General features: G+C 37.5%; 1 protein-coding gene across 4 annotated transcripts; it reads right to left on the bottom strand.

The window, feature by feature from the left end:
• Nucleotides 1-42,148: 42,148 nt before the first annotated feature.
• On the bottom strand, nt 42,149-135,088 carry EMSY (EMSY transcriptional repressor, BRCA2 interacting). Of its 4 annotated transcripts, XM_044668158.1 has the most exons (21): nt 135,019-135,088; nt 129,119-129,218; nt 122,272-122,346; nt 120,825-120,866; nt 116,508-116,683; nt 114,753-114,905; nt 112,921-113,180; nt 109,838-110,114; nt 96,986-97,240; nt 94,761-94,910; nt 93,942-94,115; nt 82,094-82,230; nt 74,779-74,952; nt 71,572-71,770; nt 58,764-58,928; nt 55,727-55,882; nt 54,464-54,505; nt 51,025-51,179; nt 47,626-48,198; nt 46,189-46,689; nt 42,149-42,808 (listed from the first exon to the last, which is right to left on the bottom strand). In XM_044668158.1, exons 1-21 carry the CDS (start codon nt 135,086-135,088, stop codon nt 42,614-42,616), a joined length of 4,029 nt encoding a protein of 1,342 aa, XP_044524093.1. In that variant the 3' UTR covers nt 42,149-42,613. The 4 variants fall into 4 exon arrangements, with proteins under 4 accessions (XP_044524093.1, XP_044524096.1, XP_044524094.1 ...); XM_044668161.1 differs by lacking the exon at nt 54,464-54,505; XM_044668159.1 differs by lacking the exon at nt 120,825-120,866.
• Nucleotides 135,089-144,179: the final 9,091 nt, after the last annotated feature.

Below are 144,179 nucleotides of genomic sequence, written 5' to 3'. Positions count from 1 at the left end.
CCCATCTGTCAAATCTGTGGCTTAAGATTCAGATAGCAATAAATGGAGTTCTCATGAGTAGGGGATAGAGTGAAAAAGAAATTTCTCTTCCCTCCTTCCTTCTTCCTGGAAGCTATGGTGGATACTCAACAGAAGGTACCAAGGGCATGTGCTTAGCTAACTGAGCCCCATCCTGAGTCTGGGGGCCCTTCTTGCTTCTTTAGACTTGTGTTCCTATTCCTGAGCACAGGTAATTGAATGGTAATTTTGAGATGGAGGTTTCTAGCCTCAGTGGAAACCTTGTGACCACAAGGGTTCAAGGTACTGGTTGCCCAGAAGAGGACCTCTGAAACAACTTCTCAGAAGAAATGACCCATGAAGAGAGAATGACTCAAAACCATGATGTGCTTGGCAGAAGATATGAACCTTAAGTAAATTACTAAAAACTGATCCAAGGGGCAATTTGGGTGGCTTAGTGGATTGAGAGTCAGGCATTAAACAGGAGGACCTGGGTTCAAATCTAACCTCAGACACTTTCTAGCTGTGTGACTCTGGGCAAGTCACTTAACCCTCAATGCCTAGCCCTTACCACTCTTCTGCCTTGGAACCAATACTTAGTATTGATTCTAAGAAAGAAGGTAAGGGTTAAAAAAATAGAACTGATGTTGGGAGATGGGAGAGGGAAAAGAATAAGCCTTTATTAGTACCTACTATGTGCCAGGCACTGTGCTGAGTGTTTTATAAATATTGTCTCATTTGAACCTCACTACAAGCTTGCAAAATAGGTGCTATTATTATTCTCATTTTGAAGCTGAGGAAACTGAGGCACATAGAGCTTAAGTGCCTTGCCCAGGACCAAACAGCTCTTAAATATCTGGGGTCATATTTGAACTCATGTCTTCCTGCCTCCAGACCTAACTCTTTATCCGCTATACTACCTAACTGCCTCAAGGAGAAGGGGAAACCTGTCAACAGTTCTACAACATGGTTTATGTTTAAATATTTGAAAGTATCAACCTCAAGGAGAATAGAATAGGAATTGTGGGTTATTGTTTCATGTTTTAAGCATTTGTAAATGTGCACTTATGAATCTTTTGTATTTTAAGCATTTATATTGTGGAAGAGAAAATAAATAGCTGTTCCATACCTAATTTACTTTGTGCATTAACTAACTTTTTAAAAAACATTTATCTTCTTTCTTAGAATGAATACTAAGGATTGTTTCCAAAGCAGAAAAGTGCTAACAGCTAGGCAACTGAAGTTCAGTGACTTGCCCACATGGCTAGAAAGTGTCGGAGGCCACATTTGAACCCAGGACCTCCCATCTCCAGGCCTGGATCTTTATCCTTTGAGTTACCTAGCTGCCTCTATTAATTTACTTTCTAAAAAGGACCATTGTAATCCTTTTGAGAAGATTCTAGATATGAGCCAACTCTAAGTTTTGTTTAAGAGATTTCCCAAAGAACTTCTAGGGTAGGGAAGATAATGAACCAGACAGTACAAGAAAATTTGGGTACCATTTCTTTAGAGGTCAGACTCTCTCAGGACTTGAAGTGGGTCTACATTAGCCTAGAGAGTTATAGAACTGTCTAAAGAGGCACTTGGTGGTAGAAAGGTACTAAACATCTTTGGTCTGGCCAGACACTAAAGCATGTGTTCTGATCATGAGACCATTGGAAGGGCTAGAGTTCCCTTAGTCCCATCAGAGAAGTAAACATAATATTTAAAAGGTAGATGTAAAATAAAGGGAGGAGGCATAATGGGGTATGGGCAGGAGTAGAATCAGTACAGACTTTATGTGGTACTTGAAATAAGTTTTGAAGGACACTAGTGGTTCAGGGGAAAGAATATCAACTTTGGAATTGTGGACTTGGACTCAAATCCTGCCCCTGACACTACCCATGTGATCTTGGGCACACCATTTAACCTCAGCTTCCTTATCTGTAAAATGAAGGAGTTGGACTAGATGGCCTCTGAGGTGCTTTCCTACTCTGGATCCAGGATCCTAAGTAAGGGTAAGGAGGAAGCACATTCCAAGGCATAGGGCAAGGGCAGAAGGATGGGCAATGGGATGCCTTGAACAAGGGGAACTTCCACCCTTAAACTCGTGTTCCCACCTAGGAAGTGAGGGGAGAAGATTGAACTAAATGATCTCCAACCCTAATAGTAGCTTTGGGATTCCTCAATTCTATAGGTACATGGGAAATGTTAATCCTTTTTAGGGGATTACCCATCCCCTCTCTGGGCCAGGTCTGACTCAAGATAGTTTAGTGGCTCAGGCTTGACACTGAAATGAGATGAGATGCCCAAAGACTATCTAACATTGAATCAGCATGGAAAGGATATTCAGCAAAGATACAGCACTGGTCTATTTGAGTTCAGCTTCCCTACTTTCCTTCTCCATTTACCACTATGGGGTACCCTGTCAACATCATGCATGAAACTTGAAAAATTTCCTTGACTCCTCATCTACTGTTTTTAACATTCTTGTTGGACACGGTTACTAGTTTTTATCCTCTGCACTACTTTGAAACTACCTTGAAAATTGTTTCTAACTGGAGATATTGGAATATGCTCTTACTTGGACCATGAAATAATTAAATTATTTGTTTGAGCCTCTTGAACCAATTAAATATTAAGGAAAGTTTCATTGATTTATGAAGGATAGAAATAAGCATTTATTAGATGTCTGGTAGGCAGCTAGGTGGAACAGCGGATAGAGGGTTTGGGCTGGGAGTCAGGAAGACCTGAATTCAAATATGGTCTCAGACACTTATTAGTTATGTAACCGGTTTTGGGCAAGTCACCTGATTCTGTTTGCCTCAGTTTCCTCATCTGTAAAATGATCTGAAGAATGAAATGGCAAACTGCTTTAGAATATTTGCCAAGAAAACTCCAGCTGGGGTCACAAGATATTGGACATGACTAAAAGGAATAAATAATAACAAGTTTGGTCACTTCCAGATGTAAATCCTATGGCCTTTCAGCTTCCAACTCTAAAACTTCCTAGTTATGTGGCCTTGGATAAGTCACATCTCTGTGCCTCACTTTTCCCAAGTGTACTGGTTCCCTAGCCAACAACATTTTAATGGTACCAGGATAATTTGCTGTCAACAAATGCCCTCCAGGACTTTCTTCCTGAAAATCCTCTATAGATAATAATAGCTTTTGTTTCTATAGAACTTTTAGATTGAGATAGAACCAGCAAATAGATAGACAAATAGATGATGACTAATAGATGGATGAAAAATAATGCATTTATTAAGTACTTGCTATATACCAAGCTCTGTGATAACACACAGCCCTTTCCTCACAACAGCCTTGTGAGGGACGTAGTACAAGCACTGTTATTCCCATTTTGCAGAAAAGGAACCTGAAGCTCAAAGAAATCAATAAATCAATACACTTTATTAAGGCCAGGCACTGTATTTAATTGACTTGTTCAGGGTCTCATACAACTAGCAAATGTCCCCACCAGAAGTCCTAAAAGTAATCAACTCCTCCCTAAGCCTTCCTTTATTAGAGGGCTTGGAACTTTCTAGATAACTCTCAATTTTTCCATTAATCACTCTGCAAGGTTTCAAATCCACAAAACATCATGCCCCATTACTGGGTATCCCTGGCTATCCCTACTCCTTTTTCTGCTTCTTTTTGTCTATTATCTTCCCCCATTAGAAAGTAAACTCCAGGAGGGCAGGAATTGTCTGTTTTTGTTCTTATTTGTAGCCCTGGAGCTCAGTAGAGAGTCTGGTTCATTGGAGGTGCTTAGTAAATGTTTATTGAATTGAGTCTGAGATTTATGGCTGGAAGAGAACTTGGAGAACACCCAGCCCAACCTCTCATTTAAGCACTCCTAAATGGGATGGGATTAAATGAGCTGAGTTTATTTTCTGATTCTTTTTCCTCAGCTCCAAATGGAGCCTCCACATTCTTTGGCCATGACTTGAGCTATCAGCTGTGTTCTTGAGCTGTCTTCATTGAGATCTAACTAGACAAACAAGCCTTTGCTGGGGAGTGGGGAGCAGGGGGAGTGGAAGGAAGGGCAGGTCTGTGGGATGTTCTGCTCTGATGGGAAGCCCTAGGTCTGAGTGAACTGAGAAGCCATCAATCAGTGAAGTTTTAAAGCATCATTTCTTTGTTGTACAGGGTAGGAGTAGATGCTGGGTGGAGTGTCTGAGGTCTAGCAGGCCCACCCTTTCTAGACAAAGAAAAGGAGATCCCTTTTGGGTAAGGGGGGCCCAGCCAGGGAGTCTTCTCTGAGATAAAATCAGAGACTTAGGGATGGAATGTCAGAGCTGTGAGGAATCTTAGAAAATAGCAGCTTGGTGCAATTAGGGAATTGGGGAATTGGGGAAACTGGGATCTAAACCTGGCTCTGACTTTTCCCTTCCTTTGGTCCTCAGCTTCTTCTATAAAATGAAGGGTTTGGATGACCTTCAAAGTTCCTTCAAGCTCCAGGATTTTCATTTTTCAGGTAAGGAAAATGAGATCCAGAAAGAGGGAAAAAACTTTTTGTAACTCACATGGTATAGTATAGTATAGTATAGTATAGTATAGTATAGTATAGTATAGTATAGTATAGTATAGTATAGTATGTAAAATGAGGACATGATTAGGTGTCAGAGAATCCAGGAGAATTTGGGCTCAGTTTGGAAAGGATGGAAAGAAGGAAGAAAGAAAGGCATGAAAGAGGAAGGGGGGTGATAGAAGATGGAAGACAAGGAAAGAAAAGAGGAAAGAAGGAAGGAAAGAAAGGAAAAAGGGAGGGGAAAGAGGGAGGGAAAAAGAATAGAAGAGAGGGAGGGAGGAAAGAAAAAGCAAAGGAAGGAAGGAAAGGAGGAAGGAAGGAAGGAAGGAAAGAAGGAAGGAAGGAAGGAAGGAAGGTAGGAAGGAAGGAAAGAAGGAAGGAAAGAAGGAAGGAAGGAAGGAAGGAAAGAAGGAAGGAAAGAAGGAAGGATGGACAAGATTGGGCAATGGATTAAATATGGGAGATGAGTAAAAATGAGGATGATGAGTCTCATCTTGTCTTTCCTATCTTCAAAATCTCTTGAATAAACTCTCTACTCTTAGCCAATATTCTAAGTTCAGGTCCTCATCACTTCTGTCCTGGACCATTCCAATGGCCTCCTAACCCATCTCCCTGCCTCAATTTTCTTCCCACTACAATCTGTCCTCTATTCTGCTGCTAAGGTTAAGGTCAACCCACATCACTCCTCCTCCCCCTCTAGCCCCAACCAACACCAATGAATGGCCAATCCCTCCAGGATCAAACATAAATTCTTCTGCATGGTATTTAAAGCCCTTCATAACCTAGCCATTTCCTACCTTTCCAATTTTTTTATTTTACTTTACTTTCTTCCACATCCTCTATAATCTGTGTGGGCCTATTTGCTATTCTCAAAAATGTCTATCTCCTATCTCTTTGCCATTACACTGGCTATCCCTCCTGCCTGTAATTCTCAGCTCTCATCTTTCCCTTTGATTTTTCTGGTTCCTTCCAAGACTTGGGCCAAATCTCCGCTTCTGCAAAAAGCCTTTCCCATTCCCCCTGATCCCTAGGCATCTCCCCTCAGATTGCCTTCCATTATTCAGTTTATATCTTGTATGTAACTAGTAACTAGTCTTTACATGTTGCCTCTCTCAAAAATCAATCTAGGATCCTCAAGGTCAGAAATGGCTTTTGCCTTTCTTTATACTCTCAGAATTAAATACAGTGCCTGGAATATATAATATGGGCAAACCAAGCAGGGAGTTCCTCCCATTGAGATGGCTTCCTTTCCACTTGCTGAAATCTTCATCCTCTGAAGTTCAAGTGGCACCTCCAAGGAGCCTTCCCTCAAACTTTTCCTAGTGATCTCTAGTTCTCCCTAGAACTTTCCTAAGTGATCTCTCCCTCCTCAAGCAAAGGAGGGATGGGGAGGAGGATTTTTGATGTTACTTGGGACTGGGACTAGTGATTGGACATTGCTAATTAACACGTGTGACCTCCACCTTCTATCTGGACTATTGCAATAGTCTCCTAAAAGACATTCTCTGCCCCGCTCCAATCTTTCTCTTATGCTCCCTTATAGTATAGAATTTCAAACTGGCTTGCAACATCCCCCGAGCTCTCAGGCTCCCAGGCCTTTGCTCATATTGGTTCCATGGCTTAGAACATGTCCCTTCCCTAGCATCCTCTGTGGAATTTCTCTGCAGCCTTTAAAAGCTCAGCTCAGAAATCCTCTCCCCCAGAGGTCCTCACCATGGCTTTTAGGGCAGGAAAAAGCCTCTGAGATTCATTTCCTGAACACGTTTCTGCCCTCTGATCACATAGATGGAAAGCCAGCACATCCTCATGTCTTGCTAACACACTGGTGGGATGAAGCCCAAGCTCAGATTCTAGGCAGAGCCAAAGTCAGGGCCCAAAGTCCCAGGACAGAGAAATCATCCAGTGAAGAAGAACGACCCAGAACAAACATCCAGAGGATTCTGGGGGCTTTGTTAGATAATGGAAAATGGCCAGATTCATTAGGAAATGACTGAAAAAAAAAACTACAGTTTATGGATATTATTATAAAATATTATTTCTGGGCCATAAGAAACAATATATACGAAGAAGAGAAAAATAAATGAACTGTGGCAGAATGAAGAAAATAGAGATAGAACAATAATATACATAATAACCATAATTATGTAAATGGAAAACTCCCCAAAATGTTATGGTCTGAAGTGAGATTAAGGGATAGAGAGCCGGCCATGGAGCCAGGAAACCCTGAGTTTATATCTGGCTTCAGACATTTTGCTACTTGGGAGACCCCAAGCAAGTCACTTTATCTCTGCAGGCCTCAGTTTCTGCGACTATAAAATGGGGATAATAACAGCACCTACCTTCCAAGGTTGTTGTGAGGAACAAATGAGATATTTGTAAAGTGCTTTGCAAACCTTAATGGACTGTGTAAACACTAGTTATTGTCATTATTATTATTATTAGCTATAAATGTAATGTCCCATCTTGGTTCCAGAGATTAAATTATGAAACACTTCCCTAAGCTGGGTAGACAGGTGAGGGGTGGGGAGGGGGCGTTGTAGAATGTTGAATACATTTTCAGATTCAATCGCAGTATTGGTTAATTTTGCGTAACCATTTTTCCTTCGGTACAGGGGAGGGTTCAAAAAGGCAAGAATGTAATGGAAAATGACTTGTAAACAACAAAGGACATGAATAACTTTTCTTGTTTAAAAGGTCTAGGATGGCTGTGTGGCTTAAGAAGATGGAGTTCAAATCTAGGATCTGCTACTTTCTACTTCAGCGACTTTGGACAAGACGCTTAACCTTTGGAGACTCAATTTCATCCTCCATAAAATGACGGGGCTGGACCCAATGGTCTGTGGTCCCGTTGAGCTAAAATGAGGTAATGGCTATAAAATGCATTGCAGATCTTAAAGCTTGATATAAATTCAATAATTATATTATCATTATTGCTGTTAGCCTTCAGTCACCAGGTCTATAGTCTGAGGACAGCTTCCTTCCCTCAGCCTTCCCTGATACAGCCTTTGAGCTCAAGCAATATTTCTAGAGCAACACCTGGATGTGCTGGTAAATGTTTAGTAACCAGGCACTCCAGGGAGAAAAAAATGAATGCACACACACTTTTAAGTTTAATTTGCATCATTAGCATTTTCTCCATCACTTTCTTAAGCCTAGATAATCCCCAACACAATAAATCAATCCTTGATTTGTACTGATTGGTGACTTGGGAGGTGTAAATGTCCACAATAAAATTTTTAAAAACATCCTTACCTTCCGTCTTAGAATCAATACTGTATATTGGTTCCACAGCAGAAGAGTGCTAAGAGCTAGGCAACGGGGGTTAAGTGACTTGCCCAGGGTCACACAGCTAGGAAGTATCTGAGGTCAGATTTGAACCTTGGGCTTCCTGCCTCTAGCCCTAGCTGACCCTCATACTGAAAAAAAATCTAATGGCTCTCCCACTCCCATTAGAGCTGCCTCCAATACTTAAAACCACCAGCTATCAGTTCTTTAAATTATCAGCTTCTAGTTCTTAAAACAATCGGCTTTCTAGCTCCTAAAATTATGTGCTCTGTGTTCTAACACATTCCAAGAGCCCTTCTAGCTGTGGCATTTTATGCTTCATATTCTCAGGACCCTTCCTATGTTTTAAGGTCATTTTGTCCAAGGCAGAATTTGCAGGTAGTGTGTAGAAAAAGGCCTGGATCAGCAGTCGAGGGAACCAGAGCGAAGCCCTGGCTCTCCGCCATTGATTGACTTCTTATAAGTCATTGTAATAGCAATGCGCATAATACAGTTCTCTTTTCTGCAGTACACTAAGGTCTTCAAAATAATTTACTCACAACAATCTGGCATAGTAGGAAGTATAAGTGTTATGATTTCCATTTTACAGAGGAAGTTTATTATTAATAAAAACTTTATAAAAGCCTAATATTTAGTTATTAGATATTAATTTTAAAATACACAGGTATTGGAGCAGTATAGTCAGATCAGACCACCCCCCTCCCCAATACACACACACACACACACACACACACACACACACACACACACACACACACTTCCCAGTCCACTACTAAGCAGCAAGCTTCATAAGTTGCTGTGATTGGGAAAAAAATTCCCCTTACTTCACTAGGTTAGACTTTGGCTACAGACACAGGGTGTTGGGGGATCTTTTTTAAAAGTCTTTCCATCTTGGTAGGAACTGCCAGAAAAGACTTGAGAATTGAGGGTCTCCTCCAAGCCATGATGAAACATCGGAGAACGAGGTCAGGGGAGGAGTGGAAAACGTCGTTATCCCCTTTATACAAACGGGAGCTAATAATGAGGGATGGAGACCATGAAGGGGGGACATCAATGAAGGTTTTTCATGGAGGAATATGAGAATAGCTCCTAGCTCTATAGCAGTTTGTGGTTTAAAACATTTTCTTCAGAGCAGCTCAGTCCCCATTTTTTAGATGAAGACACTGAGATTTAGAAAGGTTAGGTGACTTGTCCATAGTCACACAGGGCTGGGACTTGAACCCAGATTTTTAAATACCAAGGTTGGTGGCTCTTCCATTCCATGAAAGGTGCCTCTCACAATAATATAATTCTTCATCTTCCTGTAAATAAACACTGCTGAAGGAACCACTGGCTTGGGGGTAGCTAAAAAGAAATGAGGAGGTGCCATAAGCTTCTGAGAAACTATAGCAGGTTGGGACATGTTCAGAACTAGGGACTAGAACACAAGACAGAACTCTGACCTTTGAAATGCTCAGAGATTGAGTCAAAGGGAGAACAAAGCTCTGGGGCAGGTTTTCCCATCTGGGTGGGTCTAGGCACTACCATACCCAGGGCAAAGACAGGAGTCTTCAGGGCTATAGATGAAGTGCTGGGAGGAAATTTAGAGATCACATCCTAGGCAACCACATTCATTTTACAGATGAGGAACCTGAGACTCATGAAGATGACAACATAGGTCCCCTAGTCCTATATCCAGCTATACTTTCTTTTCAACATGATGGAGCTGAGGAGGCAGCTGGGTAGCTCAATGGATTGAGAGCCAGGCCTAGAGATGGGAGGTCCTGGGTTCAAATATGGCCTCAGACACTTCCCAGCTGTGTGACCCTGGGCAAGTCACTTAATCCCCATTGCCTACCCTTACCACTCTTCTGCCTTGGAGCCAATACACAGTATTGACTCCAAGATGGAAGGTAAGGGTTTTAGAAAACACACACACACACACACACACACACAATGGAGCTGAAATCAGCTAATCTACTCATACCTTCCTTTACATTATGATCCTTTCCCACACTTCAAACCTTACCCATGCAGTGATTATACACTTCCTTGTATATTTGTGCCCATGCTCTAATCTGAGTTCCTTGAGGACAGGGACTCCTCAAGGGGTTATTCAGTTTTGTTTTGTTTTGTTTTGAACCCTAACCTTCTGTCTTAGAATACTGGTTCCAAGGGAGAAGAACAATAAAGGCTAGGCAATGGGGGTCGGGTGACTTGCCCAGCATCACAACTAGGAAGTATCTGAAGCCAGATTTAAACCCAGGAACCTCCCATCTCTAGGCCTGGTTCTCAATCTACTGAGCCAACTAGCTGCCCTGAGTGCTTCATTCATTTTTGCAAGCTCCTTGTTATCTCACACTGAGTCCCATATATCCCATAGTGAAGGCTTGGAAGATGTTGCTGTTTAACTAGGACAGACATGGAAGGCTTCCTGGAGAAGGTAATAGTTGAGCTCGGCTTTCAAAGAGAGGTGGAATTTGTATCCAGGGAGGGCAGAACTTGCTGAGAGATATACCTTGGTCAGTGAAATCACTGTTGACTAGAGAGAGAATCATAAGATTATAGAGTGTCAGAACGAAAAGCAACTTTAGAATTCCTCTAGTCTACATATTATTGAGAGTTGCATTGCTGCTAATACACACGTCCATTACATTCAATTGTACCACAGTGTATCAGTCTCTGTGTACAATGTTCTTCTGGCTTTGCTCCTTTCACTCTGCATCAATTGCTGGAGGTCTTTCCAGTTCACATGAAATTCCTCCAGTTTATTATTCCTTTGAGCACAATAATATTCCATCACCAACATATACCACAATTTGTTCAGCCATTCCCCAACTGAAGGGCATACCCCCGATTTCCAGTTTTTTGCCACCATGAAGAGCGCAACTATAAATATTTTTGTATAAGACATATGTTAAAACCAGTGGAAATGTGAGTTACCTATGGGAGGGAGGAGTTTGAGGGGGTGAAGGGGAAAGTAAAAACATGAATCATGTAACCGTGAAAATTTTTTCTAAGGATAAAAAATTAATTAAAAAAAAAAGAATTCCTAGTCCAACCTTGTTTTACAACTGAAATTCCAAAAGGGGAAGTGATTGGGTCAAGGTCACACAAATAATAGGTGGCAGAGCTGAGATTAAAATCCAAATACAATCACTTTAAGACTAATGCTCTTTCCCTTAGTCCTGGGTCCAAATCCCAGCTCCACCATTTTCCTTTAAAATTTCCTCAATTTCCTCCTGAGTAAATTAAGAAAGTTAAATGAGCTCTAAATCTATAGCTCTGATCTGTTACTGCTGAGGGGCTGCCCTATTTTACCAGTCCCAGATGGAGGCCCTCTGAGGTTCTAAAACCCAATCCACAGCCTTCCTGAACAGAGAAGGATTTCAAAACTGGATTCTAAATGTCAACCACATTGGCTGTGACTGCTTCTAACCAGAGAGACTCAGGGGGAAATGGTCTGGATTAGTGTTTACAATAAGAGCCTGGCTTTTAAAGAGATTGAATCAATATAGAGACACTGCATAGCATCCAACACTTCAGGTACCCATTGATTACATCATTGAGCTTTTATCATCTAGAACCCAACTGAGAACAAAAATGACTTCTAAGCAGTCAAAATGGCTGTCACAAAGCCCATGCATCCAAACTGTACTGTTAAAGAAACCTTCTAGCCCTCACTCAAAACCTACTGATAGGCTTTTTTTAAAACCCTTATTTTCCATCTTAGAATCAATATTATGTATTAGTTCCAAGGCAAAAGAGTGGTAAGGGCTAGGCAATGGGGGTTAAGTGACTTGCCCAGGGTCACCCAGCTAGGAAGTGTCTGAGACCAGATTTGAACCCAGGATCTCCTGTCTCTAGATCTGGCTCTCAAACCACTGAGCCACCTAGCTGCCCTCTTGATATGCTTTATACACAGTCCTCTATAGGGGTTTAAGGGGTCTTCAGGGAGGACTAGCACCTCTGGCATGAGGGCTTGCCAAACCTTTTTCAAAGCTGTTTATCCACCTTTGGTGTCCACCTCTCACATAACTCTCACCTGTGGCTCCAAGAAGCTGTAAAATGCCCAGTGGCTACGCTTCAGTAAAAGGATTTTGGTAGATGAGCTAAACCAGGTTTAAGATAACCAACAGGCCTCAAACCTTTCAGTGAGTTAGAGGGGATGTCTGCCCCAAGTGTGTAAAGACTTCTCCCCACAAAATGGTCAGTTGAGGACAATTTGTTTCATGGCCACGAACACAGATGAAGCAAGAGCTGTGGAGCACTTAGAGTTTGGTCAGACATCAAAGACATCAAGGTCATCCCCTGCATCCTGGGCCATTGCCAGTTATCTTGACTTTTGTCTTGCCTCTGAACTTAGATGAATCTGGAAGAGGGAGTGAAGCTGATGACTTTGCTTATACTTGCCTGACTTAAATCCCACTCACAGGCAAGTCAATACATCACCCCAAGATGTCATTGGTCCTCTTAAAAAAAAAAAAAAAGGACTAACTTTATATGCAGTCCTAATAGACTTCATTATTTAGGTTTCCAGCTCACAGAAAATTGGAAAAGAGACAGAAGGGAAATGAGAAGTGATGGCTGATCCCAAGGATAGAGATAGGACAACCCCAAAAATCAGACTCTGGTCCTTGAATAGTCTGGCAACTGAAAGTCAATAGATTCAGGGGGAAATGGTACTGCATACTCAAGGAATAATAATGATAATAATAGTTTAGTTTATATAGTGTCTACTATGTGCTGGGCACTGTGCTAAGAGCTTTACAGTCATTATCTCATTTGATCCTCATAACAGCTTTGGGAGGTAGATGTCATTATTGTTCTATCTTTATTAGAAAACTGAGACAGATGACAATGAAGTGACTTGTCCAAGAATCAAATTCTAATACGTATCTGAGACTGGATTAGAACTCAGGTCTCCCTAACTCCCAGGTCACTATCCACTGTGCCAGCTAGCTTCCTTTAAAAGAAACAACATATAAAACCATAGATCTCATTGTGCATCTTCAGTCCACAATTTCTCTACCAAAAATAGGGAAAGTGGGTGGAGCCAAGATGGCAGCTTAGAAGCAGCAAAAGCTGAAACCTGTCTGACTATCCTTCCATACCAATCTTTAAAAAGTGCTTCAAAAAAGTCAGAAATCCAAACCCAACAACAAGATGGAGTCACGGAACTCTCCTGCTGAACACAACTTGAAAGGTAGGCAGAGAGAGTCAATTTCGATGGTATAAGAGAGAGAGACCCAACCCCTCTCCCCCACCTACTATACTGAGATCTGCAATTAGATTTGGGATGACTGTGGGATTCACAGGTAGGGGTTACAACTGTAATGGTACATCTCAGATCCACCACACAAGGTCCAAGGTTCTGACAGCAGCTGGGGGGAGGATCTTGGTGGGGGCCATCTGGTTGGGCACCCTAAGCCTCTGTGACAGTTGGTCATGGTAAAGATTTGGCATCATGGCAGATTAGCTCAACCAGTCTAATCCAGTATACCAGCAGAAGAGAGAGAGGATTGAAGATTTCACTCCAGGGCAGAGAGCTCAAACACCCTGGTCCAGTAAACCAATGGAGGGGCTAGTTTACAGTCCACAGGAAGGGGGAAATGAGTAAACAACAGGAATAAGGAGGAAACAATTGAAAGTTTCTATGTAGATAAAGACTAAAGAACAGAACCAACAGAGGATGATGGGATCCAAGGAACTTCAAGCAAAATCTCACAAAATCCATGGAACTGGACTCAGGCTCTGGTCAAAAAGGAATTAAGGGGGCAGCTGGGTAGCTCAGTGGATTGAGAGCCAGGCCTAGAGATGGGAGGTCCTAGGTTCAAATCCAGCTTCAGACACTTCCCAGCTGTGTGACCCTGGGCAAGTCACTTGACCCCCATTTTCCACCCTTACCACTCTTCCACCTAGGAGCCAATACACGGAAGTTAAGGGTTTTTTAAAAAAAGGAATTAAAAAATCAAATAAGACAGGTTGAATAAAAATGGGAAAAGGCCATCTGAAAACAGAAGCACATGAATTAAAATAAGAAAACAGTGTCTTAAAAACCAGAATTGACCAACTAGAAAATGAGGCAAAAAAAGTCAAAGGATGAAAAGATGACTTGAAAAGAAGAATGGACCAAATGGAAAAAGAGGATGAAAAGATTATGGAAGAAATTCAGTCTTTAAAAATTAGAACTGGGCAATTAAAAGCTAATGACTTCACTAGACATGATGAAACAATCAAACAAAATCAAAAGAAGAAAAAATAGAAGAAAATATTAAAAACCTCATTGAAAAAAACAACTGCCCTGGAAAATAGATCCAGAAGAGACAATTTAAGAATTATTGGACTACCTGAAAGTCATGACCAAAATATATCCTAGACATCAAACTCCAGGAAATTATCCAAGAAAAATGCCCTGATATTCTTGAACAAGAGGGTAAAATAGAGATTGAAAGAATCCACAGATCACCTCCTACATCAAATCCCCAAATGACAACTCCCAGGAATGTTATAGCCAAATTCAAGAGCTCCCAGGCCAAGGAGAAAACACTATATACAGCTAGAAAGAAACAATTCAGTTATCATGGAGCCCCAGTCAGTATTGCATAGGATCTAGCAGCCTCCACAATGAAGGACAAGAGGGCTTAGGATATGATATTCTTGAAGGCAAGGGAACTGGGTTTACAACCAGGAATCAATTACCCAGCAAAACTGACTATATTCTTTCAGGGGAAAGTATGGTTATTAAATAAAGTAGAAGATTTCCAACAATTCCTGAAGAAAAAAACAGACTTAATCAGAAAATTTGAAGCCCAAATATAAAATACAAAAGAAGCAAAAAAGGAAAATAAGAAAGAGAAAAAAAATTTTAAGGACTTCAATAAAGTCAAATGGCTTATATTCTCATGTAGAAAGATGATATCTGTAACTCTTAAAAATTGTTATCATCATCATTGTAGTTAGAAGAAGTATACATAGAGGGTGTAGTAATAAGCTATTTAGTATGAAATATCAAAAAAATAAAACTAAAGGTGAAAAAGAAGATAATACTAAGAGAAATGGGGAAAGAGAAGTACAATGGGGTAAAATATATCATGTAAATAAGTTCATGATGGATGGGTGTGGGGAGAAGACCAACATAATGGAAGGGGGAAGAGATTGGTGATATGTAATACCTAAATCTTACTCTCATTGGAATTGGGTCAGAGAGGGAAGAATAGCCAGATTAATTGGGGCATAGAATTGTATCTTATCCTATAGAGAAGTAGAAGGGGAATAACAAAAGGGATGGTGGAGAGAGGAGTAATACAAGGGAGGGAGAGGTGGGGGAGTGGCAATCAAAAGGCCCTACAGTAAGAGGGGAATAAGAAGGTACATGGTGGTAAGGGGAGTGATATAAGGGAGGAGGGAAAAGGGGAAACTGACAAAAAGCAAAATACTATAGGGAAGGCAAAGAATGAAAGAAAGAAGGTCAGAATTAAAGGAGAAGGTCAAAATGGAGGTGAACACACAGACAGTAATCACAACTATGAATATAAATGGGATGAACTCACTTATAAAATGGAAGTGGATAGCAGAATGGACTAAAAACCAGAATCCTACCATATGGTGTTTACAAGAAACACACATGAGGCAGGTAGACACACACAGGGTAAAGGTAAGAGGTTGGAATAGAATCTCTTCAGCTGCAACTGAGAAAAAGAAGATAGAAGTAGCAATCATGAACTCAGACAAAGCTAAAGTAAAAATATTTTTTATTAAAATAGATAAGGAAGGTAATTCATCTTGATAAAAGGCAGTATAAACAATGAAGAAATATCAGTACTCAACATATATGCACCAAATGATATAGCATCCAGATTTTTAAAGGAAAAACTAAAGGAGCTTAAGGAGGAAATAGATAATAAAACCATACTAGTAGGGGACCTCAACCTTTCCCTGTCAGAACTAGACAAATTGAACCAAAAATAAATAAGAAAGAAGTAAGGGAAGTGAATGAAATGTTAGAAAAATTAGAGTTGATAGATATCTGGAGAAAACCAAATAGTGATAAGAAGGAATATACCTTCTTTTTAGCAACACATGGTACACATACAAAGATCCATGTATTAGATCATAAATACATTGCAAACAAATGCAGAAAAGCAGAAATAATAAATGCAACTTTTCCAGATCATAATGTGATAAAAAATATAGTTAATAAGGGTTCATGGAGAGGCAAATTAAAAATCATTTAGAAACTAAATTATCTAATTCTTCAAAATTAGTGGGTCAAAGAACAAATCAAAGAAACAATTACTAATTTCACAGAAGAGAATGACAATGAGGAGGCAAAATATCAAAATCTATGGGAGACAGCCAAGCAGTAATCAGGGGGAAATGTATGTCCCTAAGTGCTTATATCAACAAAATAAAGAGAGAGGAAATCAATGAATTGGGAATGCAACTTAAAAAACTAGAAAGAAAATAAATTTTAAAACCCCAGATAAAAACTAACTCGGAAATCTTAAAATTCAAAAGAGAAATGAATAAAATTGAAAGCAAAAGAACTATTGAACTAATAAATAAGACTAGGAGTTGGTACTTTGAAAAAACAAATAAAATAAAATAGATAATCTAATTTTAAAAAGAAGACAACCAAATTAAAAGTATCAAAAAAGGGTCATCTCACTACTAATGAAGAGGAAATTAAGGCAATTATTAAGAGCTATTTTGCTCAATTATATGACAATCTAGGTGAAATGGACAAATAATTACATAAACATAAAATGCTTAGATTAACAAAAAGAAGATTAACAAAAGAAGAAATAAGATAACTTAAATAATCTTATATCAGAAAAAGATATTGAACAAACCATCAAGGAACTCCCTAAGAAAAAAATGCCCAGGGCCAGGTGACACAAGTGATTTCTATCAAACATTTAAAGAACAATTAATCCCAATACTCTACAAATTATTTGGCAAAATAAGCAAAGAAGGAGTCTTACCAAATTCTTTTTATGACACAAATATGGTATTGATTCCTAAGCCAGGAAGACCAAAAATAGAGAAAGAAAACTATAGATCGACCTCCTTAATGAACAAAGATGCAAAAATCTTAAAATATTAGCAAAGAGACTAAAGCAAGTTCACAAGCATTATTCACTATAACCAGGTGGGATCTATACCAGGAATGCAAGGATGGTTTAATATTAGGAAAGCCATCTACATAATTGACCATATCAATAACCAAACTAACAGAAATCACATAATTATCTCAATAGATGCAGAAAAAGCCTTTGACAAAATACAACGCCCATTCCTATTGAAAACACTAGAAAGTATAGGAATAAAAGGACCTTTCCTCAAAATAATAAGCAGTATTTATTTAAAATCATCAGCAAGTATTATCTGCAGTGGGATAAGTTAAAAGCCTTCTCAATAAGTGCAGCAAGGATGCCCATTATCACCAATATTATTTAATATTGTAGTAAAAATGTTAGCAGTAGCAATTAGAGAAGAAAAAGAAATTGAAGGGATTAAGGTGGCAATGAGGAAACTAAACAATCACTCTTTGCAGATGATATAACAAGTGTTAGAAAGAGAAACTCCATTCAATTAAATAATATGGAAATAGGTCTTGATTAACGATATTTGCAAAACTCAGTTGAATTGTGCATTGGCTATGGGAGGGGGGAAAGAAGAGGGGAGGGAAAGAACCTGATTCATGTAACCATGGAAAAAAATTCTAAATTCATTAATTAATTAAAAGATTTTTAAAAGAGAGAAACTCCATTAAAAGTCACTCTACACAATATAAAATATTTGAGAATCTATTTGCCAAGGCAAATTCAGGAATTGTATGAACACAACCACAAAACACTTTTCATACAAATAAAACAAGATCTAAACAGTTGGAAAAAAACATTAATTGTCCATGGGTATGATGAGCTAATATAACAAAAATTACAATCTTACCTAAATTAAATTACTTATTCAGTGCCATACCTAGCAAACTACCAAAAAACTTTTTTATAAAATTAGAAAAAATTATAACAAAGTTCATCAGAAAGGTCAAGAGATCAAGAGCATCAAGGGAACTAATGGAAAAAAAAAATGTGAAGGACAGTGGCCTAGCAGTACCAGATCTTAAACTGTATTATAAAGTAGTGAGTGATCATTGAAATAATATAGTACTGACTAAGAGATAGAAGGGTGAACCAATGGAATAGATTTGGGGAAAATGACTTCAGCAAGCTAGTGTTTGATAAACCCAGAGATCCCAGCTTTTGGGACAAGAACCTACTATTTGACAAAAGCTGCTGGGGAAATTGGAAAACAATATGGGGAAAATTAGATTTAGATCAACATCTCATACCCTATGCGAAGATAAATTCAAAATGGGTAAATTACTTAAATATAAAGGGGGAAATTTTAAGTAAATTAGGTGAACATAGAATAGTATACCTACCAGATCTATGGGAAAGGGAAGAAATTTAAGACCACTCAAGAGATAGAGAACATTACAAAATGTAAAATGAATAATTTTGATTATATTAAATTAAAAAGATTTTGTAAAAACGAAACCAATGCAACCAAAATTAGAAAGAAAGCAACAAACTGGGAAAAAATTTATAACAATTCTCTAACAAAAGTCTAATTTCTCAACTATATAAGGAATTAAGTCAAATGTACAAGAAATCAAGCCATGCCCCAATTGGCAAATGGTCAAGGGATATGAATAGGCAGTTTTCAGATGAAGAAATCAAAACTATTATAAATCACATAAAAAAAAAAAACTGTTCTAAGTCCTTCCTGATAGAGAAATGCAAATCAAAACAACTCTGAGTTACCACCTCATACCTAACAGATTGGCCAAAATGACAGTAAAGGAAAATAATAAATGTTGGAGGGGATGTGCCCAAAAAAATCAGACACTAATACACTGCTGGTGGAGTTGTGGATTGATCCAACCATTCTGGAAGACAATTTGGAATTATGCCCAAAAGGCTTTAAAAGAATGCATGCCCTTTGATCTAGCAATACCACTGCTGGGTTTGTACCACAAAGATATAGTAAGGAAAAATACTTGTACAAAAATATTTATAGCCTCGCTTTTTAAAGTGGCAAAAAATTGGAAAATGAGGAGGTGGCTATTGCCTGGGGAATGACTGAACAAATTGTGGTATCTGATGGTGATGGAAGACTATTATGTTGAAAGGAATAATAAACTGGAGGAATTCCATGTGAACTGGAATGACCTCTGGGAATTGATGCAGAACGAAAAGAGCAGAACCAGAACATCATACACAGAAAGTGAAACACTGTGTAACAATCAAATGTAATGGACTCTGCTAGTAATAGAAATGCAATGATCCAGGATAATGCTGAGAAAGAATACTATCCACATCAAGAGAAAGAACTGTGGGAGGAAAAATGCAGAAGAAAAACATATGATTGGTCATTTGTTTATATGGGCATAGGATTTGGGGTTTTGGTTTTAAAAGATTGCTTTATTACAAAAATGAATAATATGGAAAAAAGGTATTGAGTGATAATACATGTTTAACCTAGTAGAATTGCTTGTCAGCTCCAGGAGGGGGAAGGGAAGAGGGGAGGGAGAGAACATGAATCATGTAACCATGGAAAAACACTTTAAATACATTTTTTTTAAAAGACGGAGAGATGCTTGAACACCAGCACTCTCAAGTCAAAATTGGTCTCTGAATTGAACAGAATTCAGATAGATGCTTTTTGATAGGGTTTTCCTTGAAATCATTACCAACCCCTTCATTTTGACAGAGAACTAAAGGGAGCTTCAGAGCAGGGATAGAGATGTCTTAAAGTGTTTCAGTAAGGAGGCACCTGGGTGGTTCAGGGAATTGAGAGCCAGGCCTAGAGATGGAAGGTCCTGGGTTCAAATCTAGACTTAGAGACTTCCTAGCTGTGACCCTGAGCAAGTCACTTAACCCCCATTGCCCAGCCTTTACTACTCTTTTGCCTTGGAATCAATACATATTAATTCTAAGACAGAAGGTAAGGGTTTTAAAAAAATTTTTTTTCTAATAGTGTCTCATTTGGAAGGACCAATGCCAGGACTCAAATTCAAGCCTCCTGGCTTCTGGCTTCTATCTTTTGCACCTTGCTTACCCAAGACATATGATAACTTAGTAAATAAATATTTGTTGAGGGTCTACTCTGTGCTTGAGACTTTGAGAAAAATAGAGATGAAGATGCTAAGGTCCCTTTCCTTAAGGAACTCACAAACCAAAGAGATTTGAAATAGACATGAATATCACATACAGCATGATTACTCTCAAAGGTACAAAAACAGGATGGGGAGAGATCCAAGGAAAGAGGAATCACTTCCAGCTAAGGACATCCTGGAAGCCTTCCTGAAGAATGTGGTATTAGAGCTGGGCCCTGAAGGATGAATGGAATTTCAATAAGCAGAACTAGGAGGGAGGTCATTTTAGTCCTAGGAAATAGCAGAAGCAAAAGCGGTGGGGTGGGTGGCAAACAGCACTGGATAATTACTATAATACATCCTATTTCTATAGTGCTTTAAGGTTAATGAAACACCTTTGCCATTACAGTGCTTTTGAGGCAGGGAGTACTAGAATTATTGTGCCCATTTCATGGAGGAGGCAACTGGGACAGAGCAAGGTGAGGTGTTTTGTCCTAGGTGATAAACCAGTAAGCAACAGAGATAGGCGTCAAACTCCAGTTTCTAGTTTTTGTTTTTTTTTTTTTCCCCCTACCCCGGTTTCCCCGTGCCTGAAAAGACCAGAAGAAAGGAGAGAATGAGTGATGAGCAGACTTGGCTGAGTCAGGAATTACTGACATGTCCAAGCAACTTCCATGTCTCAAATGAAGAAGCTGCTTTTGCAGGCTGCTTGGGGGTAAGTCACAAAGGGGAGCACCTGGGTGCAGAGCTGCAGACCCTGTGCTACAGGAGACTTCAAGGCAGACAGACAGTCATGCTCCTTTCTCTGAATGGGGTGGGGTGTGAGAAGCAGGCAGGCAAACCTTGACTGTATTCTGCAGCTGGAGGCACTGAGGCAGAGCCAGGGGATATCAGGGGATTTGCTCCAAAGTACAGAGTGAGTTAGTACGAGTCAATGTTAGGGCATACACCTCCCAGTTCAGGATGCCAAATGCCCCCTTTCTGTATCAGACAGAAATAATGGATGTTCTTCATATTGTGGAGGGAGCCCTGGGCTGGAAATCTGGAAAAACCTGGGTTGAAATCTTGCTTGGCCACTTACTGTGACCTCCACATGGAATGTGCTATAGTCATATGTGGTGTCCTATCTCCCAATTAAACTGTGCACTTCATGAAGCCAGGCACCTTGCTAACCTTTGTGTTTCTCCAAGAATGGAGTTCTCTTCTCTCTGTTTGAGAAATATTTACAGCATTGAGTTGGATTGCCCTGTGGGTTAGATACTTTTCTGATCCTTAGTTTTTGCTTATGAAAAGGGAAATGATGCCCTCCCAGAGATGTCCAGGTTCATTGAGATAATGGCCATGAAAGTACTGGACAAGGCAGAAAGCAGTGTCCATCCTTAAAGGATTGTTCTCTCCAAAATATCTGACAAGCAATCATAGGGAAGTAGAGGCAGGCTCGTTCTAGTTTGATTCTTCCCCTTTCCACCTTCCTCACCCCAGGCCCCTGGAAACATTCAGTCAGCTGCCAAGTCTCATCAGTTCTACCACCACATCCCATTGCATCTGTCCCATTCTTTTGACATACAAGCCTGATCAACAGCAGATTTGAAGTCCTCATGCCCTCTCACCTGGACTATATCCATACCCCTAACTCTTCTCTTTGCCTCCAAACTCTTTCAATTTCAATCCACCCTTAAGACTCTTCAAGAACCAAGGGTCACCTCCACAGGCCTATTTTTCATGTTGTTTTTCAGTCATTTTTAGTTGTGTCTGACTCTTTGTGACCCCATTTAGGGTTTTCTTGGCAAAGATATTGGAGTGGTTGATCATCTCCTTCTTTAGCAAATTTTAGAAATGAGGAAACTGAGGAACAGTGAAATGAATTGCCTAGGGTCACACAGCTAGAAAGTGTTTGAGGCCAGATTTGCACTCAGGAAGATGAGTCTTCTCGACTCCAAACACAGCATTCTATCCATTGTGCTACCTAGCTGCCCCTTCATGCATTCTACTCATCCCACATCTGCTGAAATAATTTTTCTCTCACTCAGGTGACACAGCAAATGTCACCAGCCTGACCAGGATCTAGTTCAAGTCTTCTCTTTGTCCTCCTCATCTGCCATCTTGTATTGGGCTTGTCAGTACAAAATGTAAGCTCCCTGAGGGTAAGAGCCATTACTTTTATTTTTTATTCTCAATACTGAGTAAAGGGCAGCAACTCCTTAAACTTCCTACACCTCAGTTTATCCTATCCTCAAAAGGGAGGTAATAATACTTGTACCAGTCAACTCTGACAGATGTGAGCGATTGCTGTTATATAAACATGAGCAGTTATAAGTATTGTAATGAGGCAGAATTTATATTGGTGGAAGGTGAGTTACTGAGACTAACAAAAGCTTAAATTCTGCCTAAAAAAAAGGTCCTTAATAAATATTTATCTAATTAAATTGAACAGAGGACTAAGATCATATTGCTTAGGGAGTAAGTTGTAGAGGAAAAGAGTGGAAAGAAGAAAAGGGAGATTTCAGCTCAGTATGGAGACAAACTTTCTATGATAGCTGTCCATACTGGAATGAATTGCCTGGAGCCCTGTCCTCTATCCCTCCAGCTACCCAGTGCCTTTCCTCTGAGATTAGCTCCCATTTGCCATCTATACCTAACTTGTAGCTACATAATTGTTTGCATATTGCCTTCCCCTTTACAGTGGGAGCTCTTTGAGGGCAAGGACCAGGCATTTGTCTCTGTATCTCCAATTTTAGCATAGTGCCTATCACATTTAGTACATGCTTAATAAATGCTTGTTGACTGATTGCCTTGAGAGGTAGTTATTTTCCCCATCTCTAGGGATGGTGACCAGCTGTTGGTGCTGTCACAGAGGGGATATCTGCTCAGATATAGGCAGGACTATTATAGAGTGTTATAATGAATTCCTGGGACAAAATGGACATCACTTTGAGTGACAAGACTGTCAGTTGAAGACCTCGAAATGTATCCAGGTGCTGTGAGCCAAGGTCAAAAGTCAGTTGGAGCCAACCCTATAAATACCCATCATGCACAGCACAAGAGGGCTCAGTCTGGAGCAATATGGGGAGGTCAAGAGGGAAAGTAGGCCCTGTAACTGCAATCCATCTGCCTTGCTTGAGGGAGCTAGAGAGCTATTACGACCATCATCAATAGAGCTCTGAGAGAACACTGCTGTCATTCAAGAAGATCATCAATAGCCTTCCCTAATCTTTGGCTTGGCTCCAGCCAAGTCAAGCCAGAATTAGAGAGAAGGTGAAGAATCTCCAGTCTCTACCTGACCAGCAATCTCTGTAGCCTTGATTATTTATTTAGACTATTAGCAATAGGGTTCCCACATCCTCCATCCTTTTCCTTGTTCCTAACCCTGTTGAGATAGAATCAAATATAGTTGTTTGTTTCAAAATACCTTTCCTGAGATACCCACAGCCCTAGGGAAGAGGAGATAATTATGCAGTCAGATCCACTATGCTATTCAATCCCACCCATAGCCCTTATCAATATTCATTCCAACCCCAGGTTGAAAAGCTAGAGAAGTTGATTATACCTACAACTTCTCAGTGGTTCTCTGCCTGGGCAGCCGTTAAAAGGAGACAACTGACAGGCCTAGTCCAGCCAAGCCTGTCAGGTGGGGTCAACATAACCCTTGTGCCAGCAGCTCCCACACAAAGGACTCTCTCCCCAGCCAGTCAATCCTTCATCCCCATTTTCTTTTAATAAGAGTCATTGGTTTTCCTTTCAACTCTGGGATTAGGTGACCCTGGGTTTCGTAGCCCTCTGGCTACTCAAAAAACAATGTCTCCCTACATTTAAGTGGTTTCATGAATTACCATAGCTATAGCTATAAGACCTACCTGTGGCAGTCATCCCTCTGGTGATGAGCATTGTGAACTTACCTAGGCAAGTCCTCAAATCAGGTTTGCATTGGAAGGAAACCTTTCCAGCTGAGCAGGACCTACCTGAACTTGTGATCCCCTGGCATAGCATGTGATAACTAAGCATCATCACTACACCTTGACAAGATATCGGAGGAGGGCCTTGGGAGATGACAGCTTTTCATCTCAGGAATTCCTAGCTGGCAGAATTGTGAGCAAGTCAGTGGGAGACAATGTAGTTCAGGATAAGGCTTCTTTGGAAAAGCTTCTCTGACCTCGTCCAACAAATCCCAAGTACTTTGGCTCAGCTTGACTTCTAATTCTGAAATCTCAGTTTCTCATGAGACACAATTTTTCATGTTGTACAATGCAATGGGCTCCCTTTCCTCTATTTCCTCTTAAATTTCTTCATAGTAGAACTTTAATACCTGCTTCACCCCGAGACTGGTCACAATGAAAGAAGCTGCATTTTCATAAAGGCAATAGCTATAATAATAATCACACTGATAGAACATGTTACAGTTTCTTAGTATTTTACAGACACAAAGTCTATCTAATCCAAAATATAGTTGGTGATGGTTGAGGCTGGCAACTAGGAGAGTGACCAAGAGAGCAGGAAGGATTTGTGGGAACAGACAAGAACATGAGGAGGAAAAGAGAAGTGGTTTTTTTCAGGATTTGGGGCTCTCATCTTGCAGAGTGGAGATGGCTTAGACAGATGACCTTGTGTCTGTAAAATACTAAGAAACTGTAATATGTTCTATCAGTGTGGTTATTATTATGGCTATCACTTTTACGATGATGCAGCAACCCATAAGCAATTAACATTTCTCTAATTTTGTTTAGATCTGACTTTGTGTTAATAGTGTTTTATAATTGTGTTCATAGTTCTTGTGTTTGTCTTGGAGGCAAAGAGACCCTAGGAGTTTTATATTGAGTTATTTAAAATGGGATTTCTCTTTCTCCTCCATACAATTTTTACTGCATTTTGTATAGCTCTATAAAGTACCTGCTCTAAAGTTCAACTGGTATAGTTCTAAACTTGTAGATTAATTTATATAGTATTGTAGTTGTTGTTATACCAGGATATACATAGGGTGGTAGTCATTGCAAGATGAAGTCTGATTATATCTTCTTGACATGAAGGAAACTATGATGTTGGTCAAGTCAGTGGAACATACCTGTACACTTTAGAAAGATTTTCCACAACTTTTAGAAGAAGATCTTATGTCTACTAGGCACTCAATAAATGTTTTGGTATTTATTGGCTGAGTAGTAGACTGGGAGAGGCTGGGAGGCTGGCCTTTGAGTCAGGAAGACTGGAATTAAAGTCCTACCTCTAATACTATGGAAAAGTCTAATGCTTGAAGAAACTCTCTGAGACTAGTTCTTGGTAGACTGTAATGTTCCATAATGCAGCCATACAGCATCACAGGAAAAATATTATTTTAAAAGGATAGGCCTTATTTCAAAGAGAAGTTTAGGGTTATTTTTAAAAATTGGAAATTGCCAAATTATAATCTGACTGAATAGCATTTAGGAATTCTATTTAATTTGAGGCCTATTATTTTTGCCTGTTGTTAGTGTCCAAGAGATTTTTACTGATGGAGAAGCTGTAAAGATTATCCATTCAACTACATACAATTCTGGACAATAGGCATTCTTCAGACACTTGGTTTTTCCTGTGTGAATAAGTCAAACTTTTAGAATGATTATTGATCTCATTTAACATAGGCTGACCACAATTTAGCCTTAGAATGAAGAATTCAGAGTATTAATCATGCTTGAAGTCTTTCAGAAATACTGAAAGCTTAACATCTAATTGGCAAAAATGTTTAATTAAAATAGCAAGCCACCAACCAGGATGAGTACCTCCCCCCTTCTTCCATTTGAACCTCACCTCTCAGTGCAGTAGTCTTCCCAGCAGCACCACAAGTCCTTGTGTCTGTCTTTTCCAGAGCTCGACTAATGGTATACTTTGAGTCACTTACCCTGGAGACAAAATCTCTTAACTTTCTAGTTATAGCTCAGTCTTCCCCACCTTTGCTTACATAGATTTATGTGATTGTAATGGTTTTTATCCCATTTCCCTCTCTATACATACCTCTGTCAAGTGCCAAGCATCAATAACTCACATTTCCATAGTTCTTTAAGAGTTATAAAGCACTTTCTTCTTGATTTAATATTTTATTTTTCCCAAATTGCATGTAAAAGCAATTTTTAACATTCCTTTTTAAAATTTTGAGTTCCAAATTCTTTCCCTCCCTTCCATCCCACCTACCTGAGAATGAAAGCAATTTGATATAGGTTATACATGTGCAGTCATGCGAAACATATTTCCATATTAGTCATGTTGTGAAAGAAAACACAGACCAAAAAGAAAAACCAAGAAAAAATAAAGTAAAAAATAGTATGCTTCAATCTGCATTCAGACTCTATCAGTTCTTTCTCAGGAGGTGGATAGCATTTTCCAACATAAGTCTTTCTGAATTGTCTTGGATCTTTGTATCTGAGAATAGCTAAGTCTTTCACATTTGATCAATGAACAATTGTTTTTGCCATGTACAATGTTCTCCTGGTACTGCTCACTTCATTTTTCTTCAGTTTATGTAAGTTTTTCGGTATTTTTCTGAAAGCATCTTTTTCATCATTTCTTATAGTATTCCATTACAATCATATGCCATAACTTGTTCAGCCATTCTCCAGTTAAAGGAGATACCCTCAATTCCAATTCTTTACTGTCACAAAAATAGCTACTATAAATATTCTTGTAAAGATCTTTTTCTTTTTTTTTTTTTAATTTCTTTAGGATACAAACTTAGTAGACGTATTACTGGGTGAAAAGGTATGCACAGTTTTTAAAGTGCTTTGGGCATAGTTCCACATTGCTTTCCAGAATGGACAGATGAGTTCACAACTCCACCTACAGTGCATTAATGTTGCAATTTTCCCACATCCCCATAACATTTGTCATTTTCCTTTTCTGTCATATTAATCAATTTGGTAGGTATGGGGTGGTATCTTAGGGTTGTTGTAATTTGGATTTTTTTTTTATCAAGAGTGATTTAGAGGGGGCAGCTGGGTAGCTCAGTGGAGTGAGAGTCAGGCCTAGAGACAGGAGGTCCTGGCTTCAAACCCGGCCTCAGCCACTTCCCAGCTGTGTGACCCTGGGCAAGTCACTTGACCCCCATTGCCTACCCTTGCCAATCTTCCACCTATGAGACAATACACCGAAGTACAAGGGTTTAAAAAAAAAAAAAGAGTGATTTAGAGCATTTTTTATGATTATAGTTTTGATATTTTATCTGAAAATTGCCTGTTGATATATTTTGGCTATCAGCTGGAAAAAGACTCGTATTCTTATAAATTTGATTTAGTTCTCTATTACTTGCTACAAAATTTCCCCCTACTTTTCTGCATTCCTTCTAATCTTGGCTGCATTTGGGGTTTTTTTGTGCAAAATTTTTCAAATTAAATGTAATCAAAATTATCATTTTATTTTCTATAATGTTATTTCTTGGTCATAAATTCTTCCCTTGTGCATAGGTATGATAGGTAAATTATTCCCTGCTCCCTTAATTTGCTCACAGTATCACCCTTTATGTCTAATTCATGTATCTATTTTAACCTTATTTTGGCATATGGTATGGGATGATCTATCTATTCCTAGTTTCTGCCTGTTTTCCAGCAGTTTGTCAAATAGTAGATTCTTTTCCAAAAAGTTGGGAATGTTTGTTTGTCAATATTAGGTACTATGGTCATAATCTACTGTATATTGCATACTCGACTTATTCACTGATCTACTACGCTTATCTCAGCAAATACCAGATTATTTAGATGATTACCACTCTGTAATAGTTTGAGATCTGGAATGAGTAGGTCATTGTCCTTAGTTCTTTTTTTCATTAATTTCCTTGATATTCTTGACCTTTTGTTCTTCCAGATGAACTTGATTTCTTAGCTCTATAAAATATATTTGGTAGTTTGGTATGGCACTGAATAAATAATTTAGGTAGAATTGTCATTTTTATTATATTGGTTCAGCCTACCCATGAATAATTAATATTTTCCCAGTAGATCAGACCTGATTTTGTGTGAAAAGTGCTTTGTAATTATGTTCATATAGTTTATGCCTGGGTTTAGCTGGGCAGGCAGACTGCCTAGTATTTGTTGTCCACAGTTATTTAAAATGTAATTTCTCTATCTCTTGCTACTGAACATTTTTTATAATATATAAAAAAGTTGATTTCTGTGGGTTTATCCTGCAATTCTGCTAAAGTTCTTCATTATTTCAAAGTTCTTTAGTTGATTCTCTAAGTATACTATCATATCATATGAGGAGTGATTGTTTTGTCTCCTCACTGCCTGTTCTAATTCCTTCAATTTTTCCTTTCTCATTCTTATATCTAGTATTTCTAGTACAATATTGAAAAATAGCAGTGATAATGGGCAATTTTGCATCACCACTCATCTTATTGGTAATGTTTCTAGCTTATCCCCATTATATAGAAAATGCTTTCTGTTGTAGATGAATACACTTATTTTTAAAAAGCTCCATTTACTCAGGGAGGGGGAAGTGAAGAAGGAAAAGAACATGAATCATGTAACCATGGAAAAATATTCTTGATTATTCTCCATCCATTTTTATGCTGCCTGGTGTTTTTTATTAGTAATGAGTTTTATATTTTGTCCAGTTTTTTTTCTGCAGCTAGTGAGATAATCATTTCTTTTGGGTTAATTATTGGCATGGTTGATTATGTTGATAGTTTTCCTAATACTGAAATAGCCCTGCATGCCTGATATAAATCCCACTTGATAATAGTGAATGATCTTTGCAATATATTATCATTTCCTTACTATTTTAAAATCTTGCATTAATGTTTATTAGGAAAATTAGCCCATAGTTTTCTTTCTTTATTTTTGCTCTTCCTAGTTGGGGAACCTAGTACTACATTTACGTTACTAAAGAAATTTGGCAGGACTCCTACTTTGCTCATTTTCCCAAATAGTTCACATAGTATTGAAATTGTTCTTTAAATGTGTGGTAGAATTCACTTGTGAATCCATCTGATGTTGGGGATTTTTTCTTAGAGAACTTATTTATGGCTTATTTATTTTTCAAAAACAGAATTACATATTCTATTTCCTCTTTCACATTTTTTGCAAATATTCATCCATTTCACTGAAATGGTTATATTGGCAAAAATTGCAAGATTGCTCCTAATAATTGCATTAATTTCTGTGCATTTATTTTTTATCCTGCAACTTTGCTAAAGTTGATTATTTCTAGGATTTTTAAAGTAGACCATCATATCATCTGCAAAGACTGATAGCTTGGTCTTCTCACTGCCTGTTTTAATATCTTCAATTTCTTTTTCTTCTCCAATTGTTACTGCTAGTGTTTCTACAAAGAGTGATAGCTTGGTCTTCTCATTGCCTGTTTTAATATCTTCAATTTCTTTTTCTTCTCCAATTGCTACTGCTAGTGTTTTTAGTACAATGTTAAATAATAGAGGTGATAATGGGCATCCTTGTTTCACACCTGATCTTATTGGAAAGGCTTCTAATTTATCTCCATTGCATATGATGCTTATTGATGGTTTTGGATATATACTATTTATTATTTTTAGGAAAGTGCCTTCTGTTCCTATACTTTCTAGTATTTTCAATAGGAATCATCTTGTCAAAAGCTTTTTCAGCATCTATTGAGAAGTAATTGGTATTGGGTAAAGAAGTATTGGGAAGTTAACTCTAAACGACCACCCTAGTACAACTATCAATAATATGGAAACAGGTCTTGATCGATGACACATGAAGAAACCAGTGGAAATTAGCCTTACATTCACCCTCATTTCTGATAGTGGTAATTTGGTTTTCTTTAAAAAAATTAACCAGTGGTTTTATCTATTTTATTGTTGTATTCATAAAACTAGCTCCTACTTTTATTAGTTCACTGGTTTTCTCAATTTATTAATCTGTCCTTTGATTTTCAGGATTTCCAATTTGGTACTTAACTGGGGAATTTTAAAATTTGTTCTTTTTCGGATTTTTTTAGTTGCTTGTCTAATTCATTGATCTGATATATCTTTTATTTTTATTGGCGTAAGCATTTAAAGATATAAAATTTTCCCCTAAATACTGCTTTGGCTGCATCCTATAAATTTTGATGTGCCATTTCATTGTTGTAATTCTCTTTAATGAAATTAATGATTTCTTTCTATGATTTGTTCTTTGACCTACTCATTCCTTAGGATTCAATAATTTAGTTTCTAATTGTTAATCTATATTTCCATAGTCATTTATTGAATGTATCTTTATTGTATTATCTGAAAAGTATGCATTTAATATTTTTTCTGCATTTGGCTGCAAGGTTATGTTCCAATAAGGTCAGTTTTTGTGTGGGTGCCACATACCACTGAGAAAAAGATATGTTCCCTTCTATTCCCATTCAATTTTCCCCAGAGGTCTGTGGTATCTAATTTTTCTAAAATTCTATTCATTTCAACTTTTTTATTTTTTCAACTAGATTAACCTACTTCTGAGAGGGGAAAATTAAGGTCCCTCACTACATATATAGATTTACTATTTCCTCCTATAATTCATTTAACATTTCCTTTAAGAATTTGTTGCTATCCCACTTGGTGCATGTTTAGTACTGCTATTACTTCACTTTCTATGATACCTTTTAACATATAGTTTCTTTGCTTGTCTCTTTTACTCAGATCTAATTTTGCTTTTGGTTTGTCTGAGATCATGTTTCCTACCTTTGCTTTTTTCTAAACATAATAAATTCTACTCTAGCCTTTACTTTCTGGGTGTCTGTCTTTCTTTAAAAAAAAAAAAAAACATTATCAGATTGTTTTTAACCTGCTGTTTCAATTTTATTGGTGAGTTTATGATTCATATTTGATTACTTTGTATTCCTCCATCCTATTATTTCCCATTTATCTTACTTTCTCTCCTCAAAACTAATTTGCTTTTTTTTACATTTATTACTATTCATTTTTTAGAAAAGTTAACATGGTTACATGATTCATGCTCCTACTTTCCCCTTCACCCCTCACCCTCCCCCCACCCCTAGCTGATGCGCATTTCCACTGGTTTTAATATGTGTCATTGATCAAGACCTATTTCCAAATTGTTGATAGTTGCATTGGTGTGGTAGTTTTGAATCAAAATCCCCAATCATGTCTGCCTCAACCCATGTGTTCAAGCAACTGCTTTTTTTTCGGTGTTTCCTCTCCTGCAGTTCTTCCTCTGAATGTGGGTAGCGTTCTTTTCCATAAATTCCTCAGAATTGTCCTGGGTCATTGCATTGCTGCTAGTACAGAAGTCCATTACATTCGATTTTACCACAGTGTATTGGTCTCTGTGTACAATGTTCTTCTGGCTCTGCTCCTTCCGCTCTGCATCAATTCCTGGAGGTCTTTCCAGTTCACATGGAATTCCTCCAGTTTATTATTCCTTTGAGCACAATATATTCCATCACCAGCATATACCACAATTTGTTCAGCCATTCCCCAATTGAAGGACATACCCTCCTTTTCCAGTTTTTTGCCATCACAAAAAGCACGGCTATAAATATTTTTGTACAAGTCTCTTTATCTATGATCTCTTCGGGGTACAAACCCAGCAATGGTATGGCTGGATCAAAGGGCAGGCATTCTTTTATAGCCCTTTGAGCATAGCTCCAAATTGCCAGCCAGAATGATCCAACGATCAGTTCACAACTCCACCAGCAATGCATTAATGTCCCAATTTTGCCACATCCCCTCCAGCATTCATTACTCTCCCCTTCTTTCATTTTAGCCAATCTGCTAGGTGTGAGGTGATACCTCAGAGTTGTTTTGATTTGTATTTCTCTAATTATTAGAGATTTAGAACACTTTCTCATGAGCTTATTAATACTTTTGATTTCTTCATCTGAAAATTGCCTATTCATGTGTCTTGCCCATTTATCAATTGGGGAATGGCTTGATTTTTTTATACAATTGATTTAACTCCTTGTATATTTGAGTAATTAGACCCCCGTCAAGAGTTTTTTGTTATAAAGATTTTTTCCCAATTTGTTGTTTCCCTTCTTTCTGATTTTGGCTGCATTGTTTTGGTTTGTACAAAAGTTTTTTAGTTTTAATATAATCAAAACCATTTATTTTACATTTTGTAAAAAACTAATTTGCTTTTGATCACTGCCTTCCCCAGTTGGCCCTCCCTTTATCAGTACTCTGTTCTCTAATCCCTGCCCATGTTGCTTCACTATAAAGTAAGTCAGATTTCTATACTCAACCGATTGTATATGTTATTCTTGTTTCAGCCAAATCCAATGAGAGTAAGGTTCAAGTATTGCCACCCTGATCTTCCCCTCCACTGTAAAAGTTCTTTCATGGCTCTTTTGAATGTGAGATAATTTATCCCATTCTACCACTCCCTTCCCTCTTCTCCCAGTGCACCCTTCTTTTTTAATCCCTTGTTTTTTTAATGTAATTTCATCATAGTCAACTCACACATGTATCCTCGATGACCTACCCCTTCTAACTGCCCTAATAGTGATAAAGTTCTTAGAAGTTACAAGTATCATGTTCCCATGTAGGAATGCAAATAGTTTGATTTTATTGAATCCTTTACGATTTCACTTTCCTGTTTATCTTTTTATGTTTCTCTTGAATTTTGTATTTGAAAATAAAATTTTCTGTTTAGCTCTGGTCTTTTCATCAGAAATGTTGAAAATCCTTTATTTCATTAAATATTCATTCCTCCACCCCTTTAAAGATTATACTCAGTTTAGCTGAGAGGGTAACTCTTGGTTGTAATCATAGCTCCTTTGCCCACTGGAATAGGATATTCTAATCCCACCAATCCTTTAATGTAAAGGCTGATAAATCTTATGTTATCCCGACTAGGGCTCCATGACATTTGACTTGTTTCTTTTGGCTGCTTTAAGCATTTTTTCCTTGACCTAGGAGCTCTGAAATTTGGCTATAATATTCCTAGAAGTTTTCATTCAGGTGATGATCAGTAGACTCTTTCAATTTCTACTTTGTACTCTACTTCTAGGATATCAGGGCAGGTCAAGGCTCTTTTTTTGATCATGAATTTCAAATAGTTCAATAATCCTTAAATTATGTCTCCTCAATCTATTTTCCAGGTCAATTGTTTTTCCAATGAGGTATCTCACATTTTCTTCTATTTTTTAATTTTATTTTGTTTTTTCTTTAGATCTAATGGAATCGTTGACTTCCATTAGTTTGGTTATAATTTCTAAGAAAGTATTTTCTTTAGTGAATTTCTGTACCTCTTTTTCTATTTGGCCAGCTATTCTTTTTAAAGACTTGTTTTCTTCAGGAACTTTTAAAAAAATACCTTTATTTTTGTGTGTTTCCTTTATCAAGCTGTTGACCCTTTTTTTCATGATTCTCTTGTGTCCTTCTCATTCCCCCCACCACTACCACCAATTTTTCTTCTACAACTCGTATTTGATTTTAAAATTCCTTTTTGAGCTCTCCCAAGAAGTCCTTTTGGACCTGACACCAATTCACATTTTTCTTTGAGGTTTTACAGATAGCCATTTTGATATTGTCAACCTCTTCTGAGTCTGTGTTTCGATCTTCTCTCACCATAGTAACTTTATATGGTTAGGTTCTTTTTTTATTTGCTCATTTTTCCAGATTATTTCTTGACTTTTAACTTTATGTCAAAATTGTGCTCTGTTCCTGGGGTGGTGGAAGAAGCATTATACCATGCTTCAAGTTTTTCATGCTATTGTTTTTAGAGTTAATTCTGGAGACCTGTAGGTTTTCAGTTCTTCCAAGATGGTACGATCCAGAGGTGTCATTACTTCTCTCCTAGCCTGTATTCTGATCTTTGAGCAACCACAAGTATTCTTTTCCACCCTAGAACTCCTCTTTGCTCTAGGACTGCAACCCAGACCTGCAGTCCAGATTCCCTTATGAGCAATGGAACTGAGTCCTACATTCAGTGACAGCAAAGTATTACCAGTAATCATCTTCTGACCAGTTATCTGGCATCCTTCCTCTATCTGTAGGATAAATGCTCCAGAAGTCACTGCCACCAATTCCATTGCCCCCAAGGAGCCCAACCTGCTCTAGCCTGCCGGGGCACTGCCTATGCTTGACTCCACTCTCACCTCAGTGAGACAGACCTTTTCTGCCAAATTCTAAGTTGTATTGGGCAGGAAAATTGTTTCATTCTGTCCTTTTGTTGGTTCTGATGCTACAGAATTCATTTTAAGGCATTATTTTTAAGACATTTAAAGGAGAATTTGGAAGAGTTCAGGTGAGTCTTTGCCTTTACTCTGCCATCTTGTCTGTGACCCCTCACAAAGCATTTTCTTATCAATAATCCTATAAAATAGGAAGTAAAGGTATTATCTCCATCTTACAGATGAGGAAACAAGAATTTGAAAAGATTAATTATTTGCTTGTGATCACACATCTGAAGAAGTATTTAAATTCTGGTCTCATGTCTCCAGGTTGAATGTCACTTGATCCCTACCTTCTGAAACTTTTTACTCCTTTGGGCACTTACCATATTTTAATTTGAATCTGAGCCTCATAAGTGGGTAGTCAACACTGGGACATAGAATCAGAACTGAGTCTGAATTCACCATCAGAAACTAATTAGGTGTACAATGGTCAACAAGTCACTTAACAATCCAGGAAAATACTGTAAAACTTAGCATTAAAGACATGTGAATTATTCTATCTATCCATGTCTTCACTCTTTTTCTAAACCACAAACTCCTTGAGAACAAGAGTTTAGCTAAGTCCAGTCTGGTCTTGTAGTCTCTGCACTTTTTCATCAATGTGCTGTTGTTTTAAATCTTGAACTTAAGAGTCAGGAAGCTGGAGTCTGAGAATCACTTACCTCAAATACTTGCGAGATTTGTGATCCTGGATACATTTTTCACCTCTCTGAGTCTCACTTTTCTCATCTGCAAAATAAGTGTTGTTGCAATGAAAAGTATTTTGTGAGCCTTAAAACACTAGAGAAATGGGAGTTTGTAATATTATCCCAATCTTCTGCAATGCCTACTATGAGACTGTGTGAATAGTAGATACTTAATAAATGTTGAATGAAGAGTTAGTTTATTGAGATGTTCATTTCTTGAATAACCACTTAAGAAGTCAAACAATAATAAAGCGTTTTTTTTTTAAATCTCATCAGAATCAATGTTGTTGGTTAAACACTTGTTAGCTATGTGACTTTGAAAAAGTTGATTAACCTGTTTGCTTCAGTTTTCTCATCTGTAAAAGGGAGATGATAATAGAACCAAACCTCCAGGGTTGTAGTGAGGATTTAATGACATATTTGCAAAGTGCTTAGCAGAGTGCCTGCTACACAGTAGATGCTCCACAATACTTATTTCCTTCCCTTCCCATTCTGAAATCCTCTAAGTCTGTGGTCTCTCTCTGCCTAGACACATGGTATAAACTTAGTAGGAAGTCATCCCTGGGACAAAATAATATATTCATATTCCACATGTCACACAGCATACATCATCTGGCTGTCCAATTACTGACCTCTCTGGCTTCTTTCAAGTTCCATTTGAAATCCCACTTCCTAAAGGAAGTCTTTCCCAACCCTTCTATATTCTGATGTCTTCCCTCTGTTAATTATTTCCTATTTATCCTGTACATAACTTGCTTTGTATAAATTTGTTTGCATGATGTTTTCCCCATTAGATTATAAAATCCTTGAGGGCAGAGATCACCTTTTGCCTCTATGTATTCTCAGCACTTATCACAATACTTAGCATGTAGTAGGTGCTTAATAAATGTTAATTGTTTCATTATTTCTTCTCCTATACCTAATTTTCTTGGCTTCTGTTACTGTTGATGACACTACTATATTTCTAGTTCCACAGGCAAAAGGCTCCCAATTCTCATCTTCTTACTCTTCCTTCTCCCATGCCTTGTCCCTCATTCCTCTTTAATCAGGTTCCAAATCCTGTCTAACTCTATTTTCAACAGTTATTTCTCCCATCCATCCTCTCCTTTCCATTCACAAAAGACTTGTACTCATTATATGCCCTTTCATCAGTCCTCTCCTAGACTATTCTAGCCAATTCTCAGGATCCAGTCTCCCATCCCCTACCCCCATTCAATCCATCCTGGACATACTGCCAATACTACTACTTAATGCACAGATAGCACTAATAACATCACAATCCTACTAAAAAACCTTTAATAACTCCCATTTAGTCCGCATACCAAGTCTTAACTCAGCCTAGCATTCAAAGCCTTCTCCAAAATGGAAGTATGTTACAGTGGAGAGATCATTGGATTTAAGAGTAAGAACTTGCCTGGGTTTGAAATCTGACTGTTTCCCTCTGGTATGACCATGTGTTAGATTTAAATTAATATCTCCAAGTTCTTATTTTCCATAAAGTTTATTAATAATCGCTTGAAATAGAGAAAGCAGATAAGCATAGATTTAAGGTCTCTATCCTACTCCAAGTCTGACCACATGTAGCTCATCCTGCAGAATTCTCAGTCCGCCTCTCCTGACCCGTTTGGGGAAGTACCTATTAGCCCTAATATCAATGCATACCCAAAAGCTTAGGACAATGGAAACTTGCCATTGATTATTAAGAATTATGGGACTTTTACTAATAATTGTGTCTGATTTCAGAAGGGATCACAAAAGAGCCACTGCACAGTGCAAAGAAGCACAAGATCAAGACCAATAATCCCTTTGGGATTGATGAGAATCTACACTAAAACAGGGGACTTGTTTTGGAGGTTCAAAGAAGTGGCTGTTTGACAACTTCAGATGTAGGACTCCCTTGTGTAGAGGGAACTTCATCCCCTCCCCCTCCTGGATTGCCGACCCAGTTCATCCCATTTTTTGCATGCCAGTGCTGCTTCCATGAACATAAATAAAAAGGTGTGGGTGGATCCCACCTGTCTCTACTTCCCTGAACAGGTCAGGAGAGGACTAAGAATCCTACAGGATGAGCTACAGGTGGTCAGATTTAGAGTAGGATAGAGACCTTAAATCTATGCTTAACTGTTTTCTCTATTTCAAGTGATTATTAATAAATTTTTATGGAAAATAACAACTTGGAGATATTAATTTTAATCTAACACATGTAATCCACTTTCCATCCCTGAGCCTTAGTTTTTTTACTTGCCACAAGGAGGGTGGAAAGAGGTAGACTAGATCTAAGGTCCCCTCCAGGTTTAAGTTCTGGGATCTTGACTTTTACTGTCTTCTCTCCTATTGCTCCTTTTCATAATCCCATTCAAATGTGATTTCTGTTTTTCAATATATCCGGTGCTTTCTAGTCTCTCAAGCTCATGCTGTTTCCTAGGATTGGAAAACCCTCTATTGCTATCTGTTGAAGTCCTACCCATATTTCAAAGATCAGTTTATCTGTAAAATGAATGGTTTGGACTGGAAGATCTATAAGCTATCTCCCAGGTTTCAATGGAGCATATGATCAGTTAGAGAAAGAAAGAAAGAAGGAAACCAATATGCTCATTTTATAGCTGAGGAAACTGAAGTCCAGATTAGGTGGAGTGATTTATCTGACATCATAGAAGCAATAAACATGGCAGATTTGGGATTAGCACCCAGGTTCTCCAATTCTAAAATCAGCACTCTTTTCATTACATGATTACACAATGGTATGATCCTAGGGAAAAAAAAGAATAAGAATTTAGTAGTGAAAGCAGCAGTATTGTGCTAAGTACAAATACCTTTCATAGAAGTTTTCCAGTCAAGTATTGGGAGTTTTGTTCTTTCTATGGACAGACTCAAAACAGGCCCTTAATTTATAGTGGGGTGGATAGAGTAGGAGGAAAGATTTACATGCAATATGGAAGAAGAAAACATCAACCATCTTATAATTTGTAACAACTTCTTACACAAAGCAAGACTCGCCATTGGTTTGATACACTTCTCAGAAAATCCTTCAGTAAGATCCCATCTATAGTAGTATATAAAATTTTGATACTAAATTTTAGGAAAGAGCTATGACAAGATGGAAAATGTCCCAATTTTGACTAGGTTAGGAAGTAGATGGTTTGTAAAGTCATGTTATATAAGATTAGTTTGAAGGAAAAGAGAATGCTTAGTCTAAAAGAATGATGGGAATATGATTGCTGGCTTCAAATAGCTAGAGGGCTACCAAGGGACAAGAAGAATAGCTCTGTTCTATGCAACCCAGAGGACAGAATTAGCAACAATGTGGGGGCAGGGAAGTGAGGTGAGAGGGAAACATAGTTCTGTTCCATGTAAGGAAAGGCTTCGTAATAACCAGAGATGCCCAAATATGGAAAGGGATGCTTCAGGAAGTAATAAGTTCTCTGTAAGTAGAGGTGGTCAAAAGTAAGGCTGGATGAACACTTGTTGGGATGATGAGGGGAATGATCCACTGGAGAGGAAGCTGGACAAAATGCCCTCCAAGACCCCTCTGATCTAGGATTCTATGGGAAACATGAGACTACACAGTAAATAATGATAAATCAACACAAAAATGTACTCGATACAAAAAGGGCGGGGCAAGGGAGTGAGTTCTGAATTGAACGGGGAAAAAATAGAAAAGCCAGACTCAGGGCGAGGTTGAGCCAGAAACACTTTTATGACTTAAGCAACTGTCTTGTCCATTTATGGGTTAGTACTAAAAATAACCTAGTTATTTCCTTTTCCATAGCCTTGTAAAGGGGAAGAAACTACTTGGCTAAGTCACCTGGAGGATGACCTTAGAGAAGTGGGTAGAGGGAATAATAATATAAGACAATCACTATTTCTGGATTTGAATTTTAATTTATAAGATCAGTGACTTAGAAATGGAAGGGACCTCAGAGTTTATCTAGTCCAGCTTCTTACTTACAAAGGAGAAAACTAAGGTTATATGACCTAGGACAAGACATTTCAATTCTTGAAGTCTGTTTTTACACCTATAAAATGGAGCTAATATGTAAGAGGGTTTTTGTGAAAATAAAAGTGGACTGACATAGTGGATAGAAGGCTCATATTAGGTCAGAAAGACAAATTCAAGATCTACCTCTTGAAAGATGCTAGCCCTATGACCATGGGGCAAGTCCTATGACCTCTAGTCAACTCTAATTCTCTAGTTATTGATAAGTTGTTGGTCTGCATCTATGGAGGGAAATTCCATACCCTTTCCATTGAAGAAATCACAAGTCTAGACCACCACACCCTGCCACCATCTACATGACCCACAGTAAAGGAGAATAAGATTTGCACAACCAATCTCACATGCTTGTGAGGGTTGAATAAGACAATTTATGTAAAGAACTCTGTGAAGGAAAAAAAGTATAAATGTCATATATATGCATGCATGTAGGCATGTGTGCACATGTATGTATGTATAGGTTTGGACCTATGGTTTCCTTAGAAAAGGAATTCCCAATATGTAAACTCCTTCCCCCAGTTAAACTTTAACAAGTTTAACAGATATTCAACTTTTTTTTTTAGTTTATAATCTTAGTTACCTGTTTGTTGTTGTTTAGTCATTCTTCAGTAAAGTCCACCTCTTGATGACCTTGATTGGGGTTTTCTTTGGCACAGATACTGGAGTGGTTTGACATTTCCTTCTCCAGCTCATTTTACAGATTAGGAAACTGAGGCAAACAGGGTGAAATGACTTGCCCAGAGTCAGACAACTAATAAGTGTTTAAGGCTGGATTTGAACTCAGGAAAATGAATCTTCCTAACTCCAGGCCTGGTGCTGTATCCTAGTAGAGGTCCTGAAAATATATTTATCACTGGTCACATAGCTAGTTAAGTATATGAGGATTTGAATGCTTTCCTAACTCCAAGTTTAGCAATCTACCTACTATTCCACATTGCCACTTCAGTAGCACGTAGAAGTAAAAACCTCAGAAAATTTGAAATGTGGTCCTAACTTTTGTCGTTGACTCTAATGAATTGTAACCTTAGGCAAGGTCCTCCTTTCACTATTGTGGACCTTTGTATCCTTATCTGTGAGGTAAAGGAATGATTCTGAAGTTTCCAAAGTCACAGAATTGGAAGCTTCATAATTAGAATGGAATTTAGTAGCCATCTAGAATAACCTATACATGAAAACATGTACTCCAGACAAGTGATCATCTAAGGTCAAAGATTAAAGAGCTTCAGTAAGAGGGAATCTGCTACTTCTAGAGAAGGCCATTGCATGCTGGGGCAATTCTAATTTTTAACAAGTTTTCTCTTAAATTGAACCTAAAAATGCCATTCATTGCTGCTTCTTCTGGCTAGTCTTTGTTTTGCCTTCTGAGGCCAGAGAGCAAATCTAATGTCTCTTCCATGTGACTGTCTTTCAAGAAATTCTCATGTCTCTCTTATCCCCAACCTTCTCTCTTCTAGAAGAAAGATCCCCAGTTTCTTCAGCTAATACTTGTATGGCATAGATTTGAAGCCTTCACCTTCCTGGTTACCCTCTAGCTTACCTGTGCCCTTCTGGAACTTGAACACGATGTTCTGTATATGTTCTTAACAGGATAGAGAACAACAGGACTGTCCCCTTGAGACTAGTTACATTAGCTCTCTAGATACCAAATCCCACTAAAACTCATCTTATATTCAAGAAATTGCCTTCACAGCTGTAAAACTTTATATTGATCTTTACTAAATGTCATTTTCAATTTAGTCAAATGTTTGAGCCTATCAAGACTTTCTTAGATACTTTTGTCTAGGGCTAGCATTCTTGCAAGTATCATAATCTGAAAATTTGAGAAATACACTATCCACACCTTTATCCTTTTCCAAAGAGCTGATAAAAGTACTAACCATATCCCCTTCAGCATTAATATTCTATGTTCTAAGGTTCCTTCTAGCTGATAACCCATATCCTAAGGTCTCTTCAAGGTTTACAGCTTTATGATTCTAATTCAACAATATCAATATTAAAAATTAGAAAATATGGACTACAGCAGTCCCATATGGCACAACAATTTTTAAATCTATTACCAAAATCTAAGTAGAAGATATGTTACATATTAATTCCTTAGAAGTATATTCATGTTTCCTATAAGTAAGATATAAATATGATTCAGTAGTAACAGTCCTGGACAGGTACTCAGAAGATCTAAATTTTTGTTCCACAGCGGCCACTTGCTAGAACCAGAGAATTTCAGACTCTTACAAACTAGTGTCAACACATTTAAGTGATATGCAACAGCTCCATCTATAGGTTACTGAGTCAAGTTATTACTTAATTAGAAACAGTCACAGTTGCCACCAAAAAACCAACAAAACAGTACATCTTCTGAATTCTTGTATTTGAATCCTCAGTGTTCCTTTAGTTGTAATTTATTTACTACAATATCACAGTTTTTAAAAAAACAGACGCAAAAATTAGGAGACTGCTGATGAATTCTACTTACAGTACTTCAGCACCAAAAAATTGGGCAGTTATGCTGATATATGTATATACAGGTCAACAATTTGTCAAAGTCTTAAAATGCTTATTTATAGTGAAATCTATATAAAACCATTAAAAACTTATTTTATTTACATTATTTTAAAAAACGAAAAGTACTGTTTCCTTTTCCACAACTTGTCAAAACTGACTGTCTAACCCTCCAATCCATTTCCCACCCCCACCCACCCCCTTCTATCTGTGACATACAGTGATCACAAGACCCAAACATATTGCTTGAATAGACTGTGCCCTAAGAAGGTAGAACACCTTTAAAACATAGTAAGCTTAGAATAGCAACTGAACGTTTGTACATTCACAAGGGGGTAGACAACCACATGAAAAGAGGTGAGTGTAAGTATACACATGTATGTGTGTTTTCCCAAAGCCTTAGTCCAATATAAATGTGCAATTTCACAGTAAGAACTCATCCTGTAAATAATTATGATTTTTCCTAATTTGAATGAACATTTTCTTTAGGCTCAAAAAATTTCTTTCCTTCCACATCACAGTGAAACATTCTTTCAGGTGTGTTCAAAAAATGTATGCCTAGTTAAAAGGAGTATGTCAAAAGGGGCAACGCCTGTTTTGAAATCTTTACATTTAAACAGAAAGTGAATAGTGCTGCCTGTGGCTCTAAGAATATTGTTTTGTAAATAAATTAGCATACAACTTGTGAAAGTACACAAGCCTCAAAGACAGCTACCAAATCCACATATGATCAACAATGAATGATTGAACTCACTCTTAAGGATCCCAAAAGAACTTTAGTGCTAACATTTTTCTAAGTTTTTTAGTAATTCAATATGAATTGGGCCAAGTGCAAAATGGTCACCAGCTCAACATTTCCTGGGGCTTTACAAAAAAAAAAAAAGGAAAGAAAAAAAGAAAGAAAAAAGAAAGGAAGAAAGAAAGAAAGGAAGAAAGAAAAAAAAAAGAGAGATTTAAAACTGTCCCTGGTGTGCTTTTTCTAAAACACAATGTCCATTCACAGTCCTTTCCAATGGTGTTTTGTTTAGCAGATGCCAACTGAGAAACAAAAACAGGAAAAGTCTCTCTTCACTGCAGGACAAAGTTTTCTATCTGGTTATAGTCCAAGAGAAGTTTTTACTAAGAAGGTCTTAAGTTGTTGCAGATTTTTTTCCTTTTCCTTTTTTATTTAATTCTTTTTTTCTTTTTTAAAAAAGGACATTCTACCCTTGTGAGTTTCAACTCAAGTTTTAAAATGGTGCTCTGGCAGCAACATCTTGGTGAAACGCACCTGTCATTTCAGGATCCATGGCATAACTAATTGCAAAGTGCTTTCTTTATACAACAAAATACAAGGAATTCCCTGGACACCTGGGAAGAGAACCCAGCAGGTTTTAAAGTGCACTCTGGTGTCCAAAACACTAGGACCGTTCGGCTGAATTTTGAGAAGGGCTGGGTTCTGTTCCCTCCTCTGTGCTGCTGTCCAAGTCCTGCTCCAATACCGTCTCGTCTTCATCCAGCTGCTGACTAGTGAAGTTATTGAGTTCAAGAAACCCACTGGGTTCTACCACCACATTGGAGCTGGAGTGACAAGGAATGGAATACTGAGGGATAGTCTGTAACAAAAGATACACATGACAAGGTTTTAACCTTTGTAACAGCCCAGGGGGTGTGGTGGGGTGGGGTAGAGGGTCTTAGGGGAGTAAAGACTAAAGAGATGCTGGCCTCAATAGAAGACCAACATGGAGGTTGGATGATGAATGGATCTAATTTTCAAAGGCATTTTCTAGAGGTCATTAATCAAGGCAGCATGATGTAATGAAAAAGGCGCTGGGCTAGAAGACAGAAGAGAGCTGGAGTTCTGACATTACAATCACAGAAACTTAAGAGCTGGAAGGGACTTTGGAGATCATTTAGTCTGATGGCCTTATTATAAAGACAAAGATGAAGGAACTGAGACCTCTGGAAGGGAAATGCCTCACCTGCCATACAATGAGAGGATGGCAGAGATATATTAAGTTAGACGTTCTCTAAGATCCTTTCTAGGGACAATATTCTCTTTTATACTTCAAATAAGTGTATGTATATATGTTATGTTGTGAGCATCAAATCATAAAACTGAGGCAGTTACTGTATTTAAAGAAATCTATGTGAATAATCTTTTTAAAAATACTACAAAAATAACACTTCTAGGACATACAGCATTACTTGACTCTGTTAGCTCATGTTTATTGATAAGGGTAGAAAAAAGCAACATTTCTTTAAAGTCAAAAAGTCAAACCTGAAATATGCAGATTTCTATCTCGATGAGCTGAAGATAATTCATGACATAAGAAATTATGTATTAGATCCTATCCCGATGGCAACTCAACATACTCAGGTATTGATTCTGCTTTATTTTATCATTTTCCATGGCCAAAGGCATTGCAGAAAATCTAGTGCTGGAGAATTATCACCTGACTTGGAATCAAGCCATCAGGGTTCTAGTAGGTGCCATCTTATTGATTTGTAGCAGGAATTTACAAGGACTAATCCCCTCTCAGGATAGCAGTTTCCCCGTTTATAAAATGAGGTGATTAGACTAACTTAATTAGAAGGTTCTTTCCAATTCTAAAACTATTACTTATGCTGAGATTGCCTACATATTCGTAAGATGGTAAAATGCTATTTTAAACTTACTAAAATGCAATTCCTCCTAAATATGTAATACTATCACATATTGTCTAATGTAATACTATCACATATTTCAAATGAGATCATATATCTGAAGCATTTTTTTAGAATATTATAAAAATATCAGCTATTATTATTATTCCCTTAGAGAAAGCAAAGTGCTTTTATAAACATCTTTTGTTAATCCTAAAGGACCCTTTACTGAATTTTAAATTGGCAATTTTATTGCTTATATAAGTATACGCCATCAATATCCCTGTGAAAGCTAAAACAAATTTGGACTGATTGTTAAGAGTTGAAGGGGACCTCAAAAATAATCATCTAGTTAAACCCGCTTCTTTTAAAGGTGAGCAGACAGAGAAGTCAAATAGGGAAGGGACTTGCCCATTATGAGCAGCAGGATAGAAGTAGTGCCAGAACTAGAGTGGAAGTCTCCTGACTCCCAGCACAGTCATCTTTCTGCTACACAAAGCTTCTTAATTTAACCTGCTATTTCAGAGGGGTACAGACAATTGAATAGTAAATAATTTCTATTCAGTTTTTTTTAAACCCTTAACTTCTGTGTATTGGCTCCTAAGTAAAAGAGTGGTAAGGGTAGGCAATGGAGGGGTCAAGTGACTTGCCCAGGGTCACACAGCTGGGAAGTGTCCGAGGTCATATTTGAACCTAGGACCTTCCGTCTCTAGGCCTGACTCTCAATCCACTGAGCTACCCAGCTGCCCCAATTTCTATTCAGTTTTAGCATAAATTATGAGTCTTGTTTCCCTTGAGGTCCATTTACCCACTTACAATTTTTTTTTAAGCTGACATTAGTTAGCAATAGTAAGACACAAGCTACTGATGGTGCGTAGGAGGACATGGACCAGAAGAACAGTAAGTGGCAGGGGGAAGACTAAAATTACAACTGCATCATAATGATTCAGAGTGAGTGATTCTGGCTGACTTTACTCTAAAACCTTAATCTAATCCTTTAACTTAATCTTTGACTGAAATACTCCTAGCCTCTTACCTACTCCATGCCTTCAAGCAATGGCCAGAACAACTCTGCCACTTATTGGCTAGCTATCCATTTTCCCCTTAGTTTCCTCACTTATAAAATGAGCATTAAGGTCTCTTTCATCTCTAAAGCCAATGAAGTAATGAGCCCTTGGTATTCTAATCTAAGAATCAGAAAGTTGGAAATCAAACAAGGTAACATCAAGAATTCAGATTGTTTCCTCCCATCCCCAATCACACACACACACACACACACACACACACACACACACACCCCTACATCTTCAGTCATTTCTTTCTCTTAAATCTGCAATCACTGTAAAATGTACAATTTAGACAAATGATGTCTTCCATCCAGAGGATAGAATAAGGAGAAGACTCAAAACGATGTCATGTGAGAAACATGTGAAGGAACTTGGGGATTAGTTAGAAGACAACCTGGAGGAGGGCAAAGAGGGTGACTAACAAATGCCTTCCTATGCCTGATAAGCTGTCCTAGGGCAGAGCAAAACTATGAGCATGAGAAGCTGTTCCAGGGAGGGGGATTTTAGCTCCAGAGAAGTAAGAACATTCTAATGATGGAGGCTAGCCAAAAAAAGGATTGGCTACTTTCAGAGGAAGTGCCTCTTTATAGATCACTTCACAGATAATATCTAGTCCTTTATCACTGAAGGTACTCACACTAAGGTTAAAGGGTCAATGGCCAAGAATATTATACAAGAACACTAGTGCTTTGGTAAAGGATTGGATTAGGTAAGTCCTGAGGTAGTTTCTGATTCTAGGATTCTAGAATCTGATTCATCCACTCTCCAAAACAGTTAAATGAGTTTTTTGCTATATTGTGAAATGTAAAATGGTCAAGAATGAGACGAGTGGTTGCTAAGGAGCTACTCAAAAATACATGCAAATTTAATTCTCACGGAAAATTAGGGATTGGAGAACAACCTAATAGAGACCCAGAGACCAATACTCTTTTGCCTAATGTTAGTGTCAACTTACTGAAATGACTGGCTAAAGGTCAAATTATGTAAAACAGAATTCTGTGCTACCAAAAGTACTATAGTATTTGGTCAACAGCTACAAATATTTTCTGAACCTCTTCAAAGAAAGAGAGTTTATAACTAAATAGTGCCATCCTCAATGCCCTAAAAACCAAATTCATCACAAAATCTTTGAAAAAATACCTTTCTTTTCTTTTTAATGCCATGGATTTAAAAAGTTGAACTGCCTCTTCCTAAAACACATGCATAATTGTAACTTCATAACACACATGCATGCCCATTCTTCCAACATTCCCAGGCTTTCTCATTTTTCTGCCAACTCTTACCTGGATAATAATTTCTGCAGGGCTCTCTTCAGCTTTCTTTTGGCCTATATTCTGAATACGTATGAACTGGCCTGTTGCAGGTACTCCTGGTGCTTCAATTTTCCGTGTTGTTAAAGATGGACCAATAGCAGAAGGACTTGAACAGGCTTCTCTACATTTCTGTTGCTGGGGAGTGGAAGTCGCCAGCCCTACTGCCACCACCTGGGTAGAGGGTGACGAGTCTGCTTCACCAGGGAGTTTATTAGTGGCAATTGCCTTGTTGGGGGAATCCACTACCATATGTTCTACATTTGTGTCAATCTGAGCTTCCATCATAGACATTTTCAAAATGTCTGAGACTGCTGTCTTCTCAGATGCCTGCATGGGAGATATGCCTGTAACTGGCACTGCCAGCTTAGGCACAGAATTGCCACCAGTTATCTTTGTAACAGTGGGAGGCTGCCGCCCCTCAAAGGTTATCTTTGTAACAGAGGATCCTTGAGTTATAACTGGCTGCTCCACCTGAAAATCAAATTTGGGTTTTGTGTGTTACAGCTAGGTCTCTTTGATTTAAAACTAATCATTATCATCTGGACAAAATGCCAAACTAAACATTTGTGATGCTAGGAAGACAGTTTGAAGCTCAGTGTTTTAAACAATAACATTTTTTTTTAAAAAAAGAGGCTGGGGAAGGAGGAAAGGGTTGAAATATTCTTTGGACAGCCAGCCGAAGTTCCTACCAGGAAAAAGTCATAGCAGCCTCGTTTTCCTTTGGGATTTACACCCCCAAATGGAACACTATTGTCCCCTTTCAAAATAATTTCATATATGTTTATATATGTACACACTTTTGCCTTTTCAAATAAAGGGCAGAAGAGTTAATTTATTTTGCCTTAAAAAAAAAGATAGATAAAATCATTCCAAAGTCACTGATTTTCCTCAGCCTATTTTTTTTTTTGATTGCCCATACATAAGATTGCGCTTCTGAAAAATAGGAGACAAATTTAACTAAATGGTGATGTAAACTACAAAGGAAGACGTGAAATGGAGGTCCTTAGGAGACTACAATATACTTAGCTTCATTGCCACAGAAATGAAAATTTATGGGCATGGAAATGAATAATATTTTATGCCTAAAAAACAAAAATAAAAATAATTAGGGACATGGATGCCATGCACTGTTGGTCAATGTAGAAGTAATTTCATAAAAAAACAAAACAAAAACTGAAAAAATCAAGTTCTGTGTGCTACAATTTTTTTTCTTCCTATATTAACGAGTACATTTCTTTCCTACTTCCAACCTCCGGGCAGGACAAGTATTACCAGTGCAATGAGGTTGTGCGTTTTTTTTCCTCTTGCCAGGAGAAAGCCCCGCTACCATGCCTGGGCCGTGCGTGTTGCTTTCATTTTTTCCTTGAAAGAGCAGGCTAACTTTGCATGCTATCAATATTCCGTTACCTGGCTCGCTGGCTGTTTCTCAGAAGCTGCGGGGAGCTGCAGGGGGCCCTGAGGGGGCGGGGGCTGGGGCTGCACGTAGATTTTTGGCTGATTCGGTGCCTGCTGGAGTTTGGGGAGCTGCTGCTGCTGCTGCTGCGTGGTTTTCACAGCCAAAACCTGTACTACAGTCTGCTGGGGCTGTGCCATTAGCGTGGGGAGCTGCCTTTCTTTGGCCCCCGGGTGATGCTGGCTGTGCTGCACCTCGGCCTTGATCTGTGCTTGCTCTGGTTGAAGAGGGGTAAGCTTTTGGTGTCTGATGGAAAGCTGGGGCATCTGCGGGAGTTTATGCTGGAGCTGATCAGCCTGCAGGTGGATAGTTTGCTTCTGTTTAGTCTGGAAGCACTGAAGGGTTTTCACTTGCAGTTGAGCTGGCTCCAGTTGGGGCTTCTGTGGTTTGGGGGCTTGTGACTGAGTCAGAGCTGATCTATAAAACAGACCTGTCTGAGGGTCTAAAGTGTCCATCTCTTCTACCTCGCCTTCCTCAGTTCCAAGTTCCTCACTGTGTTTGGTAAAAGCTGTATGACTGCTTAAAGCCTAGGGAAAAAGGACAAGAACAAATTAGAAGTGAAAGAAACACCATTGCCATTTCTACAACCTCAAAAGAAAGGTGATTTCATCATTATGGATGTTCCCTCTGCTGATGCAGACAGCAACTCTCTTGAAGCCTCATTGGGCTATCTCATCAGTTGCTACAGCCAAAACGATTCATCTTCAGCTGGCCAGTTCTCTGAAGAAGAGCCTTTCTATACTCAGCTAGGTTTGTTCCTCCAATAACAGACACAGGAAGTCAACGGACTCATACCCAAACCTTTTCCAGTTTGGTTGGAAACTGCCAGAGCCTGAGCACCACTGGCATAGTCTCTGAGAGTCCAAGAGCCTCTGCACCCTTTTAAGAGGCACAGAAGAATAGTTTTGTACAAGTTACACATAAACCTAAAAGCCCTCAGATTAATGGGTTAAGAGAGTCACTCAAAATTTGTCCAAGATTTGAGATCTTCAGAAGTCATAAAATGATCCTCCCAAAAAGTATGGTTTTAGAAGAAAATTGTTCCACTTATACCAGAAGAATCATAACTTCCCCTGGGATCAGCCTATTCATCTTACTTCAAGGTGCATCCCCTAAAGTAGTTAGTTGAAATGTATCTCTTTGCCAATGTGAAATTGTCTTTGGGATGCCCTATTTTAGAAGGACAGTGGTAAGCTGGAGACCGTCCAAAGGTAGATGATCAGGGTGGTGAGGGAACTGGCAATTATGCCCTAGGATCAATCAGTTGGAGGAATTGGGGATGTTTAGTATGGGGAAAAAGAAAACTGAGAGGGAGGACATGAGAGCTGCCTTCAAGTATTTTAAAGGCTGTCATGGAGAAAAGGGATTAGATTTGTTCTGTTTGGCCCAAGAGGGCAGAACTAGGAAAAATAAGTAGAAGTTGCAGAGAGACAGATTTAGGATTCACATAAGGAAAACTTTGCAATAAACAGAGCTATTTTAAAGTGTGATAGGTTGCCTCAAGATGTAGTGGGTTTCACCATCACTGGAGTCATTCAAGTTGAACACTAACTGGTCAGGGATGTTGTAGAAGGTAATACTATTCAAGCAAGAACTATTGTAGAACATCTCTGAGGCCCCTTCCAACTCAGTGACTTTGTGACTTTTCCTTTCTGAGGTTGTTTCCCTACTCTAAAAAAGGAGAGGGTTGAACTAGACAAAGGAAACTCTGATCAGACTGCTTACTATGAAACCTTAGACAAATCACTCCCTCTCACAGAGCCTCAATTTCCTTATCTGAAAGTGGGGATAATATTTCTTGGGACTATCAACCTTAAGGATCAGACACAAAAAAGAACTTTGTAAACAATAAAGCATCTGCCAATTATTTTTTAAGAGTTAATTTACCAATAAAATAAAAATGGAATATTTCATCTGAAAAATTTTGAAATTTCTAGTTAGTCATTCTTTTACTGGTTTTTGAATCACTTCTTCTCTGGTGGTCACCTGACCTAGCTTGAAAATGCTTTTTTTTTATTTAAAAGACTGGATCTACCTATCATGCTCAAGTGAGAAGTCTCTCAGATATCTCATTCTAGTACCTATCAGTACAGGAGTCCTACCTGCTCCATTCCTGATCAGGGCTGCTTTACTCCTCTTTATACAATCTTGTGGCCCCCCCACTTTTGGGGGCATACCTATGTTAGATTTAGCACAGTCATACTATTGATCAACTCAACTCACTGTAGCTCAGAACTTCCAAGTTAAACATAGCTACCTGCCTCAGCCTCAGTCTCCCTGATAGCTAGGATTGCAGGTATGTGCCACCTCTTTGTGTTGTAAGGATTGACTACTGATTACAAAAAAAAAAAAAAAAACAGTTAGAATATCTGACAGAATGAATGCTATTCTGTTTTAGAACTTTACTCACCTCTAAGTGCCCTAACAGTAAATTAAGCATAAAGCTATCAGTCAAACATAAGAGCCTCAGAATGGGCTTCATGAAAACAAGCAAGATTTACTGAGACAGCAACAGTGCTTCAAAATATGAGAGCTCATTACTACCTAGAGCAGGGGTCGGCAACGTATGGCTCTCCAGCCATATCTGGCTCTTTTGAGGGCCAGATATGGCTCTTTCTGCAGGAGTCATAAAGTCAATTTTTTTTCAGGCACTGTTACAGGAGCAGCACTGTGAGCACTGTACGGCTCTCACGAAATTACATTTTAAAAAATGTGGCATTAATGGCTCTCACGGCCAAAAAAGTTGCCGACCCCTGACCTAGAGAATGCTCTTATCTACTAATTATTTTTAAGCACTTATTCAGGTAATTATTTTCATGAAGGTCAACTCTTCCACCACTTCTACCTTGTAAAAGAAATATTATTCTAAGAGTTATAGACATCACTGAAGCATTGATACTTTCAAAACAGAACCACAGATGTAAAGATATAGAAAGGCTATAAAGAACATAGATTTAGAGCTGGAAGGGATCATAGAGGTCATCTTGTCATTCCTTCTTCCCCAACTTCCATTCCCCCCAATCACAAGCCCCAACAACAACATCCTTGACAAGATGCCTCTGTTTGTCAACTTCCAGTTACAAGAAATATACTACCTCAAGAGTCAGCCTATTCCAATTTTGCACAGCTCTAATCATGAGGAAGTTTTTCCTTATACTGAGCTACCCTTCCAAATTCCACACACTGCTACTAGTTCTGCTTTCCTAAACTAAGTAGAATAAGTTGATCCCTCTTTCAGAAAACAACTTCTCAGATATCTGAAGACAGTGATCATAAAGCAGGATGAAATCTTAAAACAGGGAAGGATTAGTTGCGATGGTATGGAAGAGAAGGAATAAGGGGGTAGTTACAACCTGCTGCATGATGTGGGTAATGGCGCCTGTAGATGATGCAGGGATGGACTTGACCACCACCGAAGTCTGTGTAGCTGTTTGAGACTGGGCCACATGCTGAAGCAGAGTCCGCTGGGGCTGGGAGGACTGCTGATGGGGCTGGGAACGATGGCTAACTGCAAATACAGTAGGCAATGGTATTTCTTCAGAAATAACCACAGTATCTGAAACGTTACTAGTAGTTTTAAGCAAATGTACATGAAATTACATGGCAAAGGAAAGAAGGCCCTTAGTGTTCCTAGCGTGGGAGAATAGATGTTTGAATCAATATTCCTCCTTTTCTCCAATGAGGCTTATTCATCTTATTGAGAACATCAGTTTCATTTTGCTAAGTATTTGCTAAACTGAATGTCTCCAAGACTACTTTGGAGGTTGGAGGGCCTTAAATTTCTAAATACTCACTCCAAATTTAACTCAGAAGTTTTCAAAGCTGACTACAAAACAGTACTGCTTGACATTCTCAGGACTCTTAAAGAAGTGAGACATCACCATGGTATAGTGGAGAGAACAGTGAACTTAAAGAGTCAGACCTTGTTTTTAGATACAGGATCATAGGATTTAGATCTGAAATGGACCTCAGAGAACATCTAGTCTAACCCCCTCATTTTACAGAGGGGGAAACAGAACTCCAGAGAAGGGAAGTAATTTGTCCAAGGCCACAAAGATAGTAAGTGAAAGAGCTAGGATTCCAACCCAGACCCTCAGATTCCTAATCTTGGGCTCTTTCCAATATATCATCATGGCTTCCCAGAGTTCTGGCTCACCCACTTAACTAATGAAGTGTACCAGGCCTGTCACTTAAGTGTCTTGAAGCCTCAGTTTCCTCCTCTAGAAAGGACAGGAGTAATGAATGATGCCTGTCCTGATTCCTTTAAAGAGTTGTTGTGAGGAGCAAATGGGAGAATGAGTATTAAAGCACTCTGGAAACTGGAAAGCAATAATATACAAATAGGGAAAAATAAATAGGATGTGAAACAGCAGAAAATGAACTGTCCTTTCTTCTGACCCAGACAAAGCTCATTTGAAAATAAAGGTTAAAGAAGATTTTCTTTGTTAAAGCAGTAGTATAGGAATAAGTTAAAAGTTTACATCAAAAGATGTTCATCTATTTTCTTTTATCAGTCTTGACTTAAAAATTTGAAAACAACTAGTAGCATTTGATGCCTGCTTTTCTACAGGATTTTAGAAATGTTTCGTAAGGTATGGGAAAAGTAGTCTAAATCATCCAGAGACAGAGTGGGCCAAGTACAACGTATGGAACTTTTGTACACCAAAAGCCCATAATTTTCTCTACCTCATCGATATTCTAATGGTACAAGCAGTGCCCAGATGACTATATATATGAATTTATATACTTTTATTCTTGGAAAGGTCATGCTGGGATATATAAGAGGGAGACAATCATAAAGGAAATTAATGTAGAAAATCCCATTCTTATGACATTAAGATTGAAATTTGAAACCTCTCAAGTATTCCAGAACAATGAGAACAGGGTTGATTTATTCTTATTACACATTCCATATATATTCAGATATACATGTTACATTAATGGCATTCAAAAATTTATGGCATATAAGATTGTAAGCCTGCATATGATTACTGTTTTTACATTTCCTGTTTTAATAAACATAGCAGAATTTTACTACATTTCACTGACGTACACTTATTTTTAAATTTATGTAGTTTTAACTAAAACTGTCATAGGCACATGACCTCAATCAAAACCAAGCATCTGGGTTAGAGTTTGCATGAAAATAAAAACCCTTCTTGGATACTATCAAAGAAGAATAAAAATAAATCATGCATTACATTAAAAAGAAGCAACCTAACCTTTAAAAAAAAAAAAAAAGGACACATTAAAAGAAATGGGAAAAAACAGATTACACTTCTAATAAAACCATAAGATAAAATGGAATGAACAGCTGTGTCTTCATAACTATTAGTTCACTTAAGACTAAAAAAAATTGTTGACTTAACAAAACAATTTCTAAAACTTGGGCTGTAACCACAATGATAACCCCAGGAGCAGCTAAGTGGCACAGTGGATAGTGACAGACCAGGAGTCGGGAGAGCCTTGGTTTAAATCTGGCCTTCAGCATTTCCTAGCTATGTGGCAAGTCACCTGGGCAAACCACTTTAACTCTGTTGTTTGCCTAGTCCTTGCCCTTCTGTCTTAAAGTAGTGACTAAGACAGAAGGTAAGGGTTTAAAAAGAAATATATTATAACCCCCTCCAAAATAACTCATAATGTATGGATGTCAGAGGAGACAAAGAAAATCAGCACCAATGGCTAGCAAGGTCACAGAAGCAGATAAAGAAGAGGCAGCTTAGTGTAATATCAATGACACTAGAATCCTAAAGTCAGAAGACTTGGTTTCTAATCTTAGTTTTGATACTTACTGGCTAGGTGACATGGGCAAATTTTTTTCCTCTGTGTGCTTCAGCATCAATTCTATGATTGAATGGAATTGTTGAGAAGAAAGACTTATGTAAAATGCTACAAAAAATGTGAATTAATACAAGAAGCCCGGCTGAAAGAGTCAGACAGAACCTGGCAACTTGGGGGATTCCAATCCTGACCCTTACTAGTTGTATGAAAATGAGAACTAAAGCTTATAGAGTGCTTCAAGGTTTGTAGAGCACTTCCCAGTATTATATCATTGAATCCTCACAACAACTGTGGGAGCAAAATGCAGTTATTATCTCCATTTTAGAGTTGAGGAAACTGAGGCAAATAGAGTGACTAGCCCAGGGCTATACAGCTAATATACATTTGAGTCAGGATTCAGATTCAAGTCTTTCTGACTTCAGACCCAGAATTGTATCCACTACAATCATCCAACTGCCTAAAACATCTCTTTTTAACTTCTTTAAGTATCAGATGCCTCATCTGTAAAATGTAAAAAGTAAAACAAAAAAACAAAAAATCTCACAATGCTATGTGGAAAATATTTTTTAAACTGTTAAACATAATGTAAATGTGAGCCAACATACTAGATGCTTTTAGTTTATAACAAATCTTATTTGGTGATGGTTGAGAAAGAAAGGGAAAGTGAAAAAGATTACAGTGTAGAAGCTATAGAGGAAGAAGGAAGAAGAGGAAATGATAAGTGATTTTAATTGAGCCATGTAGATGGCTTAAATCTGTTAATTAACATACATTTATTAAATGCCTTCTTGATGATTGCTTCTTTATGTGCCCCTTATCTTCTGAGCAAGGCTCATTTGTGAAAATGTCCTCTACATTTTTACTCACAGTATGTCTTGCCCTCTTTTATCACGACTTTATTCTTATTCTTTCTCTATCCAGAGTAGATAAAATACATCCATATAAAGGGTCTGCCCTGACACCATAACTTTTCAGCTATAATGGTACTACAGAGAGAAATGCACCACTTACCTAGAAGGGGAAAAGCAACCTCTGTTCCCTCATCAGTGCGTTCTGAAAAGGATAAAGGGAAAAAAAAATCACAGGTCTTTTCTGTCTTTATCACTGTCATCTAGCTCAACCTCAAGCAGTTAATATGGATCCCCAAGCATGCTACTGCTTTCTCAAGTCTTCTGTTAAATGTCTCCAAAGAATAGGCCTTTAAGAAAAATCTTCCCTGTATGATTAGCCTACACTCTTCATTATTTATTTATTGGGGGGGGGGGTGTGTTAGGCTTTTACTAGACTTTCTCCTTTGGGTAATTTCAACCCATTACTCTTAATCATGGTTTCTGGACTAATGCCAAGTAGTTCCTTTCTTTCTTTGGTACTAGTATCCTTCAAATATTTTTAAGCTTATGTTCTTCCTTAATCATCACTTAAGAAAACCATATAGACTCAATTTCTTAAATATTGCCTCATAAGTCATTCTTCCTTGCCTCTTATTCACATTGCTATTCTCTGAACTCCCTCCAGTTTGTACAAACCTTTTGGGTAATGATGTGTTCATAATAGAAAGCAGTATTCCAGGTGTGGCCTCAACAGAGAAGGGGAAGGAGAAGCTATATTATCTTTCCTGTTTAACATTTCTGTATATGAACCATCCAAAAATCTTATTAGTTTTTTTGCTGCCAAAATGCATTATAAATATTTCACTTGCCTGCCACTGTGATCCCTAGGGAGTAAGGGGGATTTATAACTATCTAAATTTCTCCTTTACATTAAATAACTGTGCTAGGATTTATTTGTTTTTAAATAGCTGTATCAAAATACTCCATTCAAAGATGAACCTCATTTTATCATTTTTTTTTCAGCATTTGTGACCCTATCTTCAGGGATGTGTTTATGGTCTTTCTCACAATGTTATATTACTCACAAACTATACTAACATACTACTTGCACTTTCTAGATGTTAATGATAGTTAATGATAGGGAATACTCTAAAAATGATACATAAGAACTGGAAGTCTACTAGAAGAAATAAATGTTTATCCTTTTCTTTCTTCTTGAATAATCACTAATACCATGAAATCTAAAAGTACATTTCAGTGCTGACTATGTGTATGGCACTGAGGATATCAATGTAGATTCAAGAAAGACCCTACTCTTGAGGAATTTCCAGTCTAAGAAAAACTAAAAACCTTTTTCCGTAGCTATAATAAAAGGGGAGATGAGGCAGGTTCAAAGAGAACAGGTGCTTTTCCAGCCTTGGGGTATGACTTTTCTGTCACTCACCAGTGGTGATATACTCAGTGACAAGCTCTGACTCCACCACAGCGATTGACGGACTCTCAGGAGAGCGCCGCTTTTCTTGGGCCATTTGAATAGGAACTGCCATTTGACTCAAGTCAATAGTGGCTTGTCTTGGTTTGGATTCCAATTTCTCCTTCACTGTTCAAAAGAGTTAGAAGGAATTTCATTTGCAGTTCAGACAAATACCAAAACTAGAGTAGCACCTGGGATATGGAACAAAAATTTTCAGGAAGAAAGTCCTGGAAGCTGCTCAGGCAGTGGACAGAAGAGGGAAAGATGACTTTCCAGTGAAAAGAATAGATAAGGCCTCCTCTCCCTTCTCCTCTGCCACTACCTAATAAGCAATGTGGGTTGAAGGGAACTGGGCCATTTAATTTAATTTAGGGAGACTATGAACACTAACTCAAGTATTCAAGCACTGTCGTGAGAAAAAGAGATCATATTTATTCCAATTGGCTCAAAAGGATATAAATAGGAGCAAGAGGAACAAATAACAAAGAGGCAGACATAATTTCAACATAATGAAAGACTTCCTAACAATCTAAAAGTAAGAGCTATCCAAAATGAACAAACTGCTTTGGATGGTAAAGAGGGTTCACCTATGACCAGAGGATCAAAGATTTAGAGATCATTTAGTCTAACACCTTTATTTTACAGATGAGGAAACTGAAGCTCAGCGATGCTAAATTACTTGCTCAAGGTCAAACAGGTTGTAAGGAACAGAGGCAGGGTTTTAACCCTGGTCCTCTGATTCCAAATGCAGAGTTCTTTTCACTACACTATATGTCATGCTTTTTCAGGTAGGAGCTAGAAGGCCATTTGTTAGGGATATGATAGAGTAGATTCCTATTTAAGGCATTTTGGATAAAATAATTTCTGAAATCTAAGAAATCTAATCCAACTCTAAGATTTCGATGGGACTGCTTTAGTCTCTTCCATAGGTACACTTCAGGACACCATCTGATATGATTTCCTTCCCCTTTAGATCTGCCTTCGATGTCTGTTCTTGAATGTATTTGACTAAAACTGGAGAACAGATATATGAAGTTTATACCTAAGGCCACGATCTTTTGGAATAGACTTAAGACTTACCATTTTGGTTTGTTTTCCTACACTTAAAAGTCAGTCCGAAAAAAAACAAATAAATAACTTTCTCAGGTTTTCACATAATTGTATGTGTCAATTAATGAAAACATACCATATGAGTAAAAGGTGTCTCTGTTTTACAAAAAGTTTTGTACATGTGGCTAAAGTCAGGAAAGAAACAAAGCAGAAGGCCTAAATGGGTACAGGTATATTGCCCTCCCTCCAGGCCCATCAACCAGGCTTTGTGTAGTAGGAAAGCAAGGATTGGAGTCAAAAGAGCTGGGTTTTTTAGAACTGCCTCTTAGTAACTGGGACTATGTCATGAGTTTGTGGTGAGAACTGTATTACATAAAGAATACAAGGTGTTCTAGGGTTATAAAGCACTATACAAATTTAAGCTGCTTTTATTATTTTAAGACTGTGTTTAGGAACTTAGACTAGGAATGGTGTAGAGCTAGGAGAGATGGGGAGAAATCAATACATCGATGAAATGGATTGTATCAGGCCAGGCCAACCCAGAACAGATAAGGAGTTATTAAGACTTAATCTAGCAAGGGAATTTGGATCCAGTCTGTACACAGCTGGTCCTCAACAAATAGTAAACAATTGATTGACATGACTATTCTTGGGATTTCCTCAGTGATTACTACCATACCCAGAGCACAGGCCTTTACAGCTCAGAAAACTATCTCTGTGAAGTGCTGTGGTCAAATACATTCCCCTCCTCCATATACTCACTCTATCATCAGGCTCACAATTCCTGTTTTTTTAACTAGGCAGGCCCAGTAAGAACTCATGGACCATGGAAATAGCCCATAAGAAACAGGACAACTTCCACACACAAGGAAGGCATCAAGGGACTCCATGTAGACCCAAGAAAACAATCTACATTAAACTAAACTAACCCCACCAAATTCGAATCCAAAGGACTTGATGGATGTTTAGTAAAGACAGAATCTATATGACTCACTAGACCTTAGAATTCAGTATAATCTGAAGTCACACTAAAACTTTTAGTAATTAAACAATATTTATGGAACCAGAAGAGTGTTGTTGTTGTTGTTTTTTTTAATCAACAATGCAGTTTCTCTGCCATAACCCTAAAACATGGACAAACTGGAGCCTAATGACTAACAAGTTAGTATGTGCAGAAGACGGATTAGTTATTCTGCTTAACTTCAGAGAGATCTTTTGTCTTAAAACAAATAGAGGAAATCAAATCAACCTATCAATAAGCCTTTCATATAAGTTGGATGCTGTCCACAAAGACCAAGATGAAACAGTTCTTGCATCCTCAAAGAGCTTATACTCAATGGGGGCGGGGGGGGGGGTGGAGGAAGATTCCAGTGCAATGAAAGGAAAGCTATTTTGGCAATCAGAACTATCCAACAATGGGATGGGAGGGAAGTACTTTATGCTGGAGTTCTTCAAGAGGAAATCATTGATCAATAAGGCTCTGTACATCTCAAGAAGGGACAGGACTAACCAGACCTTTGCAATGCCTCTATAAGCCTAGGCTGTGAGCCACAGGCTGCTCTGGGCATGCTTTAAGATTTCAAAATGCCTCACCTAATATCAGAAAAGAGAAAAGAAGACTCTCTATCCCACTTCTCTGATCCTCTAGACAAAAATAACAACTGTCCCAATCCAATGCCCACAATAGACAGGTTCCTCAGTGTTTCACAATATGATAGGATTGTCATGTTGAGCAAGAAGGGGAGAGAAGAGTTTTACTTTTTCCTTTCCTCTGTCAACAATTTTATTCTTTGTTCCTTAAGAGAGCCAGCACATATCAGAGACAAACAGGTTGAATCAATGAAGACAGGTGAATATAAGGGAATGAAATATGCATGAGATGCAGCATTGAAAATATAGAATCAGTAATATATGAAGAGACGACGTGCTTCATTCAAGGTAGTATGTGGATTCATACCTGTTGTCTGCTGGAGTTCTAAGAGAGCTTTGATTGTTGAAGTAGCTGACTGCGATTCACTGGATACATCCTGATAAATTATAGTAGGACTAGTCTCCATTGCAATCTCATGTTCTGACCAATCCTGACGCCGGGAAGCAATTACATGAACTACAGGCTGGGAATCTGTTTTATATTAAGTTATAAAAACAAAACAAAAAAAATCTCCATAAACAAAGATTTTTGTAAAAAATATTTTCTTTACTTTTTTGTTTTACCTCAATGTTAATAATATAGAAGAGATATTCAATATTATATATTATAAAGCTAACTTGGGGTTCACTAACATACCTCATACTATATGATATATCTGTGTGTACATGCTTATACATACACATATAGAGGTATGTATGTATATAACATATATTTTTTATTACCAAAATCTCTTCCTGTCTTGAAAATGACTCATGCAAGAGAAGTAATGAAAGATGTTATTGGGAGTATGTGTGGCCCAAAAAGGAGGGCTGATCATGTAATAACTAACCAACAATTAGCCTAAGTGATAAAATGGCATCTTGAAAATAAAAGAACCAGAAGTAGGCATCTGGAACATTGTGTAGATCCTTCAAGTAAGATTTAACAATGAAAGTTGTCTGGCAGTAAGCATGTAGACAAGAGTTGTGCAGAATGAGGTAAAGGGAAAGGTTATCACCACAGAAATTATAAATCTGTAAAAATATTTAAAATATCTGCTGAACAGATATCAAAATTAATCAGCAGTTCTTAACTTGGCTTCTTCTGGGCTAATAGAAAAAAGAGTAGGCTGGGAGCTCTATCACTAACTAGTTATAAGACCGTTAGCAAGTCACTTCTTTCTCTGGGCCCTGAGACATCTCTAAAATGAAGGGACAGGTCTAGATGACCATTAAAAGTTCCTTTAAGATTCAAAATTATGTGATCTATGAGATGAATTTATTAGGCTAAATATGCTCCTTCTGACTATGATGTTCTATGGTTCTGTAATTCTGAACTACTCTGTTTAAGGCAGTATGTTATATTGATTGCAGAAAAAGTGCAATGTTCATCTCTTGCCCATTGGGAATACAATTCCTGAACTATATATATAGCACAATGCCCTGAGAGTCATAATACAAGAGCACTGAAAAGTTTGACATGTCTGGCATTGTGTGAATGACTAGTTGCAAGGAGTTCATAGCTTTAACATTATATCACACCATGTGCTTTTCGATGAAGTTTCTGAATATGTAAAATGGGATTTTTGCTTACTTGAACTATATGAAAATAGATAAACAACAGGAAATGAGGGTGACAACGCTCAATCTGATTGAAGGTCTGAGAAACTGGGTAGTGTCCAAAATATGTCTACATCCCAGTAGTAATTATGTTTATTTGACAATGACTTTAAAATATAATTTTTTTTCAATTTGTGTACATTATTTTTTCAAAGAGCTACTGAATTGTCAGGACATAAATATTTATTAAGTTGTTTATCCCTAAATACTTAATAAATGGAACAGTCAGGTATTTCTTTTGGCCTAAAAGGCACTCTAAAAAATCACTAAGCCACTAAAGGGTGCCAGGAACCAAGAAAGTTTGAGAATTTCTGCTCTAAGGACTTACAGTATGGTAGAGAAGATAAAACATGCACACACAAGGATGCCTAAAAATACAAGACAATAATGATAATCAGACAATGAACATTTACTGAGTGCCAATATGCTAGGCATTGTTTCAAGTGCTAGAAATATAAGGAAAGGAAAAAAGTAATCCCTGCTCTCAAGAGGCTTTCAGTCTGATGTGGGAGTCAATATGCAAACAACTATATATAAGCAAGCTATACACATGTTAAATTGGAGAAAAACAATGGAAGGAATGTACTAACATTAAAGGGTATCAAGAAAAAGTTTCTATAGAAGATGAGATTTTAGCTGGGACTTGAAGCAAACCAGGGAAGAGAGGAGGTAGACATGAGGAAGAGAGAAAATTCTAAGCCTTCATTCATTCACTAACTGAGGAAGCAAGGTATGTCACACAGTAGCTACAGTGCTGACTTGGAGTCAGGAAGACCTGAGTTCAAATCCTACTCAAGCACTTATTAGCTGTGTGTTTCTGAGCAAGTTATTTAATATCTCTCAGGCTCAGTTTCCTCATCTAGGAAATGGAGATAATTATTACTACTACTACCAAGACAGTTGGGAAGAACAACTGACAACATATGTAAAGTACTTTGCAAATCTTAAAGTGCTATCTATATAAATGCTTGTGGAAAACACTACATTAGCCACACTGGAAGAGATTATAATAAGGCCTTCATAAGACTGAGCCCTTGTTGTTCATAGTCAAACGATATTAAAATACAAACACACTAAACAGCATGTGCTAGGTACATGGAATTGCAAACAAATTGCCATGTGAGGTCCTGGGAAGTAGAGTAAAGGGGGTTTCATATAAAAAAAAAAGTGGTATTTCAGATGACCTTGAAAGGATGATCAGGAATCTAACAAGCAAAGGGAAGAAGGGGAAATGTTCCTGGAATAGGGACAGGACAGTTTGAGCACAGATGTAGGGCAGGGCATTGAAGGTTTAGAAGGTGGGGATAGAAGGTGGAAGAAAGTAGCAAAGAGCTGAATGGATGGATCAATGATTTCCATTTAGCACACCTAAGTAGATGAATCTGGAATTGTCATAGAAATGTTATTCTGAAGTGGGAAATGCCATTCTTATAGGTAGCCATGATGAAGCCAGAAACTTTAAATCTTGAAAGAAAAATGAACTAGGTTCAAGCCAGAGAACCATTGCTAATAATGATAGCTTAGAACTAAGTACCACTGGATTTGGGTAGTTTTAGAGATATACTATAGATATATTTCTTCTGATACATCACTTCTGAATTTGTAGATTTTCTTTTTCCTTGAAATGAACCCCAGAAATGTATTCTTACTATCTAACTTCTGTGGATAAAAGAGAAGAAAGAAAAGAGGGAATGGATTTCAGAGTTGGGCATCTGGTTCTGATGAAAATGAAAAGAGATGAAAGTACAGAGAATTAGAAATCTGGTACAGCAGATCTCTGAACCCAGGAAGCCAAACCTCAGGGGTCACGAGGTTTAGGGGCCTCAGTCTAGGGCTGAGAAATCTGGAAAGATTCAGAAAATAGTAAAGGAGAAAGCACTGGGACCTGGGTAAGGACCTATGGATTAGTTCTGAGAAGGAAGTGGAATCCCTGGGAAGTTATATTATACCAGGACCTAAGGGGAAGGGCTGAATGCTTCAGAAAGTCAGTTAGGGAAGGCTTCAGAGAGGTGGGCTTTAGATGAACCTCAAAGGAATCACAGGATTCAGTTAAGCAGAAAGGAGACAAATAAATTAGTTCTATCCTACATGAGCTTACTTTAGAATCAAGTCATGAGACAGAATAAAAAAAAAATTTTTTTAAAGGAAAAGCATGGCAAACTTTCAATCCTCTAAATGCCATATATTTTTGAAAGCCACAAAGTTCCCCAAAGAGGAAAGAGAAGTCAGAAAAATGTTGAAAAATTAAACAAAATCAATACATAATGGGGTCTGGAAAATGTTATTATAGTTTTAAGAGAGTTCTTTCTTATTTAAAGAATATATTTTTTCCAGAACACTCAAATATCACATGCTCTCCTCAGAGAACACAAAACTTCCCTTCAAATGCTGTTTTGAAATTATATATGCAAATACAGGAGAATGAAGTTTACAATCAATGCTAATGGTCAATTCTGAGTTCCATGTGCTCAACAGAATTCATATCAATTCTTCTATGTAAATTGAATGCACAATATTCCATTAAGGGAACCAACAACATAAAAGGCACAGAATTTATATCTAGATGTTAATTCAGTAACTAATCCCAACACCTAAATGTTATAGATGGAAAACTGAGGCTCAGTGAGTTTGAGTAATTTGTCAATAATAACTACCAAATTGTTGCTTTTCAGTCATTTCAGTCATGTCTGACTCTTCATGACTCCATCTGGGATTTTCTTGGTAAAGATACTAGAGTGGTTTGCCATTCATTTCCTTCTCCAGCTCATTTTACAGATGAGGAAACTGAGGCAATCAGGATGACATGATTGTCCAGGGTCACATAGCTAGGAAGTACCTGAGGCCAGATTAGAACTTGGGAAGGTAAGTCTTCCTGACTTCAGATCCTGCACCCTATTCAAGGTATCACCTAGCTGCCCCCCTTTATTAAGTAGCACAGTCAATATTCAAACCCAGGTTCTTTGACTTTAAATCCTGAATGCCTTTTTACTACAGCTAATTCTTTCACATCTTCAGCCTGTAGAATGTTATGACTAATGTACCATGTACTTAATGGCAGTAAATGGTGATTCTTATTGGCAAAGTGTGAGATTACAGAGACTACAGCGAAAGATGCGATAAATATCCAAATAGAAGGAAATGGAAGGAGAACTAGAACAGTGACTAAATTGGGGAAGCGAGGGAAAAGACTGGAAATTTCCATGTCAAAAAATATTTTTTAAATGATTATAATGCCAAAATGAAATTTGGCATCCTTTGCTTTAGCAAATTTTGAGGGCACAAGGAAGAGGATTAGAGTGGAAGACTTTAGGTGAAATTCAGACAAAGCTAAGATTGTATCACTACAACTGCTAACCACCAATTCATATTTCTCTAATAAATTCCTCATAACAATTCTATAAATGTTTAGAATGAGGGAAAAAAAGGAACTTACATATTCTTGGCAAGATTCCATAATGTATGAGAAAAAGGACAGTTTTTTGGAACTTAGGAAATCATGATCACTTAAGAGTATGGATTTATTAAGTCTAAGTCATATCAAACTAAATGAATTTCTTTTTCTGACATGATTACTAAACTAGCAATACAGAAATATTATGCTACAGAAATTGTATACAAGGATTGTAGAAAAGTATTTTACCAAATCTCCTACCATTCTTGTGGGCAAGATGAAGTAAATAAGAATTGGGTTAGGTGGATTCAGAACTTGTTCAATGATTGACTCTTTGCAGTGGGAATGGAGGTATTAGTGTCCAATTGTAGCAAAGCCTCTAGAGCAGAGGATGTTAACTTTTTTGAGAAAACCCATGACTTCTTGGCATAATAATAGCAAGCAAGTGGGTGCAGCCCATTGCTGATCCTGGAGTCAGGAAGACCTGCATTCAGATGCGACCTCAGACACTTACTAGTTGACCCTGGGCAAGTCAATTAACCCTGTTTGCCTCAGTGTCTCATTTTTTAAATAGGGGTAATAATTGTTTCAGATCTAGCTAATTTCAGGGTTATTAAATGAGATGGTATTTGTAAATTGCTTAGCACAGTGCCTGGCACATTAAAAGGTACTTAAGAAATGTTTGCTTGCTCCTGTTCTTTCTAATATTTTTTAATTAATTAAATGGAACACATAGAATTATAAAGGAAACTGTGTTGAAATTCAGCTATCAACATATTTTTTAAAACAAGTCTATGGAGCTCAGGTTAACAACACCTGCTCTAGTGGAATACAGCATCACTATGCTCCATCACTGGCCCTCTTCTGCTTGACATTTTGTCAGTGACTTGAATGAAGGCATATGCAGCAGGTTTATGAACACTGTGTATCATCTGAAGGGTCTCCAGTAAGAAGGAACAAGCAGATCAGGAAATTTAACAGGGACAAATGGTAAAGCTCTCTCTACACTTGGGTTCAAAAACCTCAACAGCACAAGAACAGGATAAGGGACAAATGGTGAGAAAACCATTTATGTGAAAGAGATTCAGTCCCTTACTTCAAATTAAATCAGTTAACAGTGTGACATGGCAGCCAAAAAAGCAAATGTGAACCTAAGGTTAATTAATGTTAGCCCAGTCTTCGGAGTCATATTCTGGTCCTCCTGCCTCTGTTAGATTACACAGAGAATACCAACTCCAGAGCCACATGTTAAAATGGTCATTGCTTTTCTATGGACATATGCCATCTTGTCAATGAGAATGGTGATCTTATTGAAGGGACTACAGATAGATGCCTAGAGAAGAGTGCACTGAGAGGAGAAAGAATAGCTACTTTCAAATATCTTGAGGGCTGTAATGAAGGAGGATTGTTTTGCTTGGTCCTGAAAGGCAAAACTGGAAAAAAATGGAGAAGGGGGAGAAGTTATATAGAAACAGATTTCAGTTCAACTCCAGCAAATATATCCTAAGAATTAAAAGCTACCCAAAAATAGAATGGGCTGCTTCATGGGTGAATTTCCTATTATAAGAAGTTGTTTGTTTATTTTTTCAAATAGCCACTAGATCACTGCTTATAAGAGGTATTTTTCATGTTTCATGTAGGAATATAAACATGAGTCTGAGGTTCCATCCAACTCTCTCCTAGAGCTCAGTAAAGTAAAAACCACAGTAGGTGGTTTTACAAGTTAGGAAAAGTAAGAACTAAAATAGTTCTGGCACTACTCAATTATAACCTCCATTAAAGCAAAAGGCAGCTTATTTAATTTTATTTCATTTATTTAAGTTTACCCCATAGCCTAACATGGGACTTTGCACATAGTAGGCATTTAATAAATGTCTACTAAATTGAATTGCTAGGAAATAACAAAAAGTCCCAAACACATGTGCCTGGCCAGAATGCACTTTATTACTTCTTTTTCTCAGATGGCCATTTATGGTAAGGCCCAATCAGCATCTTCTGCCTAGACTCTTGCTCACACTTCTATGTATCTCCTAAGTTGGGCAGGTCAACTGAGCATTGTTTAAAGCTGGTAGCTACCTGAAAGAGCCCCCTGACACACCTGGACTGTATTCCTAGCTGTCTCTGCTAACAAAGCTGCCTATTATTTGGAAGCTTCAAGAGGAATCCCTTTGAAGATGGACTAGCTCACAGAGTTCACCACCTTCCTTTATGTGGTTCACATAATCATTGGACTCTTCCTTTGGCTGGCCTTCCCAGAGTCACTGATTCTGACTTTGACGCAATGCTACTCAGCCTTCCCTGTCAAGACCTGCTGCTACCTCAATGCTGAAACCTGCTATACACCTCTGTCTCCAGCACCTCCTGAATTCTGTGCTGACCAGGTTTTGCTGAATGCTTCACTACACACAAATCCCAGTTCCTTGCCCAGCTGCCAGATGGTTGGTCCTAGACCCAGATGGATTCTCAAATGCTACAAAGTGCCTAATTCTACACCCTTGAAAACACTCAGGTGACCCACACCTGGAGCATTACACTGCAGCAGGACCAAGCCAAACATCACCAGGTCTCTCTTTCCAGTCTTATCTTTCCTTCTTTATTGTCCTGACTGAAAGCAGACTCTGGATTCTTTATGAGAGAATGTCCTATAAGTTAAGGAGTTAAATCTACATTTTCCTTACTAGTTTGTCAAAAAAGAAGCAGGAGATTTTAGAGGCAGAAGGACCTTAAAGATAATCTGTTTAATCTCTTCATTCAACAGATGATGAAACAAAGGCTCCAAAAAGCAAAAAAACTCATTCAAAAAAGTAGTAAACCCAAGGCTTCTATCTTTTCACATTTTTCTCCTATTAGTAATTCTCTTATTTAGAGAATGCTAAGACTGACTCAGTACAGAAAATTGGAGTACTGACAGTAGTAATGACTAACCTGAGAGCCCACAAGACATTTCAGACTCATGTTTTGCATGTATAAACCCGTCATGAGAAGGCCCTCTTTCTAATCAGAGGCTAGTATTGGTCAATAATAATAATAGCAACTCACATTTTTATAGTGTTTTCTCCTTTAAAAATCATGTGAGGTAGGTAAATGAAATATTATTATCCCCATTTTATAGAATGAGCATACTGAGCCTCAGAGAGATAAAGTGACTTTGGCAAAGTCAAAAAGTTAGCATCAGAATCAAGCCTACTACTCTAGATTTTCCTTACTCCCAAGTTCAGTATTCTTTCTATTAAACCAGTCTTACAATTCACAGAACCAGGCTATGCCTTCCCCCATGCCACACTGAGTTTGTGCCCTGTGAGCACTGAGGTCAAACCAACAGGCCAGGAATATATAATTAATCAAGCCTAAATATAACACAGTAGACAAAAAAGGAAAGTCAAATGTTGCTTCTGACAGAACAAATAGGTCTTCAGCCTTATATTGTTATCGCAGCTAATTGGTCATTCTTTTAACAGCTGTCATTACAGAGTCCCAAGAATTAATCCAAGAGCAAGTCCTACATTCTTCTCTTCTTTTGGCCCACAGGAGCAATAACTAAAGTCATAGGATGTTTGTGGGAAATCAAGATAGCCAGATATGGGAAAAATTCTTATGGTTTGGTAGCAATGATGGGATCTCTAGAAAAGGTAAAGCCCTGAGGACCAGAAAACATGCAAAATAAAAAAAAATCATTTTAAATAAAAAATCAACTACTCGATGAATATAACTCTTGTCGTGTATGATTCTATAGGTAGAGTACAATAATTTAGTATTTTATAAGGCTCCCAACTATCACAGAATCATATGATCCAAAATTGGACTTTAGAGATCCACCTGGTCCAAAGCCTCTTCTTTAACAAAAGAGGAAACTGAGTCTCAGAGAAGGAAAGTGATTTGCTCAGGGTCAAATAGGTATTAAGTAGCAGAGCCAAGATTTAAAGGTTGGCCCTTTGACTCCAAATTTAGTGTTCTTTCTGGTTTATGTTGTATCCCTTTCTCAACCCAAAAATATAATCTCCTTTCCACCATAATCTCTCTGTCCCAGATTTAAAAAATTACAATGAATATAGGATTACCAATCAAAAGACTTTGTTCTCACCACCTAGTTATGTGATCTTAAGCAGGCAAATATATATGCATATATATTTATACACCTCTATTTCTTCATTCATAAAGTAAAAATAATAATCTTTGCTTTTCTTAATTCAGAGAAGGATGAGAGTTTTAAGGACTTGTCCGGTATCACACTGGGTGAGTTAAGTGGGAATCAAACTGAATAAAACGTATGAAATTTCTTTATAAGAGAACTACCTACATGTAATGTATTATCATATAAGCAAATTGGCTTTACTGCCCACTTTACTGAGATACACCTAAGGACCATTCATTTGGAATGCTTGTACACTCCTCTGCATGGTGAAGAATCAACTGGGGAAGATTTCAAAAGTGGGAGACATGAGTTATGTTCTAGAAGACCAATGACCCAGTAAAAATAATGGGAAAAATAAAACATCTCAAAGAAGTAGTCTATTACAGAATCACAATATCAAAGGATAAAACAGGATTCAGAGATCACAGTCCAACACCCTGAATTTATAGATAAAGAAAATGAGCCCTAAGAAAAGGTAACACAAGTGCACAAGGCTGAACAGGAAGTTCATGGCAAATATAACAAGAGAAAAATCAGTAATTCTGCACTTTGAAATGCACTAACTATGAAAACATTAGAGATGTTTCCCCAATGTATAGAAGAGAAAAACCTAAAAATGAGAAAACTATATTTGAAAATTGCTAGTTTGAGTATGACATGAACCAACAAATCAAAAGGTTGAGATAACAACAGTAATGTGTGTGCAGATACAAATTCTCCTTTTTACTCACACCTGGGAAACTTAAAATTTAATTTTTTCTTCAGAAGAAAACTTTCTACTGTAGAAACAAACTAGTTTCTTACCAGAGATGCTATGATGAGTTCTGTCTAACTAGACAGTCAAAAAGATATCTACCTGCTTGGGGGCAGCTGGGTAGCTCAGTGGATTGAGAGCCAGGCCTAGAGATGGGAGGTCCTAAATTCCAATCTGGCCTCAGACACTTCCCAGCTGTGTGACCCTGGGTAAGTCACTTGCCTACCCTTGCCACTCTTCTGCCCTGGAACCAATATACAGTATTGACTCCAAGATGAAAGGTAAGGGTTTAAAAAACAAAAACAAAACGACATCTACCTGTTGGTGAGATCAAAGAAGTCATGGTTCAGATTAGGGTTGGATTAACTGACTTCTGAGGTTTCTTCTAACTCTAAGATTCTCTAACTACAATTCTCTATTTAAAAAAAAAAATAGTGGGAAAAGCATACGTGTCTGCTAGTCAAGTCAATAAGACTTATTAAATGTCTACTATGATCTAAGCATTGTACTTAATTCTGAGGATATAAAGAAAAACACTCCTTGATAGCAAAGTTTTCACAAAGAGGAGGCAACAGGCATGTAATTATGTACAAACAAGATATTCAGAGAACAAATTGGAAATATTAAAAGAGGGAAGGTACTAGCATTTAAGGGGACTGAAAAGATTTCTTGCAAAATGTGGGACTTTGGCTGAGAGCCGAAGGAAGCCATGATGAGGAAAGAATTCCAGGGATAGGGATAACCAATGGAAATGCAGAGGGTCAAGAGATGGAGTACCTTGTTCAATGAAAAGCAAGGGAGTCAGTATAAAAAGGCTTGAAAGGTAGGAAGGAGTCAGGATATGAAGGGCTTTAGCCAAACAGCTGACAATTGCAATGCAATTTATAAATACCAGCATATGACAAAGTCCAGAAGATACTTGTTGGATTATCAACATCCAATTGTATATCACATATAAGCATATAATCAACTACAGCTGTGAACAGGCAATAAAATAATTGTGAAGCAAGTAATTGTAAAGCAAATCCTACAAGACTTCATATTTCAGAAATTACTCTGCAGTAGTTTGAAGGAGAGGACATTTATGTTTTGGAAAGGAGAAGTGGTAGGAGAACACCTTGAGGCTGAAGAAGTGTCAGACCTGCAGACTGAAGGACCTGGCTCAAATCTGGCCTCAGAGATGTCCTAGTTGTGTAACCCTGAGCAAGTCATTTAATCCCAATTGTCTACCCCGTTACCAGTCTTCTGCCTTGGAACAGATACTCAGTATTGATTCTAAGAGAGAAGATAAGTTGTTTTTTTGTTTGTTTGTTTGTTTTTTTTAAGAAAGAGGAAGAGAGAGAAATAGTAATGGGTAAAGTGAAGCAAATTTTTAAAAAATCCATTTTCAAGGGTGACTTAAGGTTTGCAAAGTACATTTCTACAACAACCCTAATAAGGTGGGCAGTGAAAGGGCCATTCATCCTATTTTACAGCAGAGGAGTGATGCAACTTGCCCAAATACATAGAATATGTATTTGGGATAAGATATTCCAGTTCTTCTGACTCCAAGGCCAGTGTACTTTCCCCTAAAACCATTAGGATTATAAAATGCAAAGCTAGAAGGGACCTTAGAGACCATCTAATCCAGTGGTGTCAAACTCAAGTAGAAATGAGGGTCATTGATCTGTACATTCAGCCTGTAGGCCAATTATTGACTTAGTTTTAAAATGGAATATTTTTCTTGTATTTTTATTTATTAGGTTAAATATTTTTTCCAATTGCATTTTTATCAGATTCATGGTATACTCAGGAGTGTTGGAGGTCATATGTTTGACATTTCTAATCTAGCAGTCCACCAAGAGAGTGGAGCTAATTGCCCAAGGCAAGTGGCAGAGCTAGGATTCAAATTAAGTTTCCAGACTCTAAACTTAGTGTCTTTTTTTCTTCTACACCATTGCATATCAGGGACAGAAAACGTAAGCATGGGCAAAGTGGAGCTGGGATTACTTTGGTAATTGGCAAAAATGAATAAGGGGTAAAAGACAGGTAAAAGTTTTGTGGTTATGATTAGGAGTTTAATCTGATTCATGGCAAATTCGAATCAATATAGACTTTTGAAAGAGAAATGGCATACCCAAAGCAACATTTTTAAGATGTAAATTTCTATGTAGCTTAATCAACCATATGCCTTCCTCACTCCTCACCCATGGTCATATTTATCCCTCCTCAGTTGCAGGAATAAGTACTTCAAATAGCATTAGATCCTCCCTATAAGTATCTGTCTCTTTAACCACATAAACCAGTTAGGAAAAGAGATTTAACCATATTAACTTGGAAATTATGGCTTTAAACAGATATAAAATACCTTTCAAAAATATGATAAAAAATTTCTTAGTTCCTTGATAAGCACTGTCATACAGAACAGAAAATAAGTTGTATTAAATTCATGATACATCACATGGATTATCTCTAGCTCTGTGACCTTAATTGACTCCATTCCCTTCTCTGGGATGTAGTTTCTTGATCTGTAATGAGGAATAGATTAGACGATCTCTTATGGTCCTTTCAAATTCTTTAACATCTACGTTCTTGCCTCTTATCCCACATTCAGACATGCTGAACTGACCGAGTACTCACTCTTCCCCACCCACCTGAAAAGAGAAAACTTCTAAGAAACAGTTTAAATCCTTAGATTTAAAACTATAAGATAATGGCAATGGCTGATTAATACTGTGGGACAAGAGAACAGGACTAGGAGGTAGGAAACTCTAATCCTAGCTCTGCCACTAAACTGCAATATTACCTGAGTAAATCTCTGAATCTCAGTTTCCCATCTGTAAAATGAAGAGGCTGGACTCAGTAAATTCCCTACTAGGTATTATCAATCTAGGAATTCAGATCAATTCAGTCAGCTGACAAGAACATATTGGACTTTATCATGTGCCAGCACTGTGCTAAACACTAGGGAGAGGAAAGCAAAAAATACATCTGTTCTTGCTCTCAATGAGTTCTCTTCTCTCCAGGAGTCAATCATCAAGTTGCTCTCAGGCTTTGTGGTTTAATGGAAAGACTGGACAAGTGGTCCAAAGATCTGACTCTAGCTCGATTACTACCCTCATGGAGAGTCAAGGCCAGCAGTAATAACAGCAGCTCATTTTGGTGGTCATTAAAGATTCACAGAAGGCTAAGTGAGGAAGCTAAAGTTCACTAAGACTAAGTCAAAAAGAAAAAGAAATTGGAAGTGAAATGGTTCTTACCTTGAGAACTTTGGGAAGATTCAGTAGAAGAGGAGCTACTGTCTGTATAGCTCTGTGGTTCTTCTTTCACCTCTTGAACAGATGCAGTTCCAGCCTCGGCAACCCTGGAGGCTTGCTGTAAGGTTTCTGTCACCAGCTGCCTTGTCTGCTCACTAACAACTGTGGCTTGAAATGTCACTGGTTTTGGTTTGATGAGAACCTGGAAAAAAGGTAAAAAAATCTGTCTAATTACAATTTTAGAGCCATTTAAAGAACTATGTTCTTTGAGAAGTCTAAGCTTGCCCTGAATTTTTATTTTTGTAACATAAAACTAAAACAATACAGTCATCTCTTTTTTGTGAGTTCCCCCATCATGGTTTCGATATATTGCAGGTTGGCATAAGAAATTAAATGAGAATATTAGGAGAGTTTTATGGAAGCCATAGATGACATGCAACGGTTGGCAGATGACAGAGAAAAAGTTTAGAAACTCAGATATGCATACTTAACCCAAAATTTACAATAAAGTATGTAAACACCCCATAAAAAAAAAAGAAAAAATTCAAACTTCTTTTGTACAAAGGGAGAGCCAAAACATTTTATGCAATTTTCCAGACTGTGGGGGCACTGCTCCCCTAATTCTTGTGATTTAGAAGTGATAATTATATATACATTATATATACTCCATGCCTTGTGCATAGTTCATATAAAAGTATGAGAATTATATATAAATTTTATTTTATAGGTATTTATACATTCACAAATAGATATTATATATGTCTATATTATTTTATGTATATTACATTTATCTTTTAATTTATAATATATTTAATTTATTTATATTTGATTTATATATAATTTATTCTATACTTATAGAAAATCCAAGATTTCTCACTGACATGCTTAAGGAATAAGACTTAGTTTTCAATTACAAAAGTTTAGTTCTAAGCTAAGCAGGATTGAAAATCCATAAATCAACAGAAACCTAACAAACATCAGAAAAATTATTTTATTTTGTACCTATTGTCCATTCCAGTACAAACATGTGGGCTGTAGGCAACCTAACACAGGAGAACAGTGAACTGGTAGTTAGCTAAACTAGAATAATAGAGCCTACTCCTTTCAGGTGAATCAATCATTTTCTTTATGGGTCTTATAACTGTAAGGAGAACTGGTTTTGCTTTTGCTTGAGTTGACACTTGATGATGATTTTCCCACTAACTACTTATATGACCAAGAGCTGGTCAAATCACTTCTTTGAGTCCATTTTCTTTTACCTCAAATGACAAGGCTGGACTAGATAGTCCCCTATAGCATTATGTGTTATAATGTTCAATGTTCCAAGATCTTTGCTTGCACCAAACACAGTGTTTTACAAGATTCCTTCTAGCTCTAATATTCTTTGTTCTAAGATCCTTTCTTGGCTTCTAGGCTTCTAATGTTCTAAGATTACTTTCTAGCTCTAACATTCTTTTTTTCTAAAATCTCTTCCTACTCATATATTAAATGAATTTATGAATATCAGGACTAAATGCAAGATGGAAAAATAAGCAGTTAGAAAAGCTCTGAAAATTAGGAGGAAAACTTTATATAGTCTTGGGAAAATAATGTAAATTTCATGAATGGGATGGGTGTAACACTTTCTGGTTATATGAGAAGAAAATATACATTAAAAACTAAGTTTGAAAAAAAAGGTATGCAAATATGGCAATATACAATACAAGTTACAAAAACAAAACTACCCTTTAATTCAATGATCCCATTTCTTGGACCATTGCCTAAAGATATTACTGGATGAGAGGAAAAAGGACCTATCATTCTCAAAATAATTTTGGTTGACTAATTTTTAAAAGTGGAAAAATAGAATCAACCTACATGACAACAATTAGTAAGAAGCTGAATAAAATGTAGTACTTAAAATGTAAAAGATGCCAACATATCTTAAAAAAAAACAAAACAACCATACAACAAAGAAAAAAGCAAAGATATATAGACCAATGCAAAGCAAGACCAACAGAATTCAAATTACATACCTATGCATATACCTACCCACCCACACTTCAAGTCTTATCTTTTTTTTTTAAACCCTTACCTTCTGTCTTAGAATCAATACTAGGGATCAGTTCCAAAGCATAATACTGGAAAGATAATTGAGATTTAGTGACTTATCCAGGGTTACACAGCTAAGAGGTGTCTTAAGTCTTTGAATCCTGGACCACCCATCTCTAAGCCAGGTTCTCTAATCACCAAGCCACCTACCTGCAACCCCAACTCTATCTTTTAAAAACAGAATGGCAATAAATCTTCATAAATAAGCAGATGGAGGAAATCAGAAGGGGAACACTCACTCAAATTTTGATTATTATTATTTTATTAAATTCAAGGGGAAGGGGACTGGACCTATGATCTCACTGTCATAGGAAATATCCAGTGAAGAAATTTCCCCTTAATACTGCAGGCTGACACTTTCTCTGCCATTTATGGTCTTTGAGAATTGCCTACAACATTGAGAAGGTTAGTTAATTGTCCTAGATTACACTGCCAGTACATATGATGGGCAGAACTTGATCCTAAACCTTGATGACTTGAAGCCTGGCTCTTCTTCCTCTAAGCAGAGTGTGAATGTAGGCACAAGCACATGACCAGGGGCAAATGGATGTTTGTGACACATTTATATATACATCCACATACAGACCTGTACCTCTTGAGAAAGTTATACAAATATATTAAATTACTATACATACAAATAATATTTATATACATGTCCACAAAGACACATACATCTATATATACATTAAATAGCTACTAAATTATTATTTTCCTTCACTTTTTTCAAGTAGATGAGGTTTTATCACCCCTAATTGCCTAGCCCTTGCCACTATTCTGCCTCAAAATATATACTTAGCATCAATTTTAAGACAGAAGGTAAGGGATAAAAAAAAAAAAAGAGTAGGGATAGAAATCAGAACCAGAAAGAATCTTAGAGATCATTTAGTTCAATCTGTTCACTTTACAAATGAGAAAACCAGGGCACAGAAAAGGGAACTGCCCAATGATACAAAGCAGGAGACTAAGAATTAGGAGTTGAATGTACTGATGACAAGCCAGTGCTCTTTTCACTATGATACAGTTGAAACACTGGATATGGTGGAAACTTTCAAGTTCTTGGATATGCCTGACCCCAAAAGAGAAAATATAGAAATGAAATAATTGTCTTGGCCCATATACCTGTGTTTTGCCTTGCTGCCCATAAACAATTTTTGTTGGGATGATTTTAGCTGCTGGCTGAACCGTAGAGCCTATTCCTTTCGGCTGAGTCACAATCATTTTCGTGATGGGTCTTGTAGCAGTGATGATAGCTGGTTTTGCTCCTGCTGGCACTGCCTGAATGGTCTTTTCCCCCTAAAGCAAAGTTGAAGTTTGCATATTAGACTTGAAGCTTTGTATGGTAAGCAAGGGAAAAGAAATATGAGGCACAGTACAGTATTTTACAATGACATTACAGACTTTCTAAAATCTTGCCCCAACCTACCTGTTCAGCCTTATTTCACACAATTCTTTGCCATGTGCTATACAATATCCAGTTTGGCTGATGATTAATCCTTAGGGGCAAGATCTGAGCCACATATGTCTTTGTACACCCAGGACCTAGTATAGGATCTTGCATATAGTGTTAAGTGCTCAAAAAAATGTTTTAATGAGTTGAATTGAATTTTAATTGAGCCAGAGCTTTTGAGGTGTTCACAGAATCAGAATATTACTGAAACAGACCTCAGAAGGTATCTAGGATCCCCTCCTCGCCACCCCCACAACACACACACATATTTGCACAGGCATCCCCCTTACAGTATCTCCAACAAGTAGTCGTCCAGTCTCTCCCTGAAGACCTCTGGTGAAGTGTGAGCCAGCTCCACATTTGGACAACTCTGTTAGGACATATTTCCTCAAATCGAGTCAGTCTTCCTTTCTATAACTCCCACCCATTGCTTCCAGTACTGCCCCATAGGGCCAATTAGGACAGACTCCTTCTTCCACAGGACAATCCTCCAAATGCTTGCAGATAGTCATCAAGTTCCCCTTAAGTTGTCTCTTCTCCAGATCAAACATTCCCAGTTCCTTCAACTGATCCTGCTATGTCATGGTCTTGAGTCCCTTGATCACTCTATTCCCCTTTCTCTAGATGCGCTCCAGTTTATTAATCTCTTTTCTAAAGCTCCAGGACTGACAATGCTCCAACATATTTCTGCAAATTTCACCTCATTTTTAACCCAACCCTTGCTCAAATTACTCTATAATGTATTAGTCCCATTTCATCCTGTTAAAATCTTCCTAATTTCTGTACACATATTCTCTTCAACGAAGATTTTTCTCATTTTTTTTTGATAGTATTTCGGTCCTACTTTCTGCATCTAGCTTGCATGTCTATTACATATGATTAGATCATTCTGAATGACAATAATTTGCATACATAATCTCATGTACTAGAATGTAAACTACTTAAGGACAGAGGCCCTGGCATATTTACCTTTGCATCATATCCTTGCACCAAGATATAGGCCTTGCACATACTAGGCACTTATCCATTTGGTGGAATTTGAGCAAATAAATATCTGAATAATACAATCTTGTTAGAAAGGACCTTAGTATTGATAATTAATCCTCTTATGTATAGAGGCCTAAGGTTTATAGAGCACTTTCTTCAAAGCCCTTATGGCAATATAATGGAAAGAGCACTGAGTAAGAATAGGAGATCTAAGTGTCATTTCTAGCTCTGCAACTTTCCAACTGTGGAGTGAGAGTTGGCCAGGGGCTTTTACTTCTCTGCAGTTATGTCCTCATCTCTAAAGTGAAACAACTAAACCAGATGACTTACCTCCATGATCATTTCTGGCTCTAAATTTTAAGATACTAGATCATCTAATCCAACCTCCCAACCAAGGAAGGAATCTTTCAACCCTTGATATTGTTCATTTATTTGGATGATAGAATATAAGCTTCTTAAAGCAGGGACAGTTTCATTATTGTATTTGTATCTCTAGTAGCTAAAACAATATACAATAATTTACATATATTAAGCACTGTACAGGGTGTCCCAGAAGTCTCAATTTGGTTTCTTTTTAAGCCCTTACTTTTTGTCTTAGTATCAATTCTAAGACAGAAGAGCAGCAAGAGCTAAGAAATGGAGTTAAGTGACTTGCCCAGGATCACATAGCTCGGAAGTGTATGAGGCCAAATTTGAACCCAGGTCCCTCTTGACTGTAGGCCTAGAACTCTATCCACTGTGCTATCTAACTGGCCCCCAAGTGTAGCTTTAAGCTAGTAAAGTTATTAAAGCATAAAAGTGCACTGAAACTTCTAGGAAACCTTGAATAATGCTTTGAAGTCTATAAAGAGCTACATATATATATATATATATATATATATATATATATATAAAATAATGTCATTTAGTCTTCACAACAATCCTATGAGTTAGGTATTATTATTAGCATCTCCATTTTACAGATGTATAGTTTGAGTCTGACAAAGGTTAAGTGGATTGTCCAGGATCATACATCTGAAGTGGGGCTTAAACTCAAGTCTTTCTGATTTGGTACACTACTCACTTTGTCACCTAGCTACTCATTTTTTTTTTTAAACCCTTGTACTTCGGTGTATTGTCTCATAGGTGGAAGATTGATAAGGGTGGGCAATGGGGGTCAAGTGACTTGCCCAAGGTCACACAGCTGGGAAGTGGCTGAGGCTGGGTTTGAACCTAGGACCTCCTGTCTCTAGGCCTGACTCTCACTCCACTGAGCTACCCAGCTGCCCCATAGCTACTCATTTTTAAGGTACTTAATAAATGCTTGTTGATTGATGAATTCATAAGAGCATCAATCCCTAACATTCATATAACAATTGACACTTTTCAAAGTTACCTTATATGCACTTTCTGATTTGATCGTTACCACATCCTATTAGACAGACTGGAAAAGTATTATTATGCCCATTTTAGAGACGAAGAGGCTGGAGCTGTAAGCTATCTGCCTACATTCCCACAGCTAATAAATGGCAAAGCTGGAACAACCACTCCGGTTTTCTGTGTTTGTTCTACTTCCCCACATTGCAAGTATTCACGTTATATAATATGCCTAAGTAATGTCCATAATTATTCAAAGCCCAATTAACAGGCTTAATTTAATATAAAAAAAATGACAGAAATTCCTCACTTTCTTTTTTTTTTTAAACCTTTACCTTCCATCTTAGAGTCAATATTGATTCTAAGGCAGAAGAGTGTAAGGGCTAGGCAATGGGGGTTAAGTGACTTGCCCAGAGTCACATAGCTGGGAAGTGTATGAGGCCAAATTTGAACCCAAGACCTCCCATCTCTAGACCAGGCTCTCAATCTGCTGAGCCACCCAGCTGCCCCTCACTTTCTTATTAGTAATCAAAATACATTGCACAATATACTACTATATAGCAGGCCAGTAATAAAATGTATTAGACACCAACCAAATTCTTGCCTAAATGTTCCCCATACAACAAAAGGAAAAAACAATGGAGAGTGGAAAGTTATCACTGGAGTGCTACAATGAAGGAAGGCAACAAGCATTTATTAAGCACCTATTATGTGTCAAGCACTGTGCTAAGTACTTTACAAATAATAATAGCTAACATTTATATAGTGCTTATTATGTGGCAGGTGCTATGCTAAGCACTTTACAATTATTATCTCAGGTGATCCTCACAACAACCCTGTGAGGTAGGTGCTATTATTATCCCCATTTTACAGGTAAGAAAACTGAGGTAGGCAAAAGTGAAGTGACTTGCCCAATGTCACACAGCTCGGAAGTTATCTGAGACTAGATTAGAACTCAGGTCTTTCTGACTTCAGGCCCTATGCTTTATCTTTCATACCACCTAGTAGCTTCTGAGGAACAGCAATTCACATCACTTTAACACTTCAAAATTTACAGTTTTTTCTAATTGTCCTGTGAAGTAAGTAGTATAAATATTATCTTCATTCAGTTTTTATTTTTGTAAAAAGATAAGAAAACGGAGGCCAGAGCTGGGGTCTGAGCCTTGGTCTTGTGGCTCCAAAGCCCTTTCTGCTACATCCTCCTGCCTCCCTCAATCTCTTCAAGTGAAAGAAGTATGAATTTGTGGATAGAGCAGGATATCTATCCAGTTCTTTTGAGGTCACATAAAATCACAACAAGCTATAAGTGGGCTGTATGGATGGAACAGAGAAGGGAAGAAATGAAAACAGGAGCAGATGAGCAACTGTCCTTTCCATGTTAGAACCCTGGAAGGAGAGGTTCAAGGGCAAAGTCAAGGTGCTTTCTTTGTGTGACTGCTGAAATGTCACCAACACCTTCTAAGCTAAAGAGTTTAGCACTATCCAACTTGTCATCATTTTCCTCTCCGTGGGCTGAAGCCAAAGTGTGTTTTAATTTTCTTACAGCTTTAGTGACACACCTCTTGCATTTTGGTTCAAGGAAATCTAATTTATAACTCGTTTCAAAATAGTCTCTTTCTTGAGATTTAAAAAAAAAAAGTGAAATAACAGATTGTTTGTCTTTACTTACTCTTTACTTTTCATTCTTAACTTGAGAATGTAGGCACTAAAACTACTGTTTTAATAAAATGTGTATGGCCCCTGATTGCATAAAGCAATCAGTCAGAGGATGGTTACTGAATTAGAGAATGTTAAAGTCAGAAATGACATGAAGGGAACAATAGGCCCGATCTACATTTAAAGAGGGAAAAACTGAGGTCAAGAAAGGGCCCAGAGACAGGAACAGTTAGTGGCAGATGTGGAATTACAACTCTGGTGTCCAAGTCCCCAGTATAGTGTTCTTTCCACTATACCATGCTGTAGGGCTAAAGGTTAATAAAAACAATGGGCCTGAGTCTTAGGCTCAGGCTTGCAAGCATTAGCTAGTTACTAGTCATTTTTAAAAAAAGTTTTTGTCATGCATTTCCCCTCTAACTTCTCACTCTCCTCTCCCTCCCCCTCTCACTCACACAAATCCATATACACAGAGCAATCTTTATAGAATCAGCTCTGAGTATATGTATTATAACCCAAATGTAGATATCTACGCATCTGCAGGGGAGTACACTTACCTATTAATGGCCAGGTGGGTCTTGCCAAAAAATGGAGAACCATTTATGACCACTCAAAGTCAACTTGCAAGATGTTTAGTGTAAAGCTTATTATAGCATGGATGCTAGTCTTGTCCCTCCCGAGTCATTTGTTAAATGGGCATTCTTAAGATGGCAACCTATCAATGTGGATATCAAGTAGCTACTAGGGAGAAGCCTGAAAAATTGCAGAACTCACAAAGAGCTCCCAGATCCATGATGCCCCTCATTATCCTCATAGAGCCAAGGAATCCAGGAATAAAGCCTCAAGTCTAGATTCACATAACAACAAAAGCCACATTATATTACATTATAAGTAGCTCATTATCAGGGCCTGTCCAATTTATCTTCCTAATCCTCTAGCACTAACAGGCCCTGTGTGTACAAAGGAATTGTCAATGTTTGTAGAATGAAGAGATGAGTATTTTGTTAAGTACCCCTCCCAGATTGCTTTAAATTTTTTTGAAATAGTTGATGCATTCCCTAAAGTGCTCAACTGAGTCACTTGATAGGGATCTCAGAAGGCCATTGATTGTGTAACCCCTACCTGAGCAGAAGTTAACACTACATATCCTACTAGTGGTTAGCCAGCTTCCACCATAAGGCCTCCAGAAATTGGGAACCTCATTTCACTTTGAGGCTGACCATTCTACTTTAGGACAGTTATAATTGTGAATAAGTTTTTCCTTTTATCATATCAAGTGGAAAACAGTTGGCAACTTCCATCTATTGGTCAATAATTTTTCTTTGTAAGGCCAAGTAGGTCAAGTCTAATCCCTCTGTTGCATGAAAGCCCTCCAACTACTCGACTGGGATCATTGTTTCACTAAGTCTTCTCTTCTCCAGAATAAATATCCATAGTTCCTTCACCTGATCCACTTACAGTTTTTGTTTTCCCTAACCATCCTGGTAACTTTTCTCTGGAAGAGATCTTGACTGTCATTGTTCTTGGGATTAGAACTGAACATAACACTCTTCCTCCTGGACACTAATCTTCTGTTAATGTAATCTAACATCACATTACTGTATTTTCTAACTAGCCAAATTCAAATTGTTTTTAATTTTGAGCTTTCAGTACTCTAAAACTTTCAAGAATTTTTCATATAAATTAATCTATACATGCCTCCCCCCTCTATTCTATATTAATAGTCGAGTTTTTTTAACCCAAGCATTAGGCATCACATAAGACAAAACTGGTTACCATAAGAATCTGAACATTCAGAATAAGACAATCTGGCAGATGAAATACTGGCTAGGTTCTGATTCTCCTTAATTCAGGCAATTCACAATCTCTTTTTCCATATAAATGGATATAAAATAAAGTTAATGCCTAACTGCTAGCTGTCTCACTCAAGATTAATGTTATGCCTGAGAAGCTCTTTATTATCCATTTAAAGAAGCTCTCATATTCTACTATCTGCCTACAGCTGATGACTTTTCACTCTCTTCTTCCTCACCCTCAGAGATCATTTAAGTCCTAACCTGAGGAGAAATCTTCTCCAGTATCTCCAATGATTTCACAGCAACCTCTCCTTGAAGACCTCCAGTGTTAAGGAACTCAATACCTCCTAAGAAAGCAAATGCCATTGTCAAAAATTAATCTAATATGTTGCCTAGAACTGGACTTAATTCACCAGACATAGTCTGAACAGTTCAAATCAATAAGGCTATCATCTCCTTTGCTCTGGACACTAGCTGCCATGCAGTCTAAGACTCCATTAGCTCTTCCAGTATTATAAACGTGAATTAGCATGAATCTCTATTAGGGATCAATAAGGGATTATGACTACTAAGGCACAGCACAGGCATAGGGAGGCCTGAGTCCTGTGCTCAGTCAATGTGGTCTCAGATCCAGCCAAAACTGCCTCCTCAAAGCTCCCCCTTTTGTTGGACTGGGTTTCCCTCTTTCCTGTATGTATCTTTCTCCTTTATGATATCTTTCTGCATTTCTATCCCTCTTTCACCTCTTGTTTCTGCATTCTTCTAGCCTCTGTCATTCAAGAATTCCATTTTCCCCAGGCCAGGCCCTCCTTCCTCCTCGACTGGCCCATATGCAGAAACCTGCACCCACTGATCACATATAGGCACAGAGCTGCTCTCTGAGAGCAGTTCCTATGTTGTTAAGGCAGTGACACTCTCCATCTGGAAGCAAGCTAAAGCCTGTGAAACAAGTACCCATGTGTCACAATCTAGTAGGCTGCTGCAGAGCCACCTCAGCAATATTCAATGGGTTTTAGAAATTACTGTGAAAAATGGCATCCGTAGATGGTGTCTTTATAGTTATTACAGCACAGCAGTGGTAAATCAAAAGTTCAAGCCATCGTGGGATTTTGACTTCTTTAAGCAAATATTTGAATAGCTGGCCCTTTAAGATCCTCGGTGGATTGCTGAGCCTGCAGGTCAAGCTCTTACTTACTCCAGCGTTTAGCAATGTTGTGACAACGTTTTTGCCTGGGAGGCCTTGAATGGTCGTTCCTTTTCCTGTGGTCTTTTGCACAACAATCACATTGGGCTTGGAAGTCATTGGGATGGTGGTGATTTTGGTGGTCGTTCCTTAAAGAAGGGGGAAGAAAAGGAGTCCCAAGTTAAGAATGATGATGTTGGATCAATTCTACTTAGGTTGCACACAATTCATACCTTTAATCCTGTGTCCCCTTTGGATGAAGACAAAGACTTCAAATGTTACAGATTCAACTACAGTTATCAATTTTTACCCCCAAATTTGGCTCATGAGAAACCTGATATGGCTAAATTCAATTCAACAAACATTTATTAAGCATCTTTCATATGCAAAGCACTGTGTTAAATTTTGGTTTGAAAAGAACCAGGGGTTCTGCCTAACTCTCTCACTTTATAGTGAGTGGTGGCCCAGAGAGCTTGCTGAAATCACATATACACACACACATAAAGCTGAAGACCTGAGATTTGTATTGAGGTTCTCCAAGTGCTCCTTCTATTATATCATGATTCCTATGGTCTATATTTTTCAATGTTCTCATAATCCTTTCTTTTTTTTTTTACTTAGATCCAACCCCTCCAAGCCTTATCAGATAGTCTTAAGAAGTTGCTTGTGAATGAAAACATTGATTAGCATTAACCTTCTCCAAATTTACTGATGCTAATCTTAAGACAATAGTCATTCAGTCTATTTCTAGGCAGGTATTAGCATAACCTAGAATTGATATAATTTTTCAATGTATAATTATATTCTTTTATTTAAAGAAATAATAATAGCTCACATTAATCTAGTACTTTAAGACTTATAAAACATTTCCCACACAATCTGATGGGAAAAGAAAGTAGACAATGCAAATATTACTATAGCTATTTTGCAGATGAGGAAATTTAGGCACAGAGTTGGTAAGTAACCCGCCCAAAATGGAATGACTACTGTCAGAAGTTGAACTTCAGCTCAAATCTTTTCACTTAAAGAATATTTCTATTATAATATGCTGCTTTTCCTATAATTTTGGATATACATTATGTTCAGGGCCAGTCTATCTTTGGAATAATTCAGCATTACAGAAAAAGTCTTTCCATCATGGCAAGATATAAAAAATTAAATTGTCAAAGCACTTGTGTAGATTGGAGTCTGTGGACTAAAGCTTTTTCTGCAGAATCTGAAAATATAATTTGCAACAATGTATCCCTTTCACCCAAATTTTTTCTTATTATCATGCAGTGATAAATCACTAATTGGCAAAGTCCCATCAAATCTGGTTTTACAATGAAATGATAAGCAAATTGGAGGAAACCATGAAAAACAGAATATACCAAATCAAAAAGGAAAATCAAAAGATTATAGCAGAAAACCAGTCTCCAAAGACAAGAATTCAGCAAGTAGAAGCCAATGATCTCTCAAGACAGTAAGAACAAATAAAACAAAGTCAAAAGACTGATAAAATAGAAGGAAACATGAAATATCTCACTGAGACATTGACAGATCAAGAAAACAGGTCTAGATATTTAAACCTTAATCTAAATATTTAAACCTTACTCTCAACAGAATTAACCCTGAGAGGGAAGAGTAGCTATATCCATTGGGGTATAGAATTTGATCTAACCCTACTGAGAAAGTCAGAAGGGATAAACCAAGGGGAGTGGGGAGGTCAAAAAAGGGAGGGGAAGAGAGAGGGGAGGGAATTCATTAGGCTTAAAAAATAAAAAGAGGGGAATAATAAGGGATGGAGTGGAAAGGGAAGTAAATCAAGGGAAGGGACAAGGGGAACTGGTTTAAAACAAAACACTGATTTAAAAGGAAATAGCATAAGAAGAAGAGGTAGAACTAGGAGAGGATACCAAAATGTTGGGGAATACAAAACTGATAATTATAACTCTTAATGTGAATGGGATGAACTCGCCCATAAAAAGGAAGCAAATAGCAGAGTGGATTAGAAACCAAAATCCTACCATATGTTGTCTACAAGAAACACATATGGGGCAGGTGGATATACACAGGTTTAAGGTGAATGGCTGGAGCAAAATTTGGGGGGCTTCAACTGAGAAAAAGAAGGCAGGAGTGGCGATCATGATTTCTGACAAAGCCGAAGTAAAAATAGATCTGATTAAAAGAGACAGGGAAGGTAATGACATCCTGATAAAAGGCAGTATAGACAATGAGGAAATAACAGTACTCAACATGTATGCATCAAAAGGTATAGCATCCAAATTCCTAAAGGAGAAACTGGCAGAGCTCAAGAAGGAAATAGATAGTAAAACTATACTAGTGGAAGATCTAAATATTTCTCTTTCAGATCTAGATAAATCAAACCATAAATAAATAAGACAGAGATAAAAGAGGTGAATAAAATCCTAGAAAAATTAGATTTAATAGATATGTGGAGAAAAATAAATAGGGACAAAAAGGAATACACCTTCTTTTCAGCGGCACATGGTATATTCACAAAGACTGACCATATAATGGGGCATAGAAACATTGCAAACAAATACAAAAGAGCAGAAATAATAAATGCAACCTTTTCAGATCATAATGCAATAAAAAATAACAATTAGAAAAGGTACATGGACAGGCAAATAAAAAACTAATTGGAAATTAAATAATATGATTCTCTAAAACCAGTTATTTAAAGAAGAAATCATAGAAACAATCAATAATTTCATTGAAGAGAATGACAATGATGAGACATCCTACCAAACTCTATGGGATGCAGCGAAGGCAGTACTCAGGGGGAAATTTATATCCTTGAGTGCATGTATTAAATTAAAGAGGGCAAAGATCAATGAACTGGGCATGCAAATCAAAAAACTAGAAAGGGAACAAATTAAAAATCCCTAGTAAAAGTCCAAATTAGAGATTATAAAAATTAAAGGAGAAATCAATAAAATTGAAAGTAAAAGAACTATTGAATTAATAAATAAGACTAGAAGCTGGTACTTTGAAAAAAACAAATAAAATTGACAAAGTACTAGTCAATCTAATTAAAAAAAGGAAAGAAGAAAACCAAATCATCAGTATCAAAGATGAAAAGGGAGACCTCACCTCTAATGGAAGAGGAAATCAAGGCAATCATTAAAAACTATTTTGTCCAATTATATGGCAATAAATATAGTAACTTAGGTGAGATGGATAATATTTACAAAAATAGGTTAACAGCAGAAGAAATAGAATACTTAAATAATCCCATATCAGAAAAAGAAATTGAACAAAGCCATCAAAGAACTCCCTAATAAAATATCTCCAGGACCAGATGAATTCACAAGTGAATTCTATCAAACCTTCAAAGAACAACTAATTCCAATACTATACAAACTATATGACATAATAAACAAAGAAGGAGTTCTACCAAATTTCTTTTATGATACAAATATGGTACTGATCCCAAAGCCAGGTAGATCAAAAACAGAGAAAGAAAACTACAGACCAATCTCCTTAATGAACATAGATGCAAAAATCTTAAACAGAAAAGACTCCAGCAAGTGATCACGAGGGTTATTCATTATGATCAGGTGGTATTTATACCAGGAATGCAAGGATGGTTCAACATCAGGAAAACCATTCACATAATTGACCATATCAATGAGCAAATCAACAAAAACCACATGACTATCTCAAAAATATTGAAAAAGCTTTTGACAAAATACAACACCCATTCCTATTGAAAACACCAGAAAGTATATGAAAAGAAGGACCTTTCCTAAAAATAATAAACAGTGTATATCTAAAACCATCAACAAGCATCATATGCAAAGGGGATAAATTAGAAGCCTTTCCAATAAGATCAGGCATGAAACAAGGATGCCCATTAACACCTCTATTATTTAACATTGTACTAGAAACACTACCAGTAGAAATTAAAGAAAAAGAAATTGAAGGTATTAAAATAGTCTATGAGGAGACTAAGTTTTCACTCTTTGCAGATGATATGATGGTCTACTTAAAAAATCCTAGAGAATCAACTAAAAAGCTAGTAGAAATAATCAACAACTTTAGCAAAGTTGCAGGATACAAAATAAATGCACATAAATCATCAGCATTTCTATATATTTCCAACACATCACAGCAGCAAGAGGTAGAAAGAGAAACATTTAAAATCACCCTAGACAATATAAAATACTTAGGAATCTATCTACCAAAACAAATACAGCAATTATATGAAAACAACTACAAAACACTTTCCAAACAATTAAAATTAGATCTAAACAACTGGAAAAAAACATTGATTGCTCATGGGTAGGACGAGCTAACAATAAAAATGAACATCCTACCCAAATTAATTTACCTATTTAGTGCCATAACTATCAAAATACCAAGAAACTTTTTTTACTGAATTAGAAAAAATTATATCAAAGTTCATCTGGAAGAACAAAAGATCAAGAATATCAAGGGAAATAATGAAAAAAAGTGAAGGACAGTGGCCTAGCAGTACCAGATATTAAACAATACTATAAAGCAGCTGTCATCAAAGCAGTATGGTACTGGCTAAGAGACAGAAGGGAAGATCAGTGGAATAGACTTGGGGTAAGTGACATCAGAAAGACAGTGTATGATAAACCCAAAGAGCCCAACTTTTGGGACAAAAATCCACTATTTGACAAAAACTGCTGAGAAATTTGGAAAACAATATGGAAGAGATTAGGTTTAGATCAACATCTCACACCATACACCAAGATAAATTCAGAATGGGTGAAAGACTTGAATATAAAGAAGGAAACTATAAGTAAATTAGGTGAACACAGAATAGTATACTTGTCAGATCTCTGGGAAAGGAAAGATTTTAAAACCAAACAAGAGTTAGAGAAAATTACAAAATGTAAAATAAATAAGTTTGATTATATTAAATTAAAAAGTTTTTGTACAAGGGAAAACAATGCAACCAAAATCAGAAGGGAAACAACAAACTGGGAAAAAATCTTTATAACAAAAAATTCTGACAGGGGTCTAATTAATCAAATATACAAGGAGTTAAATCAATTGTATAAAAAATCAAGCCATTCCCCAATCAATAAATGGGCAAGGGACATGAATAGGCAATTTTCAGATAAAGAAATCAAAAGTATGAATAAGCACATGAGAAAGTATTCTAAATTTCTAATAATTAGAGAAATGCAAATCAAAACAACTCTGAGGTACCACCTCAAGCCTAGCAGATTGGCTAAAATGATAGCAGAGGAAAGTAATGAATGTTGGAGGGGATGTGGCAAAATTGGGACATTAATGCATTGCTGGTGGAGTTGTGAACAGATCCAACCATTCTGGAGGGCAATTTGGAACTATGCCCAAAGAGCGATAAAAGAATGCCTGCCCTTTGATCCAGCCATACCATTGCTGGGATTGTACCCCAAAGAGATCATAGATAAAAAGGCTTATACAAAAATATTTATGGCAGCGCTCTTTGTGGTGGCAAAAAACTGGAAAATGAAGGTATGCCCTTCAATTTGGGAATGGCTAAACAAATTGTGGTATATGCTGGTGATGGAATATTATTCTGCTCAAAGGAATACTAAACTGGAGGAATTCCACATGAACGGGAATGACCTCCAGGAACTGATGCAGAGTGAAAGGAGCAGAGCCAGAAGAACATTGTACACAGACACTGATATACTGTGGTAAAATCAAATGTAATGTACTAGCAGCAATGCAATGACCCAGGACAATTCTGAGGGACTTATGGAAAAGAACACTACCCACATTCAGAGGAAGAACTATAGGAGTGGAAACACCGAAGAAAACCAACTGCTTGAATACATGGGTTGATGCACACCTGATTGGGGATATAGACTCAAAAGGATCACATCATTGCAACTATCAATAATATGGAAATAAGTCTTGATTGATGACATGTTAAAACCAGTGGAAATGCTATGGGGAGGTGGGGGTGAAGCGGGATAAAGGGGAAAGTAAAAACAATAATCATGTAACCATGGAAAATTTTTCTAAAAAAAAAAAATGAAGACTGGTAAAAAAGACCCAGTTTTATAGTCATGAAACTTCAGCTAGATATGGAAACTGTCATTGCTGCTACTGCTGCTGATAATAATAATAAGAGTATACACTTACATAATGCTTTAGAATTAGAAAGCACCTTTACATATTACATATTCCCTTGTTTGATCCTAACAAAAGCCCTGTGAGGTAAGTAGTACAAGAATTATTAGCCTTTCTGGACTCCGGTTATCTCATCTGTAAAATGAGATAACTGACTTATCCAGTTGTCAGTTAATAAGAGATAGATCTTAGACTCAAACTCAGACTTTCTGACTCCTATACCATGAAGCCTCTTACACAAAGTGACAACAGTACTTAGGGACTTAGCAATACTGTATAATCCATGTAAAGGGATCTTCTTCTAGACCAGGGGCTTTTAACCTTTATTATATCATGAACTCCTCTGACAGCTGTGATAATTAGATTAAGTCTGCACTGCCCATCTTTAGATTTAATCACCAAAGGTGAGAACACCTCTAATTCTGGGAGGTCCAAAACCCAAGTGTGCTAGTCAACTGACTGCCCCCTAAGGCAGTACTATGAGAATCATCTATTGTGATTGGACATGCAAATTAGGAGGGAGGAACAGGAAGTGATGCATAAGTGACCCCTTTAAAAGGAGAAGATCCTCAGTCAGCTGGGGTCTTCTATGGAAGAGAGCATCTGATGAGGACTTCTTCTGGTTCATGGAGGATTGTTGGAATGCTGAGACTGACTCTGGTAGGACCTCTGACTGCTTCCCTTTGAATTGTCAGGTGGTAAGTTAGGCTAATTCTCTCTCTCTTCCCTTGGTGTTTCTGGAGGCTCTACCCTCAAGGAGGCCTCTCTTGCCTCTCTAACTGTAAAAGGCCTTGTGGCTAGAAGCCTTGTTTAATTAACCTCTGTGCTCCTTTGCTGGGGCCTCTAAATTCTTACCTGGTCCAGGCCTCTGGTCTGGGCCAGAGTTTCTCTCTCTCAATTTCTCTACCTTCAACCTTCCTAATTGTAAATAAACTTTCATAAAAGTCAATTTTGACTTGAGATTATGCTTAATTGAGGAATGATAATAGTTCAATCCTCTGGTGACCACTTTTTTAATATATTAAACCCATAAAACCCCTTTTTCACACTTACACAGCCTAGAAAGTAATGGATCCCTTCTCAGAATGTTTTTAAATATACAGAATTATAAAGGAAGTATATCATATTGAATTACAGTAATCAATTTTTTTTATTTTAGCAACTTCAAGTTGAAAACATTTATTATAGATGAACAGAATTCTCTATTAAAAAAAAAAAGATGAATGGAAAGATCAGTAACCATTTATCAAAGATACACTAAACGGGTTTTTCTGTGATGCCTCACTGAAAAATGGAAGTGACTCCAGGTTTTAAAGAGCTATTCCAGATTGATTTTCAAAGTCCTTCAAATTCTAGCCCCATGATTTATAACATTGCAACATTAACTGCTACTATAGAATTAATGGATCACTCAATATTTCACCTAGCCTCATGGTTTCTTGGAATTAACAACAATAGTCAGTATATGCCTAAATATCATCTCATTTAGAACTTACAATAACTTTCACTATAAAATGAGCAGGGCAAGGCTTATTATCCCTATGAAAAGAGGAAGAAACTAAGATTCAAAGAGACATAGAATAATACAATAGTAATATTTTCTGACTTCTACTCCACTGTTCTTTCCACTACATCACAGATACCTACTAATTCTAACAAAGACATTTTAAATAAAAAACAATTTATGTGGTTTGCTTATATATTCCTTTAATCCAAGATCTTATACCCTACCTTAAATCAGCTGTATTTATGGCCTAGCTCTATAACTATTTTTTGTTTTATCTATTGCTCTAAGCACTATATCCAAATTTAAGCAAAATCACTGCTAACCATTAAAAAAAATCAACTTAGTTCCTATAAAAACTCTATGACCAGAAACATCTATTCCTTGCTCCATCAGCTATCATGTGATTGTCTATTTACCTCAACATGGAAATTTAACTAATGTAGCAATGTTTAGAAAATTTGACAATAAATGATCAGGGAATATCGCTATGAGAAAACCCATGCAATGTTTAACTCTTCTATAATGAGATTAAAATACTTGTTACAACTGCTTAAAGTAAATCAAACCTATTTAGAGCTAATAAATTTTTCTCTACTACAAAAGTCTCACTACACAAAATGATTACATTAATTCTTCATTAATGTAAGGTTTTTTAAAAGTTAGCTATGGATTAAATTTTAGGTACTGTATTCATGCTAATAAAGATGATGAATAAGTATAACTCACATTTCAGTAGCATTTTAAATTTAACAATAACTCACAATAACCTGGGGAGGTATAGTGAAAATAGGATGGCCTACTTTACTGATAAACAAAAGACATAAGGGGTGAGTGTGAAATGACCTCTTTCAAATTATACAGTAATCAGTGGCTGAACTGGACTCTGCGGACTAACTGCCCAAAGTCTTCGGCCTCCACAGTTGATATCCATTCTTTCTACTAGACTGTGATATTTCTCTACTGACCCACATCTGAAGCAAATCTACAAATATACTAAAACTGAAAATGTTATTGTGAAAATGCCTAGAATGCCACCTAAAATAATAATAATATCTCAAACACTTCATAGAGATATTGAAAAGAAAGTGTTTCATACACCTCAAGATGCTACTGAAATGGAAGCTATTATTATTATATTGAGAATTATATTTTACAATACAATTCAATGAGAAAATGAAGCCCTGCCTTCCAACCCTGCTGGGTCTATTCTATCCAGTCTCTGTAAAAAGTAAAACACTGTGAACCACTGCTATGATGGGAACAGAGACCAGGAGCCTAGAAGGCACTGTGATCAGAAACAGGGTTCTCCTAAGAAAGCCAAAAGGAGGGGAACCTGGAGCCTAAGAAGCAGCTATATGGCCAGTAACTAGAGAGACGGTGCTGTAGTGCTACATCAGGACAGGACAAGACAGTCCCAAGGGTTCTAAGTTCCCTAACATTGAGACACCAGGGAAGCCCTGAAGATCCAGAATTCTGAAACTCAAAGATCTAGGTAGGGTAAATCACAGGAGCTGCAAGTCATCACAAGAACCCAGGGGATCCAAAGTGAGGCCAAGCAGGGCTGATCATATCACCCAAAAGTATAGCAAGGGACAGAGCCTGGCTCTGTTTGGGAACAAAATCTTGAGAGTTGATTAACCTAAAAACCAAACAAAACCAAAAAAGAATATCTGTGAGTATGAAATAACTATGTGGTTCAGTAGCTATCGTCAGGTACTTTCTAGTTATGTGACCCTGGGCAAGTTACTTAACCCCAATTGCCTAGCCCTTACCACTCTTCTGCCTTGGAGACAATACTTAGTATCAATTCTAAGACAAAAAGAAAAAAAAAATCATTGCAAATCCAATTCTGTAACAATAAGCAGTGATTCAAAGAAAAGTAGATTTTCCAGGCACATGAAAACCTAGAATAAAAAATGTAATAAAAGTTCTGAGTGAAAATACTAGACCAGTGGTTCCCAAACTTTTTTGGCCTACCCCCCCCTTTCCAGAAAAAATATTACTTAGCGCCCCCTGGAAATTATGAAACTATTTATTGAACTCAGAATAGAATGTATACAAAAAAAGTGTGGCCATCACAGCCACCCTGGATCGCTGCATCACCCACAAGGGGGCAGTGGCGCCCACTTTGGGAATCACTGTCTAGACAAATAATTAGCTTCAGAGAGAAAGCAGGCGGCAGCTAGATGGGTCAGTGGACTGAGAGTCAGGCCTAGGGAGGAGGAGTCCCGAGTTGAAATCTGGCCTCAGACACTAGCTACATGAACTTGGAAAGTCACTTAATCCTCATTGTCTAGCCTTTACTACTCTTCTGCCTTGGAATCAACGCACAGTATTGACTCTAAGATGGAAAGTAAGGGTTTAAAAAAGAGAAAGCAGTAAATTTTAGACAAGTACTAGATTCCTTGAAAACTAGAACACAAATAGAAAGCAACACACCTACAAGAGAGAAAAAATCTGAACAAAATTATAAGATTGAAGAAACAGAACAAACTGTAAAATATCTGCTATCAAAAACAACTGGCCTGGAAAGCAAATCAAGGAGAAATAATTTAAGAATCACTGGACTCCCTGAAAACTGTGGTTTTAAAACAACGAAACAGCCTAGACACTATACTTCAAGAAATCATAAATAAAAACTCCCCAGACTTCTTGGGGCAAGGTAAAGATAGAAAGAATCTACCAATTGCCTCATGAACAGAACACTGCATTATTTCACATTTTAAAGGCATTATCAAGTAATATATAATATTTTGAATTTTAAAAGATGTTTATAATACCTCTTTAAAAACTAGGATAAGATAAATCCTTCCAAATCTAACCAAACTCAATTTGGCAAAAATCAAATGTTCTCATACTTATAATCAGGTCAAAATTCACAGCTCAGAACAACATCAGGAAACCTTTTAGAGACTGCATGTCCAAACTGAAACTTCAACCCCCCAAAATTACCCCAGACAGTGGAGGAAGTGTTCACATTGGGTAACTAGGCAGAAAGGTGGGGCATGTGAAAATGGTCCTCAGGCACTGAGGAGAGGGAAAAGGGAGTAGCCCTCTCCAACAGGCCAGGGCACACCTTCACCAACATGGGCTTAGAATATGATGCCTTAAACTAACCTTACGCTTTTCTTTCTGTTTCTCTTTCAGTTGTCAGAAGTACCAATCCAATGCTAGAAATCACACTTTCTGACTACCAGGTTAGAGCTACCCACTGAATATGAAGAAAACATTCCTCATCTGTAAACCAGGGGGTTTCTGCCTTAGAACAAATACTCAGTATTGATTATGAGATGGAAGGTAAGGGTTTTTAAAAAACTGAATCAGTTGGGGCTGCCTGATCAGAGATGATTTATGCTACTTTAATTAAAAAACAAGAATCAATGAAAATGGATTTCATAAAAACATTACACTTTAAAGGCTGTATCCCAAATTAAGTGGCATTTGGTAAGGCAATAGAAACCAGAGGCAATTCCAAAATATTTTTAAAAATTAGAGAAGATTAGTAACTTTTACTGTCTTGGCAAATTTCAAAATGGAAAAAAGCCAACAAAAATGGGGAAATATAAAAAGGATTTTCAAATGCTTTGGTTTTTAATAATCTAAAGTAACACTAGGAATCAAGAATAGCTGAACAATGTCCTTTCAGTCTTAACCAAAAAATGGTGTATGTACTTTAAAAAAAAAAAATTTAACATATATCAATGTAATCCCTGTGTCAGGATTAAGTCCAGAAACTGGACTTAGTTATTCAATGGAGAGACTGAAAATCAAGCTTTGGATTTCTACAAATAATATATAAGCAGAAATTACAAAAATTATGTTATTGTTAATAAGTTAGATGGGCACTTTCATTTATTTATTTATTTATTTATTTATTTAAGCCCTTAACTTCTGTGTATTGGCTTATAGGTGGAAAAGTGGTAAGGGTGGGCAATGGGGGTCAAGTGACTTGCCCAGGATCACACAGCTGGGAAGTGTCTGAGGTCGGACCTGAACCTTAGGACCTCCCATCTCCAGGCCTGACTCTCAATCCACTGAGCAACCAAGCTGAACCTAGAAGGGTATTTTTAGATCATTTAACACAACCTCCTCTTATTTTACAGAGAAAGAAGCTAAGACTCAGAGAGAAGGATATTGCCCAAGGTCATACAATGAACTAGTAAAAGGACTCAATTCATTTGAAAACAAATGCTTTTTTCATGTGGTATGGAATAACATATACCCATGTCATAACATATAATGTGTACCTACCAGAGACTATGTTGCTGCTAATTATCTTGCCCCCCAAGGTAGCTAATGATTTGGGTACTACTGTAATGATGCTGCCACTGGTGGTTTTCACATAGGTAGCAGCTCCAGGGGTTGCAGTCATTCGAGCCCCTATTGAAGGGCTGACTGTTGGTCGAGTATAGGTTGCCTGTGTACCTATATAAAGAGAAAAACAGAAACAGAAACATGGCATTATATATAAAGAAATTATGTGTACTATTCAAACACATTAGATTTTAACCAAGCTAGACTATTTATTGCTCCTAGTTTCATTCTACTCTCTCTCACTTCTATGCATTTAGCACAGGGTATTTCTCCTATCTAGGAACAAACATTTTCCCTAATTTGTACCTGCTGAAATATTTTGCCTTTTTTTCTGGGCCTAATTTCAGGGCCACCTCCTCCACAAAGCACAAAGTTTGATAAGAGACTTTCAATATGAAAAATGAGGTTTTTAACTAAAATTTCACATTACTTTTACTAAGAAAACCAAACAGGCAATGGTTTTGTTCCAACATTTATAGTCAGAATCAGAGAAAGAGCTTCAAAATGATTAGTCCAACTCCATCATTTTACAAAGGAAGCTTCAGCTCAAGGGGTGAAGTGACTTATCCAAAGTCATGAAGATGAAAAGCAGCAAAGGCAAGGCTATGGCTGATGCCTTTTGATCTTGGTCTAGGACTCCTTCCATTACACTAAGCCACCTCTTATAAGTAGTAGAGCTTATATAAACTAAGTATATTTAATTTCCTAATAAGTTAAATAACGTAAGTGGTCTATGAAATCGGACTCAAGACTTACCAGTAGGAGTGGTAACCAATTTAGTTGTCATAATTGCCCCATTGCTGCTTACCACCATAATAGGTGAATTGCTACTAGTGGGCAGTGTTGCTGTGACTGGTTTAGGGAGGATTTTACTTGGCTGAACTTGCTGAGTGATAATTTTAACACCTACGAAAGAAGAAATATGTATATCACACATTTTTTAAAACTTCTGAAACATTTTCTTCATATGGACCTAAGAGGGCAGCAGTTTCACATATTTGTTTTAACCTTGACTAAACATATTAGGTCAGCCCCTTACCATCCCCTCCCCTAAATTTACAACAGGTTTTCAACTTCTTTTCTTCTGACCCCATATCCCCGAAAAAACCAAATCACTAAGTAGTTAAGCAAAAGAGAAACAATTTTTCTCTTTATTCTTGCCTTACTGTATTTAAGTCTTCTTATTTAGATCAAATGAAATATCAGGCTAATGACTAGAAATGGCCTTTCCTGGGGAATAATCTGTAGACAGTTGTTTTATGTGGCAAGTCTCATACTAAAGGTCTGAGATAAGAAAAATGATGAACAGTCAAGAACAAAGTTAAAGAAAAGGAAGTTAAAAAAATTTGCAACTCTTTCCTTTTATTGAAATACTAACATCAATCTTATCATTGAAATAAATAGCTTCTAAAATAATTTCAAATATTCCATTTTGTAGCTATCAGCCTATCAGTTCCAGCACTAGAAAGACTCCTCTTTTAAAGTCTGACCCTGGTGCCTGATTGTTATGGAGATGGTCCTATTTTCTCTAGGATGATGCCCAGAAAGAATAATCTCTGCTGAGGTGAAAAGATTTCAAGTAGAGGCCAATGATGGCCTGGTGTGACTGCAGTCCTTGGACTCACCTGGCTCAGGACTGGCAGGTAAAAAATTGGCCCAAGATATCACACTGAACATTTGCAGGGAAATCAAAGAGCTACTGAAGTGTCTTCATAAATATATTTATTGAAGTTAAATATTTATATTCAATGCTAGAAAGGCATAGAGTCTTGAGGCAGATTGCAATGCCTATGTATCTCAGAGTTGGTATTACTTAAAAAACTCCTTTCCTTACAGCCAATCTGGTGATGATCCTCCCTCAATTGAGCTAGTCTGGTCCCCAGCAGACATAAAGTCCATGAATGACCCCATACCCTATACCTTTTTCCTTCTAGTCTGGCAGAACCTGCTAGATTCAGTATTATACCTTAGGGCTACCACTATATGAAATATAGAGGCTAGAATAGAAGGGTTTCAGTAAATTTAAACTAAAAATTAACTGAGGGGACTTATTAATAATAATGTATATTGGCTATAAAACTAAAAATTGCAAATATTAACGAGAATTAGATTAATGTTAAGATCTGTTCCAGACATTAAAATCAGAAGAGGAATATATTGCTGTCGAAAGCTTAGAATTATGTTACTTTTTAGGGGAAGTGACTTAGGTTGACCAAGTAGAAAGGAAGAAATCTCTACTTATTTAATACTATTAAACTACTTCACTTCCCTGTAAACAAGTGATATTAAAATTGTTTCATGGCATCTAAAGAATTCCAACTCAATCTTTTTAACTTGTTAGAAACACCTAAACAATGAGGTTATGGAAAATAATTATCTTTCGGTTATTATCTCATGGATGAATTCCAAAGATGGTTCAGAAAAACCACCCCCGAACCAAACCTTAATAACTGCGATATTGCAGAAATATGAAACACTATTCATTAACCAATCATGTGGATACTAGGATCTCTTCATCAATCAAAAGATAATCATTTCAAATGTGCTTTTAACACATTCAAAGAAATAAAGTTAAAAAGTCTGGTATTGCCTGTAACTTTTCCATCCAAGGAAGCTATTTAATTTCAAAACATTTAAGCTATGTGACACTAGAACAAAACTAACACTGAAAAGGCTTTCTGTAGATCATCTGAAAATTAGTGACTTTCCCACCATGGAATTTGTAAAGCACTGCTCTGCCCTGCCAACCTAGAGATAATGCCAACCTCTTTCCATAACGGTAAACCATAAGATCTCTAGAATGTTCTTTAGCAGTAAAATATCCATTCTACTATATTCTCTGGCCTTAAGATTTAACAAAACTGTCATTTGAATTTGGAAACTATCCCTCATTTCCAAAACAACTGGGACCAATTTTAAAAGGTAAATCCTGATTGATGCCTTGGATTTGTGTTAATATCTCAGAATTCTTCTCCAGTTACCTGATTCCTGTTTGATTTGGATGGTGGGTTTGATTCCAGGTGGTAACTGAGACTGCTGAGGCTGTTGTTGATGAGATATTGCTGTGGGCTGGGCCAACTGCTGCTGGGTCTGTTGCTGAACTTGATGTAGTTGCTGTTTCGGGGATTGTTGATGTTGTTTAGGGAATTGTGCTAGAATTTGAGTGGGGGTGGCCACCAAGCTTTTAGGGGAAGGAAGTCTGGTTGATGCCACCTTAATTGCTGATGTGGATACCCCTATAAGAGAACAAGAAGGAGAAAAAAAGAATTTCAGAACAAAAAAGTACAAGTTATACCTGGGTATGGTGACAGGAAAACCATTTGCTGTAGATTTGGTAAATAAAAAAAAAAAGAAACAAGCAAAATATCACATAAATATTTCAGTCACTTCTTCTATTCTTTGTGTGTTTGTTAGAAAAGGAAAAGTAATCATGAAATTCACAGAATTTCATTATTAGAAGTTAGATTATATAACTTCTCATATCCAATCCCTCCAACATGAGTTCCTCCTACAGCTCCCTAAAGTGGTATCTAGTCTCTCAGCAAGTCAATAAACATTTATTAAGCACTTACTATGTGCCAGGCACTGTGCTAAGGATTGGAGACATAAAGAGGAAAAAAACAGTCCCTACCTTCAAGGATCTCATAGTTTAATGGGGGAGACAACATGCAAATATGTGCAAACAAGCTATATACAGAATAAATTAAAAGTAAGTTAATAAAAGAAGTTACTAAAATTAAGAAGGGTTGAGGAAAACTTCTTGTAGAAGGAATTTTAGTTGGGACTTAAAAGAAGCCAAGGAGGTGAAAGAATGAAAGCATTCCAGGCATAAGGGACAGACGGAGAAATTGACTGAGCCTAGAGATAGAGTGTTTCTTTCGTGGAAGAGCAAGGAGACCAGTATCATTAGATCAAAGAATATGTGGCAGGGACTAAGGCGTAAGAAGAATGGAAAATGGGGGGGGGGGGGGGGGGAATTAGGTTATGAAGGGCTTTGATGTCAAAAAGAGGATTTTGTATTTGATTCTGGAGGTGATAGGGAGACATTGGAATTTGAGTTTGGACTTAATTTTTGTCAAAATCAATTGAGTAGCTGAATGGATCATAGATTACAATGGGGAGAGACGAAGCAGGTTGATTCACCAGCAGGCTCTTGCAATAGTCTGGGCATGAGGAAAAGAGTGCCCATAAAGGGCAAGGGCAGAGTTTGGCAGGGTCAGTATAGAGAATACTCCAGAAATGTTGCAAAGATGGGATTGACAGGCCTTAGCAACAGAATGGATATAGGGGATAAGAGAAAGAAGTCAAGGGTAGCACCTAGGTTTTGAACCTGAAGGACTAAATGGTGTTGCCCTTAACAGCAATAGGGAAGGTGGGGAATAAGAGTACTTTAGGGGGAAAAGTGAATTTGGTCTAGAAACTTTGAGTTTAAAATGTCTACTGGTCAAGATTCCATAGACAATTGGAGATTTTAGATTTGAAGTCAGCAGAGAAGTTAGGGCAGGATAAGTAGATTTGAGGTTCTTGGGCCTCTGCTTGAATAGCTCCAAGGACTAAATATTTGAATAGGGGACTCACTACCTCATGAGCTAGACTCTTCCATAACTCTTCCATATATTGGGACCAAATGAGCAACCCTGTCCATTCCCAGCTTTGAAAGGCAGCCTTTCAAATATATAATGATAACCTAAAGATAACTATGCTTCTGCTCTGGTTACTTCTTACCTGGGATGCCCTCTTTTCTCACTTCTACCTCATAAAATTCCTCATTTTAAGAGCCAGAATAAGCTTCTACAGGAAACCTTTCCCAGCTTCCCCACAGTTAGTGACCTCCCATTCTACTCTGTTTTGTGTTTGTGTGTGTACTGTCTTCCCCAACAGACTATACAGACTTACCCCAGTGCCTAGTACAGTACCTAGCATATTGTAGGTGCCTAAAAAATGCTTGTTGATTATGATCATCTCCCTCCACCACACAAATAGATATATATATATATACGCACATGAGCAGATAGACTTTTCTCCTCCAGGCTAAATAGTCCCAAACCCTTTTAACTGGTCCTCCTCTTAAATGGTTCCAGACCACCTCACAATCTTCTCTGCATATATTTCTGAGTGTGTGTCAACTTCCCTCTAAAAACGTGATCCCCATATAGAACAACACCATGAGGTCTGATCATAGCAAAGTACAGTGAAATCAATATCCTTTGCATCCTCTCTGACTGTAACCCAAGAAGGCATTAGCTTTTCTGAGTATCTATGTCATATTAAGGGCTTATGCTAGGAGGAGATGAGGAGGAGGGTTTGTATCTTTCAGTTTAAAAATGGCTTTAGGAAGTTCTTGAGGAGGAAAGTCTCTCTACCAACACAAGACTGAAACTGTTCTGCAACTTACAACCTTGGAGAGTTGCCCGAGAGCCCAAAGAGATTAAGTAGCTTGCCCAGGGTCACACAGCCAGGTTGAGTCAGAGGTAGGACCTAACCCAGGTCACTCTGACTCTGGAGCCAGCTCTCTACTCACTATGCCATAATCTCTCTCTTATATTCAATTAACCACCTTAATGGTTGATGAGGATAGTCTTCTAACAGCAAGAGGGAAAAAAAAAAGGAATTTAAGAGTACAAACTGATAAAAATGACAATTAAGTAATAACTAAAATAGTGAGGTCTTCATATTGACTATCGGCACAAACCACAAGTGTAATTTTTCATTTTTCTCAACATAACATCAAAGTTGACAATCAAATGAAAGGCACTAAGTAGAGCTAGTCTTTGTGAAAGTATATTATGAAATGTTACACTTTGGAATTTCAAAAAGTAAATTCATAATCTGTATCCAAAAAGCAAATATTACAACATACTAGTTCTTTAATCCTCAATGTGCTAAGAAAATGAGTTCAATGAAACTATTTACCATGACAAATGTATGTTGTTATATGTTAATTAATTTAGTGCTAACGTATATGCTATATCATGTACTATTTATATACCACAATTTGAATGTTTATTCTTTTTTCTTTATGGCTCTTAGGTTTTAATGAAAAATATTGAAAGCCTTATTCACATAAAATTTCTCTTAAAATTCACAAAGGAGTATTGTTCAACATACACCTCAAATGTCAGGAAAGCAGCTCAAGTCAAGCTAATCAAAAATGAACATATAGTATAACATAGAAGTAGGCAAAACCTGAAATTATAACATTATATATAGTCTGAAAAAGTCTACCAAACAACATAATCTCATATAAATGCATCTACTTAATCATTTTTCAAGTGAGCTTAAATGTTTTATTAACACTTTTGAGAGCTACCTATATAAATTTCAAAGATTTTTATTATACAACTCAGGGCCAAAATCCTACTAGCTCCTCTACATATGTACTGGGCCAAACAAAATCAGCTCATGTTCATTGGGATTATACTTCTTGGTAAAGGGGTAACTTTGGATACATCTGAAATTTTTAGTTTTGGACTAATGAATCTAGAGAAAGAATGGACATGAATAGAGCCAAAAACAAAACAGAACCTTCTACATGAAAACCAACATAAGTATGTAATAATTATGTACCTGAATTAGGGGGGAAAAAAACAAATTACAATCTATGAATGTAAATATTATTGACAAAAGCTCTTGGTGCTTGACACAAAATGTAAAAAGTCGTAAGATTACATAAGATTAGTTAAAGGGTATATCACAGAGTCCACTGGGCTTGACCACCATATAGATATCCACACATTTAATAAATCCTGTCCAACCTTTAAAGCTAGGAAAACAAGAAGAAGAAAAAATCATCTCAGGAACAAATTGCTTTGAGCAAGGAGCAGGAACAAAAAAAAGGAGGCAAGTTCAACCTGAAGAGAATAAACTATAAGTGAAAGCAGAGTGGTAGAAATTAAAGAGAGGATGACATGAGGTTAAGAAGTTAATAAAGAATACTACTAATGCAAATGATCCAGGACAATTCTGAGAGACTTATAAGAAAGAACGCTTTCCATATCCAGAAAAAGAACTGTGGGAATGTAGAAAATGCAGAAGAAAATGCAGAAGAAAAACATATGATTGATCACATGGTTCAATGGGGATATGTTTGGGTGTTGACTTTAAATGATCACTCTACTATAAATATTAATAATATGGAAATAAGCTTTGAACAATGATAAATATAAAACCCATGGAATTGCTCATCAGGAGGAGGGAGGGAAAGAACATGAATCATGTAACCATGGAAAAATATTCTAAATTAACTAACTAAATAAAAAATTTAAAATAAACAAATATTTTAAAATGGATTTTTATTTAAAAAAAAAGAAAAGAAACTTCTTGAAGAAAAAAGAATAGTAGTGCTAGATAGAAAGGGTGAAACATAGGAATGTGGAAGCATAATGCAGGAAACCAACATAATTTTCAAGAAAAAAGATGAAAAAATAAAATTGCAAAGATCAAAGGTAAAGAGAACTTAATTGAGAAGCAAATTTAATTAGAGAAAAGAGATGTTTTGGTCATCATGGTTAGAAATAACTCAAAAATGGATTACTTTTAATAAAGAACAGAAGTAGAGCCAGGGTTTAGCCCTAACAATGGAATTAGGCTATCTAGGACTACATGGGTAGTCTGGAGAAAAAAGAAGGAATCAAACAGCTCTGAAAAACATATTCTCCAGATACTGTACTTCCTCTTCTAATAGCTCACTATGGTTTAGGAACTACACTAAATCATCCCTAATGATTAGGGTTTTTTTTATGCAAACCACTCATTGAATTTTAAAATTAAAACTAGATCTAACAATTGGAAAAACATTAATTGCTCATGGGTAGGATGAGCTAACATAATAAAAATGACAATCCTATCCAAATTAATCTACTTATTTAGTACCATAACTATCAAAATGCCAAGAAACTTTTTTTACTGAGTTAGAAAAAACTATAACAAAGTTCATTTGGAAGAACAAAAGATCAAGAATATCAAGGGAAATAATGAAAAAAAAAATGTGAGAAAAGTAGCCTCACAGTACCAGATCTTAAACTGTGCTATAAAGCAGTGGTCATCAAAACAGTGTGGTACTGGGGCAGCTGGGTAGCTCAGTGGATTGAGAGCCAGGCCTAGAGACGGGAGGTCCTAGGTTCAAATCTGGCCTCAGACACTTCCCAGCTGTGTGACCCTGGGCAAGTCACTTGACCCCCGTTGCCTACCCTTACCACTCTTCCACCTATAAGTCAATACACAGAAGTTAAGGGTTTAAAATAAAATTAAAAAAAAAAAACAGTATGGTACTGGCTAAGAAACAGAAGGGAGGATCAGTGGAATAGCCTCGGGATAAGTGACCTCAGTAAGACAGTTTATGACAAACCCAAAGATCCCAGCTTTTTGGACAAAAATCTACTATTTGACAAAAAATGCTAGGAAAATTGGAAAATAGTAGGGGAGAGATTAGGTTTAGATCAACATCTCATACCCTACACCAAGATAAACTCAGAATGGGTGAATGACTTGAATATAAAGAAGGAAACAATAAGTAAATCAGGTGAACACAGAAAAGTATATTTGTCAGAACTTTGGGAAAGGAAAAATTTTTAAGACCAAGCAAGAGTTAGAAAATATTACAAAATGTAAAATAAATGATTTTGATTACATTAAATTAAAAAATTTTATACAAACAAAATCAATGCAACCTAAATTAGAAAGGAAGCAACAAACTGGGGGAAAATCTTTATAACCAAAACCTGACAAAGGTCTAATTACTCAAATTTATAAGGAGCTAACTCAATTGTACAAAAAAATCAAGCCGTTGTCCAATTGATAAATGGGCAAGTAACATGAATAGGCAATTTTCAGATAAAGAAATCAAAACTATCAATAAGCACATGAAAAAGTGTTCTAAATCTCCAATAATTAGAAAAATGTAAATCAAAACAACTCTGAGTTACCACCCTACACCTAGTAGATTGACTAACATGACAGCAAAGGAAAGTAATAAATGTTGGAGGGGAAGTGGCAAAATTGGGACATTAATGCATTGCTGGTGGAGTTGTGAATTGATCCAATCATTCTGGATGGCAATTTGGAACTATGCCAAAAGGACACTAAAAGATTGCCTGCCCTTTGATCCAACCATACCACTGTTGGGTTTATACCCCAAAGCAATCATAAGGAAAAATACTTGTATAAAAGTACTTATAGCCGTGCTCTTTGTGGTGTCAAAAAATTGGAAAATGAAGGTATGCCCTTCTATTGGGGAATGGTTGAACAAATTGTTGTATCTGTTGGTGATGGAATATTATTCTGCTCAAAGGAATGATGAACTGGAGGAATTCCATGTGAACTGGAATGACCTCCAGGATTTGATGCATAGTGAAAGAAGCAGAACTAGGAGAACCTTATACACAGAGACTGAAACACTGTGGTACAACCAAATGTAATGGACTTCTGTACTAGCAGCAATGCAATTATCCAGGACTCTGAGGGACTTATGAAAAAGAACGCTCTCCACTTCCAGATGTTATGATTAAAAATGATGAGGGCCAAGATCAAAAGGAAGAATACCCAAGTGATTTTAAATGACACACAGAGGAAGAACTAAGAGTAGAAACACAGAAGAAAAACAACTGCTTGATCACATGGATTGATGGGGATATGACTGGGAATATAGACTCTAAACGATCACCCTAGTACAAATATCAATAATATGGAAATAGGTCTTGATCAGTGACACATTTAAAACCCAGTAGAATTGTGCACAGGCTATTGGAGGGGGTGCATAGAGGGGAGGGAAAAGAATGTGAATCCTGTAATCATGGGAAAAATTTCTAAATTAATTAATTAAAGATGTAAAAAAAAAAAAAGGTTTCACCAATTGTGTTGAAGCCCAGGAAGGTTATATGAAGTCAAAAAGGCTTCTAGTATGAACCTTTGTTTTGAACTTGCATCTGCTACTTAAGGAGAAATCTGGCTAAATGTGGAGAAGTTTACCATCACAGATTGGGCTACAAAGGGATAAAATTGTTGGCCACAACTACTCACATGCTATATAACTACTGTAAAAATAAAAAGAGGGAAGGGGTATTTGTAATCTGCATCAATGGAGAAAAATTGTGATTCCTTGAAATATTAAAATGTGCTTATAAAATATGTTTTTAGACTGCAGATTATGTGATTTTCCTTAGTATCTTTTGTAATGAGTGGATAACATAGCTAATAATGGACGAGCTGGTGGTACAAGTGAGTCACCTGGGGCCTAGGAGCCTCCAACCACAGTGTCAGGAGATTTGGAGCTGTCAGTAATGTGTAGCCTGAGGTGTGATGCCCAGTCAATCTCCACTGCCAGCTATAGGTTCCTTTAAGATGGTGAGTTACTCCCTGCTGGAGTAACTGCCTTCCTGCTGGGTGAAAGCAGAACTCAACAGGAAGTGGAGCTTACACACTTCCTGGATAAAATGGAGGCTCAGTCCAGTACTTTCTCTAAACTCAACTGGTTGATATTCTCTCCTCTCTTCAGCCCCTTAGCCTAGGGTGGTGTTATAATAACTAGAGGAACTCTCAGTTGCAGGGTAAGGGTTTTATTTTAACGTGAAGGGGAAAGAGGGTTTAGGGTCTTGAGAAGCTGTTGCTAGGGGTGACTGGCCAGTGTTGGCAAATGGACCTAAAAGGTAAGGTCAGGCTGAGGGAGCCAGCCCTCAGCCAGAGATAATCTGACATGGCCCTGATGTTGTTTGATCCACCAGCTAAACAGACATAGTTGTTAAATTGGCTTGGGGGTGTTCCTATTGCTAGGCTGCCCTAATCTAAATCCTGCCCACTTTCCACAACCCAAACCTCCCTTCAACCTCCTGGGGTACCCAAGGGGAGGTCAGGGGTAATTGGGTGTCTAGATGAGGTCAAGGAAATCAGAACCCCCAGGTTGGTTTTGCAAGGGTTTTTATAGTCCCAGCTCAACTGTTAGCTCCTGGGACTGGCACCTGCCAGGCCAGAGTTCCATTCTCCTGACAGGATTGCCTAAGGTAATATTGCAAATGCAAGAAATCTTGCATAAATCCTTCATTACACTTTTCACTCTATACTAAAGTTGATAGCATTCTTTTATATATCAAAATTGCAATACTACTCCAAAAGTCTGCATGCACATTTTGTTTTAGGTTGTGGCATAATAAGCAAAGACAAACAGCAGCATCCAGTCATTTTATGCTGAACAAAGGATCACTGAGATACAAGGGCATTTAGAGTAAAATTTAAAGGACAAAGATAATATGGAAATTCCCAGGAGTCCCCGGGGAGATATGAAATGATATCTTTCTTGGCAAAATAGAACTGAAAAATTTGGTCTAGAATATTCATTTCTCTATGAGAATATCCCATAAGTCCCTTACAAAAAAACACCTGCTAGAACCAAAAGAATAATATCATTCTTGGAAGAGTAATATAAATAGTGTTTCCTTTCTTTCTGATAGATGGACATATTTTAACAAACTGTGATAAGAAATGAAGGACAAAATATCCCAATAAATGACAGTTCACATTAAGAATGCTGGAGATAGCCAGGTGGGAACCAGTTACTTTCTTTCCCCTTCACAATCAATTCTCAGAAATAAAACTTGAAGTATGCTCACAAAAGAAAACAATGGAACTGATATTCTTTCTTTAAAATAAGTTATTTAGAAGTGTCATTTTTTAGTCCATTACTTGTGGGTCAAATTAGAAAGATTATCTGTTTCCCCCTTATTTGTTCAAGGGACAAAAAGGACTGAGTTTTAGAAGTATTTTAAAAGAATAATTAAGATCTACTACTTCTGACACTAATTGAGATATTTGGTAGAATTAAGAAGCAATTAATGACAAGTAACCTCAAAGAACCTGCCAAAGGGATTATAGATGAAGGAAACAATATCTTAGTACCAGTTTCCTTTCTAGCACTGTTCTCCTAATCATTGAGTGTTAATGAAGCCATTCTCAAAATACTGGCACTTTCCTAATTAATTAGTAGCCTAAGCAGAAGTAATGATATAATGTCTGTTTTCCCTCTCTCTGCCTGCTGAATTCCTGTCTATCCTTTCAAGCCCAACTCAATTGTAACCTTATTCACAAAGCATTCCTTTGTCTCCCATCAGAGCTCCATACAGTGGAAAATTTAATGTACTTCAGAGATGGGACTGGGGCTGGAGCTGGGGCTGGGGCTGGAACAGTAATAATACCTTCTTTCAGATGCTGATGCAGCTACATTCTAGATGTGTGGACCCTTAACAAGTGACATAAACTTCTCTATACCATAGTTTCTTCATCTGTAAGATGAGGGGTTAGATGAAATGAACAATAATTCTATGTTCTTATGATCCCTTGAACACCACACATCACTCATTTTGCAATTCAACATTAAGATGCTACAAAATTCTAGGTACTAGAGACAACAATTTTTTTTTAAATGGCATTATCTTCCCTCAGGAAGCTAACATTCTTCTGGGGTAAGGGGAGCCAACATGCATATAAGTATAATATAAAGTAGATTAGGATGGCAGCAAAGAAGAGATTCTCACAAAAGATTCAGGATATTTTGAAGAAAGAAGGTAACTTTTAATGAGAAGAATCAAGGAACCAAACAATCATTCAGAGGTTGTGGTACCTGGAAGGATTCTGAAAAGCAGAAATGAAGAGTGAATTCCTTATAGAAATGGGGAACAGACTCTATGGGGGAAAGAAAAAAAAAAGAATGAAGAGTATGACAATATATTGTTGAACAGATTAGCTAATGGAGCACCTCCATAAAGTGAAGAATGTGAAACCAAAACATGAGTGAAAGACTGGAATAATAATATTTAATATCGTATATTTCATTTTCTATGCTGTCTTATCTACGTACTAACACAGAAGATTAAGGTAAAAAACACAACTTATCTATACTGTATTAACTGCTACACCTATCACAGTCCTTTAAACATAGTAAACACCAACTCAAAGTTAACTGAATGAATGACAGTTATTAAACTAAATAATACATGCCACTTTATAAGACTAACCCTAGATAAAAAAAAAAATCTCCAAATTAAAAAAAAAGATTTACAAGTCCTTGCCTATTTCATCCAGTATCTCATACAAGTGAAGTGTCATTTAATCTGATACTCTTCCAAATAAGGATCTCTTATTCAATTCTATAAATCTATACTGAGTACCTACTATATTCAAGACACTGAGAGGGTAAAAAAAAAAAAAAAAAAGGACAAAAGCTAAAACGTATCTGTCCTGAAGATGTTTGCATTCTACTGAAAGGATACAATATATGCAAAGTTAAATAAAAACAGGCAGTTTTTGAGGACAGAGACAACACTAACAACTGAGGGAATTAGAGAAGGCTTCTCAGAGGAGATCACCAAAACCAAATTGTGAAGCTTCTCATCAGCAAAGGGGAAGAGGTGATAAGCATCAAGGTCAGTCTTCTGAAGGCACAAAAAGAAGAGCAAGAGTTTAGAAACTGTTAAAGGGCCAGTTTAGTTGTACTTTACAGTTTATGAAGGGCAATAAGGCCAAATAAGCCTGAAAAATAAAGCTAGAATCAAACAATGAACAGTTTTACATGCCAAGTTGAGGATTTTATTTTTTTTATCCTTGAGACATTAGGGATCTGTCAATAGCAATATAAAAAAAAATGATCCAAATCACTAAAAATTTGAGAAATGCAAATTAAAGCAACTTTGAAGTGCTATCTTATACCTCTCAGATTGGCAGAGTTGACCAAAAAAGTTAGACAATAAATATTAAAGGGGAGGTAAGAAAATGGGCACATTAGACTGTTAGTAGAGTTGTAAATTGGTCCAGTCATTCTAGAAGGCAATTTGGAATTATGACCCCAAAAGTTATTAAACTGCGCATACTTCTTAACCCAGCAGTGCTATTAATAGACCTATACCTCTAGCGAGCTCAAAAAAGGAGGAAAAGAACCCATGTGAACAAAATATTTATGGCAATTCTTTTGGTGGTGGCAAAGAACTAGAAACAAACAAGGTGCTCCATGACTAGGGAAAGGCTGAACAAATGATGGTATACAAATATAATGGAATACTATTTGTGTTATAAGAAATGATTAAAAAAAAAAAAAAAGGATGGTTTCTGAGAAACCTGGGATGACTTACATGAACTGATGCATAATGAAGTAAGCAGAACCAGGAGAACAATTTATACAGAAACAACATTATAAAGAATAGAACAAAGATAAATAACTATGGAAGCCTTAAGAACTGTGATCAATGCAATGACTGACATAATTTCAGAGGACCTATCTCCAGACAGAGGATTGCTAGACTCAAAAGGCAGAATGAGATATACATTTTGGATATGGCCAATACAGGATTTTTATTTATTGACTATCTGTAATTATATAAGGGTTTTTGCTTTTGTTCTTCAATGGTAAGAGTAGGAAAGGTGGGAGGGAGGAAAAAAACCTATTAATTGAAATAAAAGTCATATGAAGAAGACAAGAGAGAGTCAAGAACACAGATAGCGAAGGTGATCTTGGCAGAGAGAAGTACCATCCTTTCCTGAGAGACTAGAGCAAAAGAAAATAGAGAGGGGAAATGTAGAATTTTTTAAGTACAAAGCAATGAACAATCTCAATTTTCTCTGTAAAGTAAATGTTAACAGTCATTCCTGAGCTGAACTTAAAAGTTGAAACTGAGATTTTCTTTTCTTTTCCCTTAGGTTATCAAATTTAAGTAACACTTCTATTTGGCATCTCTCACCTTTCCCCATATCAAGTATCTCAATAACCCAACCAAGACAAACTTTGAAATCATCCAACCAGATGAAACAAAGAGAAATATCCAAGAAAATAGAAGTTAAAGGTCAGGATTTAGAAACTGAAAGGTCCTCAAAGATTAATTAGTCCAAACTCTTCATTTTATATGGGGAAACAGGCCCAAAGAGTAAGGTTACTTGCTCAAAGGTCACATCAGTTATGTAAGTGACAGAGCCAAGACTTCATTCCAGGCTTATTGTGCTCCAAATCTGGGGTTCTTTCGACTTCAATAATCTGCCTATCTACCAGGAGTGATGTATATATGATATCACCTCCCTTACCCTAAACTTAAATTACTTATTTTTCACAATTGATAACTCAATTTGCAGAGGTCAATATCAGCTTTGTTCCCTCTCCTAGGTCAGCAGCCTAGGAATAAAAATTACTATATGACTATGTTACTCAGGCTAACTACTTAGAACCTATTTGCTCACTCTTATGAGTCGTAGTATGGTTGGTAAGGGGAATTCCCATACCAGAAGCTTCCCACAGTGAAGAAATCAGTTTTTCATGTACTCATAAAATCACTAACAAAAGAAGAATTTGAACCATTCCTTAAAGTGTTCTATAATGAAATTTAACAAGTAATTCACAAAAGACAACTTCCTAAGAGCCTGTGTACTACACAGTCATGAAAGTCTTTAACAGGTAGGCTGTTAACTATCAGAAGCCAGAAAGGTAGTGACAATGTAGTGGGAAGAACACTACATTTGTAGTTAAAAGACTAGGACTCACACTCAATTCTGACTCTCCTTATCCATTTGGCCTTAAACAAATTGCTTCAATTCTTTGAGCCTCAGATCCAATTTGGTAAAATGTGTTGAATGAGCTGATCTCAAAAGGGTCCTGAAACTCTAAATGCAACATCTGTGGGATCTCTTTACAACTATGACATTTTACAATCTATCTTAAATCTTTCAACTGCAGGTACTCTTCACTTAATATCCCATCTATTCCCCCATTTACTATGAAAAGAAAACCACCCCAAATGCCAAGTAAGTCTTTCTCCCATCACACTCTAGCAGTAACAAAGCTGAATGAATATTCAGTTTTCTCTCACCTTGTGCTACTGTTGACATAACCACAGACGGTGTTGAGGACACCACGACTGTTACGGCAATGGTATTAGGAACGGGGGATGGAGTGGAACTACTGCTGCCACTGCTGCTGCTACTGACCAAAGAGGACTGGGAAGCAGTTATGACCACAGGTTGCTTCTGAGTTGTGGAGGCAATGACTGATGTGGGGACCAGTTTAGTGACTGCAGCATAATTATGAGATTTCGAAAGAATGTTGGGTACAAAGGTTGAGCTTGGTGATGTAGTCACAATGATCACCTAAAGAAGAAAAAAATTCATTTTTTCACAGACATATTCAAAATACATCACAATATGAATTAGCAAATATAGTTTAAAAATCAATTACAAAACTATAGCATTTTGTTTTAGAGTAAACAAAACTAATGCTGGACCAATGATATCCTGGCCCAAGGGCAAAAATGTCTGAGATCCTTTCTATAAAATGTTTTGTATCTACTTCGAGAATCAGAGTAAAATCAAAAGATATCAAAAGCCAAATTCTTTTTGACTTTTAAAGTCAGACCTTTAAAAAGGCCTAATTCTAAGCTAATATATTGTGTCTTAACTTACTGAATATGTATACATGTAATAACCTATATTGGTCAGCATTTGGCCAATACATAATCCTATGTATTTCATTTTCATGCATTTAAAAAGATCATTCTGAGAAGGGATTCATAGGCTTTACTAGGCTGCCAAAGGTAACACACAAAAAAGGTTAAGAACCCCTGGATCAAGCTATGTAAGGAAACACATAAAAAAGAGAATGAATATAAATAGCGCATGCCCTTCAATTAATCTAAACTGCTAAGTCTATACCCAGAAGAAAGAGAGGAAAGCGGAAAAAGTTATATATCTATATGTAGATATAGATATATTTAAAGCAGCTCTTTTTATGGTAGCAAAAAATAGGAACTAAGGGGATATCTATCTATTTGGAGAATGGATGAAAAAAACTGTGATATATGAATATAATGGAAAACTAAACCCTTACCTTTACCTAGACTGTTTTCAGTCTCCTATTTGACTTTCCCTGCTTCTCTCTCAGTGTATCTTTCACCCTGTTACCAAAATAATTCTCTAAAAGGCCAAGGTTGGATATGACACTCCCTGCTCCAAATTCTTCAGGCCTGGATTCAGTATTGCTGATGGGACAAAATGCAAATTCCTTGGACCGGCACTTAAGTCCACCAATCTAGCTTTAATAGACTTTTCCGATCCTATTTCTCTCTACCTCACTAAAATCAAACCTGAACTCCTAATAATTACTCTTAGATCTCATTTTGCCTTCTCTAAATTCCATTCCATAAAGTATGGCTCTGATACTACCCACCTCCGCTAGTCAATTCAGTATTTCTTATAGCACTTTGTTCAAATACTTTATGTACCACCATATCACACTAAATTACACACATTCTAATTTAAATTGTCAGTTACATAAAGAAAAGGACTATTTTTCACCCTTGTATCCCTAGATGAACACAAGACCCATAAACCTAGTAATTAACAAAAAGCATGATGAATTAGACTCGTCACAATATTAAGATGTTGTTAAGACTACAAGAATTATAGTAGGAGTGTGTTCTGAGTAATGACATACACAAAATGTAATTTATTTATTTTTTAAATCCTTACTTTCCATCTTAGAATCAATACTAAGTATTGGTTCCAAAGCAGAAGAGTGATAAGGGCTAGGCAATAGGGGCTAAGTGACTTGCCCAGGGTCACACAGCTGGGTAAGTATCTGAGACCAGAATTGAACCTAGGACCTCCCTTCTCTAGACCTGGCTCTCAATCCACTGAGCCACCCAGCTGTCCCCTACAATTTATTTTTTTTAAAGCTTACATCTAAAATGTTTTTTTTAAGTTTTAGAACTAAAAAAATATTCACTTTCTAGAAAAACATCATTCCTTGACAATGAGTTGCTGAAAAAAACATCATGGGACCCATAAGTCTATAATCAGCTGATGATTAGCCTAGTATAGCACAAGTGGTCATGGCTTTTAATCATGAAAGAGAGTATCCCCAATATTGGGGCAGAAAAAAGAATACTGAACCTGGAACCAAGTTCAAATGCTAGCTCTGCTACTTAATACACAGGTCACTGGGGACAAGATCATAATAATTAAGTTATTATTTAGCAAGTGTATAGTATTTAAAGTTTGCCAAGCTCTTTACACATCTTATCCATTTACCCTCATAACAACTCTGGGGTAGAGAAATATTTTTAACCTCATTTTTATAGGAGAGGAAATGAAGGCCTTGCCCATGGATTCAGGATAGGATTAGAGCACATATCTTTCTGATTCTAGGTCCAACACGTAACTAACTTCTCTTTAGGCCTCCATTTTCTCACATATAAAATAAGAGTCTGGACAAGATGCCTCCAATTCTCAATTTTCTGAGTCTATAAGGGAAGTAATGCAATATCATGGAAAGCAAAGAACTTTTCCCCTTCTTTTTTGACCATGACAAAGAGAGTTTACCAGGGAAGCTGCTAATCATTCTCTCTTCCCCAAAATTAAGTGCCTCTTGTCATCCAGGTCCTTTGCCAGGCACTGGAGAAGATACAAAGTTTACTATGCTGCCCCTGTCTTCTTGAAACTTGAAACCATCACAAATAAATATGATACAATATAATACATAATCGTGCATTGGAAAAGGTCAAACTGTTAAGGGATGCGAAAGGCAGCTCATTACCAAATGGGGAAAAATCATGGAAGGTTTCATAGAAGAAATGTCATGTGAATTAGATTCAAAGGAATGAAGAGTCATTCAAATGGATGAAGAGATAAAGAGAATATGTGAAGGAGACAATGGGGACAATCTCAAAATATAAAGCAAGGAAAATTCTCCACTTTCAGATGTTTAAACTTTTGGTACAAACTACGACAATTATTCTTAGCAAACAAATACTGAGTTTCTCTAGAACAAAACTGATGCCCAAAATTATGAGGTTGAGAAAATTTACATATTCCAGGTTTTGAATTAAATTAATCTAATACTGCCTGCCTAAAAAGAATGAGGAGCCAACTGTGGCAGCAATTGATGACTCTCACATACCTTCTGTGTCGTTGTGTTGGTCGTCTGAGTGGAGGGCTTTGTGAAGGTGATTTTCACAGGAGACATGTGGGGAGGTAAGGAGTTGGCGATGCTCTGCATGATATTGCTCATCTTGGGGCTGCCACTTACAGGCACAGTAATAGTCTTAGAGACAGGAACGACAGCCTTGGGAACTTCCTTTAAAACAACAGGGGAAGAACTAGACGAATTTGTTCGTCTTCTTTTTCTGGGCTTTTCATCGTCATCTGAACAGCTAACACCTGAAAGGGAACCAGAATAGGGTATTAATGTTATCCTGACCCTGGGTTTTGTCTGTTAACCAAAAAACATTTTCTATGATTCCTAATGACATTTTTTGGTCTAGGCCTGTGATTTTATTGGTGAAGCAATCTCCCCAGGGAGGAAACTCCTCTCAATCCAGGGCAGCAACTTTTCTGCAATTTAGTCTTGAGAGTGGCCCTCCTGTGAGGCTAAGTGACTTATCCAGGGTCATACAGTCAGCATATGAAAGAAGAAGGGCTGGAACTCAGGCTGCCCAGTGCTCTAAGCCACTACAGCATATACTGCCTCTAAATGACCAATACTAACAATGTCTCCTGGATGCAAAATTTACTCTGAATTATCTAAACTGAATGAGTCAATAATCCTTTATTAATTTCCAATTTCATACAAGGCCTTGTGCTACCTATGGGGATATAAATACAAAATAAGACAAGTTGGTGATCCCAGGACAACTGCAATGTAGCTGACAAGATGAGATGTGGATAGAAATCATGAGAATGTGAACTAGCCATTACAATGTGAGCAGTGCATAGGAGGGATACTAACAAAATGCTTCAAGAGATACAAGAATGGAGGGGGATTATTTATACCTTATTTTGTGTGATGGAACTTTTTCTTCTCTATAGGCTATGAATATACTATTGGTAATTCCAAAAAATACTCAAACATATATCTCTACAGTAAAATTTACTTAACAATTAGAAAAGCTAAAGTGGCTAACACTAACCCCCCCCCAAAAAAATTTAATTTTAATAAAGGGTCCAAGCTTCTTGGTCTCTCTTTATTCAGTATAATCCCATTGTTTTTGCAAAGACTTTTCAAAAATCAAAGTAAGAATAATTAAACCCACCTAGAGCACTGCTTTGCAGAGACCAAAAACAAAAACAAAAAAAAACAAAACATAGTAATTAGCTTAAAGACAAGAAACCTTTAGATATCGCCCTAGTCTTCTCATTTTTATATGGCTAGAAATAATCTAACCTAGAATCAGGACCACCTAAGGCTGTGATTCTGAAAGGTTGCCAAATTTATTTATTAGATCTTAGATCTAATATTTATTAGAATTTTATTAGATATTTATTATTTTTATTAGAATCTTAGAACTGTTTTAAACAAGAAGCAACAGAGAATTATTTGTATCAGTTATTTAAGGCAAATAACACATAGTAGCAATTAGAAGCAAATACAACTAAAAATCTAACTACCTTACAAAGTGATAGTAAATGACAAAAAAAAAATTTATAGGTAACTGGAAAAATAAAGAGGAACTGACTAGAAAGCTGCATTCAGTTTTTAAGAACTTACATAATTTAATATGGTTTCATAAATATTAGGGATACATTCCTTGTAGGAAGTAAACATTAAGCAAGTCACAAGCACATTCTTTGTCATTTGTGTAAGCAGCAATTCTATGCCATTAATGATAAGATTTTGACTTAAGAAGTACTTGCAGAAAGACCTTGTTCAGAGGTAGGCTCCCCAAAGACACTAAACAACAGGCCAATGATTTACTCTAAGATAGCCTTGGCACCACAGTGAGGGTCACTTACTTTTGACATAAACAGTACTTCCACTTGGCAAAACAACTACATTGGAGGCAGGACTGGCAGGTCTCGGTGACTTTACCGTTGCAACGCTGCCACTTGGAACTGGGGTGGAGGTTGGGGTTGACGTGGTACTCGTGTAGGAATAACAAACCACTACTAAAACAAATAAGAAGAAAGCAAATCTTATAAACTCTCACAGCATCTTTACGGTTTCCATTTTAACAATTAACATGACTAAACCAGAAGCCAATGACAAGAGCTTATCAGCAGTAATTGGTATCAAAAGCTAGACAGTACTGCCCTGCCCCCTCCAAAGATATCCTCTGGCCCGGGAAGCCTCAGATAGCCACCACACCAAAAGAGAGAGAAGGGGAAAGCAGAAGGCAGCAGCTTACTCATGTGCAGTACAGACAGGTTAGCATAATGTAAAGAGCATTGGAATTGAATTCAGGGAAGAATTGCATCCAAATCCTGGCTCTGATAATTACTCTTAAGTCTGTCACTTCAGTTCTCTGGGTCTCAAACTTCTCAATTGTAAAATAGAGGAGATAATTTTCATACTCCCTACCTAACAAAGTTGTAGGAATGTGCTCATAAATTTTAAAGTATCACATAAATGTGTGCAGTTGTTGTTATCATTACTATAACATTGCTTATTTTCACTGTATTCTTTGTATTAAGGGAATTAAGGGGCCAATGGACAAAGCTTTGAAATGTCCAGACAAATGGCAAATTCTTATTTGACAATAATGGAGAACTTGGTCCAAGTTTCAGAAGTGCCCAGTTCCATGGTATCAAAGCAAGATGATCAGGAAACTCTTAGAACTTGGACTCAAAAACAAGAGGTTTCCACTTTCAACTCTCTTGTCAATCTGACAGTGAGAATAAATTAGAGGCAGCTAGAGCAAATCCCAGAGCTGGCTACCCAAAGAAATGGATGCAAAAAGGGTTGACATGGTATCAGAAAGGTGACATCCCCAGAGTGGGAGAAACTGATAGAAAATGTCACTCTTGAAAAACATCTATCCTTTGACCATTAAGCCAAACCCTGGCATGAATATCAAAAACCCCCAGTTCTTTTTCTCAAAGCTCCACTATCAGGCAAGAAAAGATAGCTGCCTAAAGTAATCTGGCAACTGCACTTATTTCAGAGGGTCATTCCCACAAGCAAAATGTCATATCATGTCTAAATAGGAACACTCAATCTGAGAATCATTGTTGGCTATCTAAGGAATAAATCTTTATAAGGACTTCTGACTGCTACAATAAATCACAACTAAAAAAGTCATTTGATCAGAGAAGTCATGCTTAGTGGTCAAAAGTGAGACACAGTGGAAAAAACAAGAGTGGATTTCAGAAGACTAAGCTTCATTTTGCAAGACCAGTAGTCTAGAACCTTATGCCAGTGGCCAAAGTGACTCTGTTGTCACCTTGTTTTCTTGTGTTTCCCTTGCTATCAATGAAGGAATCAAATAAAATTCTCATAGGTATGCACTACTTAAAAAAAAAAAAACTCATTGCAAGAAAGGTTTTTGCTATTTAAGTAGCAAGTAATTTATTGTTCCTGGCTTCTATTTGGAGAAAGTCTCAAACTGTGCAAGATCCCAACTTGAGCACTGACCAGGCTGATCCATCATTATATCTTAAAACTTTTAAAAGTGTGGAGGAAAATACTTAGAAATGTAGATAAGATTTTCATAAAATGAAAAGGGAAACAGTTAAAACCATCTGCCCTGGGAGAAATGTTATTCCTCTCACCTTCTTTGCTTCCTGTTTCTGCAGGCACTGGAAGAGATGCATTGTGCTGGATAGCTGCATTGGCAACAGCATTAGCTGTGACAGTGAAGGCAGTTTGGGGAACTAGCCGGGGCATCAGTGGTACTAGTCGACGACCTTCAATAGACCATTCTGAAGAGCTATTGGGTCCAGACATACTAAACAAAAAAGAAGAGGCCACTGCAAGTGTTCTCCGTTGCTAAAAAAGCAAACTATATATTTTCCAACCAAACATGACTATTGAGGTGAGACAGTTACTGCATAGCAGAGAGTTGTTCTAAAGCAGCAATACCAAAACCAATGACCATAATTAGGGTTTGAAGTTATTTCACATATTAATTAGGAACCTACAAATTTAATTTTATAAATTAAACTTCAAAATATCCAGAATACAAATATGAATTTTTAAAAGTTACCCTACTAAATTTATTTTATTTTTTAATATTGAGTCTCTAATTGACTCCAATGATCTTTTTTTTATACTTGATATCAATAATGACAAATTTTTTTTTAGGAATTCTTACAACTTCCTAATTTGGTTTAATTAACCAAAAAGTGAAACATTTGACTTCCAAATCAGATTTATTGAATGTTCATTGATGCTGATAAAAACTAAACTTATTGCAAGTTTTGACAAAGTAAGCTTTCCATAGCAAAAGATAAAGCAGGGGGTTCTTAACTTGGTATCTGTGGATAGAATTCAGGTCAGTGAACTTGAATGAGAAAAAAAATTACATCTTTATTTTCACTAACATCTAACAGACATTTAGCATTTCCCTCAATTATGAATTTGTTAAAAATTATCATTCTGATAAGAGACCAATAGGCTTCAACAGATTGCCAAAGGGATCTATGCCACAAATATTAGGTTAAGACCCCCTGCCCTAAGGCAATAACTGAGAGGGCAAGGTACAGAGAGGCAGAGAAGGATGGCACTGTGTGTGTATGCATATATATTATATTATCCTTTTCATGCTCAAAGCTGACTCTAGGTAAACCTAGTAGTCCTGGAAATAAGCAGAAACCATAATTAGTTATACACTAAAGACCTTCTGGCAAATGACTTCCCAATAACACTCAAACAAGGAAAAGGGGCATCAAATGAAGCTGAGTCACTTCTCTTGACTTGGTTCTTCAAGCTGATTTTGTCTACTGGCTAATCTTGAAGTTTAGAGCCCAACCACAATCAATGAATATTAGGTTAAGCCTCTTTTCACTGTACACAGTCTTTCTGGATCCCATTTCAAAAATAGACATTTCAGACATAGCCTAAACAAAATCCAAGACTATGTATATACTTTGTTTCTTCAATGCCTGATAAGTGTACAAACATTGAAGTTTTAGAAATGGAAGTGAAATGATGCCTTCATTCTAAATAGCTCCTCTCTACTACTGATAACTTAAAACTATACAACATTCTGGCAAAATGAACTGCTATACACAATCATAACTAGGAACTATATTTTTTCAAATTTTTCAGTTAACTTAGCTTTCATTTCATTCACATTGATTTGAACATTGTTATCTAACAGGTATCCACTTTTACGGAACAGAACGAATTCCCATACAACATGAGAAGGGCTTCATTTAAATTAAAACTAAGCTTAGGAGAAATGCTTCTTGAAAATAGTTCAATATTTACACTAAGGGAAAGTGTGCAAATCTCCTCTGAAACATTTTAAGATTAGTCCCACCTAACAAAGAAGGGTATAAAATGAACTTTCTAGTTACAAATTATACCTATAAAGTCTAATCTCTGTTTGAAGCAAGAGATTTAAATGAGAATGAAAGAAGCAAAGAGAAGTAAGAACAAGCAATAGATTATTTCTAAAGGAAAAAATATAAGACTCTTCCATTAGTTATTCCACTTTTTTTTCCTGGTGTTTGAAATACCTTCGATTTGCTACTATTTAGCTATCAATTTTATTAGATTGTCATCTATCCACTTTCTTATTAAATATTAGACAACAAAGAAGGTTGTTCTTCACTTACCTTTTAAAGCAGATTTTCATCCCTAATGCACTGCTTAAATGGTGGTCAATGCCAACATTTTGTGGAAGATTATGAATTCCAAGAGCATGAATTCAAAGAAAAAACAGTACAGACAGCACTATAACTTGGACAAAGAATTTATAAATCCTCCACATATTGCCACCATAGCCAAAGATGAAGACATAGCCAAAAAGTGTTTTTTTTAAGTAAAATTATTTTAGGCAAGTGACATGTTAAATATATAATACTTAGGTTCATCAGAGAGAAATTCACATTTGTTTGGGAATGAAAAACATAATTTGTATTTTGTTATCTGAGTAATTTATTAAAGGAAAAAGTTCAGGGGCACTAGAAGATCCCAGATATAAGGAACAATAAAGGGCCACTATATATAACCCTTTATGTAATCAGGGGATTCTGGACTGGGAGAAATCCCAGAGGTGGTTGACAGAAATCCCTGACCCTCTTTGTTAGGAAAAAATGCACAAGGAAGCAGTCAGGTATATACTAGAGGCAGTTTACCTTACTAGGTTTAAGAGCTGAATTTAGAATAAGATTTCAGTAGCAAGTCACTTTACCTCTCAAGCCTCAACTTTTTCATATGTAAAATGGAATAATAATGATAATACCAGTAGTGCCTACCCCATGGAACTGATGGCATGTCAATAAGTGTTTAAATGAGGTAGCATAAATAAAATAAATACTAATCTTAAAGAGCTATTTTAAAAGTCTCTGGCCTCGGGGCAGTTAGGTAGCTCAGATCCTGAGCCAGTCAGCTGGAGACTGGAGATCCTGAATTCAAATCTGGCCTCAGACACTTTCTAGCTATGTGACCCTGGGCAAGTGATTCTAACACAAAGGGTTAAAAAAAAAAAAAGTCTTGGACTGGCTGGGCCCTGAAACATTAAGAACCTTAGAAAAACAATCCCTGTGCTTGAAAAATACCTCACATGTATCCTGTGCATGCCCTAAACTTGGAGAAAACAACAGAAATTACAGATTCCCCCAAGAATTTCTGATCTACCTAGAATCAGTGCTGGCTGGAACTGGCCTCATAGATTCTAAGTTTTCTAATCATACTACTGTGACTAAGCACAGTCCAATAAGATGGCTGGATGTAGAGTCTGAACTAAAATCTTGGCTCTGTTACTACTTACTGTGTGATCTGAGGCAAGTATCTGCATCTTTCTGGCATACTTCTGTCCTTTATTTATAAGATGAAGGAGTTGTGCTAGATGATTCCTAAATTCCCTTCTAGTTCTAAATCCTTTACAGGTTCAAATACAGCTTTTCAATTAAATTCAATCCAAACATTTATGAACTTAAGAAATGACAATGGGATAACAATGGAACATATCTTAGATATACCTAGAGCCACAAATGAGGCTTTTGTTGGATTCCAAGAACCCTACCCATTGAAGTTCTCTCTTCCCATCCTTCCCTTCCTTCCTCTCTTCCACCCTCCCCAAGCCCCCTCCTTTTGTGCCTAGTCTTCTCTGGTTTCTCCTCGCCTTGGCTCCATTCCTCCTGGCTTGAGGAGAGGAATCTGTGAATGCAAGTCTCCCCAGCTGCATTCCTTCCCAGCTCTAGTTGTTTTCTCAGGCTCAGGAGGTATAGAGACCTCCCACAGGTAATCTCAAGAAGAACTGCAGGAGCTACAGTATGCTCTGCTGGCACTTCTAAGGGAAGGGGGAGGAGACAGTGGGGGAGGGGAACTTCTCCTCCCTCACCAAGTGCCATTTACCCTTTCCATTCATTAGAAAAGCACATCTGGGCAAGCTAGTATTACAATATAAAACACTAAATTAAAAGCACTAAACACCCATGAGGTTTATATGTACATACTAAAATAGAATCTTTAAAAAGAAAAGTCAAATTCATGTGTAAAAAGAAATCAGAAAGGGAGAAAAAAGAAGAAAAGGGAACATAAGGCAGGTAAAAGCCAACTCTCAATTATCCATGCTAATGTAGAGAGGAGGGAAAGGGAGAGGTCAAACAGATTAAAGAAACCCATGACATTTTGGTAATTTTTGCCTCCTCCACCAAACTTTTGCCAGGACTACTGACTAATTTAAATTTCAACTCCTCTCCCTTCCCACCCTCTGACTCAAGATACTCCCAAGCAACAAAATGGCTAAAAGGTGGTCAGCATAAAGAAGGGGAGAGGAAAAGGAAGGAAAAGGAAAAGCAAGGGGCCTGGCTAATTCATACAGTGAAAATATGCCCCTGAATAATTGAGAGCTATAATTTTGAATTTTTAAATAAAAACAAGTAAAAGCCTGAAATAATAATAACCTATTTGCATACCTGTAACTTGGTCTCTCACCCAAATATAAGGATAAATTCATTCTTTGAGGGGGAAAAAAGGAAAAGGAAACTAAATAAATGTTATCCTTTAAGTATGAAATTGATGCATCAACTTAACAACTAGTTGTCCAAGAACAATGCTACCAAGATTCTCATTTTATTTGAGAGCCTCTGAAAGCAATTTTTCATTATTAATAATAACAACAACATCTTCCTATTACCCATTCTCAAAGTAGAATCTAATTCTCTACACTGTTTGAAAAACATTCCAATTCAAAAGCTTATAGCTTTAGGAGGAATGCATTAGTATATGAATGCTAAAACCATGTCAGTGAGCCAATTAAATGCCAAATGTCTCCAATGAAAATGTTCAAAATTTCTATAGTGCATACTTCTCAAATACCTCAAAAGGCTAAGAAATACAGTAAAACCTCAGAGTACTACTATGTAGTAAAGTAGTATCACCACAAGAATCAGAGCCTCAGTTTACTTATCTATGAAATATTAATCACCATTACTGTCATCAAGGTTACAGATTAGGAAAAATGAGCAAAGGGTAATATTTCTAATTAATTCAAAACTTAATGGCTCACATTATAATACATAGTAGTAAATTAATTTTTTCTTTGCTTTTACACTAAAATTATTGATTTAAAAAAACACACAATACATGTATTTTAGTAAGCATTTCTCATTCTGTAAAACACATATACTCCAGAAAAGTTGTGTGCAAATTAAATTTTTGTATATCACTTCATAAATAATCTTTGCAGAGTGGCTCTTTCTTCAGGTGACAGAAGCCCCTACAAATGATTTGTCAAACCATACCTGAGCCACCCATCCTCTTATTATTGAGTTTGATAAAAGTTCAAAATTCAAAATAAAAATATTTAAAAGCACAGGTGAGTTACTTGCTGTAACATTAATTATTCTATAATGTGAATGACCTATTCTACAACTTCTGATCTTCATAAATCCAAGTTTCATCTCATAAAGTAGAGAACACCATACTAAACAAATTAAAAAATATATATTGGCTACTCAGACTCAAATACCAGATAGTTTGTATTTCTTACTTATACAATGATATGCAAGTGAAATCCTATTACAGAAAATGAAGGAATCATCCAATTTTGTGTACAATGAAATTCAGTTGAATTGAGTATTATTCCATATAAATGAGTTTTCAGCTACAACTATAGCTTAATTTTCTCCAAGTTACATGGAAGTTTAAATGCAATTGAATTTAACCTGCATATGTTTATCTTCTTGATCAAACAATGATGAACATAACAGAACAACAGTACAGTTTCAATTCTATAGTCAGCTTCCCTGAGTAAATGAAGACATTACCATAAAGATAAAAGACTCAGGTATCTATTATATAATGGGAACACTGTTCTCTAGCTGTTATAAAAAATTATGTGTAATATAACTAATAGCTTACTTATGTGCAATTGTTGTTAACAGTTCATCATTTACTGCTCTCCGCACTTCAGCACGATGGCGTTCTGTTGAAATACTGTCCAAAAAAAAAAAGCATTATAGAGGTTTTTTCTCACTTATATTCATGTTTTAAAGCAACAAAATATCATATTGGTCAGAACCAATCCCTTCTTTCCCTTCCCTACAGTGAGATTAATCTGCTACAGGTAACCTGTAGTAGATTTCCCATTTCTTGGCCTGCAATCTCTTCTTCTTCTTCTTCTTTTTTAATTTAAACTTTTACCTTCCGTTTAGAATCGATTCCTAATACAAGTCATTCCCCAATTAACAAATGGTCAAAGAACATAAACAAGCAGTTTTCAGATGAAGAAATCAAAGTTATCAATAACTATATGAAAAAATGTTCCAAATCACTCTTGATTAGAGAAATGCAAATATAAACTCTAAGGCAGTGATGGGCAAACTATTCCCCGAGGGCCAGATCCAGGCCATAGTTTGCCTATCACTGCCTTAAGCAATTCCCTAATCACTACATATGGACTTGGGGGCATAGTGATTAGGGAATTGCTTAAGGAAGTGATAGGCAAACTATGGCCTGGATCTGGCCCTCGGGGAACAGTTTGCCCATCACTACTCTAAGGAATGCCTCACACCTATCAGATTGGCCAATAAGATAGTAAAGGAAAGTGATGAATGTTGGAGGGGATATGGCAAAATTGGGAAACTAATGCATTGTTGTGAACAGCCCCTATCTTACAAATGATCCAATTATTTTGGAGAGCAGTTTGGAACTATGCCCAAAGGGCTATAAAACAGTGCATACCCTTGGATCCTGTAATATCATCTAGACCTGTATCCCAAAGACATAAAAAAGGGAGAAAGACTTTCTTGTAAAAAAATATTCATATTATTCGTTTGGTGGCAAAGTATTAGAAATTAAAAGGATGTCCATCCACTGGGGAATGGCTGAACAAATTATGACATATGTGGTGATAGAAAACTATTATGCTATAAGAAGCGATGAACAGGACAACTTCAGAAAGAACTGGAAAGACCTGCATGAACTAATGCAGAGTGAAATAAGCAGAACCAGGAGAACACTGTACACAGTACAGGAATATTGTGGAATGATCAACTGTCAGACTTAGCTACAATCAGCAATTCAAAGATCCAGGAAAATTCTGAAGGACTTATGACAAAGAATGCTACCTGTTTCCAGAGAAAAAGCTGTTGTAGTCAGAAAGCAGATCAAAGCATACTATTTTTTACTTTAGTTTATTTGGGTTTTATATAATTATTCTCTTACAAAAATAAACAACATGGAAACATGTTTTGCATGATGGTATGTGTATATCCCAGATCAGATTATTTGCCATCTCTGGGAGGGGGAGGGAAAGGAAGACAACAATTTGGATCAAATAACTTTAGAAAACTTATGTGGGAAAGTGTTATTAAATATAACTTGTAAAATAAAATATCTTTATTAAACTTTTAAAAAAGAATCAAGTCTAAGTATCAGTTTTAAGGCAGAAGAGAAGTAAGAGCTAGGCAACTGGGATTAAGTGACTTTACCCAAGGTCACACACCAAGAAGCATTTAAGGTCATATTTGAAGCCAGATCTTCCTCTATCTAGGTCTGGCTTTCTATCCACTGAGCCACCCAGCTGCCCCACTACAATCTTTTCTTGTCATTGGGAATTCATGCAGGCCATCTGCAATGAAAGCCCCTCTCAGCAATACTTGTTTAAATCTTTTTTACACTTCAAGGTTCTTGTTTTGAAATTTCTACAGTTTTCCCTAATCTCTAATCTTCCTTCTCTTAAACTATCCTAGACCCTCTACAAGGAGCTCTCTTTTAGGTCTTTTACACTATAATCAATAAAAACATACATTTATTAAACATTGTTTTAAGAAGTGTGCTAAGCACTGAGGATACACACAATAAGCAGTTATTCTGCCCTCAAGAAGTTTACATTCTAACGAAGAAGACATCACATACATATATAGGTTTATACTAGATTAAGTAAAGAGCAGATACAAAGTAACCTTAGAGGAGAGGCACTAGAGTTGGGGGGCTCAACAAAGGCCATCTGCATACCATATACACTACTAAAAGGAGCCAGCAATTATAAGAGGTGAAGATAAAAGCACATTTTAGGCACAGAGAACAGCCAGGGCAAAGGTATCAAGAAGGGGGGAAAGAGGAATAAACAACAGTAAGAAGACTAGCTAGACCAGCACGGTGGGAATACAGAAAAGACAGGGATAGGCCAGGTTATAAAGAGCTTAAAAGGCCAAAGGAATCTGTATTTGATCCTAAAGGTAACTGAGAGTCACACAGGAGGATTACTTAGTGGAGAGCAAGGTGGAGAAGAGGGTTAGTGTCACATGATCATACCTATGCTTTAGGAAAATCACTCACAGGTCTGTGAGAGATGGACTGTAGTGAGAAGCTTAAGGCAGGGAGACGACTAATTATGAGGCTATTCCAGTATTCTAGAAAAGAAATGATAAGGGCCTGAGCTGTATTTGTGGCTGTGTGAGTGGAGACAACGTAACATATCTGAGAAATTTAGAAACTGAACAGATAACACTGAGTGAGAATGAGGAGTTGAGAATGACACCAAAGAGGCTGACCTGAAGGAGAGAGGTATGATGGTGCCCTTAATAATAGTTTGAAAGCTATAGGTTTGGAGATAAGGACAAAATTGTAAATTATCATGTAAGTAATTGTTTTTATTCTATTAAGTTCTAAGCTCTTCAAGAGCAAGAACTGTCATTTTTTCCCCCGTCTTTTCAACCTTATTAACCTAGAAAGGTATTTTAACAAATACTTGCTGAAAAAGTGTGCCTCTGCATGCATGCATGTGTGTGTGTGTACACAAGGGGGAAAAAAGTATATAGGTTCAATTCAGGTTTTAGACAACTCAAATTCTGAGAGGAAAGTACAGACTCCAGTCTGACCAAATAAGTAACTGAAAATTTAAGGGTATATGAAGGTAGCCTTTCAAATATTTGAAAGGAATTAGAACCAAAAGAAATCAAAGCAAAGTAGATTTCAATTTAAATTAAGGAAAAACTTTCTAACAATTACAGTTTTCCAACAATGGAATGAGCAGTTTTATTAGGTATTGAAATTTTATAGAATTTAGAACTGGAAGGAACCTTAGAGATAACCTACTCTGAACCTGTCATTTTATGGAGAGGACCCAGAAAGATAAATGCAGTTTTCTATAAGGGAGAATATACTGAACTTAAGCATTAGGGATTCAGGGCTCACCTTCCAGATTTGAAACTTACTAGTTGTGCTACCCTAGGCAAATCCCTTTACCTCATGAAATTTCACTTTTCTCTTTGGTAAAATAAGGAAAACAATAACTGTGCTCCCTACCTCACAAAGTCATGATTGAGAAGCACTATAGAAATTAACATCATTATTACCACCACCACCACCACCACCACCATCATCATCATCATTGCCACGAACATCTTCATCACCAATGTTATCTTCATCACCATCGCCATCAACATCATCACCCAAAGTCCCAGTGGTAGTAACAGAACTCAAAATTTGAACACAGACCCTCTAACTCCAGAAATCCAGCGTTGCTGCCACTACTCCACTACATTACCTCTTTGCTCAAGGGGAAGAAAGACAATCGTCTAGCAAGAAGATCACGAAGAGGGAAATGGGCCACTAGCTCAGAGAATATTCAATTCTATGCCCAATAAAACAAAGGATTTGAGAGAGTAAGATAGTCTAACCTGTTTATGACAATAATCAAACTCAAATGTGGTTCTCTACACTGAAAACTGCCAACAGGATAATAATATTTTACTCGACTCACTGGTTATGCCATATCACATTACTGATATAATGCCCCTACTGATAATGAATAAACAAAAATGAAATTAATACTAAAGGACTAAACAGATTACATTTCATGAACAGTCTAATAACTAATAGCTAGTTCTGAAACTGTAGTGCCTTAATAATATCCTTAAGTTCATGAAAAATACAAAAAGAAATTACTTTCATTTATACTAAAGAACAAGAAAAAATAGTTTTAAATTTAAGGGAGACTTTATTTAAAAACAGAAAATTTTCTGACAAAGATATTAGACCAATTATAAAATCACTTTCACCATAAATTGTTTAGCTTGTCTAAAAACAGTCCAAATGGGATGCAAAGAGACAAACTCTGATCCAAGGAATCTAATTATCAATAGCTGAAGCCCTTTTGCCATCTCAGCTATCTCAAGATGGACATCTTTTGATAACACTTATTTTGCTTCTTGGGGTCTTAGTTTCCTCAACTATAAAAGGAGGAGCTGAATTAGATGACATTAAAGATACCTTTACATTTTACACAAAAAGAGCCCCAAACAAGTATTCATCTAGGCCTACTCTGAATATGTACCTGAGAAGGAATTCATACCACTACCTCTAATGACAGTCTATTTGATTTTCAGAGAGCTCTAAATGGATGGAAATTTTTGTTTATACTATTCCTTGAAACTTCCATTAATTGGGCCAAGTTCTTCTCTCTCTTTCAGATAACAATTCAATTCAACAAATATTTGCTAGAGTGACTATCCCTCCAAAATTTCACATCATGCACTCTGTCTATATTACAGACAAACTGACCAACTGGTTGCTCAAGTTTAACATGTCATTTCTACCTCTTAGAATTCTAATCTTCCTTCAAATCAAATAGAATCCTGCCACCTCTTATGTGTAGTCCTCCTTGATCATATCCCTTTTTCCCTTCCATCATCACCATCATCATCATCATCATCACCACCACCACCACCACCACCACCGCCTAATGTCTGCTGAATTTAATTCCAGCTCTGGAATCATCATCAAATCAATACCACATCAGCTACTAGAAAGTATATGAGTGCATGTGATAGCCCAAGCCTGCAAGCCCAGCTACAGGAAGGTAAGATTGGCAGATCACTTGGCAAGAGGATTAAAGCCAATTGGCTGTCCACACTAAGTTGAACACCAGTATTATGAGCCTCCAAGGAGCAGGAGGTCACTAGGTTGCATAAGAAGAGGAAATGTGGTTCATTTCATAAACAGAGCAGATTAAAACTTCCAGGACAATCACCAGTGAAACTGGGCCTCTAACTGGCTGTTGTACTTCTAGCTTGGACAAGATTGAGAGAAAAAATAGAGAAAGAGAAAAGGAGAAAAGGAAGAAGGAAGAAGGAAGAAAGGAAAAAGAAGAAAGGGAACAGAAGGAGAGAGGAGGGAAGGGAAAATAACAAGGAAGAGAAGGGAGGGGGAAAAAAGAGTGCATAAATCCATTCTGTGATGGATCCACTTACCATCCCTTTGACTTTAAAAAGCAAAACATCATTTCTTATACATGCTATCACCCTGTACTAGAATGTAAACTCCTTGAAGACAGGGCCCATTCTTTGCCTTTGCATGTTCGACACTTAGCACAGTGCATTGCACATGGCAAAATGTTTAATACTTTCTGCTTCACTTCACTCACACCTTGCCTATTATGTACACAAAGCTAGGTGTACATGCTAGGTGCTGGAGGATACCCAGTATGGAAATTTCCAGTTCCCATCTGAGGAGCTAACAATATATGCCTTTTATAATTATTATATACTTCCAAGCTCTCTACTCCAAGAGATAAACAACCCTAGATTCTTCAACTGTTCTTTACTCTGAAATACTAAGAAGCGATTATGAGATATCATTCATCTCTAAATCAAATGTCACAATGTATTCCATTGGATGTGAAAATAGTGCTAGACTTGTAGTCAAGAGACCTGAATTTGAATCTGGTTCTGACAGTAAACAGTTGTGATTGGGAATATATAATTTAAATCCCTCTGAACCTCAAGTTTCTTATTCTATGAAATAGGACTAATAATACTTATTATTAAGAGAACTATCTATTTCATAGAGTTGCTGTAAGGAAAGCAAACTGTAAACCTCAAGGCATTACAAAAGGGTAAACTTTTGAATATTATTATTGGAAGTAGTGAGGTAGGCTACAAACAAGACTAAATTTAGTGACAAAGGTCCTGGGTTTGAGTACTAGCTCTGCTACATGCTACCTTCTTTGTGATCTTGTGTAAGTCCCTAAAGCTCTCAAGGCATTAATTTCCTCATCTACAAAATGAGGGGGTTAGACTAGATAACTTCTAAGGTCTATTCCAGTTGTTAAACGATTACCATGTTATCTCCTGATGTTACATATGATCTTAGGTAAGGGAACTTCTATCACTTACAGTCAGCTTTCCCTACCTCCTTGTCTATATTCAAGGACATCAAAGTACACCAAATAGCCTATGGACCTAACAAAAACCTGCCTCAATACAGTCTCTACTTGTACAAGATAGCTCCATGGTATAACAGAAGGACTAGATGTGGAATCAGAAAACCTAGGTTGGAATGTTGACTAGCACTATCTATATAGCTTTGGACAGTAACTTCCTCTCTCTGGGTCTATTTCCTTATCTGTGAGGGGATTAGACTTGATGATCTCCAAGTCTCTTATAGCTCAAAATCCTATAATCCCACAACTAATCAATATTGCCACCAGAATATTGGTCACAAGTCATGACTAGAATCTGAGATTCCCCTAGCAGCACCAATAATGTGAAAAATAAGAATTTGTTTCATAAAGTATTATGGTGGATACCATAATTCGTTTTAATGCTTTACAGTCTTATATTATTCTGACTGTGAGCTCCTTAAGAGCTGTCTTCACTGTTAGCAGAGTGCCTGGCACAAAGTAAGTGCTTAATATACATTTACTAACTATAATGAAATCTTGAAATGAAAAATTTTATCACATTTAAAATAAGATATTTACCTAAGAACTTTTGAGAGTTCCCCAAGAAGATCTTTCTTTTCCTTCGTGAGGTCCCCCTGTGCCCGCAGGGCACTGATAACTCCAGCATATGCCTCCAATTCTAGAAAAGGAAGAAACCAACTTTTATAATAAACTTTTAATGTTCTTTAGTCAGTAATGTGTACTATGATATTTCTCTGCAAGAAACATTCAAATCAGCCAAATCAAAGAAAAATTTCTTTTAAAATAAAAACTCTATTGCTAAAACATCCTAAACAAATTCATAATGCTTCATTTTGCTAAGAAGGGTTGTTGTTCAAGCATCAGGCAGAAACATACATTAAAGGATAAATCTGAAAGAAAACATTTCATTTTATACAGACATTGAAACCAAGACAGGTTACCAGAAACCCAATGACTGAGTAACCAGTAAGGCGATTTAATTCAGTGAAAACATTTCTAAAACATCTGGCATGTTCAAGTTTTTCTGATGTATATGAGGGGAGGGGGGAGAGAGGAAAAAGGAAAAAGAGAAAAAGAGAGAAAGAGAGAGACAGAAAGAGAAGAGACAGAGAGAGAAAGAAAGGGAAAAGAAGAGAGAGGGAGAGGGAAGGAAAGAGAGACAAAGAGAGAGGGGGGAGAGAGGAGAGAGAAAGGGATAGAAGTAGGAGAGAAGAAGGGGGAGGGGGAGAGAGAGAGGGAAAAAGAGAGAGAGGATCTCAGGAACACCCCTGCCTGGGTCAGGAGGTCTTACTTAGGGGATTTAAATGCTGTTTGTAATAATATTTATGTCTTAGTTATTTAGCTAAGTGAATATTTTGTACAGTGTGCAAGCAATCAGAGTATAAATTTTATTAAGTTGAAATAAAGAAGCTTCTTATATAAAAAGAGAGAGAGGAAGGGAGAGAAGATGTAGAGGGGAGAGAGAAGGAGAGAAAGGGAGGTGGAGAGGGAGGGAGGGGGAGAGAGAGAGGAAGAAAGGGCTAGGGGAGAGAGAGAGGGAAATGGAGAGAGAAGGAGAGGGAGGAAGAGAGAGAGAAAGAGAGAGGGAAACAAAGAGAGGAAAGAGAGAGAGAAGGAGGAAGAGAGTATGGAAGGGAGGGAGAGCAAGAGACGGAAAGAGGGGTAGAGAAAGAAAGAGACAAGGAGAAGGGGGATGATTGGTTGGGATGAAAGGAGATAAACAGAGAGAAGAGAAATTACTTTCAAGAGTTAGGAGAGATGGGAAGAGAAAGGGCTAGCAAAGACTACTAGGATAAAGTAACATGAGTTGACCCAAAGGAGGGAAGAGATTTCAGTAAACAGAAGCTAGAAGAGACTATTCTAGACATGAAAAAAAGAGCATAAGCAGACAGCTGTAGGAGAGGACAGAATAAAAAAGGAATAGAACATAGTCTAATAATGATAGGACAGAGAAGAGGAGTAGTATAAGATAAGGCTAAACAGGTAACCTGAAGCCAGTTTATGGAGAGTCTTGACAGCCAGTCAGGAGTCTATATTTTCTTAGGGAATAGGAAACCACTGAAGATTTTCTGCAAATAGCACAAATAGATACAAACAAAGAGATTGGCTATAAGCAACAAGTCGGGAAGCCATTACAATTGTCAACAAAAAATGAAGAAGGCCTAAACTAGTGAAGGTCCACTGAGAACAAAAAGCAGCTGGATTCAATGAACATTTCAATAATTCACCAAATGAATGGCTCTATGGGATGAAGGAAGGGAAATAGTCAAAGATGACTTAAGGCTGATAACCCTGGGAGGATGATGGTGCCATTAAGATGCCATGTGTCTGATGTTACAGAATTCCAAATGCGTTCTGATAAAACTATGGAAATCTCATAGGGGATTCATTCACTAGCCTACCTGCAAATGCTTCTCTTAGTCATTCCTAAAAAATGCATTTCTATAAAGTATTAAAAGCTTTTAGCAGGTGTCATTTCTAGCTCTGGTTTTATCAGTAATTGCTGTATGACCTGGGCAAAGCATTTCCCCTCTCTGGCCCTCAAATTCCCCATCAATAAAATTAGGTAGAGGACTAGAACATCTCTAAGGTTCCTTCCAAGTCTAACAGTCTAGGTTTCTAAACAGTTTCATCCTGTTCTTATTCCCCATCATCTGATGGCAGAAGAAGCACCAAAGAGAGACTATGAGGCATCCTCTGCTTTTTCTCAGATAAAGAGAGCCTGAATAACCCTCCCAGACAAAGTCTGCCAGGCCCTAGTGCCAGGCAATTTCATTTTACTACCCAGAATGAAATAGCATAAAATTCTATATTCTAATTTCATTCCAGAGACAGAAAGATCTTTAATAATCCCCTACTCTATTCTGTTTATTCCACAAGTGGAGGAACTAAAACAAAGAGATGTAAAGTAAGATACAAAAATAAATGAGATAATGATTTTAGGCCTTGAAGATTTTATATTCTTGTAAATGTAGACATACATACATACAAAAAGCAATGCAAGTCAGTACATTTCAAGCAGCAGCAGTAAAGAATATTCAAGATAGAAATAGAATACAGAAAGGTGCAAGCAAAGGTATGCTTAGGGAATGACAGATAGCTCAGTTTTATTGTTGAATAGAGTAGCTGTAAATGAAACTGACAAGTAAATTAAGCCAAATCAGAGAAAGCTTTGAATGCCAAACTAAGGAGTTTGCATTTTATTCAGTTATCAATGGGGAGACCACAAAATGCTGTGCAGGGAAATAACATAATCATAGTAAAGAATTATATGATAGCCATACACAAGATGAATTGAAAGGATGAGTATAGACTGGGAGTATAGGGAGCAATTAGGAAGCTACTGAAAGAATCTTTGTGAAAAGTAATAAAGGCCTAAACTACAATGGTGGTAGTAGGAATAGAAAGGAGTTGAATTTGAGATACCATAAAGGAAAAAAAAAAAAAAGGCAAATGATTTGAAGTGTAGATACTGGGAAAACAGAAAGAATCAAAAACAACTCCAAAGATAGAATCCTAGGTAATTAAGAAATTTGGGATACAATTAACAGAAATAGGGAACTCAGAAAGTAGAAATTATTAGAATAGGAGAGGGAGGGCAGATTAATTTAGTTTTGGACATTTTGAGTTTTAGGTAATTGAGGATCAACAATTTAATGAGAAGAAAAATAATTAAATGCTGACAACATTTCCACACGGTTTAATTCTAACTTAATTATTACAAATAGAAGCAGTCTGTGGAACCTCACACAAAGCCAGAATACTGACTTCAGCCATGTATTCCAAGTCATTTCCTCCTCCTCCTTGTGAAATACTTCAGAAATCCACCTGTAATATAAAGCCTTCCACTGTAACACCATGATTTTTCACATTTTTCTGCACTGTTTGGTTATGTCTGATGAGTGCCATTAAGGGTACAGCAACCAGGGTACAGTTATCTATTTCCTATTGCTATCCTGGTTGCCAAACTATCTTAAAGTGTTACCTCTGAAGACACTTAAGTATTAATTGCCTTATAAAATCACAGCATAAACACATTATAAACTAAATTGTTTTTAGTGTTTATATTACAAAGCCCTAAACATTTTAATTTATACAAATCAGTCATTTAATTACACTGTAGCACTTGCTCTATAAGACTGAATTCTCTCTTAAGCATGCTTCTTTGGGCATCACTTAGAGTATATCAATTGGAAAAAGAGGTATTTACAACCCCTACAGGTGCAAGAGAAAGAAATGATCTCTCAAATCATTTTTACTTAAGTAAAACTTGAATTTATTATCCTGTATTAAACTTGATTTTAATCAAAGAAAATAAAGGAAAGCTTATTTTAAAATTAGTAATCATTAAAATAGGGCTTTCCTCCTAAAATTTTCAACAGAACTCCAATACTTGAGAGCAATGCAAAAGTTTTCATTGTTTTAATAGAAGGAGGATGGCAATAAAGATAGCCTCAAACTCTTGCCAACCCTCACCCTTCCAAAGCCAAAGGACACTAAATGACATTGTGCTCTGGGATCTGTTTTCTTTTGTTCAGCCTCTGCTCCACTATAACTTTACTGGCACAGCTCAAACTGGGAGTAGGATATGTTTGGAGCTAAAGGTCACACTTTTCTATTTAATTTTAATCTCCTGATGCAAAGCCAAAAAAAGCCTTTATACCTCAAACTGATCTTCTGCTGCCAGAGCAAATGTTTTAAAGTAGCTGCTGTTTATTCATCACTATTCAATGAAATAAATGAGTACATATTGTGAAATGAAATATTTTCTATGTACAAGTCACCATAACATCAGTCCAGAACATTTATTAAGCTTCTATGTGCAAGGAAGGCTCCTATACCTAGCATTGCAGATGCAAAGATGAAAACTAACAATGTCTATGTCCTCAAGGGGCATATAATCTAATGGAGTGGAATACAATATATACAACACAAGGATGACATGAGGGAAAATATAATCAGAGCAAAAGGGAAATCAGAACAAAAGCTCTCAGAAAAATCTAAGGAGGCAGATCATTTTTCATCTTGGGGGTGGGGGCAAACTTTTATAGAAGTCGTATTTGAGAGAAGCATTTCAGTAAGCAGAGCAAGACAATATATTCAAGGCATGAAAGACAATGTTACATGTAGTTGTAAAAGAAGGCAGGAGAAGATTAAAGAACATCCATCCATCAAATCTAGTTTGGCTAGAATGGAGACTGGAGGAAGGTGTGGAATAGGAAGAAAGGGTGGAAAGTCAATTTAAAGCTAGATTGTGGAAAACTTTCAATGCCAGATTAATAAGTTTATTATTTATCCTACAGGCAAAATGAAGACCCTGAAGGCTGAAAAGTTGGCACACAGGAAGAAAAAGTTAAAAGAAAAACAAAAGTAACCAAGAAAGAATTGCTCTAAGTGCTAGAACAGCACACTTAGGAGCTTAGAGCCAAGAGGGTCTTCAGAAGTCATTAAGTCCAAATCCATCATTTTACAGATGTGTAAACTGAAGGACAAAGAGTTAAAGTGACTTGCCCAAATTCACACTCAAAAAAGGAAATGCTCTGATTTTAGACACTTCATAGCAGTATGACACTGAGCAAGTCACTTAACTCCAAATGCCTCCCTCTTACCATTCTTCTGCCTTGAAAAAGATAATATAGATTCTAAAATAGAAGGCAAGGCTTTTTAGAGAAAAAAAAAAAGAAGAAGAAATGCAAGTGAAGCCCCTGGTATCCTGGCTCCCAAATAGGTCTTTCCACTAGGGTACAATGCTTTAAACTGAGATCCCAACCAAAAGAATCATTCCAGGATGGCAAAACTAATATCTCCCATTAATTTTTAGATTAGTGCTAACTATTGACATTAAAATGTGATTACTTTATTATAACAGGAAGTCTACCAAAATGTCAAATACAATAGTTATTACAAACAGGTAGAATGCAAAGAACACAAAAGAGTAGGTCCCAGACTCTGAAATTCTTTTGTTGTTTTTTTTTTTAATCTAATGTCTTCATGTATTATTGTTTTAGTACAATTATCTGGGCATGGATCTTCTCCTCCTACTAGAATTAAAGCTTAAGGAGGACAGAGAAGGTGTTTTATATAAACTTCTTATTATTCATCTCCACTGTGCTCTCTGAGCTTTAGTTACTTCATATTAGTTGAACTAAACTGAGGTCTAAGTTCCACTGGTGTGAGGAGAAAAAGCACCAGTGAGTCTTGAGGGTCAGAAAACCTAGAAGCCCTGACTTGAACAATTTATTCCTCTATGACCCCAGAGAATCCCCATTGCATTAGATTTCCTCACTTGAAAAATGAAGATCCTACCCATCTCTTAGTTCTTGTGAGCAAAGTGCTTTGTAAACCATAGAGCACTAAAGAAAAGGGAGTTATTATGATTAAAATCATCATTAAATGAATATTATTCCAGAAGAATAACATACTTCATAAAAATTCAGGGTCCCAAAATGATACCTTACCCAATTTTCGAAGGATCCTTTTGCATTCATCCCTGCTGAGATCCAGAAGGGTTGGCCATACAACAGGCATCCTTGCTCCTGTTTTGTAGCCCCACAGAGCTTATATTCTCTACAAATAAGAAAAAAATAAGTTTAAGTCACCAAAATGCATCCATTAAATTACCTGGAATAGTACATTCCAGGAAATAAGGAACATGAGCAAATACATTTTCCCCACTAAAGCTGCTTCCCACTGTGGAGGAATGGGCAGAGAAGCCTTTCAGTGCCTGCAACAAGTTCTCCATGCTTTCTGTTCAATATTAATGAAATAAGGATTTGAGTCAACTATTCGCTCTAATATTTAACCTGGGTCCATTTTAAACCTCGTTTAACCTGGATCCATTTTGATCACAATTAAATAAGCCAAGTAATGAGCAGACACATTGACAGAACAGCAAGTTTCAAAAGGGGTGCAAAGCCATAAGAAAAAATCAGTTTGTTTGGGCAAAGGTTATGGAAACAAACCATTTCATGTCACAAAACAAGTCTCACAGCCCAACACCACAGAAATTCTCCTATCCCATCATGCTAAAGACTCACTACAAACCCACCAATCTTCCTCCATAAATGTCATCACCCAGAACCTGCCTCCTCTATATAAACATGCTCAGTCTTACCACCTTTCTCAACTCCCTTTCCCTCTCCCTCCTAACTCAAGCATTCAGCACAAGATGGACACATTCTTTTTACTGTTCTTTTTTTGCTTCTTCCTCTCCCTAGTCCCCACCACCCAAACACATGCACACAGCAGCACAGGAGGACTCTACTAAACCATTCCACACAAGGCTTCCTTCTTTGCCTTCATTCCACCTTTCCTATTCTCCCTCCTAATACAGAGAGGCACAAAAGGACCTCCCTCCATACTTCCCACCCTCCAAACATATCTGCAGCCTCAGCAACAAGAGTTCACCCAACTATCCCCCCACCACCACTTCCAACTTTCCTTACCCTCATCCTAACTTTTCTAACCCCTACACTTTTTAGCCCCTTCACTGCCAGCCAGTTCTATCCCCACTTTGTCTTCCCTCCCCCAATGTCATCAGAAGGCCCCAGTGCCACAGCTGGAAGGCGCTCTGTCCCAGCAGGACAGCAAATGACAGAGGCTCTGGCCCCACTAAAGCCAATGGTAGCCTCCCTGCCCCATACACTCCCAATCAAGAAAGTTCAGAGCTGAAAGAGCCAACAAACAGGGAATTTAAGAACCAAGAAGGACTCTAGAACATAGAGAGCATGGGATTTTAGAGGCTAAAAAGAACCATAGAACACAAAGAATATAGAATGTTAGAGCTCCTAAACATAGAGAGTATTAGACATTAGAGCAGGGCAGGACCCTAAAACACAGAGCACAGAATTTTAGGGCTGGAAAGGACCCCAGAACAAGGAGAGTATAGGATGTTAAAACTGAAAAAAGCCCTCAAACAGGGACAGGACAGGATGTTAGAGCTGGGATGGACACCAGATCATAGAGAGCACAAGATATTATTGAGCTTGGAAGGACCCTGGAACACAGAGTCTAGGATGTTATATAGCCAGGAAGGATCCTAGAAAAGGGACAGCACAGGCTATTAATGAGCTGGGATGGACTCTAGGACAGATAAGAGAATAGATATGTTCCTGTTGGAAGGACCCTAGAATATAGACAGCACAGGATGCTGGAGCTGAGAACACTAGATCACTGAGGGCACAGAACGCTACCGAACCCAGAAAGAACCCTACCTACAACATGGAGAGCATAGGAATGTTTGAGCTGGGAAGGGCCCTAGCACACCAAGAGCTGGGGATATTAGGACTGGAAAGGAGCCTCCAACAAGGACAGCATGGAGTGTTAGAGCTCAAGGAGAGCATAAGATGTTAGCGAGTCCCAAAGACCCAAGAGTATGGAGAACACAGAATGCTATGGCCAGAAGGACCCTGGAACACAGAGAGTCCAGGATGTTAGAGCTGAGAAGGTCCTCAGAACCGAGAGCACGGAATGTCAGAGCTGGATCCTAGAACCTAAGATGTCAGAGCGGAACCTTAGAATACGGCATGTCAGAGCAGGAAGGGAGTTGAAATCACACTGGACGTCAGAGCTGAAGGGGCCTCGGGGACCATCTGGTGAATGCCCCTGGCTTTGCAGGGGAGGGAGGACAGCGAGGCCAGACAGGGCAAGGGCTGCTGCGAGCACAGGCACCTCTTGAAAGAGACAGGGGCGGCAGCAAGCGCCCTGGCGCCCCCCGGCCACTCTTGGGCTCCGGTTCCAGGCTGGGCCTGCCTTCCTCATTCTGTCCTCAAAAGGACCTGAACCCCAGTCCTCGTCCTCTGCCCCCCCAATCCCGTTAGGAGACAACGGAGGATGGGCACGGCGGAGGAGGGAGGGGGGACACCACGCTCTCCTCAGCCCTGCCGGACCCAGGAAGCCAAGGCTGACCTGCCACCCCCTCTCGAAGCCTGACCCCGGGGCGACCCACCTGCCTGGCCTTTCGCAGCTCATCTAAAAGGTTCCACCGACGAGACCCGGGCCAGCAGGAATTGGGTTTGTTTTGCGGTTCCTCAGAAGGGGGCAAGATGGCGACGGGCGCCAAGGCGCAGGCGCAGCCGCGCGCCGGCACCTGGGAGTTGTAGTGTCCACAGTGTTCCCGCCTTTAGACGGGAAGAAGGTGGTTGGGACCTCCATGCCTGACTTTCCTACCCTGGGGCGAAAGTTCCCAGGCTGGGGCATGCTGGGAATACCTGTCCGAATCTTCGCCCACCACCTCTAAATCTCACATTGCGCGAAGGAAACTGGGAACTGTAGTTCTCTTCACTCCCTGCCCACCTCCCCTCCGCGCTCTTGGCGCGCCTCGCCTCCTTTTAGCTCCGCCCTGCCAATCAATTGCGCTCGCGGCTACGTGTGCCGTCACACGTAGTAGTCGAGATGGCGTACGTCGGTCAGATCTGGAGGCTTGGTTGTCCACCCTCCAAAAGGGGTGGAGGGTGAAGGAAAGCAGGGCAGTTCGCTGCCGAACGGTCGGTCGAGTGAATTCGTTTTCCCAGAGGTCCTGACCGAGTCCTGTCAACGGCCAACAGCCTTCCCGCGGCAGGTAGCGGAAGACGAGGGTATGGGTGCCGGAAAGGGGCATGCGCAGTTACTCATTCATTCCCCTTCCTTGACTGCGCGCCAGGTTAGGGGTAGTTCTCTCCTCCACCTGCCTTGTGTTTGCGCGCGTGTGCGTGTGGGTGTGGTAGAGCCTTGGGCTCCCTGCTTTGAGAGTTGGTTGTGACACTCACAGGTGTGTGTGTGTCTGTACGTACGTACGTGCGTATGTGTATGTGTGTCACCTTGGACAGTTCGCTGGGCTGAGCCATTCCTGTTTGGAGAAAACCAGACTACTGCTCTCAAGGATAACAATGCTTATCCTGATTGCTTAAAGAGATGATTGTCCCCAAAGTGCCCTACACACAGAAGGAAGTATTAAAGGGAGGCATAGTGTGATTTGGTGGGAAAAGCCGTGGTGATTGATAAATGGTCAAAAAGATAGGACTGGTCAGTTTTCAGAGGAAATAGACGTTATCCATTGCCATTTGGGGAGGAGGGGAGGGTGCTCTAAATTAGTAGTGACTAGAAAAATGCTAACTATAACTACAATTAGTTTCTACCACATACCTCTTCGATTAGCAGAATTGACGACAACAAAATAAAAGGAAAATGGCAAATGCTGTACGAACTGAGAGGTAATTGGCACATTAATGTATTATTGTAGGAACTGCAAATACATCAGTCCAGCCATTCCCCAAAGCAATTTGCAGTTATGCTCCCAAAGCTCCTAACTAACCTGTGCATACCCTTGGACCAAGCCATATCATTTTACTAGGGATAATGCTGCCAAAGAGATAAAAGAAAAAGGAAAAGGACTTTGCACAAAAATACTGAAAGCCCCTGGTATGGTGAGGCTGATCAACAAAGAAGCATGGTGGCAGCCAGGAAACTAGCATTTTTAAGCACCTGCTAAGGAAAATTGGAAACTCAGAGTATATATCAAAAGAGGAATGGCTAAACAAGTTTTAGTATATGAATGTGTTGGAATACTTTCATGCTTTAAGAAATAACGAAAGGGATAATTTCAGAGAAATTTGGGAAGACTTGTATGAAGTGAAACAGATGGTGAAGAACCATTTTTACAATAATAACAGCATAAGGCCAATAACTATCAAAAACTTAGTAATTCTGATCAACCCAGTGACCAACCACAATTCTAGACCACTACCTACATTCTGATAGAATGCAGATTGAGCCTAAATCCAAGAATTTTTTTTTGCCTGACTATTCATGTTTGTAACAAAGTTTTTGTTTATGTTTTTCTTGTTTTCTTCATGAGGAAAGAGAGAAATGGGAAGTAGATATTCATAAAGATAAAGTGAAATGTAATTAAGACATTGTTTAAAAAGAAAAAGCTCAGATCTTTTCAGAAGACTTGTCCCAACTATATGAATTGGACTAGCTATTTTTTTCCTTTCTGGGCTTCAGTTCCTTTGTAAATTGGGTGCAATAATAATAACCAACATTCATATAATGCTTGAAGATTTGCAAAATACTTTACATATTACCCTCATTTGATCATCCTAACAACATAGTGAGGTAAGTTCTATTACTATTCCCATTTTACATATATGGAAACTGAAGCACAAAGAGGCTAAGTGATTTGCCCAAGGTCACACAGCTAGTAAGTGAGTAAATCAGGATTCAAACTCAGATCTTTTTGACGTCCAAATCTTGGGCTCTGTCCACTAGCTACTCCTTGGCAATAGACTGATAAGACTAACATTTCTCAAAATGCTATTGGGGGAAAAGTATTACATAAACCTTGAAGTACTACAAATGTGGTTTATTATTGACCCAGTACAGGTTTTATAGAGGCTGGGTGGATAAAGAATATGACCCTGGGCAAGTTCACTAATGAGGCCCCAGGCTCTAAGAACTGTGGCAGATCTGCTTTGGTAGATGGACTCTGCTCATTGTGAGTTCCATATGCCATGAAATCATTGGTCCCATACAAAAATGAGGTTTTATGAGTCTTACTCATTACCACAGTCTTGTAAGTTAGGCTCTTAAACCACCACCTCCTTTTATGACTGAGAAAACTGGAAGTCCCAGAAGTAAAAAAATGACTCTTCAGGTTATAATGACAGAAGTAGGATCCTGACAATAACCCTGTAAAGTAGTTAAGGAAATGACTTGCCCAGAATTGGGGCTAATAAAGTAGTAGTAATAATAATAATAATAATAATAATAATAGGCACTAATAGATCCCAGTAATATTTCTCAATGAGGAAATGTGGATCTTTGTAAAAATAAAGTAGTAAGAAGTAGAAAAAATCGAGACTAGAATCTCAGCATTGGACAGGATTTCAGAGGATAGCTGGTCCACAGGCTTCACTTGACAGGTAAGGAAGCTGAGGCCTAGAAAGGGGAAGTGTCTTGACCAGCTACAAAGAGCTACAGAGCATTCCAACCAAAATTCAAAGCCAGAACATATGACTCCAGATGTCTTTGACCTTCCCATCATCCAATGCTGCCTTAGTCTAAGGAGTCAGAGCCAAGATTTGAACACAGGTCTGTGACTCCCATTTTTATACAAATGTAGGCGAATCCAGGATCTAGACCAGGACAAATTTGCCAGGTTTGTATGTCAACACTGATCTTCCACAAAATATCTGATTCTCCCTGTCAGTGTCCTTACTAAAGTATTAACTGACAATATAGAAACAGCAGATGATTTGGCTCTCCCACGGAGGATTTGATTTTTAAAGCAGGACTCGGCCCAAAGGAATTAAGCTATAAATGGCAAGTATAGAACAGATATACTGTGACCTCCCATATCCTCACTTCCATTCTGTCTCTTAATCTTCATAGTCCAAACTTAACCCTTCCACTTCTGGCCTTGATTCCATAAGTTCCCATCTTAGTCTCCTTCTTATCTCTTTAATATCCTCCAAAAACCTGTTCCTTTTTTACCTTGGACCCCAAGACTCCCTCATATTCATATTTGTTTTTCATATTTAGATGTTTCTCTTGGTTTCTGTTTCCTTTTCTACACACTTGGCTATCCCACTCTTAAATAACAAAAGCATCCTCTGCTTGGTGTTTCTATCTCCTGGAATTCTTAATCTGTATACCTCCTTTTGTTGCTTAAAGGTCTTAAACAAGTTTTAACCTGAGATTTTCTCATTCAATCCCCTCTTTTCATACAAAAGTTAAATAAAGTGAAGTAGACAAGTGGCTTGCCAAAGGTTACACAGTCTGGTGAAACCAAGATTAGAATTCAAGTCCCTTGAGTTCCAGGCCAGCAGAACACTGCACTTACGTTCCTGCCCCATGCAGGTAGATATAAATCTAAGAGTGATACAAATGCACTTTACACATGCACATTAAAGTTTACCATGCACTTTAAACTTAATATCTCATTTAAGCCTCACGAAGTTTAGATATCCAGATTTTGTAAATGGAGAAATTGAGGCCCAGAAGCCTACAGGTCTTAGCCCAAGACACACAGCTAGGAAATGACAGAGCTTTGTTTCCTGAGATCCTCCACTCCCAAGCTTTCATTATTTCCACCTCATGCTAACTGAAAATACAAATATTCAGCTAAGAGTGATGACAGTAAGGCACAGAGCCAGAATAAGCCCCTTTAAAGGACACAGGGAGAGACATGGGAGTGTAGGGGAAGAAGCCCTGGACCTGAAGATGGGGCTCAGATTAACTCCAACACATACCAGCTCTGTGAACACAGACAATTCATTCCTCCTTGAGCCTCATTTGCAAAAAGGGGGTGATAAACATTTGAGCTATTTCCAAAGCCATTAAAGCTTAAAATGACACTAAGACTTGTGGGACACCCTGTATCAATATATGCTGTTTTTACAGTTGTTGATAATAATTATTATTTTTATTGTATTATGACTGAGAGAAATTGAAGAGGAATTCTTCCACTCTAATATCAAAACTACTCAACTCAGAGAAATGTACTAAAGTCTTCTCAACAATCCCAACAAACAGGTAGACTTTATAGAGGAGGAGAAGTGAGACTACTTTTTGCCAGTTGCACCAAATATAGGTGGGAAGGCCATTCCTATTTTCTCCCCCTGGTTCCTCCATCCCTCCCTCTCAGTGGCTGCTCTTGGAAAAATGAAAGAGAAAATATGGTATACACAAAAGCTGCAAAGATAGGATTTTCTCCCTTTGGAAATAAGGGTCAGGAATAGAGAAAGGGAACTTCCCAGGAAGGAACAATAATAGCAATAATAATAGCTAGAGTTATATAGCACATTTTAAGGTTTGCAAAACACTTTACAAATATTTCCTTTTAGTCACAACAATTCTGGAAAGTTGATGCTATTATTATCCCCATTTTACAGAGAAGGAAACTTGAGGAAAACAGGTTAAGTGATGTGCCAAGGGCCATATAGCTAACAAGTATCTGAGGCTGGATATAAACTCAAGTCTTCCTGACTCCAGATCCACATTTTACCCACTGCACAAGCTAGTGGCATCAGAATGGCAATTTATGGGAAGTTAGGGAGAACTCAAAGGATTGGTGTGCTAAAGCTATAATGAGAAGAAAGGAATTAACAGCCAGTCTTTATATGGTGCTTTAATGTTAGCCAAGTGCTTTCTTCACAACACCAGAAGCTAAGTACTATAATAATTATCCCATTTTATAGATGAAGAAACTGAGGCTTACAAAGTTTTCATAACCTTCACCTAATCACTGAGCTCACCTAGGATGAGAACTGGGATATGCATCTCCAGCTTAATACCATTCTGTTGAGTCTGTAAGAACATTAACTCTAAAAGAACCAGAACCATCTCTTCTTTTTGAAGCCTCTGTGCTTTGCAAATAACAAGCACTCAATAAATGCTTCCTTGTTCACTGTGTGTGGCTGGGGAATGGGGAAGAGGTACATGTGTTGTGTGCTTATGTGGACTTAAACAACCATCAAATTGTCTTTGTTGCAGATGAAGAACATGAGACCCAGAGAGGGAATGGGACTTGCCCACAATTTGTAACAGTGGGCCCAAACCTTAAAATTAGGCCCTTTTTATGGTTGTTGTTCAGTAGTTTTTCAGTCATTCCTGACTCTTCATGGCATTTGGAGTTTTCTTGGCAGAGATACTAGAGTGGTTGGCCACTTCCTTCTCCAACTCATTTTCTAGGTGAGGAAACTGAAGCCAACAGGGTTAAGTGACTTGCCCAGGGGCCCACAACTGGTGAGTGTCTGAGGCCAGATTTGAACTCACAAAGATGAGTTTTCCTGACTCCAGGCCCAGCCCTTTATTTATCTTTTTTTTTTTTTAAGGATGTACTGCATAGAATTTTAATTTTTTTTAATTCTTTTTAGAATTGAAAATTTTTATTTAATTAATTGATTTAGAATATTTTTCCATGGTTACATGATTCATGTTCTTTCCCTTCCTTCCAACCCCCCCCCCATGCCAATGCCAATGAGTAATTCCACTGGGTTTTACATATGTCATTGGTCAAGACCTATTTCCATATTATTAATATTTGCATCAAGGTGATCACTTAGAGTCTACATCCCCAATTATGTCCGCATCGAACCACGTGATCAAGCAGTTGTTTTTCTTCTGTGTTTCTGCTCCCACAGTTCTTTCTCTGGATATGGACAGCGTTCTTTCTCATAAGTCCCTCAGAATCATCCTGAGTCATTGCATTGCTACTAGTACAGAAGTCTATTACATTCAATTGTACCACAGTGTATCTGTCTTTGTGTACAATGTTCTCCTGCTCCTTTCATTCTGCATCATTTCCTGGAGGTCTTTCCAGTTCACATGGAATTCGTCCAGTTCATTATTCCTTATAGTACAATAGTATTTCATCACCAACAGATATCACAATTTGTTCAGCCATTCCCCAATTGAAGGGCATCCTCTCCATTTTCCAGTTTTTTGCCACCACAAAGAACATGGCTATAAATATGTTTGTACAAGTCTTTTTCCTTATTATCTTTTTGGGGTATAAACCCAGCAGTGGTATGCAGGCCCAGCACTTTAACCTCTATACCAGTTAGCTGCCTTTTGGGCCTCTTGATTCCCTGTAATGCTTTTTCTACTTTATCACAATGGTTCATTCTCTGTTCTGAAG

This window comes from Gracilinanus agilis, chromosome 3 (genome assembly GCF_016433145.1).
Source record: "Gracilinanus agilis isolate LMUSP501 chromosome 3, AgileGrace, whole genome shotgun sequence".
Taxonomy (NCBI): Eukaryota; Metazoa; Chordata; class Mammalia; order Didelphimorphia; family Didelphidae; genus Gracilinanus; species Gracilinanus agilis.
The sequence above is the reverse complement of the archived record's forward strand: the minus strand, read 5'-3'. Positions and strand labels throughout refer to the sequence as shown.

Excerpts from the sequence above, each read along its gene's own strand:
- EMSY (XM_044668158.1), bottom strand. The coding sequence starts at position 135,088 with ATGCCTGTTGTATGGCCAACCCTTCTGGATCTCAGCAGGGATGAATGC. Across the intron at positions 122,347-129,118 it reads GAACTCTCAAAAGTTCTTAG|TATTTCAACAGAACGCCATC; the intron begins GTAAATATCTTA and ends TTTTTTGGACAG. Across the intron at positions 71,771-74,778 it reads GGCAGCAAGGCAAAACACAG|GTTCTCATCAAACCAAAACC; the intron begins GTATATGGGCCA and ends CCTTTTTTCCAG.